The 144,179-nt window shown below is 42.0% G+C and overlaps 3 protein-coding genes across 4 annotated transcripts; 2 read left to right on the forward strand and 1 right to left on the reverse strand.

Annotated features, from left to right (window-relative positions):
* Positions 1-33,407: 33,407 nt before the first annotated feature.
* Positions 33,408-88,980, forward strand: pde5ab (phosphodiesterase 5A, cGMP-specific, b). Of its 2 annotated transcripts, none has more exons than XM_070993318.1 (22): positions 33,408-33,711; positions 37,267-37,801; positions 38,647-38,820; positions 45,868-45,957; positions 46,071-46,142; positions 46,475-46,564; positions 47,445-47,582; positions 56,247-56,314; positions 61,218-61,326; positions 61,414-61,498; positions 62,748-62,923; positions 65,670-65,729; positions 69,130-69,276; positions 71,906-72,031; positions 72,443-72,537; positions 72,714-72,801; positions 76,370-76,470; positions 78,314-78,391; positions 80,803-80,866; positions 85,010-85,084; positions 85,833-85,916; positions 86,172-88,980. In XM_070993318.1, exons 1-22 carry the CDS (start codon positions 33,614-33,616, stop codon positions 86,289-86,291), a joined length of 2,673 nt encoding a protein of 890 aa, XP_070849419.1. In that variant the 5' UTR covers positions 33,408-33,613; the 3' UTR covers positions 86,292-88,980. The 2 variants fall into 2 exon arrangements, with proteins under 2 accessions (XP_070849419.1, XP_070849420.1); XM_070993319.1 differs by having other exon boundaries at positions 65,670-65,720.
* Positions 88,981-88,990: 10 nt separating this feature from the next.
* Positions 88,991-93,125, reverse strand: mad2l1 (MAD2 mitotic arrest deficient-like 1 (yeast)). Its single transcript, XM_070993320.1, has 5 exons — positions 92,978-93,125; positions 92,131-92,277; positions 90,948-91,068; positions 89,636-89,739; positions 88,991-89,538 (listed from the first exon to the last, which is right to left on the reverse strand). Exons 1-5 carry the CDS (start codon positions 93,039-93,041, stop codon positions 89,366-89,368), a joined length of 609 nt encoding a protein of 202 aa, XP_070849421.1. The 5' UTR covers positions 93,042-93,125; the 3' UTR covers positions 88,991-89,365.
* A 27,200-nt stretch (positions 93,126-120,325) lies between these two features.
* arsj (arylsulfatase family, member J) lies at positions 120,326-134,668 on the forward strand. Its single transcript, XM_070992661.1, has 2 exons — positions 120,326-121,151; positions 132,681-134,668. The coding sequence occupies exons 1-2, from the start codon at positions 120,841-120,843 to the stop codon at positions 134,074-134,076; spliced, it is 1,707 nt and encodes a 568-aa protein (XP_070848762.1). The 5' UTR covers positions 120,326-120,840; the 3' UTR covers positions 134,077-134,668.
* The last annotated feature ends 9,511 nt before the right edge of the window (positions 134,669-144,179 follow it).

Genomic DNA, 144,179 nt, shown 5'->3' on the forward strand with positions numbered 1-144,179 from the left:
GTGCAGCCATTCAGCGTGCTGAATGAGTTTATTTCATATATACTGTATGTACACACACACAATGTAATATAAAGATAATAATGAATCATTTTCATAAAATTGCATATTAAAATTTCGTAATTTAGTATTCAGAAAAGATGCATGAGATGATCTCCAAATCTGATCCAATCAAGAGATGTGACGGGGACACTTCAAATGCTGCATCACACCTTCAGCGTTTGAAACGCTTCAAATACAGGTTATTATACAGGATGTGTCAAAGAGACCAGCTGTTTTATCCCTGCGGCGTTTTGTGAAAAAGCTGAAAAGAGCCGTGCTGAAAGAGATGGTCGCGGGTTCTATTCCCATCCTGTCTGAAAGTGCTTCCTGTCTGAACCATAGACGGTATAAAACAGGTCTGAGCCCACACTGACCTTTGAAGCAGCTGCTTTAATCTGCTCAGAACAAAGACAGAATGCATCCACCCATCGCAGCAGGTGGCCACCCACACACACACATGCACACACACACATACCTGTGGACACACACAGACATTTACACACTTGAAAGCAGGAATAGATGTTCGCAAGACACCTCAGTGACATGAAAAACACACACACTTATATTCCCACCACTCCATTACACACTTAGAGAAACACACACTCACACACACACACACACACACACACACACACACACACACACACACACACACACACACACACACACACACACACACGGTCACCCTAAAGGACTGAGAACTGAGCATGCTTTGACCTGTCTGTCTGTCTGTCTGTCTGTCTGTCTGTCTGTCTGTCTGTCTGTCTGTCTGTCTGTCTGTCTGTCTGTCACAGGACCTGTTCAGGAGGAAGGACAGACACTGTGAGCCGCACACACACAGCAGTGATGGTTAAGAAGCTTCAGCTGGACATTTAGCATCATGCTAGTCCTATTTCAGTTTGACTGAAGTTGGTGTGACAGTTGGATGAGCTGACGATCAAGATAATCAAGCAGAAAAACCTTTTTGATCTAATTAAACCTTCATTAACTGATTCTTTGGCCACCTGGGGGCAGTAGAAACAAGCTATACACGCAGCATCTTTCAATGGCTTCAGCTTTAGCCAGCAGTGTCTACCAACTTTGTTTCTCCAATATCTGACTCATTAGCTGGACCAGAAAACCAAAACAATGAACTGAAAGATGCTAAATTGTTCAGCAGAGCTACGGGGAACTGCAGAGTTGTCTATCTATCTGTCTATCAGCAAACATTTTCCTGTTTTTTCCCATTTTTCACAGTCATTTGATTGATCATTCATTGTAAGAATATAGGATAAGTTACAATTGTTGACTTTACAATGTCATTACTTGTGCTTCCACTATCTATATAAATACGATTATAATGCAGCAGTTATGAAACTCTTGACATTTTCACCTTTATATAACTTTCAGCCCATTGACGTAAATGCTGGGCAGCATGTTTACTTTGCTCTTCCTCCAGCCTTCTGTCCCCTGTGCTCTGTTGACTGCCTTTTAAGACCTGCAGATCCGATAGAGCACTCCATCTTAATCTTAATATCTACATCCAATGTGCTTAACAGAGAGATAAAACATACAAGAGGAGAAATGCAATCACATAAAACACAAAAATCCAGATATCACTGCAAGGAGAAGATCTAGCACTGAAGGACAAGCTATTCAGCAGTGTGGGGCAACAGTGGAAAATGCTGTGTCACCCTTAGATATTAATCAGGAGTTTGGAATGAAGACCAGTGATTGGTAAAGAGATCTGAGGGCCCTGGAGGTAGAACAGAGGCTGAGGAAATAAGACATGGACGAGTGCCATTTAATGCAGGGCTCTAAAAATATACAGGAATGGCAGTGATGGTTTTGATTAAGCAGTAAATAGAAGGCGGAGGATAAGAGTGCCAACAATGGAGTCGATTTTTTTTTTTTTAACCAAACTTTAAACCATTTTTGCAAGAAAATCAGTCTATTTCAATGGAATCACTGTGATTGGCAGATTCGCTCGCCACTTGTTTTATTAACCAATAGCAGGCTGTTGGTATTGCTATCAAGGCTGACAGTGCCGATGTGAGAAATGAGGGATGGATGATCCAAAATCGAGGAGGCTATCGTAGCTTATTAGCTGTGCTGCACCATCAACTTTTATTCAACCCCCCCTGCCCCTGGAGTATAACTGCTCCACAAAACAGACATGCTTTATAGCCAGTTATGACACTGGAGTCAATGGTGGAAATACATCTTTTGAAAAACTATGTGAACTTTCTTCCTCATTAGCGAATGAGCTAATAAGCTGTCGAAATGTGCTGTTCCAAGCTGTGGTGTAACTGTGCCATAACAGCGATCGGAGCCCAGAGAAAGCATATGTCAGGAAAATTTAATAGGACCTGAGGTTGAACCTTGTGGAGTGTGTGTGGTTTGGAAGATTAATTTATAGGGAAAGCTGAGGAAAATTCCCCACAGAGCTGATTTGTTTTCCATTCTGGCCCTGAGGGTTTGCCACCACAGTTCTTGTCCAAAGTCTGGTCATCAAATTGAGTTGGTTGCACACCCAGGATGCAGGGTGGGTCCAGCTATGTTGTTGGCAGAGTTGAAATACAGACCGATCCTTCAGTTTTCATTATCTACACTTTCATTCTTGGAAAAATAAATCAAGCGAGCTAAATGACTAGTCTGCCAAAGCCATGCAAGCATCCAGTGAAATGAGGAGAATGAGTGAAAGACAGTGGGGAAATAGGAGTGTCCTGGTCCAGACAGCCTCCCTGCAGGCCTGCACAGTTTCTAAGCAGGAGAGCAGGAGCAGAAGGACGGAGGGATGATTGGAGGAGATTGGTGTATCACTGGAGGCTGGTAAGGTCCCCGGTGAGGGACATGGGGAGCAATTATTATGATCACATCTCTGCTTCCCTTACTGACTTTCTAATGCTCTTTTATTTTCTGTTTCTCCTCCAGGTCCAAAAAAGGATCCTGCTAAAGCCAAGGCAAAGAGGGTGGGGGGTAAAAACAGAGGGGAGAAACCAGAGGAGGAAACCCCCTTGTTAGACTCCATCACTGCATGTGCATGAGGGTGTGTGTTGAAGCGGCCGATGCTGTCCAGCAGAGCCAGAGGGATTTCTTTCCACAGCCATGGGGTGAGTACGATACTCGAACAAGGATGGGGGCTGCCAGACCACAACCACAGCTATCCATGATAGAGTTTCCCGTGTGTGTGTGTTTTAAAGTTTCCTGTGTGTGAGGGAGAGTGATGAAGCGAGGAGAGTTTTGTGCTTTCTCAAGGAGGAGGAATAGTACTGTGTGTGAGTGTTACTGGACTGTAATGAAGTGCCCAGACTGTGTGTGTGTATGTGTGCTATCTGAGCAGACCTGTTACTATAATTGGCTACATAACGGAACAATCCGAGTATAATTCCTTCTGAGTAAGACTTTTTCACCACACTGAAAGAAAAGTGGTGCTGGCATGTTAAAAAACACAACTTGAGAGGACTGCTGTCTCAAATCCTGGCAAAAAAAAGCTCCAACTCAGCCTTGTTTTCCCTTCATTCGTGTCCAAGCTGTTTATCCTCCAGTGGCACCGCTTCATTAAAGCGGTGCCAGACTGAACATGTCAACTTTCACACTTTGACAGCCCCTCCTCTGCGCTGATTTTTCATGTGTCACCGTTGCCGCCCACAGAGGCTAATATAAATAAACACATGCCGTCACTTAAAAAAAAAGTCGGCGCAGATCCCACAGTCCAGCACTGCGCGGCACCAGTCCCAACGAGGTCATGGGACTCGTGGGCTGAATCTGAACCGGTTCCAGGAATTTTGGGGACTGAGCTTGAAAGCTAAGGACAGGAAATCCTCACCTTTGACCCCTCGTTTTTGAGAGTGGACTCTTGTGACTGGCCGGGTCAGCTGAGGAAAGGGAGAATTTGGCTTGTCGACTGGTCAGTTTTTCTCTTGCGTTATGTGTGTTTGCATTCTCTGTCTCCTTCTCACCTTTTCCAGATCACATTCTTTCTCTCTTACGCAACTTTGCACACATAAAGATCAGGCTCTTCCCCACTGAGCTCAGGATTGCTGACATTTTTGCTCATAACATCTAAAGCTGCTCATCAGTCCTGGTGGCTTATCAGCAAGTTTAGAGAGGTCAGCATCCTGAATTGTTGGCTACCTGAGCCCGAGGATGAGTTTGTTCTGACTATATAAGGCCTCTGTCTTCTCTCCTCTGGTTTCATTCCTCCTTCTGCATTCTGGCCTGCTTAACAGTGGAAATATCTCAAGGGGCCTTTTTTCTTTGTCTTCACCACATAGGATCAGAGATGTTTATTTGCAGAGCTCTGTTTAAATGATGTGGGAAGTGGATGTGATGTAGCACGTAGAGCTGGTTTAGCTCCGAGTCTTGATGTGTGCATGGTGGAGGATTATTGGTTTGCTGGGAAATGAGGCAGAGTGGAAACTGTCTTCGCTGCTAATCGTCCGGAACGTATTATTTGTGCAGTATATCCTCAAAAGATCAACAACTTTGTTGGAATTGTGCTTCGTTTTGACTCAAAGCTCTGCAATCATCAGCTTAGACGCATTAGCTCCCTGCTTATGACTTAAAGCTGCGCTAATCAACACATTGTACATTACAAATGGATCAAATGACAATGTGTAATGGGAACTCTGTTGCTTATAGGGACGAAGCAGCAGAAAGTTCTGACTCAACTCTACAGCTCTAAGGAGTGTTTTAGAGTCTTTCAGCTCAATGTTTTGGTTTTTCAACTTGCAAATTTACTGCTCAGTCTCACTGCTGTCGTTAGCACTGTTTCCAGCAGCAGCAGGCAGCTGCTTTTAGTGAAAAAGAAAACATCTGTGCACTACCTGCTCAGCACCAGACAAAATTAGCAAATACAAGGTGAAGAAAGGGGAACACCTAGCACTAGAAGAGCCAAATTTAGGTGGCAATAAACTCTGCTAATTTTGCTCCATACAGGGCTGTGGCCAGGAGCTCCAAGAAACCACAGTGCATGTCTGTAGTCGTCAAAAAAAAAGAGAGTCTCTAAAACATATATTTGGATTTTGGACAGATTATTCCTTCTGTTAAACTTGGTTAATTCACTTTTTTGGCCACTTTTGACCAGCGTGACACAACATTGACATATTATCCCGTCATATGGAAAACTGTTGTGTTTGTGTCCACCTGATAGATGTAAGTCTAATATCCACTCTCCTTCCCTCACTGAAAGCAGCTGCCCCCCAGTGCTGAGTAGAGCGGTGACACTGAACCAGCAGGGGCCCATAAAACCACTACAATGAGCTAAAACTTTAGCCAGCTTTGATATAAGACTATTGATAAAAGCAGCTTTAACTCATCCAGTACGCAATATCTCCTGTTCTCTCCACTTCTGTTAGACACATACTGAATCATTTATTTCTTTATTTTATGGCCTGAGAGTAGTTCACTGTAAGTTCATTGTACTCAGTGGTAGCTAATGCCCTTGCTTCATGTTTGCTGGATGTGTAAATGAACTTTTTGCCAATGCGCCATTCACAACTACTTAATAAGGTAATAACATAACACATGTCGAGTTTTCAGCCTGTTTTATTGCCCAATCAATTACTGCTGTTTGGTTTCTGATAAAAAGTTACCTTTGGCACTTCAAACATTCATCTTCTACAAATACGCTGATGTGTTTCTGCAGTGAAGAGCCGGTGCCACATTTCTAACCCCTGATTGGACATAAACACTGTGAACGGTCATGTCTGTTTCCAGAGAGATGTATTTGCTCTTTCTATAGCTGGAGAAAACCCTTGTGGATGTAACGGTTTGATTAATGGCCCTGCTCTTCGGCTGGATTTGGATTAGGCCTGCAAGCCTGCTTGGAAGTTATTACTTTATAATGGAACATGTAAGCAAAGGCCATGTGCTTTCCATCACTGCAGGAGCGACAACTGCATAATGAAAAGTGGAAAAAAGTGAGATTAAAGATGTACATTCAGCGTGTGATGTTTGCAGATGAGCATAAATCTGAGTTTTTATTGTTTGGTTCGCATTTCCTCTGTTCTCTGCCTCCCACCCCCCTTCGTTCCCTCTGCTTTTGGTGTGGCTGCAGTCACTTCACATGAGTCACTTATTCCCTCTGGCGGTGACAGTGAGGGAGCCAAGTTCCCGTTGTGTTCATCCCAAATTTCCATTTCAGGATGCGAGCTATTCCAAGCCATACTTGGTTAAAAATAAACCTCAAACAGATGAGATGAGATGTAAAAGAAAAGCGATGATCCAGGGGAAGAGTGGAGGGAGCGGATGTGGAAAAGCTGTTCTGCATTTCGTTTAGCTTTAGGGTGCGGCAGAAAGAACGGCTTGAAAGAACTCAGAAATCGCTGATTTTCATCTGTGTTGCGAGATCAATACTCAGGAGGCCGAAGATGAAGTTTTCATCACACTGTTTCACACCTTAACACCTCTGGCGAGTTTCGCCATCAGCTCCAGAAATAGCTGGTGACTAAAACCACTGCAGAGGTGAAGTGTCAGGCAGACGGGGGCCTCAGCGTTTATGTGAGCGAGGAAATTGACTCAATAAATCTGTGAATGGGTGAGAATAAACAGAATCAGGTCCTGCAGGAGGAAGGTGACTGCTTATTATGGACATGACCAGAGTGTCTCTTGAGTGATGAAGACGAAGATTTGCAGTCACACCTGCAGTATATCACTGATAATAAGGGAGCTGGAGACATGTGCTTATTTAAACTTCTGAATCTCTCGTGTTTTCTTACGCTGTCATGTTCATGCCAGGCAGAGATTCTGGTTTTGCACTGCTGTTATTTATGTTTTAACATTTTGCTAATATCCTCTACATCTGTACAAATATCCTGTACAATACCTTTCTTGACTGTGCTTATATATTATTTCTATTTACTACTATTCAATCTTAAAACAAGCAAATGTTCCTTTACCGGCGTGGCTGAGATAATGCATGGTGGACATGATAATGATGGCAAACTGTTGCAGATACAGAACATTAGACAGGTGAAAATAATAATACTGTGTGTCCGTTCCACCAGAACTCCACAGCAAGCTAAAGATTACCCGTAGGACATACCAGAAGGCACAGAGCAACACTGATCAACTGACAAATGGAAGTCAGTTAATAACTTTTTGCAGTAGCTCATTGCTGTTTTTAGCTGCACCTGTGCTTTAGGGTTTTTGTTTTAAACAAAAAGCAGATTTTTGCTTACGCTGGGACAGAGCAGAACATAAAAAAGGAATTCCATTCTTTGAACTTTACTTGCTGGAATCTCTTGGTTATCAGCTGCAGATCAATCTACCGGTGCATCCACCTCCTTTACTTTAGCCACTATAGTTGGAGTTTTTCAGTCTTTTTATCTGCTTGTGCCTCAACAACAAACGAAGTAGTCTACAGCTTTTTGAAATCTCAAACTTTGAAGGGAAACTTGAACAGTGAAGCGAAGTTGTTTCTGTGTCTGTCCCAGCCTTTTATGTTGCCAAGGCGCAGACCTGCTAAGTAGCCGGCCCGCCACACAAACAAGATGTTACACACAATGTTGACGAGCCGATCAGTCGGGGCCCAGCCACACATTAGGTTCAGTTTACTGGCTCTGTGGCAGACCTGTTAATGTGAACCAGAGCCAGCTGAGCTCTCGACACTGTTGGTATCCTTGTTTGAGGACAAACTCACAGCAGTGCTGCCGTTGGCAAAACATTCCTTTGGTGCGTGGTTATGTTATTACAGTGTTGCTGCAGTATGCGATGCAGGTACGACTGGACACTTTCAAGTCTGAATTCACCACAAACTGCATGTGCTCTGGTCATATGCCAGAGGAATACACAGACTACCAAGAAGGGATTACCAAAGCCTGAACTAGCCTCGGCCCCCTTAAACCTCAGGGTCAGTGTGAGTCAGCTGGTTTGGGGTTATTTTAAACATTTTTGGGAATATTCTCTCCAAAGTCAGACCAACTAAAGTGATTTGAGCTTTAAGGCAGTGATTAGCTAATCTTGAGGAAGTTTAGAGGGGCCATGTATCAAAATATATGTGTAAGCCTTTTTTATTTAGGTAATACTGTGTACATAATCCTGAATACATTTATGTCTAATCAATTTATAAGACTTGTTTGGTCGCTGGGGCAACATATGATGAAGCTGCCACATGTAACCAGCTGTGTGCACTGTACATGATGTGCACAGGATACACAGCCCAGCATTACTGGGAATTATATCCAAATGGGACAATTCTGCACGTCATCATTTACATCCAGTGGCAACATTCAGTGGCAGTGCAGGAAGTAATGTGCCCTATATGCAGGGAGGCCAGTCAGCCTGCCTGCATGGACCGTCATCTGTGGCTGCATGCACTGTCTGCAACAATTTAGCACACATACACACACCCTTTCCCACACTTTAACTATACTGTGTTTTCTAAAAATTGGAAAAATAGTCATAGAGCTTTACCACACCGTAGCAGGCAAACACAGTATGTGTGAAGGTTGACATGTTAATCCTAATGACTCCGCTCTCTGTTCAGGAACAAAAAGCCCCTCGTATTTGATTTTTTGTCAGGACATATGAGCAAAAGAACATGTGTCCTCTTCCAATTTCACAAGGGTAGTGTCTGCCAGCACCACCCCTCCACAGCTGAGTGCCACCCAGCTGAGCATCAGCATCCAGAGCAGACCTCCCGAGGTGGTGATGATTATGATGGATGCCCAGGACCCGCTCTCCCCCAACATGTTACCTAACACCTACTGCTGGCTATTCATCAGCAGGCTGCTGCACCGAGGCTAATCCAGTTAGCAGAGCAGACATGGAGCGCAGGAGCCCGCTGAGGGACTCGAGTGCATAGGTGTATATTTTCAGCTAATAAAATGCTGCAGACAGGTGGCTGCTTTGATTTATTCTCTTTGTGAAAATTAAGCAACATCTTAAACATTTCTTATTTTGAAAATTAGTTTTTCCCTTTTTTTTTGCAGTCTTCAGTGTGCCACTGAAATAACTAGACTATAACTAGATTTTCCAATTATACTCACATATATAAACGCATCAGCTCCTAAGGCTTGAATTGATTGATTAGTTACAGAACAAGCTGTGATCAGAACAACTTGACTTTGACTTAATATCCTCCTGAGAACCGAGGAAAAAAAACGTGTCTTTCAATTTATTATTATTATTATTTTTGAGGGATTTCCTGCCTCTTTGAACTCACAAATTAAAATTAAAATTGAAATTTTGCAAAAATATTTTTAGTTTAGATTTTACAGCATGTCCACTGTAGTGGACTAACAGAACGATTTTACTTTAATCATAAAAGGCTGACAAAAAAACAAAAATGTCAATCCGTTTTTTAAATGAAACTGAACATTTGGCCTGTATCTTTTGTTGAATTACTGAACAAAATTGACATTATTAAACATTCATAACATTGCTATTATTTTTCCTAACAAAAAATTTAACTGAACTCTGAGTCCAATTGTATAATTCCTGACATGTTCATAAACAAGAAAATATATGATTAGTTAAAAAACAATATCTTAACAATATTTGTCTTATCTTTTCTCTTTTCGTGGCATTTGCGTTTTACTGCAGTCTCCACTTTGTCTCAGCATGAAAACAAAGTTCCTCTCATCCCACCCAAACACATGAGATGTCATTGGAAAGGCCAGGATGTCCTCTACAGAGCACACCAGGACTTAGTAGAGTAGCTCAAATGAGTCAAAAGATATAGACCAAAACCAAATGTCCACTACAGAGGACACAAATGAATAGGCTGGGTCTCAGGAGGATATGGCCTTGTTATAATTGATAAAAATAGTTTGTTAGCAAACAATTTGTGCACGTCCAGCTGCTTTGGAGCATCGTTAGTATTCATTTAGTCATGCTCCTGTCAAATGCAGGTCCAATATTCACAGTCCTTTCATACATCTTAGTGGCTTCAGAGTAAAATCAAAATACTTGAGTTAAATTATAACCCTGATTCCAAAATAGCTGGGATGTGTTCCTGAGCCCAGGTAGTAAAATCATTCCACATCTTTCCATCTTTAGTTGCTCCTGTCCCAACTTTTTTGAAAAGTGATGCTGGCATGACACAAAAGAACAACAGCATCTGTTTGGAGGTGCGTTTGTGCCCACGTGATAAATCTAGTGGAATATTCGCTCTCCTTTATTTCTAATTCCCTGCACTGTTGGTTTGATCACTCCTCCACTGTTCTTGAGCTTTTTTTGCATATATTATATAAATGTAAAGACTTTTTGCCCTTTAAAGTAGTTTAATATACAAGGATGATGACTAATAATGAGTAAAATGATTCAGGAGATGGAGGTGGGATCTAATGTTTTCATAAATAAGAACTTCACTGAACATCTCTCTCTGTGCTTCAGAATAAAAACACCCAGAACATCAGCAGACTGATACTGAATATTGGTCTAAGTCCTGGCCTGATTAGTAATCAGCGGCCTGTCAAAGGTCTGTTCTTGTGCTCTGCTACTGACCGAAGTCCAGCTCCTCCTAGAGTCAACTGATTATCTGCTTGTTTCAGCACTTATTAGTAGATAAAACTCCTAACTGCCACTGGCAAGGCAGACCTTCCCTTGACATCTAGACGATGATTAGGAACTGTCTCACAGTTTAATATTGATCACCTGCAATATGTGAAATCCTCAATGTTCTCTATGACATGTGGACATAAGGTACTGAAACTGTGGGACAGTACTGAAACTCAAACTTAAAGAGTAACTTAATTCATTTGTTCCTCATCACAGAGGGATCATTTCAAAGCTGTATGACATTATCTTAGCTTTTAGCAACCACTCAAATGCTAAACTTAAGTATACATGGGAAAGGGAATTGGGAATACAAATACATGAGGAGTCCTGGGAACAGGCCATAGAGAGGATACGATCTAGAACCTCTTGTGCTCGTCTTGGACTTATTCAATTTAAGGTCTTATACAGGGCACATTTCTCTAAATCTAGATCTGAACTGTATCCAAAAGTGTGATAAATGCCATGGCTCTTCTTGTCACCTTAGTCACATGCTTCTTTGTCCTGATCTGAAAGGTTTCTGGGCGGGTTATTTTACTATTATGTCGTCTTTTCTTGGGGTAAATCTCCAACCGTGCCCTCTGATTGCTATATTTGGGATTTCTGACCCCTTACTTGCACTTAACTCTGCACAAAAGGACTTTATACATGTAGCTTTCACATCCTTACTAGCTAGACATTCCTTATTGTTACATTGGAAATCTGCTAAAATCCTTCTATTTCCATGTGGCTCAAAGATATCATGTTTTTAAAAAAAATTAAAAAAAAACTTGAGAAAATTAAATACACATTGAGAGGATGTACAGCCAAATTTTTTCACAAATGGCAACCCTTTATTTCCTATTTCACTTTTATTTTACCCAACTGAATGTGTGCCTGTTATTGTTGTACCTTTCATATTGCATAAATAACCAGCAATATGTGTGTTAGTCATGATGAGCTGAGTGGGGGTGTGGGTGGGGGTTGTTCACTGTTCATAACACAGTACTCTGTAATTAATTTAATTATTTAATTAGTTTTATGTGTGTATATGTGACCGTGTATATATGCATTTATGTTTTAAAAAAGGGAAAAGGTAAATTGTATTTCTGTTGAAGTGTTGTATTGTGTTTTCCCAATAAAAGTGTTTTGGGGAAAAAAAAGAGTAACTTAAGAGTAAAATGAGTTAGAAATCAATCAGTGAAGGCAGTAATGCTGGGTGTGGACTCCAGCTTGGGAACATAACAGCAAGCTAGCACTGTCTATGACCACCATTCCCTCTGAAACTCATGCATGATCGCATCACCTTTGCTGTTTACCAGTTAAGATTTGACGACAGGCAACACATTTTGCCAGGAGGAGGGAGGGGGGGGTAAACTTATTGTGAGCTGCCTCACAATATAGACGTAGTATTGTGAAAGCTGACCTCTCTTTGTGTTTTCTCCAGAGGTTCCTGTAGCAGTCCTCATTTCTCGTTCCATCACAGTCTGCTTGAAAGTCACACTGACTCTCACCAGCAGTCAGTTTCCAAGCAACTAATGACACTGGCTGCAAGATTGGTAATCATGTCATTTGTAGATGTTTTTCCCGTACAATGGCTTTAAAAAAGTGTGTCATATGTGTTTACTCTCAGTTTTATCCCCATGTGGTTAAATTACTGCCATCTTTACAGCTTGTCTCATTGTCTGACTGCTCATGCTGCTATTGGATGCTTGAAGCAATGTTGCTGTGTTTCCAAATCTCAAAAATTACTTTGGCGACATTATCATAACCAATGGGAATGATGGCATTAATAAGAAAAATAAGACCCAAGTCGTAATAAACCAAAAGGATCCTTTAAAAGGATAAAAATAAATCATGAGACACAGTGAGCTGCTCTCTTGCAGAATGTGTCCAGCCCGAGCATCTCTGTCATTCACACACTTTGACAGTCAGTCAGCAAAGATGTCGCTCGACTGACGCATAATCATTTCCCTGAACTGCAGCATGCGTTGTCACAGGTTTCAATGGTTTAGTTGAAAAAAGGACAGATTTTTTATTTTTCATTCAAAGAAAACCAAACCACTTTTAAAATGTGAAAAGACGCCGCCAGGTGCTGAAATCACCCAAAGATGTTGCTTTGAGTTGACAGAACTGAGAATTGAGCCACGGCACTCTTGATCGAATGTCAAAACTTAAAATGAAACTTTCACACCTGAAAACGCCTGCCTTTCACATTGCTCCGCAACATAGATCGATCTTGCTGCTCAACCTGTTTGACTAACAAATAGTATTTTATTAACATTATCTCTGTTCTCTTGGAAAGAAAAAGAGTAAAACACAGGCCAGACTACAGCTCTGATTTTGACCACTCCTTTTTCAACTTCTCATTGATGAGTCCACCAGCTTATTGAAAGTGCAACGCTAAATCACTGGAGTGTCTCTTTAAAGGTGTAATATGTAAGAATTTTAGTTTAAAACATTCACAAATTAACAGAATGTGTTGACATTATGTCACAGATGTGTGTATTGTGTTCCAGCGATATCTGCATCAAAAGCTTGCATGCTAACCAGTTAGAGAGGCAATAGTCCCAAAGTATATGCCAAGAGATGGGTGCTGATGAATGCCCAGCCTCCATCTCACTCCTGATTCAGGCCTCTTCTGTCTCTGGCTGAACCCATCATGTGTTCATCGTCCACAGAGTCAGAGTCCTGGTTGAAGCCGCTGTAAATCACCTACTGTACTCTCTGTTCGGTCCCCATCTGGCCGTGTTTACTCAGAGGCTGCTCAGCCCAGCTCCACAGCCCGTTCGGTGGAGCTGGATTTGAGGGCTGCACAGTGGCTGAAAACTGGAGCCTATAGCATTATAACAGAAAAATAGCGGGCTGTAAAACCAAAACAATGAGCTGAAAGATGCCCAGACTCCACAGAGTGAGGGGCACTGCAGAGGTGGGTTCATCACACACACCTTTCATTTTACACAAGCAGCTTTAAATAATGCGTGAATAATGTGGCAGCAGTTCTTAATAGTGAGGGATGATGACCCAGAATGTCCCCTCACATTAAAAAGGTGTTAGGTTCTTGCAGTTCAGGTGAAGTTGCTGTTTAATCACCTTAAAGCCATATGTAGAATCTCTATGCGATTTTTGCACATTTCAAATTGTTCTGTCTGACTGTTAAAAATAAAGACAATCCCTGTCTCTGTCTTTTTCATATTGCTACTAAATTCTACACATCTTGGCTTTAAATGTACATTTTCGTCTTTGAGTTCGCCGGCAGGTCATCTGTCAAAACTGCAGTTCTACACTGACTTCAAACCAGGTAACTTCACAGTGCCTTCTAACTGTGACTCTGCACTGTAATTATTGAGCAGGGAACATGAGGATGAGCAGTTTGTACTGCTCTGGTCTGCGTGGACGCACACTCAAAAAAGTATAGCCAAGCTGTCCTTCATCCAATGCATTTTTCTCATTCCAGTAATTAAAGATAATTAATCTAAATAATGTAGACTCTCTGGTTTGAAGCCTTTGCTAAATTAGTCATTTCAATTTGAATAAAATTAGGTTGATAGCGTATCAACAATCTTGAATTTCTATGAATGCACCACTGTTATGTTGCCTCATGGTCGTGGGGTTGAAGAAGCACATGGTTGCTTGTGCAGGTGGTCGGCCATTTTTCTCAGTGGACAAATCAACACAGAGCACGCAGACTGCTTCAGTTGAACTGTTTTTGGACGTAAGTACAGGTATGTATCCATGAATGTTCAATTGCACACAGTGAAAGTGATATGAGATACGTTTCTTTGAGAAACATACGATAGCCTACTAACATTTAATGCAGTGCCACAGGTAAATCCTCTCGATGGCTCACAACTTAAGCAACGTTTGCAGACACAAATTGCACAATTGAGGTAATATAATTTGAGAAATCTAATCAACCAAGTGTGTGTTCGGACAGAGATTTTTTTCTGTTGCATGCAAAATACGGCAAGCTGCCTCCAGCTAATGTCATCGTTGTTGCACACCATCTTAGGCTCTTTCGTGACGTTATGGTATGTCTTTCGGCGTGCTGTCTGTCTTATAAATTAGGAGCTCTAATCGTAGTGCTCCCTGCTATTGTGGATGTCGTGCATTCATATTAACGTCACCTTCGCCTTCTACAAAGACCAAAATAAATGCAGAAGTCGCATTTTTTTTTTGCCACAACTGAAGCAAAGATCACCAGTAGAAAGCTGCCTGGGTCCAGACTTTTGTATCCAGACACTTCACAGAGCTGTAGATGAAAATGAAGTGTAAGGAGTTGACAGTTCGGTCTGATATCAGGCTAAACTGAAAGCAAAGCTAGACGATAGACCTTATGGTTCCTGTTGTTATTGGCTGTGTCCTGCTAATGCATCCTGAGAGAAAGTCTAGGGAAATAGTATTATACTCAGAATGACAAGCTGCCACTGATAGTCAATTGCATTTATATTTTCCAGTTGATTGCTTCTTCTTCTGTGGTGAAACCTCTGAAGCTGTCTTCCATTGAGCTGCTCAGCTTTGGTAAGATGCATGTTTTAACCCAGTCAGAATCCACTTTGATTGACTGAGCTGCTTGAAGAATTGCAATATTTCAGAGTCAGTCTATGTCAGAGTCTGTGCCAGCCAATTAAAAGACCAGCAGTCAGTTTTTATGTGATCACATTTGTCAAGTAGCTAAAACAGTTGTCCAAGATGCAGTCTGTGCATCTTTTGTATGTTGACGATCAGGGGTGGGGCTTGCCACTAGGGGGCCCCCGGCCACTTATTTACAACAACGATTATTGATAGGCCTGGGCTTTCAGGGACCTCTGTTGGTCCCTAGACCTCACTTTGAGAACCACTAATTTATTTTTTCAGTTTTCATCTCAAATGTTCCAGAAATTGTGCATCAGTGTGTGCAAAAAACAATTTTTTGCGATGGGGTGGGGGCCCCAGGGATTTCTTGCTTGGAGCCCCAAGAGACCCTAACAATGGCACTGTTGATGATTGTGAAATATGTAAGTCTCATGGTTATAACAGTGCCAGAGCCTTTAATTAATGATCTAATTGTACAACCCAATATGCTGATAGTTTTCAGTTTAGAAGTACTTAGTGCACCTTTTCAGTGCATCTTCTTTTCCCGTCACTGGCTTCTTTCAGAAGACACATTTCACCGTCTTTGAAAGCACCACTACAGAATAGCTTGTAGTTCCTCCTTTACTCCAACTACATCACTGGAGTAGGGAGTCCAACAGATTTTGCAGGGGACAGTATCTACAGACCATTGGAACACTATTTGCCTCATTTGGGTGGATAGGGGAAAAAAAGGCATTTTCAAGACTGCAACAGCATGTATTTGGTTGGAAAGAATTTATTTGAACAAGAAATCGTCTATCCAACTTGACGAAAGCAAACTCTCTCTCTCTCTCTCTCTCTCTCTCTCTCTCTAAATTAAGCTTAACCTATAGTCTGATGTTATGAAACTGACCTTCCTGTTTGTTCAACCTGTTCGAAGAGAGATCCAACAATATATGGCTAACAAATGTATCTGCACATATGAACTGATAGCTGCCTACTTTGTGGTCTTTTATTGAACAAGTAACAATGTCTCGTGGATCCTTTGTGCATCGGTCTTCAGTCTCCTCTGTGACTGAATTGGCACCAGTGAGAGATTGTTAGCTTCAGCACAGGGAAGGAAGCACAGTCCAAGAGTTTATCTGAAACGAATGTGTCTTATAGATTCAAACTAAACAAAATTTTATTTAAGAAAATGCCATCCAACAAAGTGACTAGTAAGAGTGAAGGTGTCACACAGCACTGCTGAATTCTGCTCTCATTTGGAGACTGAGGGGGTGTTATTGTCAAGCCCCAAGACAGAACTAAATTATGCATCTCTTTTTCTTTGCAGGATTCCCAAGAAAATGAGACTCAGCGTGATCTGCAGCAGGCAACCATGGCTGTGTTTGTCATCGGAGAGGGCGAAAATCCATCTCAACCTGCCAAAGCTATCAAGATCACCATCAAGGGAGTTGAAGACTTGAAGGAATTGTCTCAGTCCCAGAGTCCTGTCCTGATGGAACTGGACACAAACAAGATGTCTACCAAGGTTCAAAAACTGAATACCAAGCATTTCGGATTTGCTATGCACTTCTTGTAAAACCTTGATGGTTTTAGTGACCTGTATTTCAATTCAATTCAATTCAATTCAATTTTATTTGTATAGCGCCAAATCACAACAGAAGACTTTCCATATAGAGCTGGTACAGACCAAGCTCTTTTTTTTTTCCATCATAGGCCAAACTCAGGTTATTTCGGAGATATACCTTGCATGAAAAAGCACATTAATTTCTCTTTTTTTGTACCATTTGTGCAAATCAGAGTGTTCAGATGCATGCATGTTGCTGGCAACTCCAGGTCCAATGTACTGGTGCCTTTGAATGTTCATAACTGAGGAAAATGTGCAGTTAGATGTGTTAAATGCTATATTTTATGGATATACCAGTTTTTATAGTATGGGATTTTATCCCAACTTGTTTGGTATGGTGTGTTATCCCAATTTCAAGTTGGCCTCGTATGTTGGCTCACAGTTTTGCCATTTAACTCAAACTTAAACAGCAGACAATGTTGTAAGGGAAAAAATATATATATTGTTCATCTCAAAGTAAAGAAAAGATGGTTCTGGGAATCTATTCTTAATAAAGATTAATAAAAAAAAAATGCATATGAATGCGTGCTGAGTCATTAATTGATCAAATTCAATATATTTTAATGAAAAAATCTCAATAATTAAAGTGCTGAAAACAAAAAAATATTAGTTATTGCAATGTAAAATAATTAAAACTAATAAAATAGTTGGACTTAAAAATCTACATTAAATTAATTTGATTTATTTAGTCAAAGTAAAAATTTAACTTGTGAATGATTTCCCATCCATCCATCTTTCGGGGTCGCGGGGGGGCCAGAGCCTATCTCGGTTGTCAACGGGCAGAAGCCGGGGTACAGCCAATCGCAGGGCACATACACACAACCATTCACACTCACACTCACACCAAGGGGCAATTTAGAGTCACCAATCAACCTAATGAGCATGTTTTTGGTCCCACGCATGCACGGGAAGAACATGCAAACTTCACACAGAAAGGCCCGACCCGAGAATCGAACCTGCGACCTTCTTGCTGTGAGGCCATTTTTTAAAAGTTAGGTTGATGTTAAAATTTCCAAGTGCATCATGGGACAGACACAGTGTGTGTGCAGTTTGCACATGTGTGTAGGTTAGTAACCAAGCACCATCTGAGCACAACCCTGGGGCATCACACACACACACACACACACACTCGCGCGCACACACACACACACACACACACACACACACACACACACACACACACACACACGCACACACACACCTACACCTACACAAACAGCTTTAATGAGTGTCTTTCCACTCAACGATTTTTTCCCCAGTGTTTCCACACGGTGATTTTTCCATCTGCATGCACACACACACACACACACACACACACACACACACACACACACACACACACACACACACACACACACACACACAAACAAAAAAACAAACAGACCTGAAATACACATTAGAAGAACAAATATTTTTTCCACTAATTGTCTGGAACTTTTTAAACGTAGTAAAGTTTTACTTTTGTTTTAATCCTCACTTTTTTAAACTAATAACTGGATTTATTTTAGAGATATTTTCAGGTGATGTGCCACAGCAGTCTGTTTTTCCTTATGGCCAGAAGACATTTAGCTTCGCTCTGTATGAGTTTTTGTGGTGACTCAGGTTTGGGCTCAGACTGTGGTTGGAACTAAACTGAATCAGCGTTTCTTTAAGCTCAGTTTACTGTCACAAATCTTTCCAGCGCTTATTCTGATGGTTTCTACTTCTGATTGCTCTGCACCTTTTTTTTAACCTTTTCATCCAACATGGGCAAGAGGTCAAATAAAAGTGTATAGAAGTATGGTTCTATGAAAATGGAGTCAACACCATCTGCTAATAAAGACCGAGTGAAAGGGTTAAAAGCTCTGGAGTAAATGGGCCTGGAGTTACGATTTATTTGTCAACAGCTTTTCCCTAGTTCACCACGCTTAGATGATTCCAGGGATGGCAATGCTGATTGGTCAATCAATTCACCACTACTGGATGAATCACTGTGACCTTTTGTACAGCCATGGATGGTCCCCACAGGATGAATCCTAATGACTTTGATGTTCACCTGACTCTTCTTCTATTGCCATCACATACCTGCAAAATGAACAAAATTCCCACCTGCCTCAGTTGTATTTTGCATTTAGTTCTAAACTAAGATGGTGAGCATGGTGCAGTTTTCTCCTGTACAGATTCCATCATCGCTGTGAGCATGTAAACACGCCAATGTTTAGCTCAAAGCACTGCTGTGACTCAGCACAGCCTGCAGAGCTATTTCCATGACTGTAGACTCCATTTTTTTCGTATGTCAGGGAACATTACTTCTCACTATATTAGCTGTTCTAAACTCAACATGTATAGGATTCCAAACTCTGGTGCACTCCAGAGGCATTACCAAAACTGACACTGGTAGATGTGGAAAATGGACAAGAAAAGCAGCACATAGTCTGCACATAGAATGGAATATGTCTGATTTTCCCAACCAAAAGCAATCAAATTTATGGCAAGAAGGCTCTGGGTTCAATGGGTCCTGATTTTGAACAGGCCCGGGTTTTCTAAGGACTAGAGCCATAACATGCTTCAATGTCCCTGAGTTATACCTCCAGTACATGCTCACTCTAATAACCAGAGCTGCTAAGATGAATCACGGGTCCTTCTCCAGTCCGTCATTTTCTCCCATGATCCTACAACACTGTGCTGAAACAAGCCATCATGCAAGAATCCTCTTGTCAAACTAGAGCAGCAATTGATGTGACAGCTCGTCCTGTCTACGTCAAAATCCAAAGTTCACAATGAGGTCACTGACATACAATGCAGTAAAATATGAGGGGGAAATCTATATGCATTTCCTTGCAAATGGAACATCTACTGTAAGCTCATCTCTGTTGAGTGATGAGGGCAATCGTGACTATGGAAACTATTATAAATCTGGACAGCAACTGAGACCAGCACAAGCATCGTTCATGCAGGGGAGATGAATAGAGATGTATAGTATGCTTAGAGCAGGAATCCTCAAGGAAAACATCAGCTTTTTGGTGAACAATACATTCCACGAACTTCAAGATTTATCTCAAAAAGAACATGTTTATTTGACTAAAAGGTTTTCAAGATGACACAAGCTTTCTTTCCAGCAGGAGCACAGAATCGGTTCTTGTTTATTTCATTGCCTTGTCTGATTTTCCAGAGAGAATGTTGAACTCTTTCTCGAACGAGTGCTTGAAACCTGGCTGAAGGTTTTGCCCACATGCCGTTTCCTTTGGTCAGCGGAGGTTTGAAGTGAGGCTGAATGTGAGACGATGCTTACGATAAAAGTGAATCAGTTTTATTTTTGGAAAGACACTCCGCTGCTGAGAAACACACGTCAAACTTAGAATTCGAACAGCAGCTGAGATGGCAAATCCCTTCTCATCAAAACAACTTCAGCTCTGAGCTCATCTGCATAATGCTCATCAAGAAGCGGAGATGCTATGCAAATGGAAGATAATGTTTCAGCTGGGTGCCTGTCATCACGCACCATTTATCCTCTGTGGGGGTGGAGAGGCAATCAATTACAGCATCACTCAACAACTCTCATGACCGAGAAAAGGATGTAAAATTCACAAGCAGTGTCATACAGCACCTGTACAATAGTGAATATACCAAAGTAAGGTTTTAAGATCAGGTTTTAATGGAAGATGACAAATGCTAAAAACAGGTGTCACTGGGGGAGAGTCTCGAGGGATTGCTACAACATTACAGACGAGGGTCTCTGATGGAGGATGCTGAGCCACTGTAGCAACTGTACTTATCATACCCAGTACTGCTGCACACTTATGCCCACACCTCAAAGCGTGGCTTCTTCTGTGCTTCTTGACTGGGAAAACAGAGTTTTAAGCTTGAGTGTGCACTGTTATCTCCTTTGTGTACAAGGTGGACGTGGCCAAAACAGTGCTGCTAAGGACTTTCTATATGTTTACGCATAAATGTGAGGTTACTCTTCCACTGAAGAACAGAGGCATCAAAGATTTTTTTTTTTTTTTTGAAACATGGGATGCATGGGATTTTTTTGAGAATAAGGAGCAAAAAACATTGGCTAAGGATTCAACTCTAACTTTAAAATGTTTGAAATAGTAAAATGTTGTCAAGAAATGACTTAAAAGGGCATTTGTTGTCATTTTACTACATTTTAATAAACCTCTTATTAAATACTTTTTGCCTTTTTTCCCATTAAGTAGCTTTAAGGTTGTTAGCTTGTCTGACAGTACGGCATATTTTCTGCATTAGCTCGTTCCAGCCCTTCATTGAATTGATATGATGTGTACACTGAGTGAGATATTCAAAGTCCAACTTTGTGGCAGCACTATCCATAAAATTAACATTTTCCAGATATCTTGCACATCAGTTTGTACACTTCCCAAAATTCTACCCAACACCCAACATCTCTGCTCTTCTTTGATCATCCTCTAACAGTACAAGTCGTCAGCTAGCAAAGCTACTGTATGATCATACCTGTCCCTCGAGGACAGTGTTGGGCAGTAATGTATTAGGGACAGACAATATTGATGCATATCACACAATATCTCACAACCGGGTGATTCCTAAATGTAGAATAGCTAGCCAGCAAAGACAATGCAAATTAAGTCTAAATAAAACAAATCTGGAATAACCAAACTGTCTTGCTTTCAACGTTTTACACGTTCAATGCAGAAGATCTGGCATATGGGTGAGGCGGTGTTACAGTTCTTGAAAGAGACCTTTGCCAGAGCTGGTCTGAGTAACAAAACGTATAATAATAAATAATGACTTCTGCTGTTGAGTAATTTGTGAACTATTATTAGTAAGTAACTTTCCTAATCTCTGCATTGGACATCATCATATCAGAGTGAAACATTTGAGCCAACACAAGTCCAAAATGTCTTCAGTTTAAGCAGTTTAATATTCTAATTGTAGCAGAAACACAGGTGAACTTGTACACATCAAGAAAATCATTTTGAAGTTTATTTGCACACAAAAAGCAGCTGGAGTGTCTCTGTAAGGAACATTTTCTAAATTGAAATTACTTTAGAGATGATGGTCAGAGTTCTATTTTCACTCTGTACAGTCAAACAGAGTCACAGCAGGAGAGAGTTATATTCCTCTTCAAATGCAGTTATTTTCTCTTGCCTTCTTTCTGCCGCTCAGGAAATTGCATTTTTGTGAAGGATTGGGAGCGTCACCGCTGACCCCATACTTTCATCATCTGTATTCAAAGCTGCTGCTGTGTGTGTGTGTGTGTGTCTGTGTGTATAAGTGCAGTAAGTCATTGCTGTTCAAGTAAGTATTTTGGTGCACTGAAGGCAGATTATGTCAGTGTTTTCAACCACTGTCACTTTTCTTTTAGCAATCTCAGGCATTCCAGCGATTTCTCAGAAAACACACTTCCATTTGAGCTTGAAGGGAACGGCTCCGTGTCTCCCTCGCTCTCCTCTTGTGAAATTTATTCCTGTTGTCGCCGCTCCGTGCTGACACTGCGCAGACACACGTCTGTGTTTTCTCAAACATTTGCTGGATGGAGCAAAGCCATTAAACACAGCTCTGCTTGCAAACATCCCTGTTTTCAGGATCTGAGTGGATGCTGAAAAAAGAGTTTTATCTCCTCAAGTGCAGATTTTCAAGGCATAATGCATCTAGCAGGGCCAACCTACTCTATATTTCTCTGCAGAATAGTCTGACTTTTAACTTTTTGGCTTGGCCTTGAATCTAAAAAGTGCAGGAAAGACGTGTGTAGACTTTGGTTTTGAAAAGGTTTCTTTCTCGGGGGGGAAACTTCCTTCAGTCACAAGTTTAAACTTAACAGTGAGCTGATGTGTGAGTCTTGTTCAGGTATGGCTGATAGTCCGGTCAGCTTTTTATTTCCCTCCTTCATGCTTCAAACTTGTTTACTGAGCGTCTCCAAAGGGAAAAGCCTGGGGGCAAAGTCCACTGATACACAGCAAAGAGTGAGCAGAAATATGCCCACCCTTTATTGTGTGTGTGTGGAGTCTACGTGGTGTGTGTGTGTGTGTGTGTGTGTGTGTGTGTGTGTGTGTGTGTGTGTGTGTGTGACCACTCCTGACTCATACTGATTCATATGTGCGTATATGCCTGTTTGCATTTGATACAGTACCTTTGGCACATTACTGCATTACATAATGGATGAAAGTATGTGATGTGTGCATTTGATATGTTTTCTTGTGAATTGAATGGCGTGTGCACCTACTCTTTACTTTATGGACATATGGAATTTAATTTGAAGCACTAGTTGGTCAAAGTTAACCGAAGTTGAACGCTATGACAGCGAACCATGCAGACTTCCTTCACCACCGCGAGCGAATCCCCTGATCCCATGGTTCCATTGAAATGAACTGATTTCAGTCCACAGCTTTGCAGAACCATTAGTGTCCAATGATCTTTTATGTCTTTCTGAAAGCTTTCCACCCTAAAATACACTGAGAGACTCCACTGCAATTTCACACCACACGCAACTATAAATCTAGACAATGCTTGTCTGGACTCACTCTCTGGACTCTATTTTCGATTCTCTGCCAGCGCAGGCGCGGGTCAAAGTCAGGTCCGCTTCGCCGATGGGGTGTGGCGGCGCAGACTTTGGTATTTTCGTGCACTGCGCCGCCAGCGCATCTACTCCTCCTTCTCACCTCAGTCCCACCCAGCGGCACACCCTCGGAAAGGAGGGGAGAAGGCGTGGAGTGGGTTTGACACAGCCGAGTCAAATCCTCACCAATCACAGCAGCTCCTTGACTCACCTTTGAGAACGCCGCTGGCGAGGTGCAAGTTTCCAGGAGACTGACGTCACTCATGTCTAAATATGAGGTCCTTAGATGGTAAATCCTCGGCCTCCTCCTCCTCCTCCTCCTCATCCTCATCCTCCTCAAAGCAATGATGTACTCCATCTTTGTAGATAACGTTAAGCATTATTATGATAACATTTGTATTTGGAATGAAATGACGTGGGTAATAGCGGACAACGATCATCACTTACGTTTTTTCATGTGTCTGTCTCTCTCTGTCTCTCGGGTGCTCTGAGATAGATGCAGTATATATGCTCTGTAGGATGCCACGGCTGTTTCTGATTGGCACAGCAACGTTAACCGATTAGTTCTCATCCCTGTTTCACCTGTGTACATTCAGTCAGGTTGAGTGACCATTACGTGTGCCGAACGCGCTTGCGATGTCGTCAGATGAGATACTGATCAAAATATATAAATTTAGGTCTGACTGTATGTGCTGACTCAGATAGTTGCATTGAATCATGGCTGCTGCTAATTATTGATCGCAGTGAAATGCCAGACACTGTGGAAACCTGACTGTGAGGTATTGGTGAAGTGAGCGCATGAGTTGACCAGGTCTGGGGTGGCGAGCTTTCAGCGCACTTTTGCGCCGCCAGTGCAGACCAAAATGGACAAAAATCCAAATGCGCTGGCTGATTATGCCGACACCAACGCCCATCCTGGCGCACCTCTGTACGCCTCGGTTTACCAAAATACCAAGCGCGCTGTGCGCATGCCTGCGCTGCATGAAAATACCACTGTGCGGGGTGTGCAGCCTGCGTCGCACCAGCGGCAGAGTCGAAAATAGAGCCCCTTGTCTCAAACACAGCGACTGCACACACTCCCTGACCAGTCAGTCTGTTACAGAAAGCCTTTTAATTATGTCAGCTCTGATCTGACCACAGGGGATGGATGAGGAGAAGTAGAGGGAGAGTGGAGGAGAGTGGGATATGAGTGTTAGACATTTTATGGAAGTTTCCTTTTAGATGCTGGATTCTGCTTTTTGTGCAAACCCTACAGGCACAATATTGGTTCAGTAGGTTCACCAGTTTTAAAGGTATAGGCATAGGTCAACTTTGCAAGTAGATTGTTACAACCCATAGTTGCATTTATTGTTAGGCAGTCACCTTTAGTGGCCATGCTCCTGTTGCAAGTAAAGGAGGAGGCGGTTGCATTTTGGTTAGGTTTCATTACCAAAAACTGCTTGGTTATGGTTAGGACACAAAACACTTTGGAAACTATTATGATTAGACTTAAAATAAGTATGTTTGTCATGTACATAATAAAATCAGCATTCACTTTTGGTTTCACAGGGATCATGAATCCAAGACTCCTGGATGAAAGTCCTGCACATGACCTATGCAAGCACCCCAAACTCCTCTTTATACTGCTTCATTTGACGTGTTGGGAGTGAGAACAGGCTATTAGTAGAAATTAATCTGATGCTAAATGGGTACCCAGTTCCTTAAAAAGTGATGCCAAGGGATCCTGACCAAACTCCCAAATGTGATGAGTTGGGAAGTCAAGAAACACAGGACTTTAACCAAGGAGACCGTCGTTCATGTCCAGTGTGAAATCCAAAGCAGTGTTGCCTAAACCAGACCAAGTAGTTTTGATACGTAAACCTGAGCAAACAGTTGTAGTTTGCTAGAAAGATTAAATGTCAGTTTGAGAGTTTTTGGCAATCAAATATTTAGTCATTTAGGTATGAGGATCTGTGCAGTGCTATGGTACTATAGATGTTTTCATCGTTTGTGGTAATTGTTTAGGCAGAGGTGGAAGAGAAGGAAAAGCTGTGCACTTCAGACAAGTTGTGACCAGCTCTGCTCAGAAACACATTAAAAGGAACTTCAGGAGTCAAAGAGCCTGAGGGACTTTGTGTGTGCGTGCGTGCGTGCGTGCGTGCGTGCGTGCGTGCGTGCGTGCGTGCGTGTGTGTGTGTGTGGGAGGAAGGTAGAGATACCTGAACTGACCTTTAGCCAAAGAGTTTCTGTTTCACATTGTGAATTCACACTTTACAGTCTAACTCAGCCCAAACTGATAATCTGTAGATTACTGGAAATTAAAAGACCAGTGGTTAAGATTTTTTGGTGATGTAGAGGCAGAAATGGAATATAATTGTTACATTTTGCCAGGATTTGTGCTTAATAGCAGACACACAGACAGGGAGCAAGGGTAAAATAGGGATTTATTGAACGGATAATGAAAGGAGACTCAAAGTATGCAGGAAGCTAGTAGCTGGGGAATCCTGGGAATAGCTGGTGAGGCACGAGGCACTGAGGTGGAGAGCAGTTTGGGGATACACTGGAGCACACAGAGCTCAGGTGGTGTGAGTACTTGTGTTGAGGGCACGTGGTGGTAGAGGCACAAGCGAAACTAGGTGGTTGTGGACTGGAGGCTCGAGGCTGGTGGAGGCTAGAGGCTGGGTAGCGTGGTGGCAGAGATGCTGGAGATCAGTGCAGGAGAACTCACTGAGGAAAAAGGAAAAAGACACAAGAGAAACAAAACTAAATATACACTTATACTCCCAAGTAGCACTAGTAATAAATTATCAACTCTACCACTCAATTTGGCAACAAGTCCTCTGTAGTCCACAGTCTTTATGCTGTGCTTGTTGATTGTGATGAGTCCCAGCTGTGTTGGAGCCAGCTCCCAAACCACCTGGAGAACCACATCCAGCCTCAGCCTATGTTTACATGTAGCAGGGTATTTTGGAAAACGGATATTTTGGCTCCTCCGTTTTCAAAAATAACATTGTGCACACAACATCGTTTTCAAAAATGTTGTCGTTTACATGAACCCAGATAAATATGCTGTCGAGCGCATCATAACTATGCCAAAATTATGGGCACGAGTGTAAATATAGGTTGCCGTTTAACCTTGTTTACACAGCGACACATAACCGGCGTTTTCAGAAATATCCAAAATGATTGTTTTCTGTGAAAAAAACTGTTTGCGTGTAAACGAGAGGACAAACCACTTGAAAACATGTGTTTTCCCTAAGTGTAAACAGAGCCTCAGCCAAACAAAAGGAAACATGGGCAACAAAGCCTTACACCGCTCCACAGAAAATAAGAATTGCTTTTCATTACCCTAAATGAGCTCTTCATATCCACAGAGGGAGTGGATCCTACTCCAAAGAGTCTGCCATGTTGCACCACCATGTTTCTGCAGTGGCCCATCATGGACAAACCAAAAACTACCTCTGAGAAGCTACTCTTAATGTGATATCCAGAGAAAATGTGGAAAAATATTGGATGGATTGCCATGGATTTGTTAAACAATCTAATCGGCTCCAGAGGATAACTGCTGACTTTGATGATTCCCCTGACATAAATTTTCATTTATCCAGTGAAATCTTCAATGGTAATTTTTTCAATTCAATTCAATTCAATTTTATTTGTATAGCGCCAAATCACAACAGAAGTTGTCTCAGGACACTTTGCATATAGAGCTGGTACAGACCAAGCTCCTTTATCTACAGAGAACCAACAATTCCCCCATGAGCAAGCACTTGGCGACAGTGGCGAGGAAAAACTTCCATTTAACAGGCAGAAACCTCGAGCAGAACCAGACTCTGGGTGGGCGGCCATCTGCCTCGACCGGTTGGGTGAGAGAGGAAGAGCAAGAGAGACAGACAGACAGACAGACAGACAGACAGACAGACAGACAGACAGACAGACAGACAGACAGACAGACAGACATGCAGTCACAGTAACAGTGACAGTGGATGTAATAACAGCAGCAGCAGTTGCAGTGGATGTCAGGCAGGGCCATGGCAGGAGACGCAGCTGAAATCCACAATCCAGATTCAGCCACTGTCCATGGGAACCTGCAAGACGACAAAGCACAGAGACTCCGGGGAAGGAGCTAAGTTAGTAACACGCCGTGGTAGGACATGAGAGCGTGCAGATGGAGAGGGACAGAAGGACAGAGGAGCTCGGTGTATCTTTGGATGTCCCCCGACAGTCTAATCCTATAGCAGCATAACTAGGGGCTGGTCCAGGACCAGCCTGAGCCAGGCCTAACTATAAGCTTTATCAAAAAGGAAAGTTTTAAGCCTACTCTTAAATGTAGAGACAGTGTCTGCCTCCCGGACAAAGGCTGGAAGATGGTTCCACAGGAGAGGAGCTTGATAGCTAAATGCTCTGACTCCTGTTCTGCTTTTTGAGACTTTAGGAACCATAAGTAGTCAATAAGTCAATCCGTTGATCTTGGAACTACGCGCTCCAAATCAATCAAAAAGACATTTCAGTTGAAAGATCATTTGCTTGCATCGCTGGCTGCAGACTCTTTCTAACAAGTAGAGGTTGCCTTTGGCAAATTCAGTGTGTCTGCTAAACCTAAATTAGTGCATATCTTTATTGCTGTGCTGGACATGTTGTTTTGTTCATTCTGCACACAATTTGCATCTGTTTTCAGTGAAAATGTTCAAGACATATTGGAGGCTATTTAAGGGTGGACAGCATACATACTGAAAAAGTACAACAGAAGAGAAATCTTCAGAAGACATGAATGTCTTAAGGCAATGTGTCACCCTCATCGGTGTCAAACAAGAGTTCCATTAGACAGGCTGCTATCGTCAGGTCATAAGCAGCATGTACACAGGACATACAATGCCAGAGGAATGCAGGGTGAACAATGCAAGGATGAAATACTGTGAGGAGACATTACAAAATGAAGAAGCCACAGGGAGACAGTACACAGCCTTTAACAAGAGCAAAGAATACATGTCCACTTATGTGTCCCCCTCCTTCATCACACCATTAGACTGACTAAAGGCTCTGTTGTGTCTGATTGGCTGTGCTGTGGGGTTGATGGGAGGCTTGGAGGGGGTTGGGATGTTGCTGGCGGGTTCCCCCCGGGACAAACAGCCACCATCTGCCAGTAAGGTAACACCACCGTCAGGGGCCAAGTGTCCAGCTGGGAGGACACTGGAGACCAGCGCAGCGAGGACAGATACAGAGGCTGAAAGCCATTAGATTTCATCAATAAAAGCCTGCACTCCTCCAGCTGTGAGGTTCGCAGGATAATTGAAAAGTTAATTATTCCTAAGGTTTGTCAGGAATTATTTTGAATTAGCATCTTAGTTACAGTGCATGTGCTAAATAAAGTCAAGGCAGCTGAATAAATTAATGATTTGAGGTGGATTTGGGAAATATTTGCCCTTGCAAAGGAATTCCTTCAATCTTGAATTTCAACCAGTATTTCAATCTTTGAACTTTTCCTCACGTAAGAAAACCATTCAGTGTTCTTCCAAATATTCGTCTCAAAAACCATTTTCTCACAGTTAATATTTGCTTTGTTTGTGTCTCGTCCTTTTGGGTCTGTGAGAAAATGAAGCCATCTGGCTTTTTCGGGAAAATTCATTACTGCAGATGGGGCTGAAAGGTCTACTTTTCAGCTGCTACAAATCAGCTTTGTACAAACAAAACAGAAAATGAATGAAAAATCTCTGTGTGGCTTATTCCCTGGAGATGATAAATGTTCATCATGGTGTAAACGGCAAGATAAATCAGTAAACACAGACGTTCTGTCTCTGTCTGTCTGTGGAACTCAGCAATGAATTTATCATACTTTAGGCTGACATGTTTATCCCCTTTATATTCCTATTAAAATATGTTTTGCTATATGGGATGTCTGCATAACATCCTTTAATATTTGCATAGAGACGTCTGATTGTTTGGCTTTACTTTCCTGTAGTACCGCACCAAGACTGCCAATCTCATGTTTGTGTGTCAGGTACATATTTGGAGTTGGGATGTGTTTAAGATATCTTAGCTTAACGACTAGAAGCTGGGAAGAACAAATAGCCTGGCTCTGGTACAAAGTTCAACTCAATCTCCTGTGAAGCTTGCTAATTGTATCTTTAGAGGTGCTGGATGGTGCATTTCTCTCGCTCTCTCCAAGGCTAGCTGTTTCTTCATGCTTCCAGTCTTTTTGCTAAGATAGGCTTACCATGTTCTAATTTCTTTCATTTCATTTTGGGATTTTAAGGGCACTGATGTTTACTTGGAGGTCTACTGTACATATTCCTGACGTATGTATCTACTGTGGTTACTTGATACCCAGGAAACATGTAATGTTATCTGAAGCTACAGTTCTGCTGCTAAACCCAACCAGAAACATGGTAGCATTGGGGCAACCAGTGTTTGGGTTGCAGCTAACAGTAGTTTTGGTGAAAGCTTTATTCAAATTCTATTATTTTAGTTTGGATTGTTTTATATTTAACCTTCATGTAACCAGGAAGTCCCTTAAGATTGAAATCTCTTTTCCAAGGTAGACCCCAAGGTAGCACACCAGTTACAGTTTGAATAGAAATAAAAGACAATAGTCAGGGAATACATACATGAATACAGAGGAAAGAGCCTAAATCCACCTCAGATCAGGCAGCTGCTTTTCTCAGTTACATGGACTTTTAGCCTGGAAGAACATTATTCAGACATGTAGTAAATTCTGCAGATTATTCCAAGTCCAGGGAGCAAGGTAGGAGAAGACCGTTCCCTCAGGTCAAAGCAAACCCTTTAAAGCTGGTAAATAAGACACCTGGTGGACCAAACTGAAGACTATATGATTACACATATGTAAGAGGGGCTTGTACACAAAATAAGCAAATGAAATAGTCTACGTATACACTGGTCAACCAAATCTTAAAGCGTATAATGATGACTATGGGAGCAGACAGAAATAAAAATCTTCTGCTTCAGTGTGTTCAGACATCTGTCACTGAATGCCATTAGCACTTACAGTGATAGGAATAAAACTTCAATGTTACCTTTCAAAAGTGACCGAAAGCTTAAAAACATGTGTGAACGACTGAGCCTTTTGAGGAAGCCCCTTTCATACCCAACCATGCCATCACCTGTCACCAATGAACCTGTTTACCTGTGGAATGTTCCAAACAGGTGATTTTGGAGCATTCCACAACTTTCCCAATCTGTTGTTGCTCCTGTTCCAACTTGTGTGAAACATGTTGAAGCATCGAATCCGGAATAAGCAGATATTAACAAAAATCAATGAAGTTAATGAGGTAAAACTGAGTGTACACTGAAAAGGACTGGCAAATCATGACATTGTTTTATTTATGCCAGGTTTCTGATAAGACTGCAATGTCCTTATCTGTTGTGTCAATCCATAATCTTAGCACGTCCATTTTAGGAAGAAGACTTCTAACATAAAAATACATGATTCCAAGTCCTGATCTATATTTAAAGTAATAAGCAGAAGGTATATTTTGCAATAGTCTAAGTCCAGGATTTGGCTATACATTCACAGATAATAGCAGCAATGATAAAACAACAGACCTGGAATCCTCTGTGTGCTTTTCATCAAAAACACTTCCTGGAAAGTGTGAGGGGAGTCCATACTGCATAATAAAGGGGTCATTTCAGAATTTGCAGTTATAGCGAGGGCCTTACTCGTGTTTGAGACTTGTAAAGCACTTGATGCTGAGCATGTGGATTACCTTCTGATAACAGCGTACAGCCTTGGTTGGAGAGTGAGATTAATTATGTAATAAGAAAAGTAAAAGATGCATTATGCTTGCATAGAAACATAAACAAAGAAAGACTCCAGGGGCCCACTGCTCAGATATGTGATTCTGGTTGTGGTGATCACGCCTGACACATCTCAGGAGTGCAGCTTGTTGTCTTATAAGCAGACCATCAGTGTACGATCCATCACATCAAACCAACACTGCTGGTCTCACAGGAAAGACCATCTCTGAGCCATCCTGGCATGTAAAAGATGGATCAGGCCCAGAATCAATTCAAATGGCACCAAAATGATCAATTTGGGCCCCCATACAAGCCAGGCAGCTACAGTCAGAGTTTGTGTGGAGAGATCCAATTTACTTGGTTAGATTTCCAGGAACCAGGAAACATAAAACACAGTATTTAAGATGGTGGCCATTCATTGTACAACCCCCCCAAAACTTAGGCTCTATATTCTTGAGGTCAGCTCACCCTGACTCTGCTACTTGGGTCTGATGGGTCCTGTCGAAGGATTGGGTTTTGGGTTGGGTTTGGATGATTTTGTTGCGTGGGGTCTGTGGTCAGATTCAGGTCTCAAATTTGGCAGTACCAGTTATATTCAGTAGGGTCATGTTTTGAAAACCCAGGTATGCACCAGCTGAGGCCTCAGTTTTAGCCCAGTCACGATGTTGGACCCACCATTTCTTACAACCTTAAAAGCTGTTGCAGAAATGTTCATCTTTGTTTCATTAATCCCTGGAACATTCCCAAACAGTCTGTACATAGCCTTCAATGATGGTTACGTAAACATCGTCAGGAATCTAATGCTTTCCTTAAATAACTCCAAAGAGGATCGTATAAGGTTCTATTAAAAGAACAGAACTGTTCTTGGAGCTACTTTATATCTTTGACCACAAGAAGTCTTTCTCTCGGGAACATGTGGCAGTTACTTCTTAACCATATGGGAACATCCTCCTAGCCCTCCAAGAATGTTTCCCCAGAGATTGTTAATGGTTATTTTATGCAGACCTCATGTAGGCTGCTCTTTTTTTAGAGGGATCAGACCCCTACAAAACTGCATCTAACTGTCATCAGTGCCATGTTTGATATGACTTAAGGCACACTCCAACAGTTTTGCACATCAACATTAGCTTACACGTGGCTTTGAGTTAATAAACCCTGATGACATCACAGTGATGTATCAGGGATTATCTGGGATTGGGTTTGGAGACTATGGTTTCAGTTGAATAGTCTTTTTTGTTTGGGAGGATTCCTGAGTGAAGTGAAATATCAAAGTGGCAGCCTTAATAAGAGCTGTTCAAATTCTTTAAATGCTAAATAAAGCTGCGTCAATGCTGCCTTTCAATTTTCCTTCAGCATAGGATGTGCTGCACCATCCTTTAGGAGAGATCCCACAATTCCTTGTGGCAGCAACATTTGAAGTGACGCACCATTCAGCCAAACGATCAGCATGTCACATCAAACATTTGCAGCTTGTTTCAGTCATAACAACTTGAAAGCCACAATCAATTCAACAGTACAGTAGTCGATCTGAAGTCCGAACGCATTATGTCAGTCATGCATGCAACGTAACTATTATTTTCATACAGTCGCACTAATTTGAGAACATTTTGCACTTGAACACCATCATACTGTCTGTCAAAGCAGCCACAGCAGCTACAGTCAACAACACTGAAGCAATGCATGAGGACTGCATGGAGATGAAGAAGAAGAGGGAGAGGCAGCATCTGGACACGAGTTAAAGATGTGATCCGGGACCAGTTCATCACAGTGAGGACACAGACGTCTCAGAGGACATGAGTGAAGCCTAAACAAGGATCTATCTGTCTGTCGCCTTCACACAATTCTTCACATCTTTGCTTGACCTCATGACGATTTCTAGCAAGTTGAAGGAAAGATGTTTAGGGAAAGACATAGGATGTATTTTTATTTTTTGACTATTCAACCAAACTATGACTTGCTTGTCACACACGTAAAACCAAGTCAATTTGAAGCTTTTTTTTTTTTTTTTTTTTAATCTGTATCTTGTGAGTCCACCAACTTTGTTGAACTGCCATACTAAAATGCTGGACTATCCTTTAACATTTGCAGCTTAAAACTTTCTTAAAACCAGTTTGTATCGACCAATAATTCAATAATCATTACTTTTTTCTGTTTATCTGCTCATTTCTTTTACATGCCTTGGCAGCACACTGTGAACTGATGAAGTACACTGAATTAGGAAAAAACAAGACAAATAACAAATACTACCCAGTGAATGTCCCCCCCCCCCCCCCCCCCATCATCATCAGTATTTTCCCATATGGACAGTGACATGTCCTATATTCTCCTATAGTCTCTGTTTATTTGGAGCGCCCTTAATCACAAGGGTGAGAGAGAATATTGCCTCTCTCTCTCTCTCTCTCTCTCTCTCTCTCTCTCTCTCTCTCTCTCTCTCTCTCTCTGATCGTTCAGTAGTCGCTTCACCAACTAGGAAGCGCACAGTCACCGCTCCATGATCCGCGCGCACCGAGCGACCGACCGGCTCCGGAGTCTCTCTCTCTCGCTCTCTCTCTCTCTCTCTCTCTCTCTCTCTCTCTCTCTCTCTCTCTCTCTCTGTCCCCGCATACATTATTCGGTACCAGGTCTATAGATGTAGACGGTAACCGGAGCTCACAGTGGGAGACCGTCGTCGGCTTTGCGCCATGGAGGACTGCTGTTCCCCGGAAAGCGAGAGGATGGAAGCGTGGCTGGACGACCACTTGGAGTTCACCCACTCCTACTTTATCAGGAAGGCGTCAAGGTAAAGAGAGGACGGCGTGGAGGGGGACTGCAGCTCAGTGTGGACATTAAACCTGATTGACTTTGTTTACGTGCAGCCTGGAGGGAATCTCTGCAAATAACCTCCGTTTGCTTTTGTGTGCAGCCTCACAGCCAATCAGCAGCAGCTGAATTCCCTCTGTTAGTTTAGGTTGTTGTTATTATAGGTATCACTTTACCTCTCTGGCAACATAACCCTGCACTGATGGTATCTAACAGTCAATAGTCCTCTCTTTAGGGTCCATCCCGACCTGGACGCCTTGTGTCAGGTAGTCTACCTGCAGAGCTGCCGTGAAGTCATTCACACCAGCTCTCTCTCCGCTGTGCCTTTTGCAGCCAGTTCCTCTCACAGCTCGGATCTACTTCATTTCACCATCCACTTCGCAATCAGCAACAGCTCTGAGAGTTGCACAGGGCCCTTTAATTATTAACTTTTACTGCTGCCAGTGATTCTGTTTAATTCTCAGCCCGTACTGTCAAATTGGTCTGTGGTGATAATTGTACAAGCCCTCTACAGAGGTGCCTGTGCCATAAATGAAATGACTTTTTGCTGTTTGCAGCCTCCTGGTTTTAGACCTCAGAGAGCATGGCAGGGAGCAAATTGGCCATTTAATTTCTTATGCAAACACAGATTCCAAATCAGTCTCAGGCAGTAGCAGCTATATAAGGCACTTTTTGCAGCAGGCGTATCTGGGCATTTCATCAGCCTGGCAGCACTTCATCAGGACACTCCAGGTCTGTGTTTGTTCTAGTGACAGATCCCTTCAGACCCATTTATCCACTTAAACTACCATGGCAACTTCGCTTGGTTGTCTTTTCATCCAGTAACTGCAGCACACACTATCTCAATACCATCCCCATCTGAGAATGTTTTCCATTGTCAGAGGATACTTTTTTCCCTGCTTTCCTGCTGGTTTTGACCGCATTATGAAAGCAAAAAAGTTGATTGGCTCGGCGCAAGGGGTTTGCATACATCAGCCATTCTGCCGTTCTGGTTGAGAGGCATTTCTTAGAGAGGTATTGATTCGGCCACACCTCCACTGGATACATTAGGGTTGGCTCTGTGGGGAGGCAGGCAGCCCAATGGGACATGGAGCAAGGAGAACTCAACCTGACTGGCTCTACTCACTGCAGTCAGATAACAGCTCGTGCTCTGTGGCTCTCAAAGTTTTATTTGCCTGGCTCAGTGCCCAAGGCGCCACAGTTAATTTCATGGCCAGCGCCTGTTAGCGTCTTCCAGAGGTTTTTGGCCTTCCACTCAGGTGAACAGAGCCTTTGACTGGCGTGGAAACGCCAGAATGAGTCACATGACTTTCAGCCGGTTTGAGAAGTGGAGCTGAAGCAGAGAGGGGCATGCTTGTAAATGTGGCCGTGTATTCCTCACGTTGTGGGGACATAAATGTGTTTTACAGTCACATTGTGGGGACTCGCCTTCCTTGTGGGGACAAAATGCAGGTCCCCATAGTGTAAATCATTAAACTTTATTGTGAAGACTTAAGGTTAGGGTAAGGTTGAGGATAAGGGATAGGGTTGGGCTAAGTCTCCAGAAAATGAATGTAAGTCTATGTAATGTCCCCACAAGTGATGAAAACCCCCTTGTTTGTGTGTGTGTCAGACAGCGTGTGTGTGTGTATGTGTGTGAGCAGAAAATTGGATGTGATTACAGTGAAGCTCTCTAATCAACCAACACATTGTCTAATCAACTCCTTCAACACACACACGCAGTCGTGTTTCCATCAACTGGTGGGGACATTACATAGACTTACATTGATGTCCTGGAGACTTACTCTAACCCTATCCCTAACCATAACCACTGTTTGCCTATTCCTAACCCTAAACCTAACCTAACCTTACCTACAGTAACTCGTAACCCTATCCTCAGTCTGCACCCTAAAATGTAATGATCTAAATTGTGGGGACCTGTATTTTGTCCCCACAACATGAGTAATACATGGGCACACACACACACACACACACACACACACACACACACACACAACACACACACACACACACACACACACACACACACACACACACACACACACACACACACACACAAGTTTCATTCCAGCAAATATCCACATTAGACACTTTAAGGAGTTCCAGCTCACGCAGCCTAACTGAAAACAGACAGTTAATCACATCATATCCACTGTGCTGCATTCGCTTTTCTTACCCACTATTTCATCTACAAAAAGGATTTTCAGTTTTTTACATTACATTTTTAGAATTTTCCGGTCCTGAAATTGTCTGTTGTGTTGTCACCACATTTGCTGTATTCTTGCTGTTATCAGTCCTGAGATGCTGTTATTTGCTGTTTCAATTTCACAGGCACAAAAGTTTCATTTTAGCTTGCAGCAGGCTGCTGGTGAAGTGTTTTCAGATGGCGTGTTTACCTTCATCCCCAGCAACCAGGGCTCATTTTTACAATTCATGACGAGCTTTGTGTCGAGGAGTTTTCATTTTTGGCAAATATTTTATCACAGTAGCTATTACAAAGAAGTTCTTCTAATCTCAAGTTAATTGTTTTACTTCCATCCATCCAACCTGTGCATCTGCTGTTTGCTGCTGAGCAGGTAACGTACGATGGATTTATGAGAGCTTTTTAGCTGAAAACAGTGGCCTACTGCTACCAAACAATGAATTGAAAGAGACCAAAATGCTCCTTAAGGCTGAAGTGAACTATAGAGTTGGGTGGGTTTGACACTATGAGCGACACCTTTCATATCACACATAATCACTTGATCCATTGTTAATCTTAAATTTCTATTAGTGCAACTTTAAAGCAACTTGCCTTTGACAATGTCAGCAAATGAAAGGAAATTCAATGTGCTGTTGTCTGCAAATTACATAGTCTTGCTTTAAACCCTGATTTTGACCTCAGTAAAACTATTTTCAAAGCCAAATTACAGTTTGACAACAAGATCTTTGGAAATCTAAGGTAGCCATTCAAGGCCACTTGGTGTATGGTTGGTTTGGATTGGGTACACATACAGTGTGTCCAGGTAATGCTACTGTCACATGAGCCTTTACGTGTGTCATCAAGGATGAGACGTGCATTAGGATTGATGGTAGTTAGTTGTACTTACGGTTATAATGAGTGATTGGACCAAGTGTGCATTGTTTCGGGATTGTAATTGTTTGCTTTTTCCAGCTGTTTTTGTTTTGGTACAGGAACAGATGAGAATTTGTGTTCTTGTGGGATTTTGCTGGAGGATTCGTGATGCATCTCTAATCAGTCTGTCTGTCAACCAGTGTGTTGTCTTGTGTATTCGCTCATTGTTCAATATGTGCTGTTTTCTGCATGTATGTTGGTGGAAATAGTTATTACTAAAGTTTATCTAGTCCTCAATAATAAGGTGTGTTAGGTATGAACTGCATGTAATCTGTTTCAGGTGATGTTAACGCTTCTCACTTACACTTAAAGACAGCCTGCAGTCCATCTATAACAGTAAACGTAGCAGCTGTACAGAAGCAGTATTGTCTGTCCCAACATGACAGAGCGTCTTCAACAGTTTCCTCTTTATTTCGACAGGGAGATGGTGAATGCTTGGTTTGCTGAGCGCGTCCACTCCATCCAGCCATCTGCCTCCAAAGAAAATCCTCCACAGCAGCGGGCCCACCAGTCCTCCACAGACCTCGCTCCAATCTCTGCTTCCTCCATCCTCCCACCCACCCTCAGCCTCCTGGACAACCGCTGCCCGTCCCCAGCCACCGTCCCCAGCCCAGCCCCCAGCACCCCGACTCGCAAAATCTCAGCATCAGAGTTCGACCGCCCACTCAGGCCCATTGTGGTAAAAGACGCTGAGGGCTCTCTGACATTTCTGAGCGACACTGACCGAGAGACTGTCCCTCTGCGGGGCTCAGGGATGGGTGAGGGTGGTGTCGGTGGGGGAGGTAATGGAGGTGGATGCAGCGGGGCAAGTAGTGGCAGCGGGGGTGACCGCTGTGCCAGGCTGCTGGAGCTGGTGAAGGACGTGTCAAGTCATCTGGATGTGACAGCACTCTGCCACAAGATCTTCCTCCACATCAACGAGCTGATCGCTGCAGACCGCTACTCGCTGTTCCTGGTAGGGATGGAAAGGGCTGTGGGTCAACCCTCCACATTCTAACTGGTTTAACTGGAGGGCTGTGATCAGCCAGAGCAGGAGGAAGTGAGACATAGGACTCTGCTGTATATCTGGGTGCTGATGAAACAGCTTCTAAAAAATTCATTACAACCACCAACATGCTCACGTCTCAGCTCTCCTCTCAGCTGATTTAGAGTCCATGAAATCATTTTATCAAACAGTTTTTGAAGTCTTAGCTCATCATGTTTGTGCCAGCCTTCTTGGCTTTATTTTATATGTATTTAACACTGTTACCTTGCAGACTCCAGGTTATTTCTCATTGGAAAAGCATAGAAGCATCCAGAAAGAGCCATTTAAGTAGTTCACTCCTACACTGGTAATTAATACAATTAACAATACTAATATTAATTATAATATGAAATTATTTGATAAGCCTGCTAAAATGGGCAAAAATGATGAGCTGAATTGCCAAGGAGGGGGGCAAATACTGACATAAATATTGCTTAAGATTGACTTAAATGATGAATAGATTAAACCATGCATACAGGATTTTTATATTATCTATCTTAAAGCTACATTATTAAATTTTTTTGGTATCTGCAGGGCAATGGAATGAGCTAAAAACACAACCATGACCTCATAAACTTTTGATGGCTAACATGTTAGCAAACTGCTGCACAGAAAATTAGAAAATTCATTCTTTTTCCTTGTTTGTGCCAACAGTGATGGACACATTCATAGAATATGTAATATGTCATTTATCCCTCAGCCAGCTACTTTCCTGTTTTTAATAAGTTGTGTGACCACATCCTGCTATGTGTGTGTTTGTGTGCGTGCGGTCCCAGGTGGGCGAGGACAGCTCCAACAGGAAGTTCTTGGTCAGCCGCCTGTTTGATGTAGCCGAGGGATCCACGCTGGAGGAGTCCTCGAGTAACTGCATCCGGCTGGAGTGGAACAAGGGCATCGTGGGACATGTGGCCGCCACGGGACAGCCGCTCAATATCAAGAACGCTTATGAGGTGAAGATATCAAACCTTTTTTTTCTCCTTTTTTAACCTTACAGGGGTCAGTGTGGATGCTGGGGAGGCCTGTAATGAAGTGGTTTGCTGTGTGCGCTGGAACAGGCTCGTGTTTGCTTTGGGCACATTTGATGGCTCTTGCTGACAGAGCGCAGACTTGAGAGAGGATAGGGATCATAGAAGGGCAAGTAGGTCAAAGTGCTCCTCTGGAGGGTTGATCTTCACCACACACATGCACGCACGCATGCACGCACACACACACACACACACACACACCCCTCGTATTCTTCTCTTTCACTAAGTATCTTGTGACATTTTGACCCCTGACAGTTTCAGTGTGCTGACTTTCTGAGTGATCAGGTTTCAACACAATGTCACTCCCACTTCAATCAATGATCACACCAACCTGACTTCAAAATCTGTCACCAATGGTGTCGTTTACGCTCCTCTTTTATGGGGAGTTATGTGCTGTAACTGTGTTTTAGAGAACAACAGCAGAGCGGATCGACTGTATTTTGTTAAGGAATAGTTCCCCTCCGAGTCCCCCTAAAACCACAAATTGTCATTCTTACATTTCCATTTATGTAGATTTTAAACAAAGATTTCAGTGATCTTTAGAGCAACACAGCTGAGCGAGCTGTTTCCCCTGCTTCCAGTCTTTATGCTAAGCTAGGCTAAATAAACACTGATTCTAGCTCCAGCAGATAAATGCAGTCAACACCATAAAAAAAGAAACTGAATCGGTGAGTTGACCTGAAACCTTTCCCCCCTAATTTGTAGCTGCAGATTAGATTTCAGCAGTGTGTCCTCTGCACACTGAGCCACTGACCTTTAACCCCTCCAGCTGCTCCCAACTTTATGTTTTTTTCAAACAGCATTACCTGATTGACTGATACGAATCTGATCCTGTGACAGTGAGCGACATGGATTCGTAAGAATGAGATGGAAGGGACAGGAATGTGGTAATATCTCCGTTAAGTGTGGAAGTGTGTGAGCGTGTGTGTGTGTGTTTTTGGCAGCGACCTGCCTCTGAAGACTTAAGAGTGAAACAGATGTTCGCGTAATGTGTGTGTGGGTGGAAGAGAGGGAGGGAGATAGACGACGGTAGAGAGAAAGAAATGCAGAGAGGGAGCGAGTACGTGATTAAATGGTCGTGTTTGGTGTGTGGTCATATCGGTCTGACTTCAGTGTGTTTGTGCTTGCATGAGTGATCGTTCTCTACGATGAATTTCAGTCTCAGCAGAAAACGCTGTCAATGACATGCTGACGACTAGGGATGTCAGTTTTTCGGTTCAACACCTATAAGCAGCAACTAACTGGCTAATTTTAAGCCGATGAGCACACTGCACTACATCTCCCAGTCAGGGTTTCTGTTGTCTGTTAAGATTTCAATTTCCCGGACAATTCTGGTCAAATATTATCTGTGTTCATAGACCCATGTTTTTGTGTCCAAGTGACTAATTGTGACAATGATTTTTGAAATTGTTTCATTATTGCGTGAGTGTGCTGCAGCTGGCAGCCATGAAATCGACTGCAATGTAATCCCTTGGGGCAATTGTTAAAGCATGCCCACTAAAAGTGGAAAGGACTCCTACAGAGATAGATTGTTCAATAGTAAGTTCCAGAAACAGCCGCTGTATTGCTCTTGCCAAAGCCGCCAGATTCCGTTTAGAGAAACAAACTTTGAACATGAGGCACTTCAACAGTTTTTCCCTGTAAACAAACATAATGAGCAGATAACAGAAACCTGGCTCCCAGCCAGCGCTGATAAAATGACAGGTAGTTTTCAGAGGGTTGAGTCACAGAAGCTCTTGGCATAACGTACTCGGGCTCGAGGTGGCCTCTGAAGCTCTTTGAAATCCTCACCCTTTACCACACTGATTGGCAGCATGTGGGTGTCAGTCATTCCGCAGACCAACTGGATGATGGCCTCAGACCTTTCGCCAAGCGTCCGGTTCTTTATGTTCTGTCTTGTTGGAAGGTGTTGGCAGCTGATTAAGTGGCAGCAGGTATTTTTACCAGCCATGAGCTTGACTCTTTGAGAAGTGGTGCACTCACAGGAAGTATCAGGAACTGAGGCTGATAGTCGCCAAGAAATGCACACATTAAAAACCCCAAAGTCTGTTCTGCAGATTCCTCAAAATCTGGATGGATTTTGAGGGATATTTTTATATCATAATGACTTAAGTACTTACTCCACTTTGATATGAAAAGTTGCATAACTTACTAATAAAACATTATTTTCAGGTGATTATACAACAATGGTAACATACTGCCGTATTCTACCACTAGATCCCACCAAATCTTCCACTGGGGGGTCCTTTAAACCCTGAATGGCTTTGAATCATTTACAGGAAAAGTCACTTCAGCAGAAACTGAAACTGATTATAAAACTTTATTGTCTTCATAGTTCAGTGACCTCAAAATGCCATCATCAGCACCTGACATGAGTTGTTTTATGCATGTGTTGCGTGTGAGGAAGAGATTTCCCAGTGTTTACCTTCCTCCTGGTTGCCTGTCAACAGCAAGATGACATGAGTATGACGAGGAGGAGGAGGAGGATGATGATGTGAATGGCAGAGAGAGAGAAAGAGACAGAAAGATTTTGTAAAAAGAAATGAACAAAAACATAATTGAACTCAAAATGACTTCAGAAACTGGGTCATCGGTCACCACAGAACACAAAACATTTTTATGAGACCACATACTCGTAAACTCTTATGCGTTGTTTGTTAGTCGGTAAAAACTGTAATCCAGGTTCAGTCTGGCCTTCATCGTCCTGACAGATGCAGTATTCACATCAGAGTCCACAGAGTCTGCTCTCTTTTTTCTTCTGCTGATCCATTTTTCGCTGGACCTGAACATCCTGGATTGCCGGAGCAGCTGAAACAGGGAACACATGCTGCCACAACCCAAAAAAACAAAACAAAACAGTGATAAACTGTTGCTCTTTGTGAACAGAAAGGACAATTATCACCTCGGTTTGGGTTAACAGAAACAAAAGCACTGACAGCATAATACCATGCAGAAATCTCCCTGACAAATCTCATTGTGAAGTTGTAGATGAGCTCACTAAGTGCTGCCTGACTCTTAAGTTTGTCCTTGTTAGATGCATATTCTGCAGGATAGGCTGTATGGCCAGAGAGTACAGCAGGTCAGATGGGGAACAGCCCTGTCTGAACTTTAAAAGGAGCACTTAAACCACTGTTTTGCCACTCTGTGGAAGCTTAAAGGTATGTCCTTTATTAAGACTGTTCTCTGAGAATCATCAACAAATCCTTGCCAGTCACAGGCCAGAAAACCTTGTAGAAGTCTGCAGGAAGGCTGGCAATGGCCGGAGACTCGCTGCTTTTGGTCTTTTTGTCCATTTTTGCGTTTAAGGCGAAAGAAAAAGCGGGCGAGAGCATCCATTCAGGCAGCATTTCAGAAACAGGAGCGAACCCGGAGCACCTCAAGTACAAAAAACCAGCAGTTCAGATAGAGCTGACTTTAGCTTTTCAGACCTTTAAAATGTTCTCTTTATTCTGTGGGGTCTGCTGAATCTCGCAGCTCCGCTCTTTTCCTCTTCAGAGCTTTCATAGACCTGGTCATGTCCTTTGTGACATGGAGAGTAGATTGTAGGCACAGATGATTGATTTTACCCTTCCCTGTATCCCACCACTGTTGTAAAGTTGTGTATTCTGACTTCCTCTTAGTGTGGTTCCTCCAAAAGAGAAGTGAAAGCATTTTTAAAAACATAATCAGAGAGCAGTAAAATGCCAATCAACACTGTGACATTTTACATTTTGAACATGGTAGAAACCTGCACAAAGGAATGATCTGATTTGATGTTCGAAATAGTAAAATCTATCAAACCTGGCCATCAATTAACAGTTACATACAGCACGAACCTAACCATATTGACGCTGAGTGTGATGAAGAAGCCACAGAGCGTCACATAAATCATTTGCTTTAATTAATTTAATAAGACAACTCCTGGAGGCTCCGTGTGGATGGTTTCTGTCTGGAGTTGCATTTTCAGTACAGTTAAAGTCACCACCCAGCAACATGTACCCTTCACCACTACAGTTATGAACAACATTTTTCAGGCATGGGGGCTCATTAGAAATAATGACTTTTTAGGAGGATGTACTAGTGATGACACTGGGCTGAAAGTATCTTCACTCTCAAACAGCTGATTCAGTTTCCCTGTACAGTCTGGAAAAATCACAGCAGCACTGTTCATTGTGGAGGCAGATTTAACACTTTCATATCCAACAGTCTCACCAACAGCTCGACCACATTCTTCAATGTTACACACAACAACCAGAGACGGTTTGATGGCTTGTTGGCGCGTTAGTTTGCGTAAGCCTGAGCCTCTGTCTGCAGCCATGTTGACCAGCCGGTGGCTGCCACCTCCGCAAACTAAGACAAACAAACTCGTCCATAAAACACTGTTTCAACAACTAACAAAGCAGCAACTACACAAAAAGAAAAAAAATAAACGAGCACGAAAGAGAAGCCATCACCATGCTCACTCCCAGCATCCACTCAGAGAGAGATGTGTGAGAGGAGACGGGGCATGAAGATGACAAATTAAGAACAAGAGTGTCCACCTGTGTCCAATTAGCTTGCTGTGTGTATGTGTGTGTGTGTGCTGCTGCAGCACCTGATACTGCTTCCAGGAAGTCCATGTGCATCATCAGAGGGACTCCCCAGCTCGCTGATTGGATCTTTATCCTCACATTAGTGTGCTGAGGATTACATCGATTTCAGGAGCGCTGTGAGAAACAACCCCCCCCCACCCCCCCACCCCCCCACCCCCCGCCTGTTTATATTAGTTCAGTCCTCTGTGGGCTGCAGGAACAAAGTGTTTGGCAACAGACTGGGCTAAACCAATCTACAGAGAGGTTGTGGTGATGTCCTTATCAATGCATGCACTGTGCTGCATCCAAGATGCAGTCATGGTGGGGGGAGCTGCAAGACTTCTCCATCATTCACTGAGTGCTGTTTTGATTTCAGCTGATCCTGCCACTCATTTCTTGAATTTGAAGGATAATTGTGTATTTAAAATGCAGATAGTTTTCTTGCTGTGGAGTGAGGTTTGCTGTAGTGAAAGGCTGTTGTGGCTTGTGTCAGAGTGAGTCATAGTGAAACATGCAGTGGTTTGGGTTAGAGTTTTTGATATGGTATTTTAGCTAAAAACTCTATAGGAAAGAATTACACCCGTTATCAGTCAATCTGAAGTGTCTCTTTGAATGCCGGTAAAATGTGATTTTCAAATAATGAGAAATTTTCAAATAGCAAAACACTTTCTTTTCAGAAAAAAAATTGGACAAATACAACAACAGGGTCATGACATGCTCACAACTGGTGCTGAAAATCTCTGCATTGATAACAGTTTACTATAATGGAAAATATGGCGAAACAGAAGGATCAGTCAACAGGATCAGTCACAGACTGTTTGAAAGAGAAAGTGACAGCAGAAGAGTGATGAATATGACAGAAATGTGTTGTACTAATGGAATTATTGCTGTGGAAATGGACATGATGCTGAATTTAACAAGAAAATACTGAAATATGTTGGAAGTGTTTAACAACTTTGTTGAAGTTTGTAGAACAAGGGAGTATCAGATAAAAGTCATGCATACACTCTAACTGTGCAACACACAGTAAAGGAGGGACTGGTCTGTAAAATAGATGAAATTAATTAAAGTGAATTTTAAATGACAAAGAATTTACATAACATTAAATGTGTTTTACAGTGTCTTCAAGAAGAGTGGCATTGTTTGTGCTTCTGTGTTACAGAGATTGTTTGGAGCATGGTGGAGAAATACATTTTGTAAAAATTTACATAGATAATTTTTCTGGAATTTGAATGAGTCACAAGAAATAAATTAGGAATAAAGGCTTGTCTCTAATATAAGCCTCTGCCTCAGCAGTTGAGGTAAATAAATGGCCCCTACAGTACAGAGCTATTAAGAAAACTGGAATATACACAATAATCCTGTTGTGATACAAACATAAGGACCAATTTTATCATACCATACCAAACCTGTTGTGTTGTGAAATTGTTGTAGTGCCCCTCTTGTAGCCATGGTTTTACACTCACACATACACAGTCACATTGAGTTTAGAGCATTATGGTAATGGTCAGAGAGAGGCCGGGTGTTTGAAGGTTAGCAATAGTCCTCTAAACAAAGCTTCTCTCCACCCACCAGTGCTTAACATGCCTTCAGAGACCGCTTCTCTCTTTTTGCCTCCTTGTGAGTGATACCCAGCACGAACCAAACGAAGTGAGGCTTTGTTTTGGAGAAGAGTGGAACTCTGTGTTGTATAACGCTGACAGCTATAGAATATCAGTTTATGCAAATGATTCCTGCATTTGTCGTCAGTGTAGGTGGTTGATCTGTTTGTTAGGATTTATGAGGGTCTGAATACTGAAGCTGAAGCTGCTGATGGCCATACTTTTTCAAACATTAGTCTCTATTAATTGACAGTTTGCTAAACCTCAACCCCAGTATTTAGTGTTACTACGCCTCTAGCATCATATTTTGTTTCTTGGATGGCACATACTGTATAACCTATGCAGTTTAAAGTGATAATAGTGGAAAATGAACTGCTTGAATTCTTCAGAATTTTTGAAACAATCCTTGATTTCAGACAAAAGAGTATTTCTAGCCAGTGACTGTCCATTTTGCAGACAGACTGTTAAGGAATCCCGGCTGGCTTTTTAAAGTTTCCAGCTGACGCATTTTGAAAAGAGCATCTTTTAAGAGGGTCTCACAGCCCATTACCTGTAACCCCACAAACTAACGCTGTTAGTTCATCAAAGTCCTGACCTTTGAAGAACACTAGGTTTCTATCGAACGCTCTGAGCTAGCCGGACGTGTGAACGTTTTAATAGATCAAAACACTGTTAAATCGATTCATTGCACTTGTGAAAAGCATTGACCAGAGCAGATATATGATATAGTATTAAAAGCCAATGTCAGTTCTAAAATGTATCACTGACCATACTTGAAACTGCTTTTATGCATTAATGGTTAATATGGTTTGCCTCCCCAGGACCCCAGGTTCAATGCCGAGGTGGACTTGATCACAGGTTACAAAACCCAGAGCATCCTTTGCCTTCCCATCAAGAACCACAGAGATGAGGTAAGACAGTACACATGGCAGCAGCACATACTACTTTTACTTGCTCTGTGTTCAGGCAGAAGTTCTTCTTTTGATCAATTTTTCTGTGTTTTCTCCATCCTTGTCCATCACAGGTAGTTGGAGTCGCTCAGGCTATCAATAAGAAATGTGGTGATGATGGAGCCTTCACTGACCAAGATGAAAAGGTTTGTAAAGTTCACTGGTTCATTTACCAAGAACCACATTTTGAACCTAAATTCAGAAACTACAAACAATGTCATTGGAGAGATGCATTGTTCTTGACTAAGCTGTAGACTTCTGTGAAGCCCTCAGATGTACTGCGTATAAAACTGTCCTTTATCTCAGCCCATCTTTCTCCACCTGTATGTGTCCTTCCTCATATCATCTGTCAACTTCATTCCTCCTTCTGATCCGTTGTCATTGATATATCTTTTTTCCATGTATCAGCCCAGTCTTGTTTCCTGTTAGAGCCTCCTTAAGGTTCGTCCTGAGGTGTTGTTCCATTCTTCTCCAACAGGACTTCTCGGCCTATTTGGCCTTTTCTGGCATCGTCCTGCACAACGCTCAGCTCTACGAGACATCGCAGCTGGAAAACAGGCGCAATCAGGTGGGTGCAGATGTGTGCGTATGAAGGCATGTGTACTCATAGACACAAGTCAAGATGCATTCTTCTGTGTGTGAATGTGTGTGTGAGTGTCCATATATTCCTCACATTGTGGGGGCATAAATGTGTTTACACAGTCACATTGTGGGGACTCACCTTCCTTATGGGGACAACTGCAGGTCCCCATAATGTAAATCATTGAATTTTAGGGTGAAGACTGGGGTTAAGGTTAAGGTTAGGGTAAGGTTTAGTGTTTAGTGTTTGGCAAGTAGTGGTAATAGGGTTATGGTAGGTAGGAAATGAATGTAATGGCGTATTTCCATTACACAGTTCCAGCTCTATTGGACTCGGTTCTACTCTACTCTACTTGGTTTGGTTGAGTTTCCATTACAATTGAGTACTTCATAGTACCTCCTCAACGTAGGCGGTGTCGTCATACCACGGCTGCGCAAAACTGCCATGACGTCAATTTGTACGCAACGCAAACAGAGCCGACAAACAATGGAGGACATCGAGGCGATGTTGTATTTGCTGCTCGGTTTGTGGCTTTTTGTCACACACAAAGCAAGAGAAGAAACCCAGAAAAGGCTTCGGGCTGCAAGGCAGAACACTCTGGAAAAGTATGTCGCAGACCAGTGACGACACTCTCCAGCCAATCAGTGGCCGACAGGCTGTTGACGTCACACATATAGTATCGCTTCTACTCGCTTGGAACCTCGCCTGAGCAGGTACTAAAAATAGTATCGGGTACCAGGTACTATCCCTAATGGAAACACAAAACAACCGGGTAGAGTCGAGTCAAGTCGAGCCGCGCTAGTGGAAATGTGGCATTAGTCTATGTAATGTCCCCAGAAATGATGGAAGTGCATGTGTGTGTGTGCAGGTGCTATTGGACCTGGCCAGTCTCATCTTTGAGGAGCAGCAGTGTCTGGAGGTTTTACTGAGGAAGATCGCAGGAACCATCCTGTCCTTTATGCAGGCCCAGGCTTGTACCGTCTTCATCGCTGACGAAGACTCCATGGTCAGCACACACACACACACACACACACACACACACACACACACACACACACACACACACACACGCTCAAAGGCTGTTCATACTTGTTTGTCACCCACGCCATCTTTATAGCATAAAACCCCTTTATGATGAATTATTAGAACATTTGTTGCATTCAGGCAGCCTTAACTTGTAAATTCCGCAATCTCTAAGCTTACCATGAGAAAATTGCTCTGGAATTAACGGTGAAGTGGTTCCGTGATACCTGAGTTTCAGACCTGATGGATGCACTGGGTTACAGGAATACTAAATATACCTGCTGTATATAACATCCAGCTCTATAAATGATTCTGACAGGCTGTGTTGGACATTTTCAGGCTGCTGGCAGTGGAGTGAAGTTAATGGATGGCTTCTATTACTGACAGGCTTTTTTCATTCATCCAGTTCATGTGATGGATTTACCAGTGGCTGTGCAAACATTTGGTCGCATAACACAGTCTTGAAGTCATGAACACAAGTCTTCACAGGAAAATTGTTTCACTGACAACTCATTAAATCTTTGTGGGTTAAATGACCTGATTTTAGAGATTTCAACATTTAACCATGATTGATGTCTTCATTAAACACCTTTCATCCTGTCAAGCAAGAAAACACGGCATTTTTTTCTCTGTTCATTTGTTTGCTATCATATTTCAGAAAGTGGGAATTTGCACATCATAGAACTTCGCCAGTGTCACGTACTCTAGATGATCTAAAGTTAGCGATTTACAGTTTGTGAGGGTTTAGTTTTGTTGTTATTGAATCACAGTAATTATAGAATAGCTGTCTATCAGCAGCAACAGGTGGTCGAATTAAGTGTGAAAAACCAGCTTTGATAGTGTTGATATATTTCCTTACATTTTTTTTCCTGGACTGGAATATTTTCTGCTAGTTTAATGAGACGTTTATGTCTATTTACTTCTGCACTGCCTCGCCTCAAAGACATGTCTTATGTCTTGCAAGCAAATGAATGATAAATGAGCTGTTGTTGGATGTGTCCATTGTAATTTACTTAATTTAATTAAGCTACATGTTATATTAAATAGAGAATTCGCATCATGAGTAGTTCATAGTAACAACCTAAACTTGAACCACTTTCAGTGCTTTGCAGTCCAACACTGGGCGGCAGTGATTCTGACATGTCAGCCGTTGACGTACTACTCCTGCCACAGTTTATGGGACTGACATGATTTAACCCAGCCAGCTATCATCTACTTTCAGTCTGAAACAACCCTTTTTCTACACATTAAAAAACTGGACTTTCACTGTGTAGAATTTTCACATATTGTGCAAAATCAGAAGTTCAAATTAATCTAACTTTAACTTTGTCACCCACCCTTAGACACAGTAATACATTAAAACAGCCCTGTCTCTAGAAATTACATTTATATACAATTAATTAGCAGCAGCAAATACATTTTAAGAGATACATAATAGTGACTGATTATGTTTTGTGTTGATGTAATGAGGAAACGTTGCTAGTAGGAGGTTGAATCAGAATCAGAAAAAGCTTTATTGCCAAGTAGGATTTTACACATACCAGGAATTTGTTTTGGTGAAGTTGGTGCATGAAAAAATTTCTAGAAATAAGGTATTAAAAAGTATAAAATATAACAATATAAATATATATACACAGTCTGTTTTTTGTTTTTTTGTTTTTTTTTTTCAGAATAAAAACAGCAGAACAGCTTGCAGTGATACAGTACAATAACATGGAAATCCAAGCCAAACAATTTGTTTTCAGGCGATGAATTTCATTTGTTTTCCACCAAATTAAATTATTGCAATGCACTATCCAATGACTATAGCATTGTTCAGTTTTTTATGCTTACATTTAGGCACTGGCAGCACTTGGTTAGAGAAAGATTATGGTCTGTTTTAATACAGAAAAAGTGAGCAGTGACTGTTTATGAATGGTTCACAGAAATCAGCATCTTTCCTGAACCTTAACCAAAGTTCTGGTGTCACAGTCCTGCACTTTGTATGTTCGCCATCTGCCTCGACCACCTCCCTGTGGCTCCAGCACAGTACATAAATGAACATTGACTTTCCACTGTGAGGACATTTTAGGGAGGACGACCAGCCAGCATTGGCAAAAAAAAAAAACTTGAAAGACCTTTGAAAATATTATTACTAGTATAAGCTTGTAAAAGTCATAGTGAAGCCACAGTTTGCAGAACATATATATTTTATCATATTTTGGCTTATTTTCTTAGCTTTCTATGGGCTTCACATTAAAACATTTGGCATGAAGCAGTGAGTCTCAAGGTAACCACCAGCATGTCAAAATAAGCAGCTGTTCAGCTAGCTTTATAGTAAATGGGTGCAACAATCAGACTGTTTTGTTTCACTTGAAATGAAATAAAATGAAGCTGAATATAAGGCAATGAATAGCGGCTTTCAAGGGACATCTGACACTTCCGACAGCATGCAGAGATGCAGAGTTTCAAGAAGTTTTATGTGCAGAGCAGACGGAACAGTGGCTGGCCGTGGATTAATGTAAATACAGTCTATACTTCAAACTGACTGTCTCTTTCACTTTCCTCACAAACACATGCACACAGAACACTGTACGAGTCCTCTGTGGGCATTAACATTTGTTTTGGCTTGTCCTCCTCAGGGGGGGAAACACACACTGACACACTTCACACTCTCACACAGAAACAAGAACACAGGAAAGGGAAGTAAATTAACTGTCATACGCAGCAGGAGATTGATAGATGAGCCTGGTTACAGTATTCCCACATGTCAATAGGTGCAAGGCTTCTAAAAATTAACCCTTGTCTGTCATTATTTTCATCCAAAGATTAGGAAATATCTAAAGGCTACCTATCTGTAATACACACAAAAACATAGACAGTCAATAAACACTTCTCAACCTGAGCTCACTTTCAAGTAATGAGTCAAAACTGTAAAAGTGGTCCTCATTTGTTATTTGACCAATTCTGCCACCAGCTGTCCTGATCTTTGACCAGGACAGCCACTGTGTGGGAATCTATATGCAAGTGTATCACAGTCTGCATCACTTATGAAATAATAGAAATAGAAATTGAACCCTTGTTGATTTTTGACAGAGTTCAACAATGATTATCGTGTGAGCACAGAAAAAACTACATCTCCCATGAGCATTTACAGTGCTTAGTTAAGTTATCGCTGCTGTCGAAAACCTTCTGCACCGTTCAGTCCTCTCTGTCCTGCTGTTGCACATATGTGGACCCACCTTGCCCCTCAATTCAGTTTGTTGAGCTGTGATGTTTAGCATGCAAAGGTCTAAGGCTCTTGGGAAACGGTGTTCATTCAAGGCCACTAAAACTAGCATCCTGATCTAAACACATGAACCAAGCCACACAACATACTGCTGAGAAAGGCTTGATTTTTATTTGCTAGTAATGCTACAGTCATTTTTACCTGACACTGCTCAGTGTTAAGCCACTGATACTCTCATATCAGAGCATTAACATGAATGTATGAGCTACATTCTTACATTCACAAGGTCCCCTTACTAGCTTTCAGCTGTTTCTGATGGCCTTCATCAGCAACTGATGACAACAAATGATGACAGCAGTTGGTTCTTAGGGTTTTCACACTTCTGTTATATCTATTATTTAGACATTTTTGATATAATACATTTAACATAATTTAAACATTTAAAATATTTTTTTCCTTAACCTAGAGCAACTGTCACTTTATCACAATGAAATTCACAAAAGACAAAGCATCTCTGTTTCTGTCTGTAGCATGGCGGTCAAGATGACGACAGCATGTTGGGGGCTCTGCCGTAGTTTTGGACGGCAAACAGCAGTGATTTGGAAGGAAGGTGTTGATGCAGGGTGATTTAGAGAGGAGAAAATGACACAGCTCTAATACAGTATATGTGCAATGAGACTGTCCACTCAGAAAATGGAGCGTTCCACAAGGATTCCTTCGTTTGGGCTTTGAAACAGAAAAACAGCCGGTGGGAAGAGCAGTGCTGATTTTAACCAAACAGCTGATTCATTGAGGAAAACCCCACTGAAGTTTCATCATGTCACTGAAAGCCTTAGGAGTATGATTATGTAACATTTTACAGATGGCTTAGTTACTCAGGGGTGCCCAAATATTTTCCTTTTGAGGGCAAAAGCTGAAACTTAATGGTGGGCAAACACCTCTTGTAAATATGAAAATAATGAATAACTAAGGATACATACAATGTACTATAATATGCAGTACATAGATGGTAATGGTGAAGTCTTATTCACTTCCTGGACAGAATGTTTTTCTTGTTCAAGTATATTATCTAAAGAGGTTTTAGGACTAGGCAGGATTTATATGGAACCAACTGAAAAATGACAGTCATCAATGAAATATAAGTGAATGTTAATCTAAAGAGATTTGCAATTAATGTTCAGATTTTCATTCATCCAGCAGACAAACATGAGACAAAATATTTTATTTCTGCAAGATGTTCAATGGATCATGCATAGATTTTTAGATTTTGTTTTTAAAGGATTGAGGTTTCAATGTTCTTCTTAAAAAACAACCTTTGTTTCTGAGTGTGCCGCTTACTTCAAGCCTGATTTGTGTACGTTTCCCTCTGAGAAAATGTGTCGTGTGCACACACACACAGAGCGCACGCTTGATCGTCACAACAAGCCATTCTTAACGATAGTCTGACTAACACTTCAACACATTTATTACCCACAAACATAAGCCTTTCAACAAAAATGATGCATCTGACAGGTCTGGTGTTCTGACTGTCAAGTTACTATAAATACTTTGAGAGAATGGTATGTTATTGTAAGTGCTTATGCCACAAAATGTCAACTTCAGCGCACATTATTGCCCATTTAGCAGCTGATGTGTGGGTGCTTGGGTGGGCATGTTATGTAGTTACATGTTTAACATTCAGGGATGAAATGGCTTCTTTTGACTTTGTCCTTAACACTGTTTAATCCAGTAAAGATTCAAACATGCAGGATGTCTTAAATTTATGGCATTTATAATATTTTCTAATAAACAGGAGTCATTGTAAGTGTATCAACATTTACCTACATCAGTGAATCCACCAATCCCAACAACAAGATTTAAGTCTTAGAATTCATTCCACTGGGCTGATGGTGTCAAGTTATTCTAAATATTGGTTTCACAATGTATCAACTACACAGCCAGTTCACCCTTCAGTATTTGTGTTTGGGTTAACTGGATGGGGAATGAAATATTGGTGAAGTGGTTTGTATTAGGTTAGAAAACATTGATGTTTAGCTTTGGCTGTTATTTATTAAAACCAGGTTAGATGCACTGAGATGAAGGCTCGTGTTTTAAACACAACACAACTGAAATATCTAAACAACTACTCAATGATTTGCATGAAATTTGGCACAAACATTCCTGATCCCCAGAGGATGAACCCTACAGAATTTGGTGATCCCCTGACAATTTCACTAGCCTGACCATGAGGTTGACATGGAAGTTATGAATGGTTTTAAATGAAATGTCATGTCAGCTATTGGATGGATTGCCATAAAAAACTGGTCCAGACTTTAATGTTCCCTTTAATTCGAAGAACTTTTGTGCCCAGAATTTTCATCTTGTTCCATCATCAGGGATAACGACATCCCCTTCATCAAATTAGTAGATTAGTAAATGTTGAGATTAGAATGCTGACACTAAACTAAGATTGTGAACATGCGAAGCATTATGCCTGCTAAACTCAGCAATGTTAATATTGTCATTGTGAACATATTAGTGTGTTGACAGTGTGCTGAAGTGAAGCCTCACATTGCCACAAGTGTGATATTGTCACTAACTTACTAGAATACAAAAGGCCTTGGCAGGCAGAAATTTAGCATAGAAATACTAGTTGGATTCGTCGGGCAAAATGAGTTTGGACAAAGTGTGTATAGGGGGCTCAGTAGGGGCCCACAGCTCATTTTCAGCCCTGGGCCTCCCAGCAGACTTTTCTGGCCCTACTGTTGCACATGTCCTATGTGGATCATCCAGAGTAACAGGATATTGTTTGTGATCTTTTAAATGTCATTTTCACTGCTGTGAGCACCACAAATGAAATTCAATTCATTTCCTATGTTTTGAGGTAGAGCTAAAGCCATTCCCAGCCTGGACAGAATGTCAAATGTCCAAACTATCTGCTTGGCTACACCTCTAGAGGAAAATTAGAAATAGATTTATATATTTTTGTAATCTGGATGAACCAACTCTTTAATATGACGAATCAAGATGCATTTATTTCAGGTATGGTCTGAAATCTACTGGCTCTGCTACAAGCCGCTTTATTATACTGTGTGCATGTGTGTGTGTGTTTGTCCCTCTCATGACCTCGGGTTTGCTAGACAAGCTGTCTCTCTTTCTTTTATACCCCTTCCCTCTCTCTCTCTTCTCTTTTTTACTTTACTTTTACTGGCCTAATCTGACAGACAGCCCTCTGTATACAGGTGTCAGTGTTAAATGTCTGTAGTTTCTCAAGCAGGACCCACAGGTCTGTGGATTTTAGTGTAACCTCTCCTCAAGAAAGGAGCTTTCCTGTAGAAAGTCTAGTGAATGACAGTGCTGCTCTTTAACACTCGACCGTACCAACAATAACAAGGGAGTTTTCATTGGCACTGGCTCACTCACTTCACTGCAGTGTGTGGCATCTGTTTAGAAACAGTAATGTGTGTGTTTGCATGTGTGTGAATGCTTCTGTTCAGTATACACTATATGTATATGATGTGGTTGCATTGTACTGCACATGTATGGGCGTACCTTTAAGTGTTTGCACATGAAATAATGTGTGCATATGTGAACATGTGTGTTTTGTTAGTGTGTGTTGCAAGTGTGCATCATGCTCAGTGGCTGAGTGTTCTGCCTTTTGCACACTGTGCATGAATGCATGTGCTTTTGGTTTGGTTATGTGACTGTTATGTGATAGGGGTTGACATCTGGTTCACTACTGGGAGTGTTCTGTTCTTCTGTGTTGTTTAACTCTCCCCAGCAGAAATAATTCTGGGATTGGTCACAGGTGTCGTGAAACATACTGTGTGTGTGTGTGTGTGTGTGTGTGTGTGTGTGTGTGTGTGTGTGTGTGTGTGTACATGTTGTACCAATTTCTAAAGTTAAACCTGCTGTTTGCTGTTCTTTTATTTTTTCCTGTCTTTCAATCTTCCTTGCCCTTCTTTCCACCTGATCTGCAGCTTCAAGTTAAGGTGATTGAAAGTACTAGCATAGCTTTAGGGAAAGATGCAAAGAACCTGGTTGTTTGAGTAATAGCTTGCTTCCATTAGCATGTAGGCAATAGTAGCATTATAGCAAGCAAAATTTTATTGCACAACAACCTGCATATTTTAGACCAGTGTTTTTCAGCTTGTGGCAGGGACCTTGGGCCATGCTCTGGTTAAACTGTATGATTCTGAGAAGCACTCATCGTGGAAGAACACCTTTGCATCAATCAGACCCCAACAGGAGCCACTAGATAAAACATGCTGGTTAGAAAGCTAACATTTTCTAGTTAGTAATACACATAAGCAGAGTTAAGGCTAATGGGAATAGCTCCACTTTGCTTTGGTGACCCATCCTTGAGTCTGAACTTTAAAAACGTCTTGCAGTAATCTAATGTGAAGCTACTTCTGCTTGTGCTGCTTAGAGAGGACTGTATTTACTTACATATGACTGCGAGAGGGCACTTGCTAAAGAACTATTTGAACAACCAATGTGGGTCAGTGTCAGATTTCTTTCCTTTTGTTTTCTTTCTCCAGTGCTCAGCTCCACTATTAAACACATACATCACAAAGTGTGTTGTGCTGTGTTATGGATTGAGAAAATGTCTGGAGGTCTATCATATAACATGAGCAGAATGCATGAGATTGATTTATATGCCACAGACGTGGATAACTGCATGTGAAACCCTTACAGACAATGAACCCGTCCTTTGTCTTTTCTTGACGTGTAAAACCTTGACTGATCTTTCCAAAGAGTATGAGAAGACATGCCTGATTTATTTCAATACTCACAGGAAAAAAATCCATTGTCCCATGTCATCCTGATATAAACTCTCCCGCTTGCCAGAGATCCCAATAAATGTCATAGTTTTGCCAGGTCCCTTTTCTGTTTAAAACAGCTTTATTACCCTCACCTAGATAGATCAGGGTGAACTAACACCACAAAGCAAAGGTGTGTGTATGTGTGGACAAGGATAGGGGGCAAATTTTTCCAAAACGAAGAAGCCTCATCCATCCTTAACATCCTGTCTCCACCTCTTAAAAATGGAAAAAGGATCCTTTGCGAGGGGCTGGGAGTGCAGGTTGAGAGAAAACAAGTCCCTATAAGGGGGGAACGGCGAAAGGAGCGCTGGAATGTCGAAATAAACTCTCCTTCTGGCAAGGCTTGATGGGTAATATATCAACGTCCCTTTACTTCATGCTTGGAGATGTGTTTTGGATGTTGGGTTGAGCCTTAATGGCTTAATTGGGGGGAATGAGGAAGTTGATATGGCCAAAAAGCATACAAGGTGGACCTGCTGCGAAGCACGAAAGACCATTTTTACTTTGAGGTTAGAGTGTCAACCAAACCAAGACCCTGGCATTATGCCAAGCACATGTTGCCACCCAGCAAGTCTGAGCTACATCACTCAGCCTGTAATATCTCTCATAAATAAGCTTACTTTTCTTTTTGCAGAACTCCTTTTCCAGTGTCTTTCATATGGAATACGACGAGCTGAGTGAAGTCCTAGATGCCCCCAAAAGGTAAGGCGATCACCCTCAGCTGAAACCTGTTTTTAAATCAAAAGTCCTGCAGATTAGCCTTGAGGCACACTCCAGCCATTTCCACTGCTTATTAGTGCTGTTTCCTTGAATTTGCAAACTACCCTTTTCCTCACTTGGATTCATTATTATATATAAATATCACAGAAGAAGAAGCAGAAAATGGGATGCAAGACAAGTAGTGAAAGTCTTATTGTGCCCATCCAGTCACTTTGAATTACAAGGGAATGGACAAGAAAGAGCGAATGCTCATAAATTTGCCGAGCTGATTTGCAGCCCCGTCAGATCTTCTTGAGGTAATCCGCCTACTTCACCTGCCAAATTCCCAGACTTTAGATCACTGGCTTTCGCTTTTGTTCTCATTAGCCGGGCTCTTTTGTAGTATGCAGTATGCTGTTTTTAGGGTCTATTTGACAGCTCCTCAATCACAACCTGCTTATCACGCTGAAGTGGGCCCTTTTACTAGCTTGGATGCAGTCCGAAACCTTTCCAACAGTGTCTCACAATTGTGCATCATGCACAGACACATTTTTATTGAGGTCAACATGCACTCTTATTTTGACAGATGTATTAGTTGCATAGGTGGAGTAGCAGTGACTGAAAAGAACATCTCTATCCACTGTGGTAGTACTGTGGATAGAGATGTTCTTAACAGTCAGATTATATTTGTGCTCATGTTACCAGTATGTAGATCTGTACTATATATTACAGCTTACAAAGCTGTTATGTGGTGAATCACTGAAACTTTGCTATGTTACAGAGCTTCCTTTGTACCACAACCATAAACAAAAGAGATCATTGTGCCATAGTTGGTGTCTTTTTCCAAATTAAGGCCATGTTTCCATTAAACCCTCTTAAATCTTTGTTGTTCTAGAACAGTCTTCCTTTCCCCACCCAAGTTTTGCTTCTGCTGTGTCCAGTGCGACTCAATCTCCCACTAAATACAGTATGTTTATGCATTACAATTAAGCCTTACCAGGAGTCACCAGTAGCCAAATGCGCACCACATAACTGCTTTATCGCTGGTTCGATTCAAGCACGGGACCTTGCATTGATGTTGCTTGTCATGCCATCTCTCCCCTTGTTTCCTGCACACCTCTTTACGATCAACTGTCAAATACAGGCAAAAAAATAAAGCAATGCTGCATTGAAGCTAGTGATGGGACGAGTGACTTTTTCCAATATTTAATCAAAAACCATCATCTTTCACCACGCAAATACTTTGAATTGCCTAAACATCATCATAAAAATGTCAATCACAGTTTAGTTGTGGGAGTGGACACATGCCAACAAGAAAGCATTTTCTATGGCAAATCAGTTTTTTTTTTTTTTTAAGCAGGTCCTTTCCACTGACAAAGACTGTTAGATGCCATTGAAAAAGCTAGTAAGTCAACTCCAAGTTTAAATTTAGTTTGTCAGAGTATTACTTACAAGGGCAAGAGTTCACTTTCCCGCTGAATGCAAATTAGTGTTACCTGAACACAATTTTTAGGACACAGAGTTGGCTTTGTTCACTGTCATTTCCAAGGTAGAAAAAGGAAAATGATAGAAGGGAAGTGAAGGTAGAACAGCACATCAGAGATCCAAAAGCTTTAGGGATGCACATGCAGAATGAGAAGTGGTTCAGGATGAGAAGAAAAGGGCTGCATGAGGCTATAGCTGCAGAGCTTCCTGACATCAACTCGTGCTGCAGCCAGGAGGAGTGAATAAGCTGTAATCTGATTTAAGACGCAATGAGATAGAAAACCCTCCCCCCTCCCCTCCCGCCTCGTCTCCAGGGTGGCCTGGCCTCACCAGTTGCTATGCAGCATCTAAAATTCAGTCTCAATCTCAGCCTAAGTGACAGAATTGGACTGTGTGTGTGTGCATGTGTGTACAGTCGTGTTTGCTGTATTCTGTATATGCATTTGTGCCAACTTACCAATGAATTGGGCCTCGATTGGTCTTTTATTCGGCTTTGGCTGTCAGTATGGTCTACCTGAAATAACAGATATGCTAGAGATTGATAGAATACTTATGTCTTGAAGAATTTTCGATATTACACTAGGTGTGCAAGAACCCCTCAACCTGATTGGATAGTAATGACAGCAGACCAGATTTCCCTTAAGTATGCACGTACTTCACCTACAGCAACTCTGGAGGTTTCTAGAACTGAATATGAAGCTTCTGCAGTCTAACAAGAATAAAAATCTGGGTGATATACGAAATACAGAAAACCAATATCTGTCAAAGGCTGGTTTAAACATGTCACATTGCAAGCATTTCTGACATGATTGTTTATAATAATAACATTTTCAGTAATGAAACACGGAAGAGAAGTGTGGTTAGCTCAAGTCAGGAAGTATGGCGAGACGAACACAATGTTGGTTTTGGGCTTTTCCGGGAAGCTCATTGTGAATCCTGACATGTTATACAGTTGGTGTGTGAAGGACAGGGTCACAAACAATGTTTTGTGTCAGCTTTTATTGAATGTGATTTTGCACTGATACCTGCTCCTGACAGAGATAAGATTAAGAGACATAAAACCAAAACAACATGATAGAAAACACAGTTTTTTATTGGTGAAACACATGGAGCTGTCAGAACTTGTGGGTTTCCTGTTTTGGAGTTGAGATTTAATGCATTAGATCATTTAATCCCGGCGAGTAGTAATGACCAAGCAAAAGAAAGGGAAAATAAGCAGTTGTGAAACTCCCAACACTGTCAGGCATGAAGCAAACCAGATGTCTTATCTTGTCACATCCAAAACACTTCATTGTTTGGATCTAATAACTGCCTTTAGATACCGCTGTGAGCTGGATTTCCTCTGGGAGGGCTGCGATATGGCAAAACCAGGCAGCTCCAACTGGGTTTACGCAGGACCGGAGGAGCCCTGCAGAGATGTTAGTTTTGACCGGCTGGAACAGCACGAGGCTTTTTATAGCGACATTAACCCGCGGCTTCCCATTGACAAGGCGTCTGTTTCACCAGGAAGTTCAGTCGAGCTGAACCGATGTTGATCCAGCTCGCAGGAATGGCAGGCAGAGCGTTTCAGGTTGACAAAGTAGGCCAGTTCACTTTTTCTGGATTTAGAGTTTGATTGAGGCCCTGAATTGAAAGCCAACATAGTGCTGTCGTGGTTTTTAGTGATGCCGGTAGCTGTTCTGTGGCCTCATTTGAGTCAATCACAGAGAGAGGGAAAGGAAATGTGGATTTTACTGTGTTTGGGTAATTAAACTTGAGCACAAATGCACGTACTGTGCAGCATACCCATCTGAAGTGTGTGTGTGTGTGTGTGTGTGTGTGTGTGTGTGTGTGTGTGTGTGTGTGTGTGTGTGTGTGTGTGTGTGTGTGTGTGTGTGTGTGTGTGCGCTGAGGTCAGTCTGGACAGAACACATTGTTATAATTAGCCTAAAGCCTTAAAGTAAACCAAAATAAAACCGTGGATAGGATGTTGGAAACCAAGGAAAACACACACAGAAACAAACACACACACACACACACACACACACACACACACACACACACACACACACACACACACACACACACATATATATATCTACAGTGATAGAGGAAGTATTCAGGTCTTTTACTTTTGTAAAACTAGAAATACTACAGTCTAAAAATACTAGATTACAAGTCAAAGTCCTGCATTCAAAATGTTACACTCCTTTCAGAGTCTTATATTATGAAATGTAAAGTAAGTTTATCAGGTCGTACATTAAAATTGTACATACTCCAAGTACAATACTTGAGAAGACTTAGACTTAGCCTTTACTTTATTGTCATTCAGTAGACAGCAAATATAGACTGAATGAAATTTCGATTGCATCGAGTATATGTACTTCGTTACATTCCCCTTCTGATTTTGTCTCTTTCCTTCTCTCTAACACACATGTTCTCTACTTGTCAGTCTTTTTGTCATCCATTAACACACTCTCATATTCCCTCCTCCTCGCTCACACACGCAGACACACATACCATCCAGCCGCAGCACTACAGCCAAAATCCACTGGCTTTTGCTTTAACCTCATGTTATGTTTATATATCCATTTTCCATCATTTATCATGCAGTATTATAGCTGAGTCTGTGGTCGGACTTGGAGCAACTAAAGATAACAAACAGGCTTATTAAGCGCTGACATACGTGACTGACGGCTTCAGCTTCCAGACGTGAGCCAGGGGTCGGGGTGGACTCAGGTGCAGCCTCCCAGCTGAAGTTCTCTCATTACACAGCAGATGTTTTATTATTCATAGCTGTTAGCCTGGAGCTTAAGGAAGCAGGTTTATTTATTGGTTATAATGGTTGCTACATTGGATCCAAGGAACAGGATGAAGGAATACTCAAAATCAGTCGTTGAGCTGTCTCTAAGAAAGTCACATAAAGTGACAAATCACAAGTTAATACAACCAGTGGATAAAATGACTGTAAGCAATGTCAAAGCTGCGGTTTGCAGAGACAAATCCACATAGAATTATGACCCAACTCTCAGCTCTGCAGAGCACTGTAGCAGAAAAAGAGGCAGATATGTGGAGACAGATGTCAAATCAATGCTAATGTTGCTCTGTGACATATGGAAATAGGCAACTGTTCGCTAACACATTAGCCACAGTTTAAGATGTGTGATACTTAACATGAGTAATAAAACTACACTCTAAGACATTTTCTAAGAATGGCTGTGTCATTCCATCGAATGGAAATATTTCAGATTCCTTCTCTGTCATTTTATGCACATTCAGGCATCTTGATGTCTTTTAAGACTGGACGAGAATCCCCCTCTAGTAAACAGCTAACAGCATGTTCCACACAGGGTTTGGGAGGTTGATCCAGATGAGCTTGGTGTTTCATCTCATTATGCACGGTTAGATATGAAGTTGTTTGTGTTTCTTTGTGCCTCCTCAGGGACTGTGATGTCAGTCAGATTAACTACATGTACGCCCAGTATGTTAAAAACACCATGCTGCCTCTCAACATCGCAGACGTCACCAAGGACCAACGCTTCCCCTGGACAGTCAGTACATGTTTTTTTCTTTGCTTTTTTTTCTTCTTTCCTCTTTTTCTCCCAAGTTGACTAAGTGTCCCTCTTGTCCTCTGACAGAGTGAAAACCCAGATCACCCCAGCAACCAGATCAAGAGTTTGCTCTGCACGCCCATCAGGAACGGCAAGAAGGACAAAGTGATAGGTAGATCCTCTCTCTCTTTCCCTGGTGGAGCCGCCTTTGAAGTACTAAACTGGGCTTAAACCACATTTTTTTCATCTGTTCATGACTGCAGTAAGATGTGCTGGGAGAAAACTAGCACAACCCGATTTGGGCTTTAAAGATGCACAGATTTTTTTAAAGCAAGACGTTGGGTGTAGGCTGTCAGCACAGTGTGTGTGATTAGTGGTGAAAAGTGTATATTTCATTGATCCCAGATAGCTTCGGTACTTAAGCTGTCTCTGTGGTTTTCCACTTACTTTTCAAGGCGGTGATGCAACATTAGCACCAGGGGTTAGAGGCTTTAACAATCCTAAATCATAGCTCTGAGAATACATTAAACCAGCATAGCATTACCGCTTTATGAGCCGTCCATGAATAGTCCTGCCACTCCATCCATCACAGTGATTATCATCAGCATAATTAGCTGATAGCAGCTCCATTAGATGGCTATGAACATGACTAATGACCGTGGCTGTCCTTCAGTGATTAAACAAAAGTAGGTCCTTATGGCCTGTCCTCAACCTCTAAGAGTCCTGGTCACAGGGAAGATCAAAACAGCTGAAATGTTCTGCTCATTCAGATGAGCTCATTTTTGGTTTCATGAATACGTTATTACCATGAGAGATGTCGTCCTCTGGCCTGTGTCCATAAAGGCACGGGTTTGTGTTCAGGTGGAAACCAAATCTGGTAATTGTATTTCATTTTAGGATCATATATACTGCAGTTCTCTCTGTCCATTTAATTTAATTAAAACCCAGCTACGCGCAATTTTTATTTTTATTTTTTGCTAAATTGAAATATTTTCACCTCAACAGAATATTGAAAGACTTAAAAATAGACAGGGACTCCCTTCAGGACAGGGTCTCAAATTTCAGTTAATTGGAACCGACCAGGAACGCAGACATTACAGAGCTGTTGGGACTCCTCGACTGCGTCTCTTTGAATGAACCGCTCGCATGTTTCCTGATAGCTAAGAGTTACGGTGATGCTCACAAAAGAACATTTAGAAAATGTATTATTTTTCTTGTCTTCCTGTTTGCCATCCCTGAACACTGAAATGAAAAGAAAGCACAAAAATCAGTCAACGCTTTTGAAAAAGAAACATTCATTTTAGTTATCAGTCACAGCGGCGCTCTCACAACTTCAGCCGCGTAAACAGTGAGCACAATGTGTGCTGAATTTACCGTGTCAAAATTACAGCCTACGTCTGTTCCTGTGCGTGTGTGTGTAGGTGTGTGTCAGTTAGTGAATAAGATGGATGAAGCATCAGGCAGTGTGAAGGCCTTCAACAGGAATGATGAGCAGTTCCTGGAGGCATTTGCCATCTTCTGCGGTCTCGGCATCCAGAACACACAGATGTACGAAACGGTGGAGAGAGCCATGGCCAAGCAAGAGGTCACGCTGGAGGTCAGCCTCGTACACACACGCACACACACACACTGCATATTCTTCCTTATAATGCATTTTGAAGCTTTGATTTGAGTGCATCCTGTGACCCATACTGGCCTGGGTGCTGACCTGCAGGTATGCACTCAAATAACGCTTGGTACCTGAAGGGTTGAATATATTGCATCAACATAATGCAACATTTTCAAACTTATTTGCTGCAACTGAAAATGCCCAGACGAGGGAAGGTTTAAGCACAACATGCAGCAAACTCCTCCAACTTTTAGAATCAGATGGATTTGCATCTATTTAGAGAATGTGTGAAACTGGAGGATTTATTAAAGGTTTGCATAAAACAGAGAATCCTAACAAACACTATGATCTAAAAATACAACATAAGGATCAAACGAGGTTATCTTAATTGGCAGCCCACCCGTACAACTCATCAGCAAGGAAGTGCCAGCATCATGACAAGCCTTACAAAGCATTGAGAGATAGATAAGATAAGACAAGATAAGACATCAGACGGTCAGTTTGGCTTTTAACATTCATTCAAATTCATTCAAAAAAACAATGAAATCTAAAGCAAACTAAGCTACACAAATGCTACAAAAAGAAGTTGATGAAAGCCTAATTAGTGGCTTTTCAAGAGCAAAACGTTGGGGTCTAAACATACTGCACCACCTTACAGTACACATTTAATAATCCATCACAACAGTACATCTCATCTTTGTGAAGCTTAGAGGCTTTTTAAAACACCTTTCCTTGTTTATTCCCCCTTTTCCTCTTTTCCTTCCTTTCTTCCACTCATCTTTCCTCCTTTTCTTTCATTAGTTTCCTAACACTTCATCTGCTCTTCACACACTGCCTGCTGCTCAGTCCGTGACATTTTATCAAATAATAATATGAAGTGCTCAGTAATCACCTGCATTTTCTTCAGATGACATCAAATACTGCAGCTCCCCCTCAGAATTAGTTCAATCGCAGAGTTTCTTGAAGACAAAAAAGCAGCATTGCTGAATGTAGTAACATGTAATAAATCAGTGTATCAGAAGTAGTACCCAGGAACTGGGTATGAGAATAACAAAGGGGTAAAGACAAAAGACAAAAGTACATCATTTCATAACTCAGCATGCTTTTGTACTTCTATCTTAGTGAGGGTTTGATTTTGCGACTTTAACAGTGAGGACATTTTTAGAAAAAAGTGTGTGTGTGCGTGTATCTCTGACAGAGCTATATGTGGGTGTGTGAGTGACAGTGATGAGGCGACGCAGGAGGATTTTTCAAGCTGCTTCTTGACACTTTCCTGCCTTCAGCCTCTGTGCGCGACAGCCAGAAAAGCACAAATTCATTATAAGTGAGCCCACACACGCTCACAATTGACAATTACACCTTCTATTCAGTCTCATGCACTTCCCCATTTCGGTCACACGCAAGCGTGCACACCGGACACACTTGCTGTTTTCAGCGTGTGTGCTCGGCTGTCAGCTTCAGGGTGTCAGAGGTGACGTCTCCTGCAGCTGACGCCCGCCTCCTCTGGAAGCCAGCAGCCTCCACTTTTGCAACTGGTCAGGGCCATTTCTTCTGCTCGCTCTCTGACACTGCGCATCCATCTGTGTGTGGTCCTAAAAGCAGAGAGGGACAGCTTTAAATGGACATTTTAGCTCTTTGCTATCCCATCTGAATTCAACATCAAGCACTAGGTTCTAGCTATGGTTGAAGGCTTTAGCATGGTTGTCCTTCATACCAGCACCCCATCAGGGAACGTAGAAATAGAAAATATATCTTCAGAACTTTAATATACTCCAAGTAACCATGGTGAGCGAGTGAAGTCTCTCCATGGTGGTATAAATTATATTGTTAACAGGCACCAGACATCAAAATGGTGCCAAATGTAGCTTTGAAGAAACTGGGCCTAAATTATGTAAGTTGGAAAAACATCATTGCCACTGTGCGGAGTCTTTGATCACACAAAAACAGCTTTATTTATATAAATATTAATATGATTATATTGCATTAGTAGGAGTGTGCATTATGGATACAGTTCTCCATCACGCCACATCGACTCATCGGCATATTTCAATATCTATTGATCTATCTATATACTGTATATCTACATATCAAGAGGAATGTGAAACACTCTTGTTTTTTGTTACAAAAAGACAAAGCTCTCTTGCTTTGTATGTTGACAGTGAACTCCAGAGCATGATGGCTTCTTCATATTTTGGGTTTGACTGACACGTTTGATTGATGAGCATCACCGCGCCGTCTTATCTTCCCTGTCAGAGGCCCGTTCATCCATGTCGTTTTGACAGCCTCGCAGGATCTGAGCGCTCGTGTTTCTTTAGCGTTCCCAAGTGATTCGTAGATGCATTTCAGCAGATGTTTTAATTTGTCACAGCAAGAGAAGCACAGTTGATTCTAATAGCATTAATGATTGCTCTGGTTCAGCGACTACTGCGACGCCATGCAGTATTTCAGAATGCTTTTGACTTGTGTTTGTGTGGCGGTCTGTTCAGATTTTCCCCCTGGTTATGTGCACAATGCAAAAAGTCTCCCTTTAAACCTAAAAAAAACATTCCAAGACATTCAAATTATTACACACCGATGGTCACAACAGAGCAAAAAGAACTGGAGATGTGTGTCAGAGAGCAGCTGTGTAGGCCCTGTGTGTATGTGCGTGTGTGTATTTTCTCCGGAAACCTGATATGACCCAAAGTCTGTGTCTCTGCCCCTAATCTTTTTTTTGTATGTGTGTGTGTTCCAGGTCTTGTCCTATCATGCCTCTGCCACAGAGGAAGAAACAAGGGAACTCCAGGTAACCGCGGTAAATTGAAATTTATTAATTTAACAATAAACACTTAGATGCCCAACATTAGTTCCACCACTGCATGGATTCTTTGATACACAGCCGTAGACACACAGAGGGACACACACAGGAAGATGTTGTCCTTCAGGGCCAGAGGAAGCAGAGCTCGTGTGGATGAGAAGCAGTCATGTAACATAACGCCACACTGCTGAATCAGCAAGAAAGCACCAGTATACCAACCCCTATATGGCGACGTTCCCCAAAAACAAACTGACATGATTTTTCTCACAAATGTGATTTTTAGGACATCCTGTAGAAAATATTTTATTGTTATTGCATCTCATTTCTTATGCTTTACATTTCTTCATGACAGTAACTGTTTTTTTGTGAGCTCTGAAAAAATATTTATGTGGACAGAGTCGTTTATATATAAATCCTGGAATACATTTCTAAATCTCTCTGTCTGCGTTCATTAATATTGAGACTGAACTGACTCCATAGTTTCAAAGAGCTCTTCATGCTCAAACGCTGCACTGCATAGTTATTTTTAAAGAATATACAGCCAGTGGAAGTGGAGAGTTTGTAGTATGCAGAAAACCAGACTAACAAGGTCTTTGTCTTTGTAGCCAGCAGCCCTGTGATGTTGTTGCAGAGCAGACGTAGACATGTAGAGAAGATTTTAGATTCTATCTACATCTGGCCATGTTTCAATGAAGGCTTTTTAATTTATTCATCGTCTAATTGTCCCACAGACGTCTCTACAGGGTTGTCCTTTCTACAGTTCAGACCTCTCAGCAGCTCACACTGTTGAGGCACTATCTTTCTTCCAAGCTTCATTTGTCCTTGGGTTTTTCTAATAACCTCGCCTTGCATTTAACAGCAACTCTTTGTTGTGGTTTGTATGTAAATGTAAATCCATTTTCCTCCCTATAAAATAAGGCAATTTTAAAAAGATATTAGAATCTGCATTGTGTATGTCCATATCATGTAGCTACCAGATGTCTTCCTCCTTGCTTCATATGTTTCTTGGCATGTTGCTGTCACCAACAGTCAATCAGTGAAACAGCATGAAATCATTGGCAGCATTGCTCGCTAGCACCACTAGTGGTCAGAAAATCCACAAGGTGCCTTTAAGTTTTACTGTAGGATTCATGGTGATTTTAAGAATAACAAATGACATTTTTTTAGTTTAATCTAATTTTTTTTTTTATTTAACTAAATTCTCTACCTTATCTGATGTGAGATGAAAAAAATTTGGTAGCTCATCAGATTTTTACAAATTCGAAGGTTTTTTTTACTGCTTAGAACTTCAAGGGAAACTACAGCTATGGTGACATTGTTGTCACCCATGTGTTTGCTGAGATCTTGGAAGCATGATGGTTAAAAATCCAGTGGTGCAAGAAACACTGGCAGCTAATGGGTTAGCTAGAATAGCTATCACTTTATTTGGAGGCAGTTTTGTCATTTTGCTAAATATGGCTCCCTCATTAGATAGCAAAACCATGGATGCAAACATGTTAGGCACAGTAGATTTGTGATGGATATTTAAAACAGACATTTTGGGTGATAATTTTACTGTTGACATACCTGTTGGTTTGTTTATAACCCATCTTATGCTTCTTGCCCAATTTAAGTGATATTTAGGGAATATCTAGAATAACATCTCTTACCTGCGTGGTAATAGATTAGAAGAAGAAGAAGAAGAAGAAATGTACTTTTATTTATCACACATAGTTAGTTGCACACTACATGCACACACGCCATGCTTCCGTGAAATTATTTTTTTCGCATTTGACCCATCCTCGGTCTGTCGATCCTCCGTGGCAGACCAGGAGCAGTGGGCTGCCAGCTGCCAGCCGATGCCGGTGCCCGCAGTACCCATCCCTTCTCGTCACCATTGGTCAGGTGGTGATCTTCTTGCATGTTTTTAGTGGGGGTTATTACGGAGGAAACCCCGGGTCAACACGGGGAGAACATGCAAACTCCACACAGAAAGGCCCCTTTTTCCTCGAGCAGCAGGCACTGAAACATGGTGGAGGACACGCCACCAGCGCCCACAGCGGGATTCGAACCGGGGACCTTCTAGCTGTGAGGCGACAGTGTTACCACTTGTGCCACCGTGCTACCCAAATTACCAATTAGATTGGTAACCAACATTTTTGCTTTGGACACGTCAAAACAAAGCTGTCACTACTACTGACGCTGTGACTGGTTGCAATCCACCGGTTATGACGCCTTCCACCAAAGACCTTGTTTTATTTTAATGTTTTTAAAAGTGTCGTTGTACTGTAATGCACATGGAAAAGCAAAGAGCAAAGGATTAAAATGGAGGTGCTCAACTACACCTGCCACATTTTTCATACTCCAAAAAAGCATGGCAAATCCATCATAGTGACTAGATACTGGACTAGAAAATACTCAGTGCTCAATACAAAAACCGCAGTTCAACTCCCAATGATCGAATACTTATCTCAACAAAACCAACCTCAGTCTGGCCAGTGTGGCCAGCTCCAGGAAAGGATCAGCCTGGGAGCAGAACGGTTTGATGGTGGATTCATGGAGGCGAGAGGATGGAGTTGGAGAATAATCTGATTCTGTAGAATGATTGAACTATGAATTACAGACTTATTGAGGTCAATATTCTGTTGGACGGATGCAGCCCATGGGTTGTTGATGATCACTGAGTTATGGCCTGAGTCCAGATTGACTTGCTGATCCACGTAGACTTTGAGAAAGGAAAGGAAAGTGCAGTAGATTTTTTTTTTTATTATTTTTTGCTTACCTATCCAGTTCATCATCTTGTGACCACCCAGATTTGTTTGCTTCATTTTGTGGTTGGGCCCCAAATTCTGCTAAATATAAAAGGATCTCCCCGCAACCAGCTGGTTTTAGGATTTTGTTAATTAGCTCACATAGAAGTATCTGACTGTTTTTCTGATGGGAGTCCAAGGCAGCTTTCCAAATTTGAACCAATCAGTGCAGCCCAGTTTTCACACCAGTCACAGCCCTAACAATGACTCCACATGACTCCTCTCCTTGTTACAAACTAACAGCATAACCTGATTAAGTGGCCTCCCTCGGGTGCTTGAGAGAGGATGTATCACTTGGTATCTAGGACACAGGCTTGATTTTTGGGTGCAATCCACCCAAGAGGCTGCTATATACAGTATGTGTCACAGATCATAGGATGAAAAACCCCTCATAATGGTGTACTTAAAGCTGCTACTGTAACTATAGCTGCACTCCAATGTCAGTTTTGTCATATAAAACAAAATAAGAATTTAGATTAACAGTCTGGAAAGTGATAACCAAGTGAGCAATTAGCCCAATTAAATAATGTAGATGATACACTTTTATATGCATGTGCGTCTTTGAATCCACAGCCTCCCTGAATTTCTGAACATTTGTGTGTTTGAAGGTAGCCACAGTGCCGTCAGCCCAGTCGTTGCATCTTCTGGACTTCACCTTCAGTGACTTTGACTTGTCAGACACTGAAACCACACTGGCTACTGTCCGCATGTTTGTCGACCTCAACCTGGTCCAGAACTTCCAGATGAAGTACACGGTAAGAACTGACCTGGGATGTCGACAGCGTTATAGCATTTTCCATTAAAATGTATCTTTCGCCTGCAATCGGCTGGCGACCGGTTCAGGGTGTACCCCGCCTCTCGCCCATTGTAGCTGGGATAGGCTCCAGCCCCCCGCAACCCCGAAAGGGATCGGCGGTATAGATAATGGATGGATGGATCTATCTTTTGATTGTCTGTGTCTTCATCTGACACTGCAGTTCACAGCGAAATGTCTGAAGATGTTCTTGGTCTCCAGAGGGCTCGGTTAACTCTGGGTTTGCTGATCCAACTACGTGTACGTGTATGTGAAAGAGGCAGAACTGTGAACAATGAACTTAGTATGAAATGAGATGAAACATTAAAAAGTTATATTTGATAAGCTGATGTCCAAATATTAAAGTCAGGCTTTAAGTAAGTGCAGGAATTATTGTACATGTCTTTAGTGCAGAGGGAGTGTTTGTCTGTTTCTGCTGCTAACGCAGAAAGGAGACGAGAGATGTAGTTAATGTCTGATGAGGTCTGTCTGACCCAAATGTTGCATTTATAAACACTGGAGCTAATTTAATTGTGTGGATTTTGTCTCCCAAAAGACAACGGACGGTTTAGTTGTGATTTCATGTTATAAAGCATCGACTCTGTCAGGAATCCCTTCGGGGTTAAAGCAATCTTTACTCAGTCCAAATGCAGCTAGAATTGTCATTATGTATTTAATGTCATAAACTGTCCCTCCATTTGTTAGACGCTCTGTTTTAAACTATATGAACTGCAGTACACATCATAAATCACATGAATCACATGTTTCAGTCATATGAAACTGTCACACAGGAAGTGTTTCCAAAGACACAAGGTCTGCATTACATTACAACACAATAGACAAGGCTTTATTCTTATGAACAACACAGAAACCACAACAGTTAGAAGAAGAAGAGACAACAGCAGCATATCATCCTGACATGGCTTTGTTGTTGTTGTTGTTGTTGTTATTGTTATTGTTCTCAGAGCATGTCATGGAAAAAGACAAGAGCAACTTCCTGTTTTATTAATTGCAGACAACAATCTGTTTCTCTTCTTCAGGAGCAATAGGCCATTATATCATGAGTGTGTGTGTGTGTGTGTGTGTGTGTGTGTGTGTGTGTGTGTGTGTGTGTGTGTGTGTGTGTGTGTGTGTGTGTGTGTGTGTGCGCTGGATGATGAGTGAATGCATTTAGTGAGTTAATATTAGTGTATTTGCCTGCATCCTTAACTCAGAGACCACACACAGCACCATCATACCCCTAAAACGCTTCCCCTCCAAAAATCACTCACACACTCCATTACCGGCGTCTGTCAGACCCCCCGCCCCCCCCCCCCCCCGTCTGGCTCCCCCTGCACTGCCCGGTCACTGGTGGGTTTGGCTCTCGTCCTCAGAACGCTCCCCACGTGAAGAGGTCCTTGTATGTTGGTGGCTGACCTCCAGAGTGCCTGTGGACTCAGGGCTCATAAAGAGAGCCTGTGATTGGAGGAGATCAGCAGCACAGGCTGTCAGTTTGACACTGACACACCGACCACCCCTGAGCATCACAGCCCGGGGGTTGGACTGTACAACATGTTATTATGGAATTACTATTCTGACATATTTGGCGTGGTAAGATCAAAGTGTAATCACTCCTGTAGAGAAAATGAAACATAATTGGATTTAGGTTTTAATCACTGCGTGTTTGTGATGAACGTGTAGCAAAGACTAACAGGACACAGTGCACGGATTGGCTGACAGGGTGCTGAGTGTTCACTTTGAGAAAAGGCAAACATCCTGAGTCTGCTCATCACATTTTCCTTTTCTGTCTACAACCCCAATCCCAGAAATGTTTGGATGCTGCTTAAACATTAAAAAAACCAATGCAGTCATTTAAAACCACTGACAGTAAACACAGACCGAGTAAACACAACCAGGTAGTAATATCCTTTATACAGGCTTGTGAACGACTGAGCCTTTCCAGGATGCCCCTTTCATGGATGTGTGTTGTCTACGAAGCCTGTTGGTCCAAATTCCCCTTAGGTCCAGTGCAACCAGTACCCCTATGCTGGAATAACAACTGATTTCAGTTAGTTTGTGGTATTTTGATTAAAGCTCCCATATTATGCTGATTTTCAGCTTCATACATATATTTTGTTAATCTCTTAATCTGCTGCTGCAGTAAAATTTAGCACTTCCTGCTCTGATGTTTCACATTAAAAGCCTTGGGGCATCTTAAAGGGTAATGTCTCTTTTGTTCCTTTCAATTGAACTATTAGAATACAGTTAATTCAGCCTCCTATTAGTGTTTTTTATAAGCAACTGGCCTTTATCGTTTTATGTTGGCCATTATTGCTGTAACATGAATAGCTGCTTTTATCAGATTTACCAGTTTATGGTACACAGTCCTGAGGGCACCACTTGCATTGTTATCTAATTTTGAGGTTTTATCTTGTACAGGAGCATTGAGATTTACAGTAAGGCCTTTATTATATCAATATATGCTCAGCCCTGGAAAGGTCACTCAGAGTTGGGTTGAATAAATGTTTTTCTGCTCTCTCTCTCTCTCTCTCTCTCTCTCTCTCTCTCTCTCTCTCTCTCTCTCTCTCTCTCTCTCTCCCTCTCATCTGCAGAGTTTATGTCAGTGGATTCTGAGTGTAAAGAAGAACTACAGGAAGAATGTGGCTTATCACAATTGGAGACACGCCTTCAATACGGCTCAGAGCATGTTCGCCCTCCTCAAGTCTGGACACCTGCAGGTCAGTGCAGCCAGTCACTGGTTAGAATAAAGCTGAATACAAGTGGCTTCTGTGACACAAAAAAGTACTAGCTGAGTAAAAACCTGGTAACTATCAGCAGCTGCAGCCTGGAAATATTAGTAAGAGCCGTACTGGAGCCCTGTTTTCAGCTCTGTTGTAAAAGCTGCTGTGTCATATGCAGAAACGGCCTTGCTGTCCACTCCAGGCAGCGTGTGAGCGCCCACACTGCCAACAACGTGTGGAGAGTTACCACAGCGCTGTGTGTACACAGCTATGAGGCTTTTGTTTGGTTTGATTGTGGCAACAAATTGTCATCTCTTCACCAGCTGCCTTTATGTTGCTGAAGTTTGTGGGTGTTTTTTCACGTCCATCCCGTCCTCTCACTTCATCCGCTCGTCCATCTCCTGACAGAATAACCTGAACGATATGGAGGTCCTGGCTCTAATGATTGCAACTCTCAGCCACGACCTGGACCACAGAGGAGTGAACAACTCCTACATACAGAGGTACAGCAGGAGAGCATGAGTCATTTAAGTACATGTATGATTGTATATGAATGTGTGGGAGCACACTGTAGCCACTCTGTGTTTCTTACTTCTTGTGTGTGTGTGTGTGTGTGTGTGTGTGTGTGTGTGTGTGTGTGTGTGTGTGTGTGTGTGTGTGTGTGTGTGTGTGTGTCCAGGAGCGACCACCCACTGGCCCAGCTCTACTGCCACTCCACCATGGAGCATCACCATTTTGACCACTGCCTCATGATCCTCAACAGCCCCGTAGGTGCACTCACACACACGCACACACATACGTGGGAAGCCTTCCAGCCCATTCTTTCTTTTATTTGTACCATCGCTCTACTACTAATTCCCAAAGTAAAGGAAACACCAGTGGCCCATTCCTAAATGAGTGGGAGAACATGTATTTTCTTAACTTTTATCATTAAAATTAACATTTAAATACACAATAAAGATTAGAAAAAAATTGCCTTTCTAAAAAAGACAACATTCATCAGGCAACTGCCATGTATGACATGTGAACCAATCACAACCTGTTGAGCACTCAGATGTACATCATAGTGCAGAGGATGTTTCAGTTGCAGAAAATGTTGTTGCAGAACTTGAAAATGCATTTCCTGTTGAGACAAGAAATACCTTGAAAACAATGCAGGCAAGACGAGAGGGGGAAATTTCCTGCCTGTCACAATGAGTCAAGAAGTGGGTAATTCATAGTTCTCGCCTTCTACTGTGGACACACCATCAAAGCACTCTGCTCCCAGACTGGTCAGTCCCTGGAACTGACAGCAGCACTGGCCAGACTGCAGGAGGTAACTCCGGAGTTGCTGGAGAATCACTGAGCATGTGTATTAGATGCACTTGTCTTTACTATTATTATATTATATTATTTTACTATTATAACGGAGTGTTTTTGTTTGCTCCCTGGGATCCTGAAGAGTATTTGTTTTGGGTTTTTTTTTGGGGGGGGGGGCTGAACGTTGAGTTTTGTATTGAGACTTTTCTACTTTACTATCTTGTATCATTATGGATTTTCCAGGAGTCTGCTCACACTGATATATCCTCATAAAAATAACATTAATTTCACAAGAAAGTGAAAAGATTATACAATATTTGGCTAATTAGGCCTACGTTTTTTTGTTTTATTATTATTATTATTCTTATTTTTTTAAGTCCGGCCCCCACAGTGCATTCTTAGAAAAATCGATTGATTGATTTATTGATTAGCCAGGCCAGTATATCGGCTGATTTCAGTTAGCTGATAGCTGAAATATATTGGTATATGATGTATTATGCTGTATGTCAGTAATTTAGAAACAGTCACCATCACATAGTTTCTCCTCCAGAGAGCACTTACAAGGTTATTGTTCTGCTTCAAAATGTCCTGCTCAGTATGTATCCAGTGTCAGTTCACATCCAGCACACACATTAGCATTCCTTTAGAGTCTTCTCTGCTTCCACAGGTCCAATATTCACTTTTATTTTAGATATTTTTCTCACGGGATGGAGGACACCTAAACAGAGCTGTCTCCTCAGTCACTAAATGCTCCATTATTCTCTCCAGCTCGTCTCTAACTGTGTCTGCTGTTTGTTGCTGAGCAGGTAGTGCACAGAGCTTTTTCAATGAAAACTGCAAAGAGTAAAAATAATGAAAAGAATCAGCTGAAAAACCTTAAAAGGCTCTGCAGAGATGAGGGTAACTGCAGAGCTGGGTGATGATTCTCTGTGGGTTTGCTACTATGAGCATATATTACACATTTGATCTATTGATTGGTTACAGGTACATGTGAGGGTGGGAAAGGAGGAGCTGTCACTATCATCGTGGATGTGAGTGTAGTAGCAGGAAGACAGAGGGAACGAAAACATCACGCAAATTCACACCTAGATTTTTATCTTCATCACGGTTATGCAAAAGATGACATTAGCTGCCCTTTCACAGCTGCAGCTGATTCAGTATGCAGCAGCTGAGCTCTTGGCAGGCACAATCGAGAGGCTCCGTCTCCTTCCTCTCATGGTGTCCCTACATGGCTTCCTGCCAGCCTTGCAAATGATTTCAGAATCCTCACAGTTTGCAAAGCGCTCTGTGTTGTCTCGCACATTATACAGTCGGCCTCAGATCTGACGCGGTCCCACAACAGCAACTATCAGATGCCCACGTTCTCCTGTTTATGTTCCAGACTGCAGTCAAAGGACTTTTCTTTTGCAGGAGCCAGAATTCATTGCCAATGCCAAAAATCACAGTAGGAACTAATAATTTAATAACCGCTTGTAATGTAATAGCACACCCATAATGTAATAGAACTGTTGTTCCCATAATGCAATAATGTTTTTGCATGTAATACAATAAGTATTGTGTGAATCTTTATTTAAGTCTTGTTTGGGTTGGAAACGTCTCCATGCCAAATCATCTCGACTCATTCTCCCGTTAGTTTGCCTTCACATTGCAAAAACTGGGACGTCATCCCTCACCGCCTTCCCATCCCCCAGCAGCGCAGCTTACAAAGCCGAGCCAAGCTGTCGCCTCCCCTGCCAGGATCTGAACCTGGCTTTCCATGGAACTAGCAGTTCTGTTTTGTTTTTGTTTTTTTTGTTAACACAAGTGTTAAGTAAATGGAGATGCGCACATAACTAAATTAAAATGGGTTTCACCACAGAAAGAGGTTAATAGTTACTAGAGAGGTGTACACAGTAACTTTGAACACATTTCTCCACTCATGCATATACGCAAAAAACAATTTGAGCTTAATATATCATCTAATATATTGCCCCGCCGAATGGACAGCACTACAGATGTTTCCTAGAAACAGATTTACTCAGTGGAAGTCTTTAGCAGCTAAGATGTTTGTTGGGAACCAGCCAGTCGTTACTAACAACACAAATATGAAAATGGGTTTAAAAATATCTGGTGCAACCCTACCCAGGTGTGTGTGTCGTGGCGGGCCACACACAGATAAAACCAAAACCATCTGCGTTTTTGTGCATTTCCATAAATGGATGAACCAAAGTTTTAACCTTGTGAAGAGCCTGATGACGATGGATTTACAGTGTCAGCCTTTACATGAACAGTGTTGTCAGTGATGCTTACATCACATAAAAATATAGAATCAGCCCGAAAACACTTTGAAAAGTTATCCTCAAAGTCAGTGCCAGTGCTTTCTGCTATGCTGTGGTGATGGCTGTTTCAGGAGCGTTGCCGCGTACTGCAGGATCCTGGATCTCTCTTATTTATTGTGCCTGTTCTGTTCATTTTCCAGCTGCTCGCTTACCACAGAACACTCTGATAGCCCAATAAAACACAGTGACTTACAGCCTGCTCTGATCTTTATGGCCTCTAAACAAACTCAAAATACACTCCCAACTATACACTGCCACTTAAATCAACTGCTGCTGAACACATTCAGACATTTTCACACAGATGCAGGCACACACACACACAAACACACAGTGCAAACCTCATCACGTGCAGGCTGATCAGCGTTAATGCAAATACGCGCTCTTGAAAGCACTTGAAATGGAAAGCACGTGGAATCATGTGTCAACTTGTGTGCTAATAAACACTCAAGACGTGGATTCAGTTGTTTGACTTATGTGTGTGTGCGTGTGTTTGCTGTCTATCGTTGTCATGGCAACCCCTTGGTGGTCTGTCACTGTACAAACTGTGGTTAACACTATCAATACCTAGTATCTACTCCTTAGAGGGTTGCTATCTCGCTCTGTGTGCACACACACACTGTCAAACCTTCATGTATATGCTCTGCATTTGTGGAACACATAAAATACAGAGCAGTCCCTGCATGGACATGATTCTTTCTCTTTGTTTCTCTCTCTCCAGGGAAACCAGATCCTCAGCGGTCTCTCGCTAGATGAGTACAAGACCACTCTGAAGATGATCGAGAGGGCTATTCTGGCCACTGACCTGGCCCTGTACATGAAGTAGGTACCAAACGTCAAGCCCAGATGGAACTCTGACAGGAGAGGGTTAGAGGAGGGGGGGGCTCTGAAGGAGAAAAGTCAGTTTTGGCAGAGGGAAGGAGTATTTGGACAGCACTCATATTGTCATTCCAGGATACTGATGATGTCTTTATCACGTCAAACTTTGTAGTGTTTTCATTTTCTTTTTGTAAGGGACCTGGCAGAGTTAAGCCAAAATTGTTCATTTCTAACCGAGTTTGTTTAGAGCTAATTTACATGTGCACTTCCTCCTTCAGCTCACAATTTAAACATATTAGTGATGTAATACACATCACCATTATGATGCAGAGCAGTTCATCAATCATGATTAAGGAATGTGAAGTGCTCAGTAAATGAAAAGCAGAGAGAAAGTGCTTACAATGCAAAAACCAGGAGTAGCCATCCCTCAGTCCGGCAGTACAGCATTTGGGCTCACTAGTCGTGACTTGTGATAGCATTTTACCACCACTATCACAAGTTATAGTTAAACACTGAATTAATTTTGATATTTTTTTGCTATATTCTTAAATATGTCCTCAGTCAGGGGGTTGATAGTACAAGTAGTTTCTTTTAGGCAGATTCAGAGTGGGAGGATGTTTTTCCTTCATGGAAACATTTGTAGATTTAATGGAAAGATTTGTTGCCTCTTTCATATCGCCATTTCAGACCAATCATTGGATGATGATCCAATAATGATGGAGCAGACACTGCTGTGTGTCGTCAGCACAGTCTCATGCTGCTTCCTATGCCTTGTGTTTAAAAGCTGTTATCATGTTGGATCATCTGTGGATTTATTGTCTATATTCTGTAAATTATTTCGCATTGTTGATATAATCTTTACATATGATTTTATGCCCTTAAAATTTTGGAGTGAAGCAGATGAGATTCATCTCTTTTTCAAGAAAAGTGGCTGCAGTGTAGAAGTTGTGGTGTCATTTTCAACAGCACAAACAATTGACCTGAAAATCTTTCACTGAATACACAATTGTACACAATAATTATGCACCCCCAGACTTTTGGCTTGTGCAACGCCACTGTGCTAGCTTTATCTGTCTGCTGTTTTGTGCTTGGCAGGGAGTGTACAGTGTGTTTATCAGAGCATTTTCTCTGAAAACAGCTGCTGCTGCTGCTGCTGCTGCTGCTGCTGCTGCTGCTGCTGCTGCTGCTGCTGCTGCTGCTGCTGCTGCTGCTGCTGCTGGAAACAAGGTTGACAAGAGCAGTGTTTGCAGGCCATAAAGCCAAAACAATGAGCTAAAAGAGGCTTAAAAGCTCAGTAGAGTTTTAGTTTAGTTTCTTGATAATTCTCAGTGGGTTCTTGACTTTGAATGAGTCCTTTCACTTGACACTGTCTGCCCTTATGGAACACAGTAGGATGTCCAGGAAATATATTGTCCACATCCATTGAAAGAGTTTTCTGGACGTATTTCATTGTTTTTTTTTCCAGATTGTTAATGCTAGTGGGATATATTGTTGTTTTTGGGAAAAAAACAAAAAACATACAGTATCCATAATTTCACCAAAATTTTGACAAATTGAACCTCCAATATTTTCTTTCACTCTTTCATTCATTTCACTCATCTCTTTTCATTTTTTTTTTACTCATTTACCTCAGTGATTTCAGCTCTTATCTCATCCTTCTCCAGTCTAGACAGTGGGTGGTGGAGGAGGTAAGTAGGTGTTATATGAGGTTATATATCTGCTGTGTCATTGAACGTGTGTGTGTGTGTGTGTGTGTGTGTGTGTGTGTGTGTGTGTGTGTGTGTGTGTGTGTGTGTGTGTGTGTGTGTGTGTGTGTGTGTGTGTGTGTGTGTGTGTGTGCTGTCAGGAGGCGCGGGGAGTTCTTTGAGCTCACCAAGAACAGTCAATTTGTTTGGGAGGACGAACATCACAGAGACTTACTGAGGTGAGTACCAACCCTCCAAAACTCAAACACATCTGTGTTAAGTACAGAGCATCATGGTCTTTCTCATTAACATAGAAATATATAAAAAAAGACAATTTGTGGTTTTAGTGGGAGTTGGATCCATCTTCCAAGTACTTCGGTGCAGTCTCCAGCTAAAATGCAGGTTACTAACAGCACTCGCGGCTGAAATAGTTCAAGAAATAGTTCCAGCATGTCACTAGTGTCCCACTACTTTTAATGGAAAGTAGTTAAAACCTGCTTGAAAAGTCTCTTGATATCAAAGAGTTTTTCAAGTGAAGCTAAACGTAAGTGATTCTAACTTCTCATGAGCTCTTATTACTTTCAGGTGGCTGTCATCTCATCAACAGGCATCTCAATCTTTTTCTAAATCTTTTTCTGAAGGCTGTTGTACAGACTGTAGTGTCATGAACAGAGAGGAACCAGACGCTGGAATAAACTCCCTCTTGTAAACTCTGTATTTTAAGAAATGCTAGAACTGAAATGGTTCAGTTAAATCATTTCAAGTCATGGTTATCCAAGGAGGGTTGAATCAAGGGCAACAGGACTTCATGTAGACACTTGAAAACATTCAACGTCTCATCCAGGGAGCTCTGACAGGTCACAGGTATTTAACCTCTGTGGAGTCCTTATCAAGGTCATTCACCTAGTTAGGGCTCCTCGCTGTTCTTATGGCAGTCGTTAAGAGTCAGAGTCACTTGAGGTCACACAGGACTCTCCACCAGTTAGTAAAAACTGAAGAAAACCCTTGGATGAGAGGGGAATTTTGAAGTATCTGCAATACCAAGTCCAGTTGCCCCAGATTCCACTCCCTTTGGATAGCCAGGCTGTTTCTTCCTTTTTTCCTGTGTTTATGCTAAGCTAAGCTAATCACATGCAATTCCATACTCAACACACATACATGAGTAGGGATGGGAATTGATAAGAATTTAACGATTCCGATTCCATTAACGATTTTGCTTGTCAATTCCTTATCGATTCTCTTATCGATTCTCATTGGGTGAGGAAATAAAAGAGTACAAATGGGTTTGTTTGCGTTAACTGTCTTTTATATTTTCATCTCTGCACAGAAAATATAACATATACAGTATGCGCAAATGATGTGTGACGTAACCTCAGAACAAACCTAAAAAGTAGGTGAGCTACTTCTCAGAGTAGGAATGAATGAAGCAGAACTACTCTGGTTTAAATAACAACATGCAACTCTGACAATTTTCTGATTTTCATTTGAACAGATATGCCAAATAAAATGCAACGAATGAACCTACCGAAATTCAGGGGCACCTACAGTGGCAAAAGGGTGCAAACCTTTCACCACAAATCTAGTGACTGCTCTGTGACATTCCTTTATCCTCATCTCGGTCATTTTACTCTTCCCTGCTTCACTGAAAGGAGTGGATAGAGGTGCGCGAGACCTGCCGGTGCCCGCTGCAGCCTCTGAGCCAGTGTGAGAGCTGGTCTCTGAGCCAGCCTGACTCTGGCAGTCATCGTCATCTAAATTTGATGGAAGGACATGGAGATGCTTCATATGGCGAAAGCAGTTTACAGTGAAATGGCGCTAACCTTAACACAACAGACACGGCTTGTAAGAGTTCAACATTACCTTCGGCACTAAACACATGATGCTCTGGTGTTTGCTCTGCCGCTAGATTCACAAGCGTCACAAAGTAGCGTATCAAACACGTGACATTCCTGCAAATGAATTGCATGCTGTTGGAGTTATTTCCCCCCTTTGAAGAAATGCAAACTTTTCGTGTGAAATATAGCCGTACTTTGGAGCGTTTCTGCCTCGACGCCATATCGGCTACGTTCTAAACCAAAACAATGCAGCGTGCGTGACGTTATCGCGCATGTGCGAGACAGGCGGAATCGATAAGCAGAATCGTTAACCAGGCAGGCAAACGATTCCAAGGAATTGAGCTACTGGAAACCGGTTCTCAAAAAGAACCGGTTCTTGATTCCCATCCCTATACATGAGGTTGATATCAATCTTCTCATCTCACTCTTGGAAAGAAAGCGTATAAGAAGATTTCCCAAAATGTTAACTATTCATTTAAGATGGCAGTAAGACTCCTTATGGAGTGTACTGTATCTGTGTGCGATGAAATTACTCTTATATATAATTTATATAGTTGTATATAGTATTATTGATAAAAACTTCAGTTTTAGAAGTTTGTGCATTAGCAGCAGCTCTAATTCCCCAGAAGTCTCTTCACATAGAATTTCATTAATTAAGTGCGTTTAAACTCAGAAAACACATTTGACCTCCAGCACCATACACTCACTCACAGTGGTTGGATGTCGCCTGATGCTATGAGGAGCTACTATTGACAGTTCTTTGTGGGGTGCTGTTCTGTGAATATCAGTGTGTGTCAATGTATTTCTCTCCTCAGGTCAATGCTGATGACTGCATGTGACATCTCAGCCATCACCAAGCCATGGCCAGTGCAAAAAAGGGTAAAATAATATCCCATATCCCTCTTATTTATGTTTGTTTTGCTTTTACTGCAGTTTCTCAGCCTTTGTTGGTGTACATTATTCTTTTTCTTCCTGGATTTCTGGTTTCTGTAGTTACTTTTCATAGGATATATGACAACTTGATCATCCCCTCCATCATAAGCTATACAGTGGCATTCATCATTATACAGCGTGTGAAACAGCTGCCAGAGAACAAGATAGTCAGCACGGATATGAGTATGAAGCATTCATTTGGTTTTGTCAGATTGTTCTGCCTGGGCTGCATATTATCACCTCATTAAGTTATTGTGGTTAGCATGTTGGCAAAGACACAAATTCATTATATTATACGGTGGTTCAGCTGCAATTAAACTGGTTACTTACTGGTTCTGCTGAACCTGTGCTAGCTTCTACACAGCAGTCAGGTCTAAACTTAGCGTCTGATTAGCTAAGCTAAGCTAGGTCTAAGTGACACAGCAATAGCCCTGTAAAGTTTGAATGTGGTAAAGCAGCAGTTGCTTATTTACTTATCTAGAACACACGTAGCAACATGAGATTACATTATGCATATTGATTGTATGCAAGTCCAATCCACTCTCCTTTTAGCTCTTGTTTCGTTTGCACTAACTCATGATAAAAATATCATGAAATAATATAAATATCTGGCTCCTTAACTGTTAGATAATCCACTTTCCTTATTAGCTGTCACTAACTTTGTTTGCAACAATTTCATTTAGTTTTCCTCGCGAAATGAATCAAATGCTGACATGCCTTCTGCAAGGGTCCTCAAATGTACTTTTCTCAGGGACTGCAGGAACTGACTAGCCTGCGAGCTGAGCAGTTTGATGGTGGGTCCATGGAGTAGAGATGGAGGAGTTTGAGAATAATCTGATTCTGTAAAAGGTGAACTATTGATGAAGAAACTTTTTGGGTTGCTGCCAGGGGTTGGCAAGCTAATCTACGGTCACGCTCAGGACAGACAGGGCCTCTCTCACTGTGAGGGATGTTAGATGTGCTGATTTTCTGAATTCATTGATATTCTGCGGACTGAATGGGAAGCTTTGATAGGCCAGATGTAACCTGCAGGCTGCCAGCTGATGATCACTGACCTATATATGTAACCTGTATATTTTTAAAAACAGTTTTCTTATACAACTTAAAATCAAAAACGCCTCACTACCCCCTGCCCTGGAAACCCTTAGTGGGTCCGGACCCCCAGGTTGAGAACCAGTGCCCTAATCAGTGACTTCACAGCAGGTGTTTTGCCTTTGGAAACTAATTAGAAGCACCTGCTGTGACATCACTGTTGAGGTGTGGCCTGAAGTGCAATGTTCTTAAAGGATGAAGAGCAGTGCAGTGCTTGTGCTTCATGTATTTGTCCCTCTTTCATCTCTGACTGTGCCATTTCACACTCTGTTTACTTCTTCACACCCTCCCTCCGTCGCTTGTATATTTGTTTCATCGTTCTCCTTATCTCCCTGCTGACCTTCGTTAGTCTGCACCTCATTAGGAACCACACGCACAGTGCAGAGAGGCGCACACACACGGGGCATGAGTGTGTGTGCATTTGTGTGTGTTGACAAGTGAGTGCTCATTAATGAGAACAGCTGTGCCCCTGTCCTCAGATGACACCTCTAAAACCATTCAGGGCAGTAAACATGAATACACATGCAAATATGTTCTCCCACACACACACACACACACACACACACACACACACACACACACACACACACACACACAATCAGTCATGTTTCCATAGTTTTTGGGAATATTACATAGACTTACATTCATTTCCTGGAGACTGACCCTAACCATAACCATAACCACTACTTGCCTAACCCTAACCTTACCTCAACCTTAACGCAAGTCTTCACCCTAAAATTTTATGATTTACTTTACGGGACTTGCCATTTGTTCCCATAAGGAAGGTGAGTCCTCACAATGTGAGTGTACAAATGCATTTATGACCTCACAACGTACGTACGCACACACTAACACACACAACTTCCTCTTTGCCTTCTTGTCCACTGCAGAGATGCATTGGGTTTTTAGTACCATGGGTGGTTCACATTGAAATAGATGGGGTGGATTTTGTCTTTATTCGGAAATATTGAGAGAGAGGGATATGACATGCAACAAAGGTTCCTGGCAGGAATTGAACTTTAACATTGTGGTTATATGGTATGTGTCTTCAGGCGAGTCTTGTTAAAATGTAACCATCCATAGGCATGACTCTCTGTTACAACCCTTGTATAAGATGTTGGCAACCTACATGCGCTTCATTTCTAGGTAGCGCCTAGAATGCTTGACTCAGTCTTGAATGAAGTTGACTTGGCCTTGGACCAAGGACGACTTGGAGTTCACGTCCTAAATGTGTGTGTAATTCTGTCATTTCTGCAATGGCAATGATGTCACTCCAAAACAGATATGGTCACAGACACAGATAAAGGATAGCACTGGTTTGTTGGCTTTATTTTTGAGAGCATTCAGGTAAACAAGGCTATTTCTGGGATTGGGACTGCAGCAGCATTGCTAAAAAGACAGGAAACACAAAATCATACAGGTTTTAAGCAAACACCAAACCTGTTCTGACCATTAAAGCTTGCCAGGCTGACTTACTGCTTCAACTTTGACCCGCCAGTGTCAGTGTGTGCACAGTTTTCCTGTGCAATTAATAATTATTACAGCTTTTCAGATGCACTTACTTTCATTTGGACCCCCAAATAAAGTGGTTTAGATGATTGAGATAGACTCTTGGTTTGTTTACAACCTGTCTGATTGTCTCATGTTTCTTGTCCCATCTGGCTTGGTTATGGTGATGTCGGCACATTCCCAAATTTCCACAACTGCTTTGGTGAGCACAGTGTGGCTTCAACTGATGGGAAGAAAGCATGAAAGAAAATGATCAGAATATTACCAAATTTAATTTTGACCAGAATTTTCTTAAAAGATAAATGTTATTCTCGTCTCGTCTTGACTGGGTTTTGCTTTAGGTGGCCTTAAATGACCAGTGACCCCAACAGTTTTGCTTGTACTGATCATGAACATAAGGCTTAAGTGTGTGCAAGCCTCCTCCAAAATCAACAGTTTGAAATGCTTTCAGAACTCCAGCTGTAGGTCCTTCTTGCTGTTGTTGGAAGTCTAATGAAGCAGTTCCTGACCACTGAAGTTATTTTAACATGGAGTTAACTTGCTGTGCTATGCAGACAAAAAAGTTCTTTTTTTGACTGACATGAGGGTAAGTAAATAAAGACAAAGTTACTCAGCCTCACAGGTTAACATTTGCCTCATGCTTCATGTTGGTTTTAGTCAACTATAATGAGCTCTGGTTGAGTCCCCCTGCAGCTCCATTGAACTGTGCGTTGATTACAGACTTAATCAGTGAGCTGCAGATGGCTTTAACAAACATGCACTCAGAGTGATGCTGATTGGAGCCCGAGGCTGCAGTCAGATCTCATTTACCTCTCTGTAAACAGACGGAGAGCATTAACTTAGAGTGACTACCTCTTTTGGCAGACCTCACCCTCTTTCTTCCTCAATTTTACTTTGTTTTCTTTTTGACTTGCCTCCATAATACCTACTTTCTTTCACGTTGCGTCTGTCTAACTGTTTCTTGCAAGCTTTGTTTCCCCTTGGTTCTTCAAGCTGTCACAACAAATCTTGCCCTTCTCCAACCATTTCATAATTTTACACTTTGACAATGTTGATTCTGGCAGCAGGAGAAGGATTATGTCTTCTCCGTGGTAGGATGTCCCAACCTCGTTCCTAAAATCAGCCTCCTAAGATGTTCATTAAAATGCCTCCACTGAAATCCAAACTGCAGCAGATGTGTGCCAGAGAGCATCCAAGGTTAAGTACAACAGTAGGGCGACATTGTGATTTGCATAGCTAAAATGTCATACACCCACCTGGTATGGAGTCACGTCCAAATCAAACTGTAGATTTGCAAGTGAGGAAACTGAGAAAGCTTAGTTTGAAACATGGAACCTTAGCAGACTATGTGTTCTCTTTGTTACTGACATCCTTCACATTGTTTGTTTTTGTCACATTGTTTTTAATCAGCTGAAAGTCAGTTTTCAGATCAATGCCTCTGCTTTGTCTTAAAGCTTCTATATCATCAGTGTCTTCTCTCGGATGTAGATTGCGGAGCTGGTAGCCACCGAGTTCTTTGAACAGGGGGATAAGGAAAGACGCGAGCTGAACATAGAGCCCAGTGTAAGTGCAGTGTGTCATTTCAGGGATTGTTTTGTGGGACAAAACCTTTTCTAGTAATTACAACATGAGCTGTGGTGTGCCTCAGGGATCCATTTTGGGTCCTCTGGTTTTCTCCTTTATGTGCTTTCTTTTGTGTTTAATACTCAAATGTAGCTTTTCAGTTCCCTGATGACTCTAGGACTATTGATGCCGTAAATAATTGCATTGACGTCGAGTTTTCAGGTGCCCTTCTGTTAAAAAAAATTATTTTCTTAGATTTTAAATAATTGATGGGTTTGCTCCTTTTGGAGCTGAAACAGTCAATTTATCAACCAGTTGTTCAAAATTCATTACCTGATTACCAATGAATTCTCAGTTAATTATTGAGAATTGGTTCATCATTTTGGGCATTTTTCAAGCAAACATGCCATTGGTTCCAGACAATAGTTGCTGGTTCCAGCTTCTCTACTCTAATGTAATATTTCGTGGTCGTTAATGAAAAATCAATCAATCAGTCAGCAGATTAATTGATGGTGACCACAAATGATCCGTTTTCAGTCATGCCTGAGGTCTCTGACATCATGTGGTAGTGTCCTGCTAATCCTATAGAACCTTTGAAGAGCAGCCGTCAGCTGTTGTGGCTCAAATCAAAAGAACTTCACATTCTCTCAAAGAAATCGAACAGAAAGTGTTGCAATTTGTAAGCATTTGAAGACAAACATTTCTGCACTCCTTTCATTTGGTGTCTTTTTCTATCCTTTCACTTCAGGACCTTATGAATCGTGAAAAAAGAGATAAGATTCCCAGCATGCAGGTGTCCTTCATTGATGCCATCTGCACTCAGTTATATGAGGTAATATAACCAATCTAACATGCTGTGACTCTGTCTCTGGAAACCACTGTACCAAATGAATAGCTGAAAAAGCCATTTTGCCAATGGTAATGGTGGACATTTATCATATTATTTCTCACTTGCTGGAAAGATGCTGTCAGCCTGTCTCACATTGTGAAAAAAATGCCTGGAAATGTGAAACAAGATGTTAAATGAATCAGAATTATATTTACTAAATTTTGTTTGTTAAATTAAGTGTCTTTGTTACTGTCACAGACCTTGGCTGGCATGTCGGAGTATTGCTCCCCGTTGTTGGAAGGATGTCAGAAAAATCGGCAGCATTGGAAGCGCTTGGCCGAGGAGTGTGAGAAGGGGCTGGTCAACGGCTTGGTGTGATGCCAACACCAGTTTGGTTTTTAACCAACACAGATTTGCAGGGTTTGCCCTGCGCTAACAGGTCTCACAAAATTTCACTAAATTGGCATGACATGCAAGGACAAATAACACGCTTTATGTATGGAAAGTGGCCAAAAATGTATTTCCCTGTCAGGAAAAGATAAAGTGGATTGGTTTGGCTGTAAAAGGGCAGATACACTTACCTTCAAGACAACACTTAAGAAATAATGCCAGTTTCTTTCAGCTTTAGTCTTATTTTTGCAGGTTTATTCATCCTTCTTATTTGGAATAATATAATTATATGCACCTAGTCAATTGCTCAGATCTGGGAGTGCAGCAGCATCAATAAACAAGACCATGAAGTACCATGCTAGCCTAGCAGTCCAGCTTTACTTAGGCACAGTGGTGATTGGAGCTAAACACAAAGTACAACTACTAATGACAATGGTAATTAGTTTTTAAAGGGGCACAAAAGTGCTGCAGTCAGCTAACCTGTTAGCAGAGTGTTAACCTTCGGGCTAACAAAACCAACCTAAAGCCACAAAAAATCCTGGAGACATCCATCACAATTTACTGAATTAAATGTACTTGCTTTACTTTGATGCAGTAAGGGATTAATATAAAGATTATTCTTTGAGGTATGATGACTTTTAGTTTTACTCCAGACACAGTGGTTTGGATATTCTTGCTAAAAGGTTTGCAACCATTGTGATCATCTAACAGCTCAGTTCTTACTGTGCTGGACTTTGTTGCAGCGATGTCACCATGTTCCCTGATCTCAACTTTAGCGAGTGCATATTACAACACATAGAAATGATGCTTAAAACTACAAAACAAGACCCAACTTGTCATATTTTTTAACACAAAACCTGAAACAAATTATAACTGTTAGCCAACTCCCATGACGTGCAATTTTGTGTCCATAACGCAAACTCCTAGATTCAGAGGTCGTGCTCAATTTGCCAAGCTTTGTGAGACCTGTCATCACCATTTGTTCATGGCTTTCAGTCACCAGAGAAAATAACAGTCAGCACTAAGATATATTTATTATCATAGCCATTTTTATTTTTGCACAGAGTGGCTTTCATTGTGAAGTCTCACCTACGCTATCTCGCACAGGTAGTGACATGTAGGGGAACAGTGAATGGTAAAACACAGATCCGTCACAGTGGGATTGTATGTATCTTTACAGTGTCACAATAATCTGATAAGCTTGTTAAATATTTCTTCTATCACAGCACAACACACTACCAAGGTTTTGAGTCTTTTGTAATGTTTCACTCATTGTCTTGACTATTGCATATTTATTTTTTGTTTTCTATATTTATTAGAGTTTATATATTGTACGGTCAGCCTCTTATCAAGAGCACACAATTCTTTATATAGGAAATGTAATTTTCATACTTACAAAAAATCCCACCTCATCACCACCACTTTTTTGAAGGACCTTTCGTAGTTACAACTCTTTCAAATGACGATTGGGAGTGTAATGTGTTATTTGAATTTTTTTTTTTTTTTTTCAAAATGTAAAGGAGCCAAAGACTAGGCCATCGATTTCAAAGGGAAATGGGTCTAGATTTTTCCACTGCCTTGTTGTGATAACTTAGGACCAATTCACAATTCAAATAAAGAAAATATTTTTTTTTATTTGTCCACGAGCTTTTCCCCAAAAGAGACTTTTCTTACATCTCGTTTTTATAACTGAATGATGGAGTAAAGTTCGTTAAGCTGTGGGCAGCGTGACCAGATTTAGTAGTTGCATGCCAGTAGAACGTACGTGTACTTTGCTGGAAACCAACCAGTATGGTGGCACAGTGGTGTCATCTAGCTGCTGGTGACACAACATTTCAGCCCATAGAGCACCGGTTCTCAACCTAAGGGTCAAGGCCCACCAAAAAAGAAGTCTCTTACCCTTAATTCACTACCACCACCAAATGATTAAAAGGGTACAAAAGAAAAAGTTATTGTATTACTTTGGACAAGGTTTCGTGACTGCTGGACACATACCAGTGGACAACAGAATAAGACCATGGTTGTGTACGCTCATGCATCGTCCACTGAGACATTGTCATGACCAGTTTTCAGTTGTTGGTTTTCTCTCATTTTCACATACAATTGCCATCATTCTGACTTCACAACGCAAACTTTAGTACTCGGTATGCACGCAACAGGTGCCGAGGTGTATTTTCCTAACAGCAACAGGCTTGACAACTTTTGTAGACGCATGTACTGAGAAGGCTCATTTGTATCTGTGTTTGTATTTTGTACTTTGAACAAGTCTAGAGGACTGTAATATATGTGCCTGCTGCCTCACCTTTACACTACACAAAAAACAAAGTATCAGTTTCCTTACTGCTGCTTGTTTTGGAGAACTTTGCTTGTTGCATGTACATGAGAGCATTACACCAGAGAGAACTTTTTTTTTTTTTTAGAAAAGACTTGCAGGTGAGAAAATGTAATATGACGATATGGTACCATTATGAACGAGGTGTTCCACATCTGCAACTGTCCACACTACTGACCACTGTGAGCCAAGTAAATGGTTTGTCCCATTTAAGAGAAATGTGTATTTTCTGTCTCATCTATTTTGTTGTACTGTGCACAATGCAAACCCATACACAATTGCCCAGAACCAACCAGTGACTTATGTTGCACTGCCACCTACAGGTCAAAAACAGTAAAATCATACAAAGAAACTTCTGTGAAAGACATTTATTTATGAGATTTTTATAAAAGTTTAACATATAAACCACTAGCTTCTAAAACAGAGGGTGCCAGCTTGAGAGAAAGGGGACAATACTAAAGACAGAGACAGACACTTCTAATAGACAAATCACTGCTTATGAGAAATATTTACATCAGTGTAGACAGAGCAGGTGGCTGCCACATCCTTCTCAAAAAGACAAGTGAAGTTCAGAAAACAAAGGCGGGAGAACACAGGGTGTACAGAATATTGGGCAGAGACAGCGAGGTGGGACGCTGCAGTGTAAAATCTACTGTTTTCTCTCAGGGGCAGTGGTTGGTGCTATATACAGCTCACAGGGTGCGGGGAGGGGGGGCTGTGGTTTAGAGGTTTAAACCGAGTCAGTCCTCTTGTACGCTACCATGCTGTTCACCTTGTGGATCGAAGTGGTGAAGGAGCGTAAGCGCACCTCCTCTGATTGGTCGATGATCTGCGGACCAGACTCTTCCCACTTTTCGGGAACCACCAGGTCTTTGTCTGTGTAGACGAGGAGGTCAAATGCACCTAGAGACAAGACGGCAAAGGTCAGAGGATCACAGTATCAAACCCAGAAGTGACACAGAAAGGAGGTGGAAAGAGAGAAAAGGGTCTAGTTACTCACATGGTGTCTCCAGCAGCGGCAGGAAAGTTACCGTGGCTGTTATCTGTCTGATAACAGAGCGGATCTCATCCTGAATTGTCTTAATGGACTTGTCTCTGGGAGCACTGGGGAACACAGAAGAACTGAGTTAACATATGAGGCAGTGTCCAAGTGAGAGCTGTCAGGTCATAATTAACATGTGTACAACTCTATGAATGTTACTAATCAGCTATGTATGAATAAAAACAGCTCATCAGCTGATACAAGCGTGACTTCAAATGTCCATCCGAACTGAGGCAGCGCTCTATCTGCAGGACTCGGCTGAGTGCAAAGTACACACTTGAGATCGCTGCATGTATCATGCACAGTCAGCTGACTGAAGGTTAGACAAATGTTTCCATTGACTGTGGATGTTGCCCAAATTACTGCAAACAAGCGAGTTTGGTTCTGTGGTAATAAATTAGCAACTGACTCTTACATTCTGTTGTTTTGGGTGAATTCTTAAAAATGCTGTCTAAACAGTTCCTGATAAGGCTGGAAAAATAATCCAATGTGTTAGTCTGTCTCTCACTACTGCCTGTGTCACTCAGCCCCAAACTTACTGGTATCTACTCAAGATGTTGATCTTTAGGGTCACAAATAAATAATTTCATTTGCCAAGAAAAAAAAAAAAAAAAAGCTGCCCACTGTAACTGTCAAGTGCTCTACAGAGTATTTCTGTAGGACACTGTACTGGTATAGAGTCAAAACAAAATCTAGTTTGTGTGTGTGTGTGTGTTATGTTACCCAGGGACATAGTGTGGCTCACTGATATGTTTTTAAGTTTTGGGACAACAATAGAGCTCTATGGTACAGAGGAATAAGACATATCAGGTTTTGATAAACACACAACACTTGGTAGGAAATACATTCAGTATTGGTTTAGGTCTGCACATCACCAGACCTGCACTGGTGAAGTGTGTGTGGCCATAGCAGGTGGCTCGTGACTGCCACCTGCTGGAATCTGATTGGACTGCTACTTGATATATATTTAATCACCTAAAACTAAGAATTGTCATGTTTTGTTACCATAGAATGAACTCTTTATATCTATAGAGGGAGCGGGTCCTCCTCCAGTGAGTCAGCCGTGTTACACTACCATGTTTCTACAGTAGCCCAGAAACCAAACACAGGCTCTAGAGAGTGCCTTTAGTGAGTTTCAAATGTTCTCTTTTAGACTTGTTACAAATCAATAAAAATGCATTCTTCACCTAAATTCAAAAGTGAAGTAGACTGAAATAGTAAATAATCATTTGAAAATTGTTGCCAACAAATACACAGTAGAGGAGCTGACCTGCTCTCCTTGGCAGACTTGTCACACTCGATGTCAAACTGCCATCTCTCCAGCACCTCGTTGGTTTCCAGACATGTGATCACCAACACCAGCTTCTGCACTGTGCAGTCAAACAGCCACTCTGCAACACAGAGAACAAGCACATTGACTGACCCTGACACTGAACAGTCTGGATGGGTTCTAATGCAATACCAGCCTTCTGTAGTCAGCACAAAAGATACAAGAAAACAGTCAAATGTATAGATTTAATCCTAAAGTCAACTTTCTGTTTTAGTATATTTGTTGACAGTCCCAGTGGATTCTCTCACAGATGTTGAAGTTGTAACAAAATCACGTGCACTGTTATCACAACTTTAACACAAAATATTTTTTATTTTATTTCTGCAATTTGCAGCTTCAGTGTCTCAATAGTTGCAGTCCAGAAGAGTTGGTCAAGAATGGTTAACATTGCAAGCAGAGCTGAAACAGAAAATTCACTGACAATTTTTAATGATCTGTTGATCGAGAATTTGTTGCTTTTCCCTGTCTGAAATTAGAAAAACAGAGTACATTTTTGGATTTCGGAGTGTTGGTGGAAAATATATATTAAGTCATCATCTCACTATTTTCTGATGCAACCAAATGATTAAATGGACAGATTAATTGACAATTAAGATGTTGGTTTATTAGAGGACAAAGTTCCATTGCTCCATTTTTTTATTTTACAAATGTATTCTGAATCTGAGTCCACTTGGACCATGCTTAGCAAGTAGATGTACCCAATGGGAACAGTGAGAGAGACAAGAGCAAAGCCAATGTGTTGCATTATGAGGGCGAGCAAACTGTCAGTAATGACTGAAATAAATTCATATGGCTTCAGGTTTCACATTTAGCTGTACAGGTCAGATTCAGTCAGGCTGGGCCTGAAATAGACGGGCTACGCTTGGTTCAAGTCCCAGTTTTATGTCTGATTAAACTCCAGTCCATAATGGTCCTCTCTGGGGTCTTTGGGAGGGTTCAGGGTAGGACTTAATGATATATACATATATATACGGATATACACGGATACACGGATACACACACACACACACACACACACACACACACACACACACACACACACACACACACACACACACACACACACACACACACACACACATTGAGGCATTCAAGATACTAAGAAGCAGTCCACTGAGGATACCTTTGAGTTGGGATACCACGTTGGTCAGGTAGTTCTTCAGTTTGGGGTCAGTGGTCAGGTGAAGGCTCATGTCATAGTGGGTGACTCTGCTGAATGTCTCTGGAGGATAGATGCCCCGCTGGTACAGGATGCTGTTGATGCCAAATGCTGCGGTGGACAGAGTGAATTTTATGACAGAGAACTAAGCACATGTCGATAAAATATACAGATAAGCTACATATGTAAACTTAAAAAGTCACAGTATCAGTTTTGCTGTCTGTTGTACTGTTAAAAATGAAACGTTAGCACTGTTACAGCTGCTGTTTGTCTGCTCTGCAAGTTAGCATTGAGGATACAGCAAACTGTAAATTAGCGAACCTCAGCCATGAACTGACGAAGTAGAAATGCTGCCAAGCTTACAATGACCAGCAACTTTCCTGAAACGTTGTGGTCTTCTGGTGAATTTGGTGTATCTAATAACTCGCATGAAATATTACAAAGTGCTAACTGTCATCTGAAGTCTTTGGCCTGCTCAGCTCATTCTGCACTTCTTGACCAGTCGAGTCTGCGGTGGGCGGTGCACTTAGCTATGAACACGTTCCAGCTCAAAAGTTCAAATTTCCTCAAAACAAATTGATTTTGGTTGCTTGCTCTGCTTGTTCTCAAAGGAGTTGAGCGTATGTATTTTCGACCCGATACTTCATTTTCATCTTTTTTTTAAATGGAGCTTCTATGGCCATGCTAATTGTACTAACACTACATTACACAGGCCCTATAGCTTATTAGCACTGCATGCCTGCGTGTCGAAACGGCTCGAAACGACCTAAAAAAAAAAACAAATAGCATGAATATAACGTTAAATACTTACAGAAGAACTCAGCCACTAGCTCCGCACTTCCTTTGAGTGTAATTCCTTTCAATGTGCTGGTCATTTTCTTACACTTTTGGTTAAATCCTCGACAATGAACCTTTGTTGTGTTTTTTTCTGCTTTGGATTCAACTACCCGCCGTGCAGTTTGAAAATTTTCACTTTTGCGCATGCGTGAAAGATAAAGGCGCACTGTTGATGACGTTTACAATTGCGCTTACAATTTTCTGACGCTAGAGGGAGGTGAAGGATAACTCAATGGCAAGATCTGTTCGTGTCAAAAATGTTCACCAGAGGAGGTGAGAATAGCCAAAAATGTACAGTATTGTTGTAAAAGTAATAATTTAAAAGTCAGTAAAATACATGTGTGAGTGACAGATGATGCGTAGTGGTGTGTTTTTTCAGTTCTTCACTATGTTTAAGGTATGGTGTCCAAATCCAAGGCCAAATTTGACATGACCCATCATCACAGCAAGCCATTTTCTTTAATTTCTCCATATTTTGTCTGACACGTCAGCAAATACAACTTCAACTGGATGAGTAGTGAGATGACTTTTCAGTACGAATGAATGAGTCACAACTTCATTGCTATGGATACCTCTAATAAATACATCACAAGTATCTGGATTAACATACAACACAGTAAAGGATTTATTTAATTAACAGTGCTGCTTTCATTAATTCAACTTTTTATTGCCATGAAAATCTCATACCAAATTCCATTAACCTCCATTGTAAAAGAATGTCTCCATTATATGACATGAGAAAAATGCAAATGTGCATTTTTTTGTACATAAAATGTAACAAAAAATAAAAAAGAAATGGCAAAAAAAAATACATAAATATGTATGAGATTTTGTCTATATTTATTTCTGTATAAATTTACTGTATATGTATATAATTTACTGTATATAATTTATTTCAATTCCATTAATTTTATATGTGTTTTTCTCTTTTTCTAAAAGTATTTGTTTAATGTCACATGTATTTATTTATTTTTTTACTAATCAATGCATTATTTTATTCATATAATTTTTATCTCCACATTTAATTATTTAGTTTTTTTTCCACATTTATGTATTTCTATACTTCTGTCTTCTGTATGATAATAAAGGATGATGTCAGGTAACTATATAACAGTCTCTCCTGGTTCTCAGTGGCTCATCAGTCTGGGTTGGTTGCAGCGATGAACAGCAATAGAGACAAACAAACAAAGCAAGAGTTGGGACACTCTTAGCTGGACCTTTCTCTCCAAGTTAAGTGAAATAAGTGTACTGATTGATAGCGATCTAGGCCACAAAAGCAACATGGAAATGGTCTCCTTGAGGCTGTTGGAGGTGTGTTTTTTGTTTTAGTGGCCCCTCGTGTTGGAGCTGAATTCTAAACACTTCCTGCATCAGCAGTTACCACAAATAGATGAAATTGATTTCGATCTTGTCATCCAGACTGGTGTTCTGCTTCCACTTCTTTGCCAGTATGGGGCTCACGGAAACGCTGGAAGGCAGGAAAGTACCCACACAGAGAGGCTGGCACTCCTGAAGGAGAAGTACAGTAAGGAGCTGAGGTCCAAGAAACAGGAGAACAAACCAGGCGTTCGGAGGAAATGCTTCCAGAACGGGCTGGCAGACAAGGATAGGAGATCCAAGACTTTCCATTAATTAACACAATTTCAGGCATAAGTCGACTATAGCTCTTACAATAATTGGTAACATCTTATATCTGATGTCATCCACCATCTCCCACACAGACTAGAGCCAGCCAGTCTAATGTATGTGTTTATCTGTGGTGTGTCAAATAACGTCTGAGAGTCTCCCCATCCAGATGATGCTGACATCTGCAGCACCTGAAGACATGTCAAAGCTCAGTCTGCTCTCTTTTCTGAGGAAACCGCGCTGTTTCCTGCCACTTGAAGGAAGCGATGACTGTACAAAGCCACAGCAGAGAAGTCCTCATACAGAACATACATCACAGCATGTGTCGGCTCATTGACTGCTCATCTTTTTTCCCTACCACAGGCATTTTGCCATTCACCAGCGGCCTCTCCAAAAGCCCCACCGAGGCTGACAAAAGGCACAATGCTGAGTTTTTTTGTCTAATTCAGTCTAAAAGCTTCCATGTCTCATTGCATCTGCAGAGGGAACCTGGCTTCAATCTGATTTAAACAAAAGAAGTAAATAATTGTGATATGACAACAGTGGGGATAAAATTCGGACTTTTTCCAACTGGGGTGTTATTTTCTTAGTCTGTTCCAGTAGATGGAGAGGTTCTTAAAAGAGGTTGAATGGAGGTTGAAAGGATGAATACTAAATCTAAATTTTAGCTTGTGTACTCTGGCAATACTATTTCAGTTAATGCTTTATGATTTCTTACTTTTTTCTATGTCTCCTTTGAATTATACATGCTGGGATTGCAATATTTAGTCACGTGGAGCCAATATATTTAGCACCGTGTAAACAGAGATAGAATAAATTTACAGAAAGTCGTGCAAACTGTAATCCCTTCAGCAGTGCTGGATGGTTTGTGGTCATTCTTAACTTCAGCCCAGTTTAGAGCCTTGAGAGCCAATCATTGCAACACTCACTCCAGTCCCAGTGTGAAAGCCAAAGAGTGTCACTTTAACAAGCCTCTGCTGGTCTAAACTAACAGCTTTATGGTTTCATATCAAGAGACCTCAGCGCAGCAGTCATGCTCCATAACAGAGACTGTGGGTACTGGCATCACGTCCTCTCAAAGAACGGCCCTCTATCTGTCTGGCACCAGGAAATGATATAGTGTCCTTCTTTTGCTGCGCTTATACATGATTTGTTGAATATTTTATTTTAGGAACAGACCTCAAGTTTAGCTATTCAGCCGCATATTAGACGTGAGACATTCAAGAGAGATACACATATATCAGCCTTTCAGGTGTCCACCTGTGATCTGAGGGCGGTCGGTCACGAACCACAGCTGAGAAAAAGTATTTGGCAAATTATTAACTAGCAAAAAGTCATTTAAATGCATCCTTTTGCAGTGACCATGCCATATACATCCTCATCCTCATCCTACTGTGCATTTTGCCACATTAACTGAGGTAAGCTGTCATCCAAGCTATGTGCACAGAGTTACGCAGAGATGAGCCGAGAAATGCAAAAATCAAGAAAATCAGGCAAATAACATTTTAATTTAAGGTTTGAGTTGTTCTACTAATGAAACTCAGATCTGGTAACTGCACACTATGCCACTCCATCACCACTGCGTGTTTGACCCATCCATCTACCCCAACCTCCTTCCTACGCAGACTTTTTTGGCTCTTTAAACTGCATCACCTTGCTCTAAGTGTCTAATTTTGCCACAGACGCTAAAGTGTACCTTTTGGGTCTGTATGAGACGCCCAGCGGTGAGACAAAACATTAGTATTTGAGGAGTATCTGGGAATGATAACAGTGTGTGATGATACAATGACTCCACTGCTGCAATATCTTTGTGAGCCTGCACGAACAATATCATATTTTAATGAGTAAATCAAAGAGAAACTGTAAAAGTGGGGGGCACAATTTTCTTTTGAAAGGCAACAAGACCTGCTTCTGTGAATACTTTAACACAGTAAATGAGTGCAGACCTGTCAGCTGGTCCAGCAGCTCCTCAAACATCATGTGCATACTTGGCTCAACTCTCACACTATAACGTGCAAAACCCTCCTTCAATCCTCAGCCACAGTCTGGGAAGGTGTGTCTGCATATGGACAGAGCAGAATGTGATTAAAAGCTGTCCCGACACGGCGTAACGAGGTGTTTGATGCACGTTCCCGTCCTGTCCATGCTGCGTTTGTCCTACTTGGAGCTGACTGGCTGCAGTGATGGGCGTGCAGCGCTCAGCCGGCTGGACCTGTGCCTCGTGTTCTCTGGCGCTCTGCATCCAACAGCTGGAGCTCTGCAAATGACATGTCTCGCTCACACGCAAGCACACACACATTCCGGCATTCTTGTAGATACGCAAACCAAATGTGAGCAAATTGTATACATTCACACACACATGCACACATACGCTGTATTCAGGATGTTATCGTTGACCATATGACCTTTTCTTTGTGTGTGTGTGTGTGTGTGTGTGTGTGTGTGTGTGTGTGTGTGTGTGTGTGTGTGTGTGTGTGTGTGTGTACACCCGTTTGCTACAGTATCATGACATACAAATCCTTAGCTGTCTTTCAAGTAGGCTTTCTCTGGAAGAGAAGGGGAGTGAGCTTTCAGCATGTGTACTGTAAACACCTAAAGTTCAGCAGTGTGACCCTATAAAAAGACCCTCCTCGTAAAGGCTAGAGTTGGGTTTGTCTCATAAAGACACAGAGTTTCTTCCTTTTACTAGTGAGTTTATATGATGGCATATAGCCCCATTAGAGGCAATCTAAACACGCAGGCCTCAGCGGCGGACAGATAGCCCTGCAGAGTAAACAAGGTCTAATTGATGGTGGGTGGGACGAGACCATATACAGTTACTCAGTCACTGTCAAGCCACCTGCACTATATCCACATGCAATAACTCCTCTCTGCACATGTAGCCCTCCAGAGGGGTCTGCAGGCTATAGTTTTAATAGACAACATACACACCAGAAGGAGAGGGAAATGGTTTTATGTAGTGATGTAGCAGTCTTCAAGCTGTGCCATACTTTTTTGTTTTTTTAATATATGCATCATCAAGTTCAGTAAGTCAATGCATCAAGAAAAATCCTTTTGATAAAACCTGTATTTGATAACAGGTACATAACCAGAAGCCTTGATGGTCTCCAGAGGATTTACATTAGAGAGTGATGTGAGCAATGCTGAGCTAACAGAGATGAAAATGAAAGAGGATTTACTCAACAAGTGAAAATGGACGCAACCAAATTATGCACCAGCAGAAGACCATCAGCGGAAAACCTTCTCAAACCCACTGAGCATAAATTCATTTTCAGTGGAGACCTGATCACAAAGGGACGCCAGTCAGACTTGGCCTGAACAGATACTTAGACCTGATCCGAAATGTAGTCCACCCCAACGGACCCAGATAATGAGAGACCACCAACAATGCAACATAACCTTAGATGAGAATGTTGCTAAAAACCCAGATTGCATTCATGCCAATGTCTCAACATCAATTGCCTTTTTTTTTTTTAATCTCCCGATAATATCTGTACATGGCAGCTATTGCATGGTTAAAGTTTGGGTAAGATTGTGGTTATGAAAAGAAATGATGGATTTGTCGAATGCACAAGTGGAAGTGGAGTATAAGACAGAAAATAGCGGCCAGAATATAGAATAGAATAGAATAGAATAGAATAGAATAGAATAGAATAGAATAGAATAGAATAGAATAGCCGTGGTAACCAGGTGAGCGATAGTAAAATGTAGAAAGTGTAAACAGGTTATAAACAATAAGTGAAGTCAGTGCAGTAGAATTTGTTTGTGCAATACCAGTAAGACATTATGGACAGATTATGTCTATTCTTTAAAAAAATTCACATTTTTGGCAGATTGCAGGTCTGTGATGGGACGTACTGTGCTGAGGTGCACAATCACCCAGTATAAAAGTAAATCCAAGGGCACTGGGCTTGGCAGCAGCATAATGAGCCAGTGTGGCTGAACAGAGACGCAATAAATGTTATTTTTGCTGCACTTCACGGCTCACAGTGTAGGTCTCATCTGAAAAAGCATGTTATCTTGTATAGCCGAGTATAGCGCAAGTGGATAAGACGATGGGACCAGTTACTTTAAACATGGCCAGTGAGGTTGTTCTAACTTCCATGGACGGTGTATTTTTACAGCCTATAAATCTAAACAATATAAAATTTTTGCTTTCAGCCGTACATATTTCTACAGGATGTCAGCTGGGCGTCAATGGTGCTTTCATGCTCGGGTGGAAAAATGATTTTCATGAGGTTTAGAGAAAAAGAGTATGAAAATGTGTGGAATGACAATAAAATGAATGTAGGTGCAGCTCACGCCATTTGTCTATTTAACATTTGTCTTAAGACTTCTCTATTCCCCATGGGCACCTTCTCCCCCACCTTTGGCTTCGCCCCACATCGTCTCCACCCCCCTGCAACATGATCCTTCCTCTGCAAGTTTCCAGGTTGACTCGTCCTCGGCCACATGCATTGACTTTTCTGATCGCCTGCGCTGCTCTTATTTGGCAACAGAAAGCCGAGTCCATGCAGATTCATCGGACAGCTGTCATTTATTCTACATGAGTGTGTATGTGTGTGTACTGTTCTTCCATCCAAGGACCAAATGTACCAGAAAGGATTTAAAGTCAAGATGAACCCTCCAAAGCGAAGACAAGGATAAACGTATGACATTAGAGGACAGTAAATGTTTATTTGTCAGAGTTCAGATTAGAAAGAGCATAAGATTTAGATTAGGTTAAAGGTTAAGGTTAAGTATTTAGCGGTTAGGGTTGGGGGTAAGGGTTCATTGACAGGAGTGTCATCTGACCATATCTAAAAGTGGTCGGCAAAAGTGTTTCTAAATATTCTTGAATGGCCGCTCAAAGGTGGCACGAAAGCCTGCCAGCATAAAGTGTGTTTCCATCCACCACCAAACATTTTTACACTGAGCTGAAGTATAAAAGCCGATGTCAATAAAAATAATATGTAGACTTAGTGAATTAATCATGATAGACATGAAGCCACGTGACTCCCTCAGACAAAGCACAGCGGTGGATGAAAATATCATATATGCGTGGACCAGTCAGGAGACTGTAACATTCTTCAAATGAACAGCCAGAAATTCCATATTTCCATCCCTCTGTCTACATGCTCTTCCATCATTACAGGCCTGACTTGAGATATTTTAATCACGTCATCTTGTTGCCGCGTCTTCTGCACTCTGACTGTACAATTCGCTGATCTTGACAAGCTCCACTACAAATATTTGCACTACAGCAGCTGAGAACCATTAATCCACATTTTCTTTTGCTGATTTTCTGGACATCCAGTTAAAATGTGCTATGTTTGGATGGAAACCTGACTATAGCCTCCTCTTTCCCACCGCGCATCTTTGTCCTCTTTACATGAATTATACAAATTGGGATAAGAGTGCACATTTTTGGATAGTGTCTTCTGGACGGCGTTCATGGTGTTTCACTCAATTGTACATACAGAAAGTAACAGAAGTAGCTGTGCGAGGTTGCTTGACAGTTTCAGAAAGCTATAAAAATTGTCTGGGGCTCTTACACAATGCACGTAGCCAGAGAGGCTCTCACAAGTATATCAACATAGTCTATGTTTCCTGGTGAACGTTCCTGCATTGAGAGGCAGTGCAGCCGGCTCCTCGATGCACACATTTCTGCCCCTGACAGCTGCTATTCGTCTTTCAGCCAGCAGCAGTGAAATGATTTTATACCTTCTAAGAGTTTCCAAGGTGTATTATCAAGGGCCTTGTGCACTGCTGCTGCGAGAGGGTGATATTTCACTTACTTTTCCTCTACTCGCTCATCTCTCTGTCTTTGCATCTTTTCCCCAATTTGTCTTAATTTGCAGGAGAACTGCTTTTGGTAAATATTTTCTTCTTTTAGGAATATTTCTTCTCCTCTGATTCCGTCTCCCTATCCGAACTTAGCGATCCATTTGTACATCTTGGCCTTGGAGGACTTTTCCACCGGCTCTGCTAGTCATATTTCCCATGCATGGTCATACTTTTATATCTGCACGCTTCCTGGGGCTAACAAAACTGATTTATACACGCAGCCCCGGGTTCTGTTGACGACCCCGATAAATGTTTCATGACAAACACATCTGCTGAGCTCTGAGAGTATGGACGGACAGACGGTTCAGCAAAAGAAGGATAGAAGGAGGGGGGGAGCAATGCAATGAAGAGGCATGGCTCAGGACTTTGCAGAGTGGAGTCTCTCAGCTCTTCTGGCACATCTGTCCTTCTTCCGTCCCTGCAGCGCTGACGCAATCGCGAGGGCGCACAAACACACACTCACTTCTACACACTCAGCTGGCTCTGTTTAGCCATGCAGCCTGCATGTGGATTACTGGATCTCCCATTGTGCTGCCATTATTTAATAGCAGCTTTGGTGCAACATGGAGTGATGTTTATGTGGCCCAGCTTCAGACAGCCAAATGTGCCCGGAACAGCAACCAATGAAATCATGCTTTGAAAAAAAAATATAGTTAAATAGAATAATGTGTGCCATTTGGTTGCTGTTTGTTTTGCTGTTATCCAGAACTTGCTACATCAGAGCAAGTTATCCATAATCATTTTACAAAGTAGGAAACTAGAGCAAAACACTAATGTAAGTTAAATTATACTGCTGCTACATGAATGCTAATTTTTCCCTCATTATTTGAGGTTTTGACAGTGCGATGATGAGTCAAGAAGGTCATTTCGAAGTCTGTCCCCAGTTTTTACCACTACATCACTGGACATAATGCACAACATCTGCTTCCACAACTGCACACATTGTTAGCATTAGCTGCCCAAGACCACTGAAGGCCATCTGAGCTACGGTTCAGAGTTGATCTCAGCATTAACAAAGCCATATGTAGCATTTCAGGATCACTAAAGCACACATTCATTTTGGAACATGGATGTAACTGACAGTCTTTATATACTGCATGTTGACTTAATGCCATTGGTTTAGATTTGGTGGCTGACATACTGACTGCCTGCAGGTACCAAAGATAATGTGGAATTGATGTAATCAAATTCATATCTGTAGGGTAGACACTACAGTTTAACAAATAGGGCCTTTAAATGAATTATTTAATCAACTTAGTAAAAAAAAAAAAAGACTATTGTATTGAAATTGAAATCAAAAATATATATTAAATACACAATAATGAATGATAAGGGATTGGTGAATAAATGAGTATGATGAATTCACAATATGAGCTTTTTAAGATGAATAATAATACACATAAAATAAATAAAATGAAACCATACAACAAAATAGCAGCCTGCTGGTGACAAAGTTGGATAATATATTGTCAGATCCTGCCACTCCTCCTGCAGTAAGACCATTCCCATCATTCTCCATCACCTGAGTATCATGCTGTCTTTGCACTGTAGCTTTCAAGCTTTCTGCTGCGCCCTCTGACTTGCCAACTCGATCTCTGCCTGCCTCCCAGACCTTTGCCCCTATGCCTGACCCCTTTAGACAAGTTTGCCTAATTTATCTTCCTGCCTGATCTTTGACCATAGCTTAGTCGTGGGATGAAACTGTTTCTCTGCTAAACCATTACAGCAAGACACGTTGAGGCGTTTCCAGACATCAGGCAACCACAGCCGGAAAGGAGGAAAAAGCGAATGTATGAGGCGGTGTACACCTTCCCTGCCTGTCAGCACTGACACGCAGCCATGACAATCATACAGTTTCCACTAACTTGCACCTTGTCCAGAGGGATGTGTTTCTTTCAATTAATGTTCATTTTATTAGCTTTTATTTTTAATTTTGTTTTGTATTTTGTTCTTGCTAGTTTTTATCAGATTGAGTCGACTTCATCCTGCTTTAGTCAAGTATGAGTTGACTGAGAGAATCTGCATGGACTGGCCATTAAGGCAGACTGCATGGGGATCCAGCTTGTTTGTGGAGTGCTGTGTGAGCGTGAGTGTGTGAGCATGCTGGAGAATTAACAGCAAACCAGATAAAATGGTTTATGCCTCCAATACAATGAGAAGATACACACCCTCCAGGTTTCTTCGACTGCTGCTGGACACACTTCGGCTGTGGCTTTGCTCTGCAGACTGGCCCAAACATAATGGCATCAAGGACCTGAATTAGTTAGGTTCTAGTGGGTCCAGGGAAATGAATTTTCTTCCAGTTGTATTTTGAGGATTGTTCTCCAGGGAGACAACTCTAATCAAAGCAGCAAATTTATTTTTGTAACTCGTCTGTGGATACGTTTTTCCAAGCCTGGCATCGAAAGGGTATCTCACTCTTTCCCATTCCATCTCATATTTGTGTCCATCTGATGAATGTAAGTCCAATATTCACTCTCCTTTTAGCTTTGTTTTGGTCTCCACTAAGTCCTGAGGAAAAATCGTCAGCTATGTAGCTGTTAAATGCTCCAGTATGTTGACCAGCTAGTCGTTAACTGCTTGGTGCGGGTCAGGTAGTGCACAGAGGGTTCATTCAAGCTTTTTGACGGACTACAGCTGCCTGCTGCTGCTGGAAACCAGACTGAGAACAATGAGAGTGGACAAAGCAATGATCTGCAGGAGGCTAAGAAAGTTCTGTAGAACAGAGAGGAAGTCAAGAGTTTGGGCTCTCATCTCATACTGAGTCCATGCCATTTATTAGGTTTTCTCTATATCATTATATTGGCTTTTTAAACTCTGTAACCCTTTTTCAATTTCTGGTTCTTCCATTAAATTTAACAAATTTGAAATGTGTGTAAAAAGAGATGGATGAAAACTGTCTACTGTCAATGAGCAAGCTTTTATGTAGGTTGGATCACTGGGAGATATGACAGGGTATCATCTGCAAACAATGAAAAGACAATTTCTCAATTCTTCATTTTATTATTATAATCATTATAACTGTCTTATCTTGATTATATAATGTTCATAGTGCAACCATAGGTATGCTGCAAATCATTACTACGATTAAATACCTTCAGTTTTTGTTGTTGCTTATATGGGTCTTGTATGTGCAGTATGATGTGGGTTTTTTTGTATGCCACAGTACTGTATATTATTGCAAAAAATTCTAGAGATTATTACAAAAAATGACATAATAATAACATGTTTTAATTCAGTTAGATCTGGACATCAACACTAATCTGTTATCTTATGATCTATTTATGATGTATATAGAGATCTAAGATTACTCTGTATTGAGGGATTTGGATAATTTTTCCTACGTTAGATAAACAAAAATGACACATACTACATCTCTTCAGAGGAATACAGGACAATTCAGTGTATGAAGACTGTTGGTCTAAATCTAGCACAGGATGAAGTTTACCCAGATGAATGTCAACCAAACAAAAAAATGTGTGTGTGTGTGTGTGTGTGTGTGTGTGTGTGTGTGTGTGTGTGTGTGTGTGTGTGTGTGTGTGTGTGTGTGTGTGTGTGTGTGTTTACATCCAGTGCTTGGGTTTTCAGTGATATATCAAACTAATGACTGACCAATGTCTCAGCCACATATGTATAGATCCATCATACCCTGAGGTCCACACACACACACACACACACACAGAGCATGTTATCATTGCGGTGTTGTGTGTCCAGTGAGAGCGAGCATGCAGCAGTGAAAAAGCTCTTTTCAACACAGTTCATGTATGGTGAAAGAAAGTCAGTGTGCCGCACAGAAACACTGCTCATTTATTTGTGTCAGAGCAACCTGGCTGACACACACACACGCACACACACACACACATACACACATTTATATACACACTAACTGCAGCCTCAAGCCCACCTCACGCACCTCCAACCTGGACCAGTGTGCCCTGGGGTGGCTAAAAATAGCTCAGCAGGTCCACTGTGGGCTTTCTTTGTGTGAGGTTGGTTGGGACGTTATTAAAACGTTGGGTGTAATTTCCCCCCACCCCCCTAAAACCCTGCACCCCCAAACAACGGCCATCAGTCAGCCACGCGACTGCACCACCAGAGATTTACTGACCCACTTCTTTTTCACTGTATCACACAGAAAATGACATCAGATTGTGTTCTGGGTAATGTTTCAGTAATAAAATTCAAATGGAGTGATGCAATGTGTCTTTGTTGTTGTTATTGCTGTTATTGTGACTTGATGATGTGCTGTTTACGTGTTTGATTCTGCTATTTGATGGTGCTAGGTCTCACTTGTAAAAGAGGTTTTTAGTATATGTGTATATTGTATATATGGTCAAGATTCTTTCATTTGCATCAATCCGACTTTTGCTAAACAGCAGTAATTGCAGCCAAAACTGTCATTTATGATGGTAAATGGTAAAATGTAGACACCCAGTGGATCTCATAGTTTTTCCAAAGTTGCACAGTCTGGCTGTTAATGATATTAACAGCAGGCTAATCTTCTCTCTCCTCACTTTCCCCAAATTCTGAGTATTCCTGTCCTCTCGTCTCTCTCCTCCGTCAGAGCTGGAGCTGCAGGCCTCGTTTTGGTGTGACACAACAAAGTCTCTGTGCAGCTCTGGCAGGAGTAGAGGGAGGTGGGAGGAGGTGAAAATGAATCCTCTCCAGGGAACAAGCCACTGCTTTGGACGCCGTGATCTCTAATGTCCAGCGGTGAGATTCATCAGGAAAGTTCTTGACAACAGATGCTGTGAAAAATGTTTGCTTGTGACAAGTTTTAACCTTTTAACCTCTCCAATCTGTTTTCAGAGCAGCACAGTGTGATATCAATGATGCAATCTGATTTGCATGGTTGCAAAACTTCAGCTGCAGCACAAAGGAATTGTTATTTAAGGTATTTCAGGTATTGTAAATGATAGTAACAGGCCTTGCAAAGAAAAAATACTGAAGAGTCTCGTATAGCTTTTGGAATAAATTTACCGCTTATATGCAAGTTTAAAAAAAAACATAAAAAAGCTAATTGACTCTTTCCTATTGTCAGTAGACAAGTTTGCCTTTCTGTTTTATTTCTGTTGTGTCACACTCGACGTCACAAATGCGTCAGAGAACAGGGAACAGCAGAAAGCTGCATGGAGGCCAGTGACAGTGTTGTGCTGGCTACTTTATATCTTTCATGAGGTGATGATGACAAGATGGAAACAGCGAGTAAATAGTTGAAAATTCTGCCTGATATCAGCCAATATTTGTGCACCATCATCCAGAACTTCAACGCGCATCATCATTGCGCCAAAAAAGGGGAAGAAAGTTAATGTCCACCCAGGTGTCATGTTTCCATTGCCGCTGATCGGAGCTGGAGCCGATAAATACCCATGACTACTGCAGAGTCATTTGACCTGGGAATGAATGCCGATTGTACCCTTTCCCACTGATGACAAAAAACAGATGCTAGTGGGTGTTAGTGGGTTTTTTGTACAGTGTGAAAGAAAAAGAATCCTATTAGCATTTTGAGCAAATTCCGTCCTGCAGGTACAGTCTTGACAGGCTCGAAGCAGCAGACAAAAACATGCAGCAATTTGCTCTTGGCGCCACAAATTTAGGCAAAGAAGCATCTGCTTGGACTAAAAATGTTTCCGCTTCGGCAAGAAATATCAAGCTGCGAGTCATGTGTTGCAGTTATTCTGAGTCACTTCACTTTATTTGATGTAGGCTTCCAATACAAGAGCATTAGGGAGAGGCTTCTGGTGGAAAATGAGCGAAACAACTGAGTGTGAACTGTTTTATACGCACAGGCAAATGCTGTGGAGGGATGTAAACATCTGCAGGGAGCTCATCCGCTGGCTGTGGCTAATTAACACGACCCACTCTGCGCTCAGTGTTGTGTGTTTAAAATCAAATGAAATATGACCTTCTGCCACATCCGTAATGTACCATAAACTTCCACGAGGCCAGCAGAAATGAGGGTTCATCTCTGTACATCTGGTCATATGTACGTGTCCGGTCCACTCAAAAGCAGAACTCGGCTTGCAATCGTTCAAACGCAGGTTTGTTGACAAGATGTTGAGATAGAGAGTCGGTAGCCTGAGACAGAAGTATGGAGCAGAGCAAGCAGAGAGAGCTGAGTAACTGGCTGGAAAGCGAGACTTCTAACAAGTCTCAAACTTGGCCGAAGCATCAGGAGCACGCTGGCAAACTGAACAATCTAGGGAAAAATGGCCTGTAGAGCCGGATCAGATATGCTGCAGGAGCTTAATCAGTGGATGGTTTGCAGGTGTGCAGGCTGATTGGCAGCAGGTAGGAAAACAAAGTGCCACGCCCAGATAATCTCACACACACACACACATACACACACACACGCACACACACACACAGAACAGAACAGGCTACCAACAAGAAACACAAGAGAGGGACAAACAACACAGACGGAGGGAGAGGAGCAGCCAAACCAGGACACAGTGATGCTAAATTACACACCTCCATTCCGAGTCTATTCTTCGACACCAAAGATTTATTCAGATTTGCCAAAGGCACGGCCACTCTTTGGGAAAGATGTCATTAGTGGGTTGTGTATGGAGACTAGAGTACGCCACTGCGGCCATTATAGACCTTTTTAGTGTTTAATTATAATCAAGAAATAAATTGGCATATCTTAAATTCATGATCTCTGATTGATCTGACAGCTTTGATTAAACACATCCGCCACCAACAAATAAAAAGCCATGCAGAGCTCCGCTGCCCCTGCTGCTCTCTGGGGGATTTGGTAAGTGTTTAAGTGGCATGCGGCTTTGACATCTTTAAAGAATAACTTAACACTACAGCCAATGTTTTTGGAGTTTTTGGAGAATTCTATGAGCAGTTACTTGATTACATTATCTATCGATTCTGGTTCCATTTTATCGCATTTATTCTGACTGAGGTTATTTTCCATCGTCCAAAGAAAATCCATTAATCCTGTTCTCTATACCCTCCTAAAAACAGAAAAGTCTAAGCTGCTTAATGGCTCCACAGAGCAGGTGGGGGGTAGTGTCTCTGTGGGGTCATCATTACTAATGATCCCTTTCACATGGCACATGGTCATTTTAACCATTGTTAATAGAAAAAAAAGTGATTACTGCAGTTAGAATTGCATTGACAAGTAGTGATGAAGCCTTATGTGTGTGTTTATTTTGCCATTTTTAATTTACTATATCACTATATTAATTTTACACTGCATCAGAAGATTAATGGAACTTGGTCGAAGGCTCTACCTCGCTCACTTCATGCCCACTGGTTCTCACTCAACCTGTGGTGAGCATTGTTTAGCAAATGTGTAAGCTAATCAAAAAAAAAGTTGAAAGTTTACACATGACAGAATGCGCCACTACAATGTTTATACTGCAATTTGAGGTCCTGACTGTGGTCGACAAAATATATTGTCACCAGTAAATATTTTAGTTCCAGCTGGATTGAGCAAGGCAAGCAGTTTTTCCCCAATGCAAAATGTGATGCTGAAAGGCGGTGAGGCTACTGGATCGCAGCTGTGTGGTGGAGTTTCTCATGCTAGCCTAAAGAATCTAAAGGGTCTTGATGTAATCTGTGGCATTGCCTTTTTGTTTTCTTCCACCCGAGCCCTCCATCTGGAGCACGATGTAGTCCCCTGCTGAGAGGCTGAGAGGAGGTTCATGTTTTTGTAATGGACAGCTGTGGGACAGGGGCTGAAGAGGATGAGGAGGTGCAGAATGAATCTGTGTGTGCAAAGAGGTAACTGATCGACATCTGTCCAGCTGTGTGACCCTTAACCCACAGAGGGCACTGTGGGTCACTGACAGGAAGTGTGGAGGTCAACAGTGCGAATGGTGGAAACCGCAACACATATGTGCTGTAGCTACCTGTGGAATATGAGCCTGGAAAAACTGAGATAAGTGCCATCCACGGCAAAATAAGTAGATTTTAAATCCTAAAACAACTTAAAAAGACGAGGAAGAAATTGTAAGCATAGAAAATTCAATGGAGGCAGAGAAGAAAGTGCAGGGGAATGAAGAGCTGTAAAAAAAAGTCACGTGAAAAAATGCTCCCACAGCTCAAACATCTCAATCCCGTCAACCAGAGTGACATCTGATTACAGCGTCAAAGTACCATTTGCAGCCACGCATCGCAGCAGAGCTGCACAGCTTGGCGATTTCTCGCTGGGCCACAGGAATGATAAAAATTTACAATGTGGTAACAGCGTTTACACAAGTCAACACCAACAGGCCTCTATTTTTGCAAGGTTGGGGATAAGGGCCCCGCTGGCAGATTGGAGTTTTGGTCATACAAACGTTTCTCTGCGGCAGAGCAGAAATAATCTCACCGATTGAGTAAAAGCTGAGTGGGCAGGGGCAGAGGACTGTGAGGGCTCTTCCTGTCCTTCAGGAGCAAGACAATTGATGATATGATTAATGAGCTGAGCCCAGCTGAAGGCCTCAGTATGCTCCAAACAAACTAGCTCATAAAAAGAGTGATATTGCTCCATTAGCTAAGTGCATGCAGAGCTACTCTACCCTCTGCTGTGAATGTAAGACATCTTATATTGTGGTGAAAGACAGCACCTCAGCGCCTTCGGAGCTGTAAGTGAAAACATGGGATGTGCTGTAATGGGCTTGCTGGCTGGTAGAAAGCGCCAAGCTCTCTGCGTGCCGGCCTTGGATCGCTAGCTTGGCAGAGACAGAACCCAATATTTCCTACTGCTGCCACACCCGGCAAATAAGATCAGTATGTTAGTGAAGACCCTGGTGTGTGTGTGTGTGTGTGTGTGTGTGTGTGTGTGTGTGTGTGTGTGTGTGTGTGTGTGTGTGTGTGTGTGTGTGTGTGTGTGTGTGTTCAGAGAATGAGCAGGATTAGCATCAAGGACAGTAGATGGATTGTTTCTTGGTGGGGGAGGTTAAAGGGTGACGAAAGTAGATGTCACAGAGGTTTTTCTGATTATCCCCGCTGAGTCATCATTCCGTGTGTCGTCATCTCTCCTCCCCCTCTCACACTTATTCACACACTTCTTGGATGTCTAGCATCTGTCACTGCCATAAAGACCTCTGCCCTCCCTATCCACACGTACTTCTTTCATCAGATTCATCAGCTTCTTCTCAACTAGAGTGCGTCTTCAGATCCCAGCCTGCTGGTTACGGCGTTGTAGCACAGGACATTTAAAAAAGTCATGACGTGTAATGCAAGGTTTTGAAAAATCCAATAAGGATAAGCTTTCAAATTCCTGCTCTGTGCACACGCAGTTTGGCCAGCATGCTCACTCGAAATGATCTAGCATGCGCTCAGAACTGGGGACACAAATGTAATACATACTGTACTGCTGTACATGTCATACTACTTCCAGCATCATAAAGATTAGAAGTTTTATGATTTGCACTTATTTTGATAATAACAAATGCATGAATTGATGTGCTGAATTCCTCTTTGCATAATAAGAATTTCTCAACGAAGTACACTTCATGTGCGTGCAAAAAAAAAAAAAAATCCAAATGTCCCATTTGCATGCTCAGAATTGTGACAGAAATATAAATTGGGACCTCAAGACCCACCTGGAGCTGCAGCAGGTGTCCCAGCCCCAGAATGAAGCCTGCATCCTGCTTCTGTTTTGTCCTTCAGCTTTGTCTTTGTTTATTTTTTCTTCAATGCCAGGAGGGAGATGGGGATCAAAAGAACGACATAAAGTTTTCAGGTCTGCTGAAGACGCCACCAGAATCTGCCGTAAAACCAGAGGAAAACACTGACCTGATGCCAGAATCATCACTCAGGCCTCAAGAGTGAACGTTTCACCATGTCATGCTTTTATTCTGCTTGTGGACCCTAAAATTTTACAATACCGTAAGGACTTCAACGGCCGAGGTGGCTCAGGGACTCTCAGATGGCTTTCCCGTGTGCTGAGACCTGTTTTGGTGGAGGGGGGGGGGGGTCATGCTAACTGGAACTGCGCCAGGCAAAAACAGGTCTTGTTGATACAGTCATCCGAGCCAACTGGATAACACATTAAGCAACGGCTACGCTAGCTGGGGCTGCACTGGGGACCAGCTGTGCACGTGGCCAGCAGACACCACAGTGGAATAACAGAAGCTAACACTAATAGATATTACATTGCCTCAGTGGAAGTGATTTACCTGAGCGAGCCACTAACTTATTCATTACCCAGTCATCTCCATTTAAAATGATTAGCGCCGTGCTGCCAGGTCAGTGATTCAGCTGGTGTTGAGTTGCAGCTGCTCGGTTATGACATAATGTAGCCGTGAAAAGGTGTTGGGTACAAATGTTAGCTCACCTGTGTTTTTCTTTGACACAAGAGGACTATTCTCTGTGAATGCCTGGCCAGACATATTGGGGTCAAAGGTTAGATTTAGGTGGGTTCCTGAATCAGGGCCCTGTTGACATCTCCCTCATACGGCTCTGCATCTTGCCATCTATCTTTCTCGCTCTTTCTTCCTCTGCCCATCGTTTCTGTCCTTTACGTATAGGCCTGAGGGTTGGTTCACCCAAGTTACAGTTAAAAATGTTTTGTCAGTCAGCCCGAATCATCGAGATGTGAAGCTAATTTTGGTTTTATTTGTCCAGGTGCCTCCATCCAAGTACACTGGAGGTGGAGAGAAGTTTGACTGTGGTACTCATAGGAATTAAAAATGACATTTGAAAACACTGATCTGCGTTTTAGATTAAATCTTTTTGATAGGTTAGTCACACCAATTACTTTGACGCATGTGAGGATTTGAAAATAAACTGATTTACTGGAAAAAGCTACGGCTGAACCTTCAAAAAGCTTCGCTAATCAGTTTTGTCATATTAATACAGGACCAAATGACAATATCTAAAGTGAAAGGTGTGGCCTGTAGTGAAAAACCAACTCTGCAGTTACTCAGCTCTGCAGAGCTCATGGTTTCAGTTTTCCACCCCACACTTTTATTGCTTTGGTTCACACTCACTACCCTCATCAGCCTCGACTCCAGCAGGCAGCTCTGATAAACCTACTGTCCATCAACTGCTCAATGCACCAAAAAGCAGACAAAGTTAGCAGCTGACTGGTGAACAGTAGACAATTAAGCAGCTAAAGACCAGATGTTTTATCTATTTATTTTTTTTAGCAGGAGGTGGTAGGAGTCAAAGCAGAGGTAGCTGCAGAGGGAATATGAGATTTATGTTTGTCACTTCTCTGAATGGATGCCAATATTGCTCTGTGTCTGCTGGATGTGTAAAATGAACTGTTTGCGGACACATTCATCAACACAGCTTCATGAGCTGATACTAGTCTGTTGTGTAAACTGCTTTTTCCACTGGCCCCAGGGGGCCAAACGATCGACGCATGCTTCTTTAAGTATGCCCTAACAGTTAGACGACAGCCTAATAATAGAGCTTTTATGACCACCTCTGCTGGGTCAAGTGTCTTCAGTGTCTCATGAAAACATAAATTACAGACACACATGTATTCACCATCTTAAGTCAATGAAAGATCTGAAATATGTATTTTTAAAATAAAATGCAGCGCTGTCGCACAATGAAATCATCTCCATTCTATGACTCAATAGAGGTAGTAAGTGAGAAAATCTATTTCTATGTAATTTGGGTGAACTCAACCTTCAAACTCAAATGACACACTCCACCTCCAGTGCTCTGGTCCCTCACCTCAGGTACTCCAACACAGCCATATATTTTCCCAACCTTGTGATTTTATAATGTCCCCTACTTTTGTCAGCCTTTGCCTTTCGCCTCATTGGCCCGCGCTGTCGGCTCTGGAAAGTCAAGGTTGAGACATGGGTGCCCACTTTGCAGACATACCTTTGCTTCAACAAAAGCTACCTGAGGGGGCAACCAGTTTGTCTGGAGGATTTTGCTTTTTTTTCCAACACTTTGTCCTTATCTTGGCCTCATCTGCACTCACTCAAGGTGTCAAGGCGGCCGTCGCTGCTGTCATCGTGTTCATCTCTGTGGCTGCTCCTGCGGATGGAATTTCTCTCTAACTTCAGGTTTTTTGTGAGGACGTGGACGTTAGTCAAAGCCACAGATCTTTGTCTTGCTTCTGATGACACTATTTGATTTAGGGACTGAATGGAAGTCACTGACACAGGAAGGGGCCCTGAAATTATATGATATATACATATTTCAAGGGGAAAATGAAATAAACAATAAATCTCAGATGAGAAAAAGTTAAAAGACCTGCCCCTGCTCGCCCAGAACATTTGAGCTTTCCTCTGTTCTGACACTCCCTTAATAATTTTCATCCAATCCCTTATTCTTCCAGTTCGCTCCATGAAAGGCTTTAAATTGTATGCACACATTAAAGCTGTCCAAACCCCGGCTTTTTGAGAGGCGTCAACTCTGCGGTGACAGGTGAGAATGCTCGTTCTTGTTCCCCTCAGCAGCGTAATCGCAGCCAAACAGACAGTGATTCTATCTGCAAAGAATAGCATGCTTGAACTGAACCGAGCAGGAACAAACAGGGCCTATTCTCTCGTCCCAGTGAGGTTTCTGTGCCGGGGCATGTCTGACATGCAGACAAAGCAGTCGGCAGCCAGCGATGGACGTGATAAAGCATATATCATTTTAAGATCGTGTTACAACCATCCAGATTAAGCCTTGGATGTTACTCTGTCGAGTTAATAAAACTATCAAATCCCAGACATGATGAGAGGAGGTAACTATCTCAACAATGCCTTGCTTTGTCTAAAAATGTGCAAGTTATTGTTGAGCTTAAATGACTGGCAGACATGAAATGTGAGCAAAACAGCTCATTTCTGCCCAGTAAGGCCTATAAAACCCAGGAGCTGGAGCTGCCTGCTAATTTGTTGTGCGGCGCTCTGCTGTTGTTTTTCCTAATCACTCTTCACAGGGAGCGCCTGCTGCTCATTAGAACATTTAACGCCCACCAGGCATTTTGTTTGGAGTGGATCTGCTGGAAGGTCAAAAGATCTCATAGCCTTCAGTTGGGGAGATAAGCTGACTCACTGGATTGGTATAAGGAGGGGGGGGTTAAGTTGTTTCCAGATGGGCTGCATGACTGGAAATGTTTGTGGATGAGATGGGTGTTCTGGAGAAAAGAAGCCAAAGAGGACCAGAACTAAATTCATCTTCCTGAACTGTGATAGATAGATTCTTCAAATTTAACAAGATGAAATTCTGTTGTCAGGTGTAGCAGGAGGTCTTTTCTGTTCAAAGAAAGTCGTACATTAAAAAATAACAAACTCAGGCTCATTTACACTTAGGGAAAACGCATATGTTTTCATGCGGTTTGGCCTCTCGTTTACACGCAAACAGAGTTTTTTTTCATGGAAAACGATCATTTTTTAAAACTCCGGTCAAAGTTATGTGTTGGTGTGTAAACTGGGTTAAACGGCGTTTTAGGTTCAAAACGTCACAACATGCAACTGAAAATACTTAACGTCATGTGAGCGACCTGTGTTTACACCCCCATGCCGCCCATAGGTGTGGCATAGTTATGATGCGCTCAACGCCGTATTTATCCGGGTTCATGTAAACGACAAGATTTTTGAAAACAATGTTGTGTGCACAATGTTATTTTTGAAAAAGGAGGGGCTAAAATACCCTGCTACGTGTAAACTTAGGCTAAGCCAACATTTACACATAGCAGGGCATTTCGGAAAATGTTGTCGTTTACATGAACCCAAATAAATACGCCGTCGAGCGCATCATTACTATGCCAAGCCTATGGGCGCGAGCGTGAACATAGGTCGCTCACATGACGTTAAGTATTCAGTCGCATGTTGTGACGTTTCGGAACCTAAAACGCCATTTAACCCAGTTTACACACTGACAAATAGACGGCATTTTCAGAAATCTCCACTTTGGCCAAAGTTTTTAAAAATTATTGTTTTCCATGAAAAAAACTCTGTTTGCGTGTAAACGAGAGGCCAAACTGCATGAACACATATGCATTTTCCCTAAGTGTAAACGGGGTCTTAGATGGCAGGAGGACAGGATCAAATGCAGAACAACAAGTGCAAAACTGCACTGAAACACCAACTACTCTGATGAGGTGCAGGTGGGGAGACGGGTGGAGAAGCTCAGGTGAGGGGAATGAGGTGAATGACACAGGAGAACAAGGAAGGAGCTGATTGCTGGGGAAAACGCAGGGAACAGGGCAGGCCTGACAAGGCTGGCAGGCCAGGTGTGGAGGGGAACACGGGCTCGAGAGGGACACGAGGGAAACAATGTAAGCAGACAACAAAAACCCCGAAAACGACAACCCACAATTCCTGAATTCTACGAGCCCTGCAGCAAACAGCACACAACTTAGCGGCTGGCTGGTGAACACTGGAGCATTTAGCAGCTAAAGAGCTGCTAAGTATTGGACTTACAGTCATCAGGTGTCTAAATGAATGCAATTGTTGCTACATGTCTGCTGGATGTGTAAACAGGACACTGTTTGCTGAATCAGCTTTTTAAGGTGATAAAAAGTCAGTGCTGCCTTCATAGCTTGATCTGCTGGCCCATTAATTTGTTAATGCAGGGTTACGACCTTTGTACGCTTAAAATGAAGTTCTTATGGGATCATCTAACAGCATCCAAAACCTTTCTAGCAGCAAAATCAGGGGGCTGCATCCAACTTAGAGGCTCTAACTTTCTGAAACAGACAGTCCATCTATAACAATCACAGCCATTGGCCAGCTGTGCACTGGTGTGGAAACAGCCAGTGTTTGCACTTTTCATATACACAGCTGAGTGCAACACCATGAATGCATTTCGGGAAAGACTGTCTGAAAACTGCTCTTTGCCATGACATGCAGCACCAGCAGGAAACTCCATACACCAAACGGTTTCAAGTATTACATTAGAGATGGTTGATTAATTTAAAAATCACCAAATGGGAGAGCTTTATCAAAAAACAGCTGACTTAGGGCACAAAAACCATAGTTTCCAGAGATTAAGGCTTGACTTTTGTTTGATTTAAACTCATAGAAGTGGTCCTGAATTTAGGTAGTTTAATGCAGCAATAAGTACACGTGCGGCACGGTGGCGCCGCAATAAGTACACGTGTGGCACGGTGGCGCAGCAGGAAGTGTGTGTGCCTCACAGCAAGAAGGTCGCCGGTTCGATCCCCGGGTCGGGCAGGGCCTTTCTGTGCGAAGTTTGCATGTTCTTCCCGTGCATGCGTGGGTTCTCTCCGGACACTTCCTCCCACAGACCAAAAACATGCTCATTAGGTTAATTGGTGAGTCTAAGATTGCCCTCAGGTGTGAGTGTGTGCGTGAATGTTTGTATGTCTACATATGTTGCCCTGCGATCAACTGGCGACCGGTCCAGGGTGTACCCCGCCTCTTCCAAACTCAAAACTCATCTGTTTAAACTAGCTTACTCCGTCTGATCACAGCTGCATTGCCTAATTTAAATTGTATTTTGCATTTTATCTTTATTGTTTCTTTTAATATTGTGTCTGTTTTTATGATTGATGGTGTAAGGTGACCTTGAGTGTCAAGAAAGGCACCTATAAATAAAATGTATTATTATTATTATTATTCACCCGTTGACAGCTGGGATAGGCTCCAGCCCCCCAGCAACCCCGAAAGGGATAGTTGGGTATAGACAATGGATGAATGAATAAGTACACTTAGTTAGGCTCTGCAAACATGCATCTCTCAAATGTAGCAGGTTTCTTCAGCCTTAAAACTGTGAATTCTTGAAGAGAGTGATAAAGAGCAGGTTGTTGTTTTCTGACAAACCTCTCTGGACTCCTTTGAATGTGTAACTACCACAGGTTTAAATGGGCTAAAAGGACTTCAAAAAAATCAAATCTCAACATTACTGGCATTCTCGTTCTATCTGATAAAGCTTTATCTGCACTGGGAGACAAGGAACTGTACTGTAGCCATGTAGGCTCCACCTGCTCCACCTTCAACTTTGGAATGTCTGACACAATAACAGAGTGCGGGTGAGTTCTACAGATCATGCGGGTAATCTATAATCTCCATGTCAACACTGCGGCACCCACTCTTCTTACACTCTGGGGTCATTCCGCTGGATTGGTTGAAACTTTGAGAGTGCATGGAAATGTTGACATACTCAAGCAAAGGCGGCCAAAAGCGTTACAGCTTTCACACTGGCAGGAAGTTTTTTAGTGTGAATGGAAATGTTGCCACACTTCAGACTTTGCACAGAAAGTCGTAGCTTCCAAACAGACGAGCGACTGGTGCTGCTGATGAAACGCAGATAATGTTAAAGCTCTCATTCTTTTTTGTGTAAGGTGTAACGATACTGCAGCCATTGTGCATCATTTTTTCAAAACTAGTTTTGGACATATTTGTGGAAACAACGTCCAAGCTTCAAGTCTCTTGGTAGGCGTCCCCCGTGGTGGCTATTGACAACTGAGAGCTGGGAGACACATCGTCCTCTTATGTGTCACACTAAAGAACAACAAACTGTAAAGCCTGCAAATGCTGATACAGACGTTTTTAGCGCGAGTAGCATACAGAGTAAAAGTAACATGTAAGCTGTCGAGCTCGAGTAACAGATGGGACTAATAGCTAACATCAGCCATGCAGCTGGTTATCTGCCTGTGGAGTTAAAGTGATACTACAAACCTTTTTCTTTTTAGAACACTTTTATTTCTGCAGGATTTCAGCAGCAGAACTGAGAAAGTCTTTGTCGTCCCTGCAGTACCCTAACACACAGCGACAGCATAAAAGAGATCCCTTTCAACGATTATGTCTGGAATTTAATTATTCGATCCATAGGCAGTTTTGGTATCCCGTACCACCCACTGTCCTTAATATTTTCCAACAGTAAAGCATTTACAGTGGAGGATAACTATCAGGTGTGCACCAGGAGACCAGAACATTACCTCTCAGGAGCGTCTTGCCAGTGTGTGTGGAGTGTGGGTGGAGTGTGTGGGGTTTGGCAGCAGAATGTGCAGGCACATTCCCACTGTTTTATGCAACCATCCAAAAAAACAAAGGATTTCTTGGAAACGGGGGCCTGGCATCCGTTGGGTCCGAGCGCCCCTAGGATCTTTATGCTCGATGGCACGCACTCGTGCAAAAGTCCCGGCCAGGCTCTTCATATCCTGTGCCACTGCATCGTAATAGCAGGCTGTGGCGATGAGTGCTGACTTAGGATGAGATCACGCAGCTCCTTAAGGATGTTAGAGAGCTTGAGGTCACATCTTGGAGGGGGCTGAACTGTTTCTGAGTGATATGTGCCTTCCTTATAATAGCATGACTAAGCAATTATACCTCTCCTACAATGCTGAGGACTCATTCTGTGAATTGGATTGGACTTATAGTTGCAGAGCCAGAAAAGTAGGAGGAATTGAACACATTTAATTTCAACATGCACTGCAATGATTCATAAATTATGCACATCCTGGTAACATGTGTAGACATGCTGGAGACACTCTACGCTTGCTGTTTGCTCTGGACACTCCGATCTGTCAACTTTGTTTTTCAACCTGAAAATTTATTCATGTCTCAATACCACTGGGTGTGTCTGTGCATGTGTGTTGTGCACGCATGCATTTCCAGAACCTTGACAGTTACAGCATGTGAGGGTCTTTCACATGCACACTGTACAGGCCCCCAGACACCTCTTGCCCAATTCAGCGGCTCACAGTCGGCTTCTTTATATAGCAGCCCCTGATCATACTAATATGGACAGTTATAGAGCAGCGCCAGGTAGAGACTGTTACTGCAGCACCTGTGAGTCAACAAAAACACTGAATGAGACCAAGCATGATATTTAGGAAGCTTGCTTCATACACTGCTCATGCTAATCGTTAAGCTAAAAAAAGACATTTCAGTATTTGTGCACAGACTTCATGCACTTATCACCTTTTGGGGGCTTTTTGGGGGACAGTCCACCGATAGGTTACAACCTCTGTGTTTCTCAATCTCTCCAGCATGTGCTGGGTCTGCCCCAGGACAGTTTTTTCTGCAGGATCTGAAATGTTGTTGCATTATGAGAGCGCTGATGATGACATCTCTTGACGAAATAACTTCTTTGGAAATGCCCCAATCAGTGGATTTTTGTCACGGGGCAAAGTAAACGTACGCAGATCTTTCACGTTGGCTTCAACTTTCAGATTCCTGCTGTTGATCAATCGCTAAATGTCTGGACAGTGCTGACAGTAATGAGGGGGAGCAGAGGCACAACAGAGAAAACTATAGTTTAACTGTGTTGCAACATCGACTGTAATGTAACCCAGACTGTACATTACTCCACACAGAGGGATGGTTTACAGACAGTAATGAGGCTGGAGTCAGTGGTACAAATACATGTTTTAACTGTGGGAGTAGTCGCTGCACCAACTCAATGAAAAATGTTCCCCTTTTGTTCCATGAACTTCGGCTTGCTTAGCAAATGTTACTCAAGCTTATGCAAGCAAGCTAGTTGATTCATGCGACCTTGAACCAATCGCTTGCAAAGTGAAGTCTCACTTCAGTTCCTTTTGTCAGGTATGCTGCCCTCATGCTCTCCAGAGATCAGTCTTCAGCCATTTGAATCATCATGTGCGATCAAGCGTTTGCTTGGGTCAGCTGAAGTTAATGGGCACTATTTGATGTGCCGTCCATTTTTTATTTGTAAAAAATGTCTCAAAATCTACTTCTGCAGAGTGATTGTCATCGCATCCTCAGCCCTGCACATCACTCATCGCCTGTGTACTTATATTTCAACAAGGAGGATGTGAAATATATCTGTCCTGCTCTGTTTTTGTAATTTATGGGCCTTTTCTCCAGGGCCAACATATAAATCAAATGCCCGGTTTCAGGAGCGTAAATCCAGAAAAGAAAAACAAATTGGCCGAGCTCTACTCACAAAGGAGCTCCAGCAAAAAGGTTCGACCAACAACATCCACATCGACTCATCCAGTCACTGTTTCAGATGAGTAGTGATAGTGATAGAGAGGTTAGCAGGTTAGGGATCTGGTCCTGGATAGGACCAAGTTGGAAACTGAATTAATGTTAAATGCTGACTGTGCATTAAAAGTAGAAAAAGAAGCAGAAAAAAAGAGAGTAAAAGAGTGTAAACGCCTAGAATTTTCATGACCACGGGCCACAGTTACCACTGAAGTCAAGTATTCTGTTTTTTTTCTTGGACTTTGGCTACAAAAAGGATTTCAATAAACAAAGCTAACAAATGATGAATATGTTATAGGCCGATTACAATATTTATAGAGTCATTATAATTTTAGTTTTATTGCTCTTTGTTCCAATGAAAATAAATGCTTGTCTTTTATAAGTTCAGAGTGGTTTGTCGGGGTGGACTTGTACTCATGACCTTCTAAAATCCTGGCAGCTGCCCTGACACAACTTTTCACTTTTCACCCACAGCGCTGTTGCAGTCACTCATAATCAGAAATATTAGATTCGTAAAATAGAGTGAATAAATGATTTTCAGCCAAAAAGATTTGATGGTTTCCCTGGGAAAGGGAGGGTTTGGCATTGAAGAGCTGCGCAGGGTGCAGGGGTGAGGTGCCGTGCAGAAATCTATTACTGTTTTTACTTCGAATGTTGAAATACATCGATTTACATATTTGGCCTGTATGCAGGCCCATTTGTGAACTCAGCACTTGGCAGGTTACTTTTCAGGTCTGATGCATATCATTCCCTGTGGAAACTTAAAAAAAAAAAAAAAGACCTGGAATGATTAAATATGAGCAAACCATGGAGTAACATATGGAGTGTTGTGGTCACAATTTGGGCTCCTGGAAAAATGATGTGTGACGAAATAAAACAAACGTTATACAATGTTTATTTTTTCGGTGAAAAAAAGCTTTTTAAATAAATGTGACTTCATTAAAGCTGCAGATGAACATCACACAATGATCACACGACAGACGTGTGCCGCGTTCCCTCCAGCTAAAACCCTGGAGGGGCTGCTTTCCGAGGCGCTCGTGAACGCATCGTCACACAGTGTTGCGCTGGGGTCTGCAGAGGACGTCCACATGGACCTGCCTCCTCAGAAAGACATCCAGTGTTTGCCTTCAGTCCTCAGTGAGCTCTCAGCTTGGAGGGGCCGCTGTCAGACAGAATGGAGGACATCTGCTGTGAACTCAGTGCACCGGCTGCTTCACGGCGTCTCTGTGCTTCGGAAGTTCTGCGCGTCTTTTGACAAACCCCACACAGTCGGGGGATGATAGACTGGTTGCAGCAGAGACAAAAGTCCATGTGGTTTTTTAAACGCGTGCAGGTTTGCAGAGTCTGCTGTATAGGTCAGACACCGGCTTGTCAGGAGGAGATGCATTGGGTCTCCACAGTTATCACCTCGCTGTCAGTGGACCGTGCGCGCGGAGAAAAGGACTGAACACGATGCGAACCCGATTCCCAAGAGCTGCCGTTCCCCCTGAACATGTGCAACACGTTACCGGCCGCACACGCCGCCCCACCGCCCGACACTAACCGCGCCCGGAGGTCTGAATCTGGCTGAAACATGTTGATCTTGTGGGTCCCGGTGAGTTTATTCCTCAGCTTCATCGTGTCTCAGACGTGGAGCGTTCAGTTGTCGTGGGAAAACTGGGATGCCGAGCTGCGCAACCGAGGGAATGAGTTTGATAAGACGAGCTCTCAGCCGCACATTGTCTTCATCCTTGTGGATGATCAGGGCTTCCGGGACGTTGGGTACCACGGTTCAGAGATCAAAACCCCGACTCTGGACCGGCTGGCAGCGCAGGGAGTCAAGCTGGAGAATTATTACGTGCAGCCGCTGTGCAGCCCGTCCAGGAGCCAGCTCATGACCGGCAGGTATAGTGCACCAGTTCCATAAATCTGCTCCTTGAGCAGCACATCTTTATGGAGTTTACTGAATAAAATATGCTACAAAGGGAGTCCAGGCAGTCTGCCATGCATCCGTCAGGGGGTCTTTGAAATGGAAAGCCCATAGTAAGATGAAAGGTTATCATCCAGCTGAGTCTTATCTGATAATGTTATTTATGGTCCAATGAGACAGTTGCTATGTGGTTTGATCAGGTCTCTGCGCTGATGCCAGACAAGGCGCTGATCAGGAATGAAGTCATGCAAGTGCAAGATGAACACGTGGATCTTCATTTGAAGATTTTAGGTTACTTCTTTAACATTCTGTCCAGTCGTGTATACAAGTCAGTGTCAGCAGGATGAGCCATCATTTCGATGCTTTACAGATAGTCGACCCCCTGCTGTGCTCCATTTCATAGACTTTGTTAAAGGAATTTATTACAACCTGGATGCTATTTATAAAGCCCAGGCCTCTGGCTATCAGTTCTATTGGTTATGATAACATTGTTCCTTGCTCTGATTCATCACTGCAAAGCAAACATTCATTGTAATGACTTAATCTGACAGATCACGAAACATCTCATCAGCGCAGTTAGGTTACTACATGATGCCTCGAGCTGGAACTGTGCTGCTCAGAAGAGCTTTGCACAGGAGCTGATGCATGGGCACGCCTCCAAAATCTCACCTACACGTTGTGCTGACTTGCGCATCAAAACAAGTTGATTGGTTCATTCAGCTTCTGTCAGGAGGCAGATGAGAAGCTGAGACTAAAACAAATGGAAAGGTGCTACGCACCAGTCTGGAAGACAAAAAGCGATCCCTATGTTTGCCTACAGGCAGCCCAGAGAAGCATAATCCCAGCTGCAGTCATTAATTATGTATCCTTTACTCTGAGATGTAACAGGACTGCTCAATTTCCCAAAAGCTTAATAAACCCAATACTTCATACAAAATGTAGGTGCTATTACGCGTGGTGAGCTGAGGTGGCTCCTCTGTAAAACATGCAGGGGAAAGTGATCGCTGCAGTCTTGGAATGTGGCAAAATGGCCAAAAAGAAATGTGATGAGGATGTCAGACAGGTTGGAAACAAACGTCCAGGTTAGTCAAATTTATTGGGAAGAAACTGTTCCATTCAGCTTTACAACACAACTTCTGTTTCGACTGTGACCTTACTGTGCTTATCTTAGCTGTGCTCACACACACTTGTTTCCTGAACAATGGAGCACTATTAGTGACTCTAATTATTTTGTATTACTTAGTATTGTCAGATACAGCTGGTTACCAATGTTGTGAAAATAGAAGTTTCCTCCATCAGTGTGTATGAAATGACCCGCTACAGGAGGGTTTGTCTATCATCGCTATTTAATGATAGTGTGCTTTTGAGCTACGTACAGCCAGAGGGATTGTCAGGCGATTATATGACTTTTTAACAAACTTCTTAGTTGAGGTAGTGATAGAGAAAACACTTTGCCTCCAGCGTTTATTCAGTACCTAAGATCATGTGATAAGAGCTTTCGGTCTTATCACATGATCTTCATCAGTGAATGAAATCTTGCTCAGCCTTCAAGCCAGCATGAGTGAGAGGCCCTCACAGTGCTCTGGAATGCATCAAAAGTGCAAATGTGAACACGTTCAGTTCCTCGAACAACTGAGCAGTTTGCATCTGCTGATGAAGATCATGTGATGTGATCAAAAGCCAGGTGAGACTGTTGTCCCCTAAACCTGCAGAAAGAGGGAGGCGACATCAGAAACGTGACACTAAACATCTCATGTCTCACATGCACAAGACCAAAACTTCGTTCTACTTTTTCATGTTACATATCTAAGTTTATTCTCCTTCATCATCTCTGATGTCCATCACGAAAACATCTGTAAATCCTCTTAGAAGTCGTAGAAAGAAGCCGCTCGTTGTAACTCCAGACCTTGCCTGAGAATCGACATGTTTTGAAGCTTTCTTCAGCGTCACATCAGTCCAGTGAGAGCCGTCTGCACATCACATACATTTCGAACAGAAACTGCTGATAGCCACTTCAGCATACTTTTAATGATGTCAGTTGAAATATGAACAACAGACTAAAAACCTTAAAACCTGATCACAGCCGCCAAGTTATGGGAACTGCACTTCCAAAACTTTGAAAGCAGACTTTGAAAACTCCTCCTGAAAGAGTAAGTGGGCCTTGAGTTAAGATTGTTTTTGTCAAACCAATGTTTAAGTCTTTCCAGGGTGCAGCAGCGTTGCCTTAGCAACCACTTAGTGTTTTAGTGGGCAGCAGGAAGCTGTAAAGAGATATTAGAGCATGGGGCTGGTTAAGGTATATAGTATCATGGGGGGTGAATTGTGGTCTGGCTTTGTAGTTGGCTTACAGTATGTTTCACATCAGCAGTTTCCCCTACATGCAGCTCTGCAGGGCTTCTCCACGGCCTGCAGCATCTGTCCTGTTCCACTCCTTAACTAGGAAGGAGGAGTCTCGCAGGGCACAACTGTTTTTTGGCAGGCGTCCGAGAAAATAATGAGAAAAGTGCAGCCACCTCCTCGTTCCTCTGCCATTTGAAAAAATAAAAATCTCTAATCTCTGACTGGAGCGAAAAGAAGCTCTGCTAACATCCATGTGTCAATGTAGGTGCAGATTCCATTAATTATCCCAGGCTTGTGTTCCTGAACGGATGGTTGCAGAGGAGTGTGTGTGGTTGAGTTTGGGTGAAAGAACTCCATCCATCAGCCTGTTAGCATTAAAACATGAGCTGTCTGTGTCAGCCGGACACTCAGTCAAGCTCTGAGAACAACATTGCAGAATGTCTCTCTGGCACGCTTGCGTCGACTTGTCGAGGCAAATATCAGACATAGTGAAGGACTGAATCCAAAACATAAGCACTTCGTAAGAGCCCGATTAAGTTTTTACAGGCTGTTTAAACTGGTTACCGTGGCAACCGCCTGTATCTGAACCCAGCTGAATACTTGCTGAATATAATCAGATTTTATTATTACTTCAGTTCTTTTTCTATCCGAGCTGAAGGTCTTTGCTGTGCGCCGTTCGCGCTGCGCTTTCCTCACACAGATTGACAGGTTTTCTTGTCTCACACATTACTGTCTACGCTCAAGAGACCGCACGGACAAAATAAATACACTGAGACAAAATGATACAACCCACACACTGTCATGGCAGTCACTGCTTATGGAGGATGCTGTCATTATTTTTACTTGTTTAAAATCCTTCAGCGGCAGATTGCTGTCTTGCATCAACTCCTCCACTTCAGCTGTAACATGTCACCCGCAGAGTGGAGTGAAAACTACAGTTGTGTTCACTGTGTGAGTGGACCAACATGGATAATTCAACATGGCTTTTACATCATGTTTGACTCTGCTCAGCACTAGTATGACTGGGTGAACACAGGATATCTTAGTGGCTATAGTGTTCACAACAGGTTAAATATATACCTATATAACCTGCAGTCACAATAACCATATTTTAGAGAGACAGGCCATGTCTGCCAGTCCTCTCAGCTATAAATTACACTCCTCTGCATCACTATTCTAAATTCTCACAAATGACAGATCTTTAACCATTAATCATGAATATAATAACAACATTACAGCAACCTCATACCCTGTGACAGCCCTGTCATGTTCAAAGAATCCATAAATTCATGCTCGACACCTGTTTTTCCCATTCAGGGTCATGGGGTTGAATCTTTGCACTCTAGAAGTAATCCCAGAATGCATCGGCAGAGAGGCAGGTCACCAGTCAATCACAGAGAGAGATATACTTGTGTGCTTTATTATGTGGTTTTGCAGTGATTAGCATGGATATGCAGTTGTGGAACCAGGACCAATAGTCTCCCGGCAGTCCTTCAGTAATTTGCAGGTTAAAAGACCTCTTAGTAAAAAACAAGTTGGGCGTAAAACGAGAGAAAACAAGATTGTGCCTACTTAGATTTATCTTGCAACCCCTTTGAGGGTCCTGACACCCAGGCTGGAAACTACAGGTTTAGAACACGTATAACAGTATATGTAAATATATATTGTTTATTTAAACATCTGTTTAACTTCAGAATATGGTCACTTAAATTCTTTTGAAACCATGGTTATATATATTAGAACCCAGATGTCGTATATGTCTTACCTAATTCCGACCCAGTGGTAAGCGACTGTTTATATACTTCTTTTTACTGACGCGTCTGCTGACATGTCACATCCTGGCAGGCAGCACAGATTGTACTTACTGTACAAAATCAGATGTGGTCAGATGTAAACCACATGGGAAAATAGAGTGCATGTTAAAAATGGACTGAGTTCCTTTAGTTTTTGGAGATTTTATGAATTGATAAGGTTACCAAAACTAAGAGGCTGAAGATGAAATAGATCTGGCATCTTTATAGAAGCAGTTGTGTGCAGCTGCTATTGGAACCGTAGAAAAGCTCTTTAACCTTCCAGTCACAGGAGCTTGAGAAAAGATTTGCTGTCCACCCCCTCGGGACACTCACAGCATCAGAAAAATTTCAACCAGTCTGGTTTTCTTTAAGCTGCACTGATGAGATTAGAAGCTTAAAGTCAGAGCTTTCCTTCAAGTTCAGAGTTGTCATGCTCTTCAACCCCATCGGGTTCCCACTGATCTTAACTGATGAAGAGAGGTGGATTGCCCCAGGTAAGGGCTGAGGTTGCTCCTCTCAGCAGCCACTAAAATGGAAAAATGTCCGATATGTTTGAAGAATGTGTACATACACGACACGACAATTGGTATTTATGAAACCTGTCCACTTGTTTTGGATCCTTTGTAATTAACGGTGTCAACAGTGAATGTTCTATCGTTCGAGTGCCATGTCAACTTACCTGTTCTGACAAATCCAGCACAGAATAGATCTTTATTGTCCACAAGGCTGAAATTTGTCTCCTGCTCACAGAACACAAGAAACAACATGAAAAAACGGACAAATAGTTAATAAAGCAAAGACACAGATCAAGTCAGATTACACAGTTCATGTCAATGTCTGTGGCAGTCACGTTGTAGAGTTAAGAATATAGATGGCACTTTAAATAAAGGGCTTGTAAAGTACAGTTTTTATGGTTAGAGGGACTCTATAGCACCTGTCGCAGCTCAAAGACTGAAACTGGCTGAAGACAGGATGGAATCTATCTGCCAGGATACTCCTCACCTTGTTCCTTGTCCTGTCCATAAAAAGTTGAGTCAAAGGTTTTGGGGGTCTGCACCTATTTTGCTTGCCATTGATACAGTCCAACGAAGTTTTATAGTTTAGGTGACCATATCAGGTAGGACAATGAAATGTACATCATAAACACACCTTTCAGCTCTTGTGTCCATAGCTGAACCTCTTAGACTTTTGGCTTTCTTTTCTTGAGTTTTGGTCAGCGATGCATCCACAGGTAAGATTGCAGTAAATACCAGTAAATTATTGTTGCGATCTTCATGGTGAACCTGGCCGCCTTTCCTTTGGCCACATCTTTTTAAGCTGTGGTCTTTCTTGTCAAGCAAAGAAAAACCTGGTTTAAACAAAATTGAATTTCATTATCAGTCTTCTACATCGCTGAATGAGCTACTGTCCATCAACAAACAAAAGATGAAGAATGCCCTCTGGGGTCCCGGATAAATGAAGAGCAGACCTGAAGCAAGGATAGCAGCTTTGTTCCAAAAAGCTCCTATGTCATCCTTGAACACTGCGCTCTTATATCCTGTTGGATTTAAATGTGGTCTAAACCACAAGAAGTATTGGTTCGGTCATTTGCTCAAAGCAGCTCTTTTTCACTATACTCCTGCTACAAGTCTGTCTCCTTATTCACACACTTCCCATCTGTCCACACTTATCTCAAACTTGTCTTAGCCTCTCACTCACCCTTTTCTTGTTGTTTCAGTGATCTGTCACTCTTTCACTTCCTTTCCTCACCCCACACCAGTCTGTCCTAGAAGGGTTTGGACTTGTTGAAGTCTTGAAAAGAAAGAACCTTCATTACTTGTAAGAATCTGTAAAATAGAGAACTTAAGGCCAAGCAGGGAACAAAACCGAGGGGAGATATTCAGAGATAGCAGCAGAGTAAATGAAGAGCCTGCCGAGAGGAAGAGCTAAGTAAGACGAACTACTCCAGGGCTGACTTTGATTAAATGCAGAACGCAGAGTTGAAACTGCTTATTTGAACCATATGTGAGGAGGACGTGGACCAGCAATACAAGAGAAAGCCCCAGCCTGGGTAGCAGTTCTACACGGGAACCTCCACAACCTCAGTGGCTGGAGCACCGGCCAGTGCGCTTGTCTTGTGGGACTTGAGTGATTGTCGGCGTTCAGTGATTTGAATTTAATGGCGTGTGTGATTTGTTGGCCTTGTGGCTCAGTGGTTGAGTAAATAAACAAGAGAGATAGCATGATTATAGCAGCATTTAAGACCATAAGTTTGCTTTTTACTCAAGGAATGCAACAGCAAACTTTGGCCTGATAAGATGCTGCTAGAAGTATTACTCTTCCTGTACATGGCTTGAATCCATGTTGAACAAAGGATGCAGAGATGCCTGACCCCAATGCTTGGGCCTTTGGGCTGTGGCTGTCTATTCATACCCTGCTTGGTTTTAAAAGAACCTATAAATCAGTCACATTAGACATGTGGAGGGACTTGAGGGAAGGAGGGAAAGATCTCCAGAGGGTAGCAGTTGCTGCAATAATTATTTTAAGGTCTCATAAATAAGACCTAGAACTGTCCTTTAGGTACCTCAAAGCCTGCAAAGTCAAGACCTGGTTCTTTTGTAAACCCCTTGCATGTCAAAGAGAAATAACACAGGGACACTTTGAAAGTATTTGCGCTCACCTTGTACCCTCCTCTGTCAAGGCCTCAGGCTGGTTTGACTGATTTGTGTAGCGATCACAGGCTGCACTTTGCATGTCATTCTCATTACACGGCTTTAACCTTTTGGTATGTGAACACCACCAGCCTGCAGGATTTGCAAAGCAGGGTTTGGGGCTCGTAAGGGGTTGAATCTTAAACACACATACATGTCTTAATAAATTTATACACGTATGTGGTTTCCATTCTTATCTTTCTTTTCACTTTCTGAAACGTATCATCAATGCTTTTCATTTCAGGTTCTAGAGGGGCTTTTCTTTCAGTTTCATTGGTCTCTTCAAGGGTTACATTGATGCATTGATGCAAAAGTGCCTGACAGATAAAAATAAACGAGGTTAATGGCAGAAATGGAAAAATGATCCTTGTATAAATGGAATGAATAACAAATACAGATTGAAGATAATGGAGTGTATTACATCCAAATGTCATTTTATGGACATTTATTGGCTCGTAACAAGGCAAAATTCACCATGCGCTATACTTGTGGAAAGTCTGGAGAGATTACGGAGAACAAGGTTTTACAAGTACTTAGCCTTACTTTGCTTTAATAACATATTATTTGGATACCAAATCAACAAAGTAGTGGAGTAAACAAGCTTCTTTATGTTTTCCCCCCAAAAAAACACATTCCCATGCCCGGCTTGGTTGATTTCTTGTTGTTGATGTTGTTGTCTCAGCCACAAACACATGTTGCCTTTACTTCTTCCCTTCATTCCCATCCCTTTCTTAGTTCATTGCATTCAAATTGTCGCCTAATGACAGACCAACAATGCCTCCTCTGTCCCCCAGTATGCATGGTTGTAGTTGGGTTTCAGAGCTCCCCCTGCATAGACCACCAAGTGACAAGAAATTCTTCTCGTCATATGAAACCAAGACACTTTTTGGCTCCCTCCAGGCCCAGTGTGGTCTCATTTTGAATTCACTGACCTGACCTCAAAGGCTTGCAATGAATAGAGGTATCAAATTCGGAATTGTGCCATATTATTATCCTGAGGAGTTAAACATTTTTAAAGGTCCCAGGAACTAGCTTTGAAATCCGTGGGAATCGTTGTTGCCAAGTAGTAAACATTACAATTTCCTAACTTGATTTCCAAAGGTTTTGGAGGCATCAAACCCAGATGGCATTTTGTTTCAGCAAAGCACAGTGCAGGACAGACAGTTTTATCTCCCCTAGAGAACAGCTCTGCCACCAGGTTTATCCAGAATGTCGCCACCAACTGCAGCTAGAACTGAAACACACTGGTGATGAGAGTTGTCAGCGGCCAGGGTTCCCTTCAGGAAATTGATTTGTAGAGGTGGTAAGGGCTGAGCTGTGACACACTCCTACACACATCTGTGCAGTACAGCACCTTAAGAGTCTACAACTTTGCTAGTGTCTCTGAGTCTGCTTTGAGCTAAATGCTAACCTCAGCATGCCTAAGTGTCTCAGGGATAATATATACATGGTCATTTTAACAAGTGTAATGTTAACTGTGTTTACCATTGTAGTTTAGTACTTAGCACTAGTATGCTATCATTTGCTAATTAGCACTGAAAACTGAGGTGGAGCTGAAGTTGAAGAGAATGAAGGTTTTGGTCATAAACCACAGGATTGGACAAACTTTGACCTAGTGATGGTGCTAGATTAAAAGATAAGAGATCATCAAAGTTGCTCCTTTGTGGGGAACATAAATGTGTTTAGCAGGTTTCATGGAAGTGAGATATTTCACTGAAAACCACTAATGTTGTGGCACCAGAGGAAATGTCAATGAATCACCAAAGTCAGTAGGATTCATCATCTGGGCACCATGAATGTCTGTCACAAATTCCATGACAATCCATCTTGATAGCAGGACTGACATTGCCATCCATAGAGACATGTTGCTAGCATGACTAAAAACAAATCATGTGCTCAGTAAAATTGAATAACAATCTATACAAATTTAATATTCGATTTGATTTTACAAATTATTTCAGATTTCCACTTCACCCAATCACACCTGGTTTGCTGTAGAAAACCATGTACAAGCTAGTCTTGAGTATGTGTATGATGTATGATGTGGGAAATTGAAAATATTCACATCTTGGTTGATGTTTTTTGGTAGTCACGTTTTTCTTAGTAAGATACAAGCATCAGCTTGTGCAACCAACATCACAGCACTACAGCTGTAGTCAATTTAAAAGAACTTGTCCTCTATCCTCATGACAGTCTAATGGTGTGTGAACCGCTTAAGGTGAATTACTCTGGAGACACACCAGTTAAAGTAGAAAATCTTACCAGTGTTCCAGACATTCATTGAGAAATGCACCAGACTGCACTTCACCAAACTGAAACACAGGTATCTTAAAACTGACCAGAGTGCAAGCATATGGTCTGAGCAGCTCTGCGACATGCAGGGTAGTTAGTATGTGTTTGCAGTTGCAGTCTGTGATTTTATGGGGATATGTGTAGTGCTCACTGTATTGTCTTTTGTTGAGTAGGTTTTGAGTTGTAAATTATTCAGTTTATTGCTATGTTTGGAACATTGCACACACCACACGGTGGTGTAACCCTTGAAGGACTTTTGCATTCTTAAGGGGCACTGGAGGTTTCTTAGGGCTGACCACCTTCTGGTTCTCTTCCAGCTGAATCCTCTTTTCTAGAAACCTAAACCAGACACTTATTTTCACTCCCTTTCGCTGATGACAGCTTGACTGCACACCACAAACCTCAGGAGAGAGTGAGGGAGGGTCAGAACAGGGAAGAAGGCATCTGGATGCATCAGTTCCTTGTCTCCTGGGTGTCTTGCTCTCAGTCAAAGCAGACTGGGGGAGTCAGACAGAAATTAAGTCAGACCTCATTGTCCTCATCCCTGAGAGCTGCTTCCAAAGTCACAGCTGCCTCACTGTGGGCCAGAAACACAGTTACACTCTCAATAATAATAATGATGCTTAAGTTGGCTGAGCTCCTTTAAAGTCAGGCCACAAATCCCACAGCTCGTGGTTTTAATGTGTTTCATTAACAGTTACAGCTAGTAGTCTACTCAGTATTAGGGCAGGTTATCCTTTGAAAAAAAAAATCTATATATCAAAGTCTTCACCTTTTTTTTCCTAATCTTAAATGTACAAATCCAAAACCTGTTGAAGACCTACCGGAACCTGGTGAGCATAACATAATTTTCATAAAAGACACCTGGTCCAAAAATGATCTGAGAACAGTCAGTGCCAGTCTGAATACTCCCAAATACAAATTGAACTGAACCAAAATGCAGTTGACACAAATAGACAGCACGAACACTGGGAGCAGCATGACGGATCACCAATTACTGCGCGTCGTTGTTAGAAGAGAGTAGCAAACATAACTGTGCCTGCGCTTCACAGTTTACACTGTCCATCCTGCTTAGAAAACAGACTTTTCTTCTACGATGATAATGACGTTCCTTGGGATTTAAGATGATAGTGTAACACCATAATAAAGCTATTATTTTTCATTTGCTTTGTCAGGCTTATCAAGGAAGCATTTACATCACTGTGGACATCTCTTGTGAGACTAGGCATTGGTGACGTGCACGATTGTTGAGTAATTGATGAGGTAGTGGTGTGGGAATGATATAGTACTGAAACTCCACTGGGTGGAGAATGTTTGTTCTGAGTTGGAATTCATCAACGATTCTATTACATGCCTGCAGATACAGTGTAATGTCATTTTGATCTAAGCTGTAATAAAAGTCGAGTAAATTACCCCAAATGTTGGACTGAGTTAATCCTCCCTTTACTGCCAAAAGCATGTGAGAGTTTTTTAGTGAAAGCAATTAGAAAAATGTACTTGATATTAAATCTGTCCTTAACTCATCAATAGTCCTACGTTAGCTTGCTGCCAAGATGACTGATTCAGCATTTTTAGCTCTAGGTCACGACTCTGTTTCCCTATCTGGTCTTGACTGACAGGTGATCTGTTTTTGCTCTGGGCCTCCCCCCTCCAACTGAGATTACCCATCCACCTCCTTCCAGTGCAGTGTTAGACATCAGTTGAACATTATCCTGCGCTTGCCAGAATATAAGCACTCATTTGAGAGCTCAGATGTGTTTGCCTTGGACTTGGTCCATTGTAATTAAGATTTTCATTGAAACATGGATCAGTTTGTTATTTCCAATACAAATATTCTCTCTGTGACTGGACAACCTACTGCCTTCAAATGGTCTGTGAGAGGAATCCTTTAAGGAGAGAAAAAAATCTACTCTTAAGCTTTTTACTGTGTATTGGCAGCATTTGCAGTGTTTAAATTTGTTTATTGAAATATCATACAGTAGCATGTGACCATTGTATAAATAAAATCATGTAGCAGGGCTTATTATCCTATCTGGACCAGTTTGTGAGGTATTCGTACAACTCTTGACAGTTAGAGCAAAAAATATAGAGGAAGGCTTTTCAGCATTTGCGCCAACACAGCCAAAACGTAAATGTACGTAATGTCATCTAGTGGAAAAAAGTAAAGTAAGGGGTAATACAATCATCTGTGTCATGGCAGACCGGATCATCATGGCTTGGTACTTTGTTACAGCAAACTAATTTATGGTGCAATAACTTGTGGACAGGGTTCTTTTCCAGTTTTGTGTAGCATAAATGTGTCAAACAAAGACTTCCAATTTCTTTGAATGCATATTTCTTTGAATATGTTATTATCTCTGACAGGGTGATATCTGTTTTTATTTTGTAGGTATCAGATCCACACAGGCCTTCAACACTCGATCATCCGAGCTACCCAGCCCAACTGTCTGCCCCTGGAAAATGTCACCCTGCCCCTGAAGCTGAAGCAAGCGGGCTACTCGACCCACATGGTGGGCAAGTGGCACCTGGGCTTCTACAAGCGTGGCTGCCTGCCCACCCAGCGTGGCTTTGACACTTTCTTCGGCTCCCTGCTAGGAAGTGGGGACTACTACAGTCACTATAAATGTGAAGGGCCTGGTATGTGTGGCTATGATTTGTATGAAGGAGAAGAGGCAGCTTGGGAACAGGACCGTGGTATGTACTCAACTATGATGTTTACTCGGAAAGCTATCAGCATCTTAGCCAACCACAACCCTCGCAGACAGCCCTTGTTTCTCTATTTAGCCTATCAGGCAGTTCATTCCCCGCTACAGGTTCCTGCCCGTTACCTCGAGCGCTACAAGGGCATCCCAAATGCACATCGTCGTAAATATGCTGCCATGGTGTCCTGCCTGGATGAAGCTATCCACAACCTCACATTAGCTCTAAAGCGCTACGGTTATTATGACAACACAGTTATAGTGTACTCATCGGATAACGGCGGCCAGCCATTGGCAGGTGGAAGCAACTGGCCCTTGAGGGGGAGTAAAGCCACCTACTGGGAAGGTGGGATTAGGGCTGTGGGTTTTGTTCATAGTCCCCTCTTAGTTAACAAAGGGACAAAATGTCGATCTTTGGTCCACATCACTGACTGGTTCCCCACGCTGGTGACCCTGGGTGAAGGAACTTTAGATGAGGATCTAAATCTGGATGGATACGATGTCTGGGAAGCTATTAGTGAAGGACGCCCATCTCCTCGCCAGGACATTCTTCATAACATTGATCCAATCTACATCAAAGCCAAGAATGGTTCGTGGAAGGCTGGGTATGGCTTATGGAACACTGCCATCCAGGCTGCGCTACGGGTGGGCCACTGGAAGCTCCTGACAGGTGTCCCCGGCTACAGCGACTGGGTTCCTCCACAGACCTTTTCCAACCAGCAGATAATCAATCGCTGGCATAACGAGCGTGTCCGTTGGGACCGGGGTAAGTCCATCTGGCTGTTCAACATCACAGCTGACCCTTATGAGAGAGTGGACCTGTCTCAGCGCTACCCTCACATAGTGAAGAAGATGCTAATGCGGCTAGCACAGTACAACAAGACTGCAGTGCCGGTACGCTACCCAGCTAAAGACCTGCGCTCTAACCCTCAGTACAATGGGGGCGTGTGGGGACCTTGGTACAAAGATGAGAGGGAGGAGCAACTGGTGGATGAGAGATACAACTTATTCACCAACCACCTTGGAAAAAGAAGGTGGAAAAAGAAATCAAAGAACAGAAAACTGAAAAGGAAGGTAGAAGAGTAGCCTACACCATTTGTGAAAGACTTTGGTTGCCTTTTCTCAGGGAATAACACTTCTTGTTTCAGGATTGTCCTCTTCAGATGTTCTAACTCCAGTTAGTTTTAACTTGACTCCAGTATATACTGTATGAAAAACAATGTGGATGGACCTTTGAAATGCCTCAAGAGAATAAGAAAAGATCCACTCGTTCTAACACTACTGTCATGCCCAGACACAACTGAGACCTCATGTTAATGTTAGGGGCATTTAAAGAATGTTTATTTTTCTAGATTGTGTTGCATGCTTGAACTGTTGTCACCTTTGGATTGTTCTGTAGCTTCATGTTTCACTTAGAGTAGAATATAAATCCTCCAGACAGTTGCCATAAATTTTGGTGACAGAGAAATAAAGTAAGACATAGTTCTATTATGTTGTGATTCCGTATCATGGAAACAGATGTAGGATTTATATGTTGTGTGAGTTGATGTACATTGGTTTTATAAGCAGTCTGTCTGAACTTTAGAATAATAGATTTTGTTCCTCTCTATAGATGTCTGGTCTGGCACCAGGCCAACCTGATTGTAAGACAAACTAACATAATAAAAGCTCCAGACACAAAGCTCTTTGTCTCCGCCAATCTTTCATGGTCTGTCTGGTTTGCATTTTATTACTGCCAGATTTCGTTTATTCTGATGACAATAAGTACTCTTAAAACTGGAAAGTTTAAACATCTCTTTCATATTTAGAAGCTGACAGATGGCCACAAAGGACATTTATTAATGGAAAATAGCGTAAAGTGGCATCTGACCAGTGATAAAGACCTAATCTGCTTTATTGCAGTCCTTAAATGTGCTTGCCTCATCAGTCATGATGTACAGTATGAGAAGTTGTGATCAAGGAAAAAAGAGAAATCAAACTATTCACACGGAGTGAACATAACTGACAATCTGTAAAACTATATTTTCCCAAAGCGCCTGTTGCTTGGCAGCCAGGCTCATGGGCTCAAAATGTTGATGACTTGCTTGAGCTGTTCATGAGTTGTGCTTGTAGATGGTTTGGTCTGCTTTACAGGCCAATTAGCTATTTTAATGACACTAAATGACTTCTAAATGCTCTGTACCCTACAAGAGTTATGGTTGCCTAAAAATGGAACATGGTCTGCTTGGCTCTGATTTGCTTCCCTTGCTTGTCTATTTGTCTTTTTAATTAGCTAACCAAGAAGCTTTTGTTAACAGTGCAGTTTTGTGGCTCCGGTACAGTCTGAGAGCTTGAAATTGTTTCGAACACATGAAACAACAGGAGCTCCAGAGAGAGGGGCTTTCCCATGGAAGGAGTGCCAGGCTACACTGCACATCCCTCCCATCCATACTAGCTTGGATCCCCCTGCGTCTACACTGTACCTAGAGCCAAGTTATGACCTCAGACCATTCAGGCACTGACTCAACTTCCACAGCGACTTTTGTGTTAACAGCTTATGCTGATAAGAAGATGGCTCTTTTGATCCTTAACCTCTGTAAATCCAGAGCAGGTGAGGTCTATTTGGGTTAATCGTGCTGGTTTTCCTCAGCTCCTTCACACTGATTTATGGAAACAGGCCAGACTGTACCCATGGGAACCGGAATTTACCTAGCTAAGCTGTCCTCACTCTTGCCCGTAAAACATTCGGGATGCCCCTATATTATGAGCTACAGCTGAGAATTATGTAAGATCAGATTCTTATTTCATTCCATTGTGCTGAATTTCCTCTCCCATGGGCAATGGGAACAGTTAAACCCTGGATTCTCTGGGAATTCACATTTGCTTTCAGTTATGGGCATTTGCATCCCTCTTATGGGAAAGAGTTAGGGTACTTTTTTTTCCCCCTATAACTGAGCTGTAGGGCAGTACATCAAACTCTGTCATCCTTTTGCATCACATTAAAAATGCCCATTAGTGTTCACCGAGAGATGTGAGAAAATAAACCTGATGGATGGCAGCGCAAGGAAGCTTTGATCAAAGGGATGTGCAGCGGTGCGATTTTACTGGATTGTGTCAGTTTCCTTTCAGCTGTGGCACCATGTGAAACTTATAGTTTAGGTTCTCACATGATCAAGGTGCAAATTAACCGAATTACGTGCAGCCAACTGGAAAGAGCAAACCATCCTGCTTCCAAGAGCTACATGTGAAACACCATGACTCAGCTAGGCTTGGGTTCTAGTGTATCTTTCCCAAAGTTAAGCGATGAAAAAGGAGACAAATATCAAGCAGCTGTTGTCCAGAAGAATCAGAATAGAGAATCCATGAAATATCCTGTGAACACCACCCAAAATGCCAAAACACATTTAATGCTTGCGGTGCATGCACTCAGAGCATTACACATTGCAGGGGTGTGCTTTCCAGCTACTTGGCAAAAGCGTGACATTCCATTCCTAAGAGGTAGTTGAGATTTTTTTTTTTCAAGTGGTTGTACAAGCATAAGAAACAGCAGCTGTCATGTTTGACAGTGACGTCATAGGAAGTCCTGCCTAGGAAGTGGCAAATAATGTGCCAAAATGATAATGATTCATCCTCTTTCCTGCAGGAAGCCTAGGAGTTCACACACGCAGAGTTTACAGTAAGTTTTTCCTACTGGAAAATAGATTTTGTACTATTGTAATTACAAATCCACCTACGCACATGAGTTGAGTAGAGTAAATTTGACAGTTACTCAAGCCCATGAGAAGACTTTAATGGGTAATTACAGTGATTTTAAACTTTTTTTTCACATTATGGTGCCTAAATGACAAATAGGAGCAAAAAGTTTAGAACTGGTTGATGGCCACAGCCAGCAGCCATGAACAGGCTGCAGTAGTTGTAATGTAATCCTTAGGGGCAAATGTTCCCATCAATGTATGTCCACTAAAAGTGTTTTTGCCACCGACTGGCTCAGGTTGTCTGACAACATTATGGAAAGGATCTCAACAGAGTCAGACCTCTTTGTTAAAGAGTCACAGTCTTTTTGTTTAACCAGAAGCAGACGCTATATTCTGTTTAACAATCTGTTTAAAATCGCCACACTCCTTTGTCAAAAACAATCATTTTACTTTGCAGAATTGGCTGGTCGACTGCTGCCTCCATCGATTTGTTTGTTTTTCTTGTTATGTGGTTCGGTCCAGATCCTTTCCACAGTGTTGTCAGGCACAGAATTTGACTGGTGCAAATGTCCCCAATGGTAACGTTTTAATGTTCATTGCAGCCTGTTTCGCAACTGCTGGCTAAGCCCATCCAGCAGACCAACATATGTAAAAACAGGACTCAGGTTTGAATATGCCAGAAGTGCCCTTTAAGTGTGTGAGAGAAGACAGAACGGTGAATTAGCTTGATGGACGCTCTCTCTCTGGGCTCTCTTCAGACATGGGGATTTCCTGTAATGAACAATTTCACCCATGCACAACTGGAACTTCTCTTGGCCTTCAGCAGACGCCCAAGCACTTCCACTTTATCCCATTTATGACATATGGCCCTGCTTTGTGCTTCCCCGGGACCACTCCCATAATATCTCAATATTTCTTTTATTTCCTTTCATTATTCTTCCTGAGTACTTGCCTGTATTCATTTTCTCTCCTCTTTTTTCCCCTCTCAGACATTCAGACTGCTTCCTTTTCTTTTCATCCTTGTCATCATTGTTGTAATGCTTCTTCATGCTTTCGTCATCCTCTGTTTCTCTTCCCTCACTCCCTGCTTCGCTCAGCGGAGGTCCTCTGCAAGTTTTGCTCAAGTTCAGACCTGTGGGGAGTGTTTTGTGGTACAGCAGCTGTGTTAAAAGGAAGCCCTTGATGTTCCACGCACAGCGTCATCCCTCTCTCAGTGGTAGTTATCCCCCAGGCCTGTTGTCCACTTGCCACCACCTCCACCTCTAAAAAAAGCTTCTTCTTTCCGTCACTCTTCCTCCTGATCTCTACCGCAAAGTACAACACCTTTCTACTCCAGTCACCGCTCTCAGAATCAATCAGCTGCAGAGGATCATCTGTGCTGTACTGCAGCCAAAATGTGCCGCCACATCGCTCAACATGTTCGCAACAGGAGTGTGATTTTTGTCCATGTTGCATATTTTAAAGTGTTGCATGTAACACTTTAAAACATTAATTCATCACTGTCAAAGTCATTTTACTCCTTCAGTATAATGATAATTATAAATAACAGACAGCTGGAGACAGCACGCCTTTTTTCAAGCACCTGTGATAACATTAGTGTTTCTCAAAGTTAAACCATATTAGCCATCACAATGCTTTTAATCAGCATATAAAAGGCACACCACCTCCAATGATAGACCAGGCACTAGATTGTTATTCTGTTATTTATTAATTATGATTATTTGCAGATCAGGCCTAAAAGTGTTTTGTCTGGCAAAGATTTCAGTTTTTAAAGTCAATTTTTTCAATCCATTTGGGAAATCTTGGCCACAGACAGGACAGGAGAGAGTGCAATGCTAGCACTAACATATTAGAAAGGTGGCGCTAACAAATATGAGTTGCGTTAGTAATCTGAAGGAGAATACAAACCAGCAGCAGTGTCTGCTTGAACAGATAGAAACACAGTCAGCCTGTCTCACCTACAACTTCAAATGAGCTCATTCATTCATATTATTAAAGCTGCACAACTGATATTTTGATATTTTAAAGCAGCGCAACATGCACAACATTATCATCTTGTTACATGGTTGCAAACAATTACCCAAATTACACATTGAGTAGTCATGCTGGAGCAACAATAGCATTAATGTGAAGTTGCGTTCCCACAATGAGTATTGATCTGAGTCGGGATTCCAGCCACATCCATAGCAATGACAGAGAAGGCCAATCAGAAACAAAGCCGTTTCCCACATTGACTGATGAGAGAACACTGTTTTCCTCCCTGTTTAACCGCTGATGTAATGTTCAGCTCATCTCTTCCTCGTAATTCAAATACACACAATCACATCCTTGTTTGATTAAGACAAATATGATCTCATGCACCACCTGCTGAGTGGATTGTATGGTACTGAACGTCCAAACTTCCTGTTTTGCTCTATTACTTTGATTTAATCCATTAATGGTGTGATCCAAATGAGGTGTTGGGCACCCTCAGCGTTAAGATGATGTCATTAGCAGACTGGCAGCCTGGTCCTGAAACTGAAGAAATACTCTAATTCCCTCAAAATTATCTCATTTGTTTAATTGACACCACTCTCTATGCTAAGCTAGGCTAACACATCTGGACTCCAGCTCTGAACGTTACACACAGCCATGAGAATGGTTTCTCCTCTTATCTCCTCATTTCACTTTGAGAAAGAACATATTTTCCAAAAGGTTGAAGTGGTTGTTTATGTTTATGACAGTTTGGGTAATCGTTTTTCTGCTCGCCATCATTTTCCCCCTTCCAACAAGTGTGGTTAACCTTGGCTTAACAACCCAGCTGATCATCTCACTGCTCGTATTTCTTCGTGTTTGAATTTAGCTTCGTAGCATCAGCTGGAAGAAAAACTTGTCTGCCAGATCCGCAGAGGAAGGGCTAAGTAAGAAATGGAGCCCGTCCCCCCTCCCCCTCACCTCCGCACGGCTGCCCAGGGGGAACGTGGAGGCCAGTGTGTCAGATCCAGTTGGAGTTGACGTACCACAGCTGGACCTTCACCTCCTCTTCAACCTGGGGTGAACTGTGGGTCACGTCGTGGCGTGATTGATTGATACGTAAACTTTTTCAATAGACTCTAAAAGAAACACACAGAGAAGCGCACACACAGCACAAGGAAGAAAAGAACAATACACAGTACAGTCAGAATACCATTTGGATGGCAATTATAATCAGGTTTATTCATACAGCGGTTACCTAAAATTGGGCACAAGATGTTTCCTAATTCACTGAAACATCCACTCTCAGTGTCCGTGACCTGGAGGCTTCACATGTCCACATCACGCTTGTATAAGCTGCATATTAGACCGTGTTTGGCTGCACAGTTGTGACGCCACAAAATCTTGTAGGTGTTAAAATGAGGTTTAAGAAAAGTGCAGAGAAACTTTGTGAAAAAAAAATGACAAAAGACAATAGAATAAAGCAAATAGAGTATGAAGAGGAGGAGAAGAGGGAGGGTCCTTACTGTAAGTGGAGGGAGGTCAGGCAAGATAAGAGAATAGCAATCACCTCCTCCTGATTCCTCCCATGTGGCATCGTGCCAGACCACTCAGCTGTTCGCTGCCCTGGCAGAAACCCAGTCCTCTGTAAACCTCCTCCTCCTCCTCCTTCTTCTTCTTCACCGCCAGTAATGGAGAAAAAGACTGGATATATTTCAGCTGCTAGACTTTAAACCTCTCCACCTGTCACATGCCGGGGTGTGTGAGGGAAATCAAAGGCAATGGAAGGCTGCACAATATTGGACTGTAGTTTCATGATGTCATGACTGCAGCCTCAGGATCACCTTTCCATTCATTTCCCCCTGGAGGAATGTAGAAGGTGTGTTAGTGTGTCTAAAAGTAAGTGTGTGTATCTCCAGGCCTGGTTCACTTTTTATGTGATGCAGTTTGATTGATTCTTGCAGAATTGATCAGTGCTACAGAGGTTCTTGGTTCTTCTTATGCATCATTTGTATTTATTAACACACACAGGGTTGACTATCATTAATAACACTGGTTCTTAACTTGCATTCAGATCTAATGCTTCTGGCTCAACCTGTTTGAAACATGTTGCTGGACTCAAATGCAGAATAAGCCTATATTTACAAAAAACAGTGAAGCTGATGATGTCAAACATTGAATATATTGTCAGTTTGATGGCAGGGAAAATGGTGCTGATAAGAGAGCAGTAAGAGAGAGGTTGGTCATCCCCAGCGTGGAAAAGCAGCATCTCTTACCCATGGTACCTTTAAGGCTGGGGAAGATTGTGGTTACTGTTAATAAAAATGTCAACAATAATTGCAGGTTTTTGTGAAACTGCATGAAAATCAGTGCTGCCCAACCTTCAAACCCTTACAATCTGCCTCTTGTATTGACTCTGGCTACTGGCATCAGAAGTAAATTGTGAGTTGGTGAATCATCCAGTATGGATGTAACTCATAAGAATATGCAGCTGGTCTTAACATGCCATCAGAGCTGTCAGCTTTTTATCATCTAGGCAAAACAGAGAGCATGACAAGATGGATTTTTTGGCGTCTGAAAAGATGGAAATCAGCAAAACTGGTGATATAAGGTTGATGGCAACAAAATGCTACAGAGGCTGTGTTGTTCTGGGAAATTCTGAGGATTAACATATTCAAATAACTTAAGGATAATTTTGGATCTTGGATGTTGAATGCAGATACATCAACATAGCAAGAAACATGATCAACTGAGGTTCGGAGCAAATGTTCAGGTTAGCCAGACTTATTTGAAACATGACTGACTACACTGTTCTCTTGTCTGTACAGTGAGTCCAGTGGTATCATAGTATTGGCCATAAGTATGAAAATAAGACCTCAGTTCATATGAAGTATATTAAAAACAAAGATTTTGGTAGCCATGTCTGGTAGGGAAGCTGTAAAGACACACATGTACATAAAGCATATACCACACAGAGATTAGCAACAACTTCGGTCTAAAAGTCCTTCTTTAAAAACAAATCCAGGGCGTGGAAGCAACACATTGTGCCTCATAAAAAAAATCATCAATACCGCTGCGTTATTGGCCTTCAGAATCCCATATGTGTCGAGCTGTAGCTGCGTGTTATATAACTGCAGTATGTGTGAGAAGAGTTTTACTGCAGCAGTAAAAGCTGACTCTCCTCCAGCCTCCCGGGTCTTCACACTGACCTCCTCTCCATGCCTCTCCCACCACCAGATGGGAAGGTTGGATCGTCTCTTTATGTGAACTCCACATGCTGTCTGCAGCTCACGCCAACACTAAGTGAGGGAAAATGTACCGCTGTACGATACAATATAAACCTCTGTCTTCAAAAAGCTGATGCCACGGTGTGTTTCATGACACTCAGTAATGTGAGGCCACCCGTGAAGGAGGGAAAGTTTACGTTGCCAAAGTGTCACTCATCCCACTGCGTTACTGGAGTTAATATGTACTGTAACAGTGTCATTTCTGAAAAAACATGTAAATGATGCTTGCGGTGTGAAGTGTGTATTAGTTATTATACACTAATGATTGATTTTTTTTCTTTTTGTCCTTCAATTTATATTAGTTCAATCATTTTTTCCCCTTTATTTCTACATTTTCCTGCTGGGGATTTTTTTTATGTTTTAGCCCACTTCATACTGCCCATGTAAACCTAACATCACTGCAAACTATGGCTTAGAAATAAAGCATATAAATGAAGCATCTGCAAACAAAGAAAAAAAAAGGACCACATGATATCATTTTGTTTGTCAAATGGATGGTCCTGTAAGACATGGCGGGTCAGTAAGGTTTGGACCAATCCAAAGCTTCCCACACAGAGAGCGGAGGACACAACCTGCTCGTCCTCTGTCGCCTTCAGTATCCACAGATGAAGGTTCAGGTGACTCTTTGGTGACAGGCGGCATGATGGTGGGGATTCTTCATGGCTTCACATCTCAGCTGTCTGGGGCCGTGATTCCTGCCCTCCTCTGCCATCTTTGCCTTGTACAGAGGAAGGCAGACATACTGGATGTCTTTTTCTTTCCACTAGGTTCTCTCTCCTTTCATCATCTGCCATGGTCAGCACTACAAAGCTTTGGTTTAACCTAAACTGGAAGAACAGCGCCCCCTTCCTGTTGTTGACTTAAATTGTTGCCAATGCAGGTCTCACTGAAAGCATGCACAGATGTTTCATCTGTGGACATGGAACCGAACACATCCTCTGATATTGGATCCATGAAGTGTCCATTTGGGTTGTTTTACACAGATCCAAAGTCAGTGTTTTGCCCTTCACATCTTTACAAACACTGAATGCTTTATGGAAAAAAATAGAGTAAATGGATAAAGACCACTCGGGGGACCTGGGATAAAAATGAGTGACTATTGACTCAGTTTGCAATAATTTAATTCAACACAAATTTAGGAATCAGATACATTTTGATACAGGAGATGAGACGGGTAATAATGCATATGCATATTTCAAAGCAAATGTAAACTTTATTCATCAAAAGCAACTGAAAAACATGATTGTGGGGCCTTTGGGAGGCAGGAAGCCCTGGGACCTCAGGGCAGTTGCTTGTTTACTAATCCAGCCTTGGTCTGCAGTCTTAGCCAAACATGGTACAATGAACCTGAATTTATCAGCGTCTGTATGCCCTCATTTAGTGTAGACACTAAAGTTGTGACTCAAAACATGTCAAAAATGTTTTGTATGGGAACTGAGAACTAAGGCTAAACATTGTCTTTGGACTTAATTAGGAAATCCCATCATCTAACAACAAAACAGGAAAAAACATGAACTATAGAGAAAATCTGTGGATGTCTATGGCCATGCTTTGTCAGTAGAGGGCAGCAGAGGGCAGGGGATGCCATGCCTTGGACTCCCTTCTACTCTATAAATAGCTCATCGTCATGGTGATGGTGCTGATGCAGATAGCTATAGACAGCTTAGTTTGTTTTCTCTAGAGCAACATGCAGAGATGCGCAGAGAAAAGGTGTTTCAGCTCAGCGAGCGGTGATCATGACTCTCACACAGCATCTCTCTGAGTGCTTTAGTGATAATGTTGAAGGTAAACACACAATAAAAAACAAATAAAAAAACATAATACTCCATCGACAAGATGCAGTTTTTTTTCCTTTTCTTTTTTTTTTACAACACCATTTCCTCACTGTTGCTGGTGGATTACAGTTAATCAGATTAGGCCTATAGGCTAAATGGGGATTACTGGAGATCCAGTTACCAGTATAGGTGTGCAAGGTGAACTTGATCACCTCATTATGACATTTTGGACCTTGTTCTGTATTAGGAAGATTTTGGATTTCTTGGATTTTGTAAAATTGTACTTTTAAAGATGTTTGCCTGCTTAATCAAACTGCTTTAGTGTGTTTGCCGAAGGCATCAAAAATGAAAGCAGCTCTAGAAATACAATGACCTGATTACTTTGATTAGCCAATGGTGTCCTGGTAAAGTCTGACCTAATACAGTACAGTACAGTAAACTACTGTGTTGCCTTCAAGGTCTCCATCTGAGCACGTGCGTTCCATAATTTAGGTTAAACT

The sequence above is a fragment of the Chaetodon trifascialis genome, chromosome 23 (genome assembly GCF_039877785.1).
Source record: "Chaetodon trifascialis isolate fChaTrf1 chromosome 23, fChaTrf1.hap1, whole genome shotgun sequence".
Lineage (NCBI taxonomy): Eukaryota > Metazoa > Chordata > Actinopteri > Chaetodontiformes > Chaetodontidae > Chaetodon > Chaetodon trifascialis.

What these genes read in the sequence shown, in the direction of transcription:
- mad2l1 (XM_070993320.1), bottom strand. Translation starts at nt 93,041, where the DNA reads ATGACCAGCACATTGAAAGGAATTACACTCAAAGGAAGTGCGGAGCTA. An exon ending in CGTGGTATCCCAACTCAAAG is followed by an intron (nt 91,069 to 92,130) that starts GTATCCTCAGTG and finishes TCTGTGTTGCAG; the next exon opens with AGTGGCTGTTTGACTGCACA. An exon ending in GCCGCTGCTGGAGACACCAT is followed by an intron (nt 89,539 to 89,635) that starts GTGAGTAACTAG and finishes TCTTGTCTCTAG; the next exon opens with GTGCATTTGACCTCCTCGTC.
- arsj (XM_070992661.1), top strand. Translation starts at nt 120,841, where the DNA reads ATGTTGATCTTGTGGGTCCCGGTGAGTTTATTCCTCAGCTTCATCGTG. An exon ending in AGCCAGCTCATGACCGGCAG is followed by an intron (nt 121,152 to 132,680) that starts GTATAGTGCACC and finishes TTTATTTTGTAG; the next exon opens with GTATCAGATCCACACAGGCC.
- pde5ab (XM_070993318.1), top strand. Translation starts at nt 33,614, where the DNA reads ATGGAGGACTGCTGTTCCCCGGAAAGCGAGAGGATGGAAGCGTGGCTG. An exon ending in TCATGATCCTCAACAGCCCC is followed by an intron (nt 72,802 to 76,369) that starts GTAGGTGCACTC and finishes CTCTCTCTCCAG; the next exon opens with GGAAACCAGATCCTCAGCGG. An exon ending in AGCTGAACATAGAGCCCAGT is followed by an intron (nt 85,085 to 85,832) that starts GTAAGTGCAGTG and finishes CTTTCACTTCAG; the next exon opens with GACCTTATGAATCGTGAAAA.